This window comes from Erythrolamprus reginae, chromosome 5 (assembly GCF_031021105.1).
Source record: "Erythrolamprus reginae isolate rEryReg1 chromosome 5, rEryReg1.hap1, whole genome shotgun sequence".
Taxonomy (NCBI): Eukaryota; Metazoa; Chordata; class Lepidosauria; order Squamata; family Dipsadidae; genus Erythrolamprus; species Erythrolamprus reginae.
This window is the reverse complement of record NC_091954.1, coordinates 75,705,391-75,842,560: the sequence shown is the minus strand read 5'-3', so window position 1 is coordinate 75,842,560 and position 137,170 is coordinate 75,705,391. Positions and strand designations below refer to the sequence as shown.

The 137,170-nt window shown below is 39.6% G+C and overlaps 1 protein-coding gene across 1 annotated transcript; it reads right to left on the bottom strand.

Annotated features, from left to right (window-relative positions):
- Positions 1 to 15,495: 15,495 nt before the first annotated feature.
- Positions 15,496 to 89,838, bottom strand: SLCO2A1 (solute carrier organic anion transporter family member 2A1). The gene is made up of 14 exons (XM_070753186.1): positions 89,433 to 89,838; positions 55,647 to 55,784; positions 49,795 to 49,957; positions 42,002 to 42,214; positions 38,068 to 38,166; positions 35,969 to 36,102; positions 35,182 to 35,260; positions 32,971 to 33,135; positions 30,106 to 30,295; positions 27,757 to 27,913; positions 25,233 to 25,402; positions 24,062 to 24,126; positions 21,474 to 21,597; positions 15,496 to 16,298 (listed from the first exon to the last, which is right to left on the bottom strand). The coding sequence occupies exons 1-14, from the start codon at positions 89,526 to 89,528 to the stop codon at positions 16,178 to 16,180; spliced, it is 1,914 nt and encodes a 637-aa protein (XP_070609287.1). The 5' UTR covers positions 89,529 to 89,838; the 3' UTR covers positions 15,496 to 16,177.
- Between the last annotated feature and the right edge of the window lie 47,332 nt (positions 89,839 to 137,170).

The following is a 137,170-nucleotide window of genomic DNA, read 5'->3' as shown; positions in this document are numbered from 1 at the left end:
TTAGGAAAGAAATAAAAGCTTAGAATTTGAGTGGGAGGAGGAAGAAGAGGAGAACAGTTGCTGCCATAGGAAGAAGGTGAGGTGAGGGGAATCAAAAAAATCCAAAACTTTTAAGTCTTTAAAAAAAAAGAGGGACTCTGAGGCGGTGAGAAGGAGCATGTGCCTCCCATACACCTGGCGGAGGCTGCCTCCCATACACTGCGCCAGAGAGAGAAACCCGGGGGGAATGGCAGGAAACTGGCTGGGCCTTCATGCCGCTCTGAAATTTCCTGGAAAATTTTTCCAGGCTCGGATTCTTAAGTAGAAAATGGTTCTTAAGAAGAGGCAAAAGAATCTTGAACACCTGGTTCTTATCTATAAAAGTTCTTAAGTAGAGGCGTTCTTAGGTAGAGGTACCATTGTATGTGAAGAAAGTAGAGGAGAAAACACTTTCATATGATTGACACGAAAACAACCCAGACATGTCCATAGAGTCACCAGTAGTTTGACTTGAAGCAAATGTTACTTTTAAGTCTAGAGCTCATGGAGTCCAGTCTGGAATTGATAATAATAATAATAATAATAATAATAATAATAATAATAATAATAATAATAATACACCAGACATTGTGATCGTGGAGAAAAAGAAAGTATGGATCATCGACATCGCAATCCCAGGAAACAGCAGAATTGAGGAGAAGCAGCTAGAGAAATTAGTGAAATACGAAGATCTAAAAATTGAGCTGCAACGACTCTGGCATAAGCCAGTGAAAGTGGTCCCAGTGGTACTTGGCACGCTGGGTGCAGTACCAAAGGATCTCAGCGGACATTTGAAAACCATCGGAATTGACAAAATCTCCATCTATCAATTGCAAAAGGCCGCTTTACTGGGACCGGCAAACATAATTCGCCGCTACATCATGCAGGTGCTTGGGAAGCGCCCAACTGGTCCTAGGTGCTTGGGAAGCGCCCAACTGGTGATGAAATACAAAATCCAGCATAGTGATCTCATTTGCTGTGTTGTACTGACATAATAATAATAATAATAATAATAATAATAATAATAATAATAATAATAAAAGGTTCCCAGGATCAGATTATCAGATCTTGCCTGCAGTGGACAGGTTCTGTGACAGTTAAATTTCTGTAGCATTTGCAATTGAATTTGCTTCCCTTATTTTATTTACAGTGTTCCCTCGATTTTCGCGGGGGATGCGTTCCGAGACCGCCTGCCCGCGAAAGTCGAATTTCCGCGAAGTAGAGATGCGGAAGTAAATACACTGTTTTGGGCTATGAACAGTATCACAAGCCTTCCCGTAACACTTTAAACCCCTAAATTGCAATTTCCCATTCCCTTAGCAACCATTTAGATTATTACTCACCATGTTTATTTATTAAAGTTTATTTAAAAAAAATTATTAAAGGCAGACGAAAGTTTGATGATGACATATGACGTCATTGGGCAAGAAAACCCGCAAAGTATTTTTTAATTAATATTTTTGAAAAACGGTGGTATAGACTTTTCGCGAAGTTCGAACCCGCGAAAATCGAGGGAACACTATATTTATTTATTTGATTTTTTTTTAATGCTGCTTGTCTCATCCCACCCTTGAACCCCAGGGTGGGTGGGGTCCTAATTAGGGCTAATTTTGTGGGTGGGGATTACTTTAATCGCATGCACTCAAACACGTGAGAGGGCTTCTTTTCACGGTCGTCTTTTTTGGGAAACATGTTACATCTCAAGTATGTGCCAGAGCTTGGACATGGCAGTTTTGTACTTTTGTAGCAACCAGGTAATTTTGCACTTATTGGCAAATCTGAACATTGTGTTTGTGATGCACAGGTTACATTCAGTGCATTTGTCATTTTGTTTTTCCCACTTGTAATTCCAATTATTCTGTTCTAGTTTTCACTGTCTGTGCCCACTCTAGCATTGAAGTCTCCCAGAATGATAAATATATTGCTGCTGGTGGTTGTTTGAATAATCTGCTTCAGGTTGTTGTAGAAAGCTTCCTTCCTCTGGACTTGTGAGAATTTGTGCATGGTTGCTAAGAATGGTGAGAGTTGCTGAGAGAGAAGCAGAACTTCATTATGTGTTCCACTGGTTAAAGTTGGCCTTCTCCCCATGTGTGGACTCAAAGGAAGAGAACATAAGATGTAGGTACAATAGAGCTTGCTAAGTAAAGCATTAATGAAGCTACAAAACCTACCTGTTAGAATATTTAGTTAGGATATACTTTCCTTACCACTGCATCAGCGGTGGGTTGCTCCCAATTTATCCAGCTCTAAGAACTGGTAGCACTGGCAGTGGAAGGCTCTGCCCATCCACCCAGGATACTTTTGCGCATGTGCAGAAGTGTTTTGTGCCTGATCCCGCACTTAAACCAGTAGTAAAGGGTTTTAGAACCCACTTCTGCACTGCATGCTTCCTATCCACATTTTAATTATCAGTTTGTTTTGTTGGATATCCAGATCATTTCCTGATATATCTGAAGGTACATACTAAGTCTATTGGATTTCATACTGTTTGTGAACTTTGCTTATACCTGGAAAGATGCCCATAAATAATGGGCATGTATCAAAAGGAAGCAATAAACAGAGAGGGGAAATGCTGCTCTCAACTTCCTTTTAACATTGCAGCTTGGAAAACAAGATTTTTAATTTCTAGTATTTACAGTGATCTCTCGATTATCGCGAGGGTTCCGTTCCAAGACCCCTCGCGATAATCGATTTTTCACGATGTAGGGTTGCGGAAGTAAAAACACCATCTGCCCATGCGCGCCTTTTCCCCATGGCCGCGCATGCGCAGATGGTGGAGGCGGGGAGCGACGAGAGTGCGGAAGCCGACAGATTGCTTTGAATGCCGGCTGCCCCCGCCCCCCCAGCACCCACCGTTTGTCGCTCGCCTGTCCGCCGTTTGCCGCTATCACTGCCTTCCCCACCCAGAGTCAAAGTCCCGGGGATGGCAAGGAGGGAGGGAGCTACGCGGGTTAAGCCCTCCACGGCCTCTTTAACACTTGGGCAGAAGTTGCACTCCTCCTCCAGGTGATGGAAAAGACGCGGGTACTCGGGAGCCCAGGCGCCCCGCTCGAAGTGGAGGAAAGCAGGCGGTTCCCGGGGAGAGAAAGCAGACACTGGGCTTAGAGGCGCCCGTCCCAGCAGAGCAGATGGAAACGCTCCGCCTGCGTATCACCATCCCCGAAGATACGCAAGCTCTCCCCCACCACACAAACACACACCCCGCCCGGCCAAACTCTCCCTCCTGCCGCCCCTTGCCAGCCGAGCGCCTCTTCGGCTCTGGTTACTTTCCCCGTGGGGCGGGACAACCCCGCCACCGGGCAAGTGGTTCCTGTTCAGCGCCATGTTCTCGGCCAATGGCAGCGCCTTCAGCCTCCTCGCCGCTCGCCCGCCCGCCCGCCGCTACAGCCCCTATCACCGCCGAGTCCTCCTGCAGCAGTGCTGGCGGCCACCGTCCCCCGTAGGCACCCGCCCGCCCGCCGCCCCCCCGAAAGAGATGAGAGAGGGAGGAAGAGAGTGTGAGAGAGGAAGAAAGAGAGAGAGAAGAGTGGAAGGAAGAGACAGAGAAATGATAGAAAAAAAGAGACAGAGAAGTGACTCTTGGTGATGACGTATGACGTCATCGGGTGAGAAAAACCGTGGTACAGTACAGTATAGCAAAAAAAACGGGGAGTATTTTTTAATTATTATTTTTTGAAAAATCGCGATATAGCGTTTCGCGAAAATCGAGATCGCGAAAATCGAGGGATCACTGTATTTGAAAGCCAACAGCAGGATTGATTATTCTTTATAGAAGACACTTAAAATGTTTGTTCTGTTCTTGCATAATTATAAAGCAAATTCTGTTTGACTTTAGGAATTAAAATTGGATCTATTAAATATAAATAGTGTGAAGTGTATAGATAATGGAGCTCTGCAGTCCAACCTAGATTTGCAGCACATTTTCTGGGCTTTAGAAACCAACCAAGACACTGATTTATCTGCTGATTAGCAAAATCTAATTCTTGTTTGTTCAATAAAGCAAAATGATTGTGCATGTTGTATAAGTTAAATGTTAAAGCAAATATTTCCATTGCAGGAATATTCCAGTGTACTCTGAGTTCAATTTTTTGCCGCTGTGAATGAAAATAAACAAATATTTGAATTCTCATTGTTCACTCTGTTTCAGTTTCTTGTTGAACTTATACATTGCCTTTTTACAATTTACTTTGGCTCTCTTTCTACCCTTCTATTTTTCAACACCTACACGTAGTGTTCCACCTGACAATATCTGATAGATTTGCCTTTCTCTTCTGATAAATAAGTTTCCAAGCCAAATGTTGAAACTATTCTACATGTTTTAGAGCTCTTGAAAGGATTTTTGTTTGCTATGGCTTTTCCACAATTAGAACCGCAGCAACAAAGGGAACTATAGCTGAAAGGATCTCTTTTCTCCCAAGGTCATAAAAATCACAGAATTCAAGTTGCCCATTTAGGTCAAGTTCAATAACCAGAAGAACAGAACCATCAATTATTGCTCCAGTACAGGATTTTTTGAAGTGGTGAACTATTTTTAGCATCTAAAGTGAACAATACCCTGACATGCTTGTGTTAGAGTTTGCAGCAATCCAACCAGCACACAAGTAAATAATTCAACAGAATTCATTTATATAAGAAACTTTTTTACCTGTTACCATGTCTATCCCATTTCATGAACCCTCACACATTGACATTTTGTAAGAATTGTATTAGCTCTGCATTAAAAATATTGTCTTCTTCTAGCAAAGTAAGTTGCAGAAGAAAGGGAACACTAAATTATAATATAACTGCCGATACAATTTGTCATGGATGGGCTACTTGGAGGATAAGCTGTCTAGCTGTTGATGAATTCTAACCCCTATCAGCCCCAGTCAGAATTGCCAATTAACTGGAGATAGATTTCTCTAGCTTAAAATTATTTGGAGTCATTAGAATATCTGAGAGAACAGGACTTTGAAAGGTGTTATTCTAGATGTTTAAAAACATAAACATCAACTGGGCCACCTGGAAATAATAAATGTAAGAAATGAGACATTGGGCAAATGTTTCTGTCTTTGATTTTATTTCACTTGCTGTGCAGCAAAGATATGTAACAGTACTGAGCAATCATGGGATGGGAGAATTTTTTTTATTTCTACTAGATTTTCCTTTCAAGGTTTCTGAGATATTTTTCATATCCAATCAGCAGGACGCTGCTGCTTCAGTGTTACGGGAACATTTTTGCTAGACATTTGTAAACCGTTCATCAAGTTAGTGTCAGGCCAAAGCCATTTTACTTGGGGTCTTTGGCCTGTCACACTTTATGCTATTTTAAAATGTATTCTTTATTATGGGAATTTGGGAGGGGTCATTGCATGAAGAATGTCTATATGTAGCCATAACAAATTCCTTCTAGATTGCCAAGGCAATTCTTTGTTTTTGCACTCCTGCACCTGTAGGAGACTTGCTGTCAATTTGGCGGATGAAGATTGCTCGACATAACGGACTTGGGGGTATGGGGACAAGGGCTTGAACTTTCAACTGGGCAGGGAAACCCCAGAACTTCAGATTTGGGTTTCTCCCAGATGTGCCAACATGGCTCTGTTAATAAATTGGAACTTTCAGGAATCCTTTACCTCGGACTCTGATTTAATTTTTGATGCTATTTTGGAACCCTGACAGCTAGTTTATATAAATGTGTTTCTATTTATTTGCCTCTGTGTGACTTTTTTTTTAGAATGGTTGTTCTCCAGTTGCACCTAACCACAACATAGACTTGCCCTGGTAATATCTTTTTTGTGCTGTAGTGTCATGAAGTTGCTTTCATATCACCCCACTCTGTACCAGAGACCACCTTAAATAACCCTTCCCTATTTTGATTTTAATACATTTCCTATCTTAAATAGGTCATTATCAAAATAAATCAAAGGTGTGAAAAATCTGACCATTCTCAATTATTCTGCAAGTGGCTCAGCTGAATGAGCAGGTAGAAGTTAACATGTAAGAACTTCCAAGATATTCAGGCTCTTTATTCCTAGACTCTCATATACTGTTAATTTATTACATTGATAGCAATCACAGAGACATTTGTGGTTTCCCTTCTGCTTATCTCATTCAAGGTGCCTTCTTTCACACTGATATTCCATGGCTGATTGTATGCATGTAATGGAATTGACCTCGTCTCCCCTTTATCCTATTTCCCTGAAGAAGCAGGTTCTCTATAGAATGATATCTGCAAAAAATTACATGGAATACACACTTTTCCTTGTTGGACAATCACACTTGCTCGTTGAGTGGCATGGTGGGGAGCCACACTGTAAATATATGTAGGATGAGCCTAGAACAAAAACTCAATCATATTTTATTTCATTTCTAATTGAAGTTAATTAAATATAATTCATATGAGTCTGTATGAGTTGATTGAAAAAAATATTCTTGTTATATTCTTATTATTTATTAATTTATAGTTTGGTAACAACCTTAGTACATTTGTTTCAATCCAGCTTGAGGTCTCAGCTTTTAAACTTAAGGGATTACGGTATGTTTTTGTTGTTTGTTTGTTTTTTTGCAGGAAAAGACATCATGTTCAGCTGTGACATCACCTTACTTCAGTGCTTCTCAATTATTTTCTGTTACCCTTTCCCCCAGGAAGAAGTAAACATTTTGTGTCCTCCACACTCTGCTGGGAGGATTGTTTGCAATATTTGGCACGTTTTCTATGAAAAAAACTCAAGTTTTTTTCACAAACACAAGTGTAATGTGTTTAAGTGACGTCTTAATTTATTTTGCTTCATGCTGTCCACTGTCAACATTTTTAGACACAGTAAACATATTGGTCTTTTCTCGTCTCCCACCATAGTCACAGTGAAGCCAAGAGCTACATACGCTTCAATATATTTCCCCATCTTCGCTTTTGGCAGACTTACGTTTGTCTCATTATCTCCGTCTCTCTCCTTCTTTCTTTTCCTCCCTGTTAAATATTTAAATTTCTAGGTTCTATCATATCTCAAGACCTAAAATGGTCACCTAACATCAAAAACATCATCAAAAAAGCACAACAAAGAATGTTCTTTCTGCACCAGCTCAGGAAGCTCAAACTACCCAAGGAGCTGCTGATACAGTTCTACAGAGGAATCATTGAGTCTGTCATCTGCACCTCTATAACCATCTGGTTTGGTGCTGCAACCCAACAAGACCGACACAGACTTCAGAGGATAATCAGGACTGCAGAAAAAACAATTGCTGCCAACCTGCCTTCCATTGAGGACCTGTATACTGCACGAGTCAAAAAGAGGGCGGGGAAAATATTTACTGACCCATCACATCCTGGACACAAATTGTTTCAACTCCTACCCTCAAAACGTCGCTACAGAGCACTGCACAGCAAGACAACTAGACACAAGAACACTTTTTTTCCGAACGCCATCACTCTACTAAACAAATAATTCCCTCAACACTGTCAGACTTTCTACTAAATCTGCACTTCTATTCTACTAGTTTTTCTCATCATTCCTTTCACCCATTTCCTCCCATGTTGACTGTATGACTGTAACTTGTTGCTTATATCCTAAGATTTTTATTAATATTGCTTCTTCATTGCTTATTTGACCCCTATGACAATCATTAAGTGTCATACCACATGATTCTTGACAAATGTATATTTTATTTTATGTACGCTGAGAGCATATGCACCAAGACAAATTCCTTGTGTGTCTAATCACACTTGGCCAATAAAAATCTATCTATCTATCTATCTATCTATCTATCTATCTATCTATCTATCTATCTATCTATCTATCTATCTATCATCTATCATCTATCATCTATCTATCTATCTATCTATCTATCTATCATCTATCTATCTATCTATCTATCTATCTATCTATCTATCTATCTATCATCTATCATCTATCTATCTATCTATCTATCTATCTATCTATCATCTATCTATCTATCTATCTATCTATCATCTATCTATCTATCTATCTATCTATCTATCATCTATCTATCTATCTATCTATCTATCATCTATCTATCTATCTATCATCTATCTATCTATCTATCTATCTATCTATCTATCATCTATCTATCTATCTATCTATCTATCTATCATCTATCTATCTATCTATCTATCTATCTATCTATCTATCTATCTATCATCTATCTATCTATCTATCTATCTATCATCTATCTATCTATCTATCTATCATCTATCATCTATCTATCTATCTATCTATCTATCATCTATCTATCTATCTATCTATCTATCTATCATCTATCTATCTATCTATCTATCTATCATCTATCATCTATCTATCTATCTATCTATCTATCTATCTATCTATCTATCTATCTATCTATCTATCTATTTAACTAAGTCTGTGTCTTGGCTTTATCACACATCCACGCTCTGTTAAAATTCTCTGTTCGGTGTTGTCGAAGGTTTCATAGCTTAGCTAACCGAGACAAGCCAACATTGTGCCTCCCCTCATCTTCTAGCATTTACCATATTTGGGAATAAGAAATGCCACTATCTGCTTGCAACAAACTCCCGAAGCTGCTCCTCTACTAGGTGGATCAAACAGAAGCCTCTTCAGTCTTAATCAGCTGAAGTAAGATTTCTTTACTGAGCTGGCAGTTCATCTTGGTTACTTTTTAGTTATTGGTGAGATAAAAATGGCTCTGCTGAACAGCGAATGGCATAGTTGTCAGAGAGGCATTGAAGAGAGTTAATGAAGCACCGTGCTGAGCAGATGGCTTCTTATCTTGATGCTACGGACACCTCCATACAGATTTCTCACCTGCCCAGTGTTTTATAAGCTCCCTTTGAAATACTCAGTGGAACAGGAAAACATGCTGGATATTTATCGCAGCACACTCACTCTTCTGATAATGGAATCATAGATGTTGCAGACTTGTAGGAAGACCACTGAAGGCAATCCATACCTCTGAGTGAACCTGTGGCCAAGAGTTTCCCTATCCATTTAGTTTCAACCCAATTTTTCCCTTTACTGTCCTTCATCAGCACTTATTCTTTCTAATTCTCTTTAAATTTGAGGTTTCTACTTATGAAAGGAAATGCCTTCTTGTTCTTATTGGTGGTATGTAGTTTCCTCTATCTGAAGTCCTGTACTAGAGACCTGGGAATTTTAAGATTCTCTGCAATAACTTAGCAGTTCCTAATGGACTGAAAGCTGATGTCCTGGGATCTGTTATAGGAGTCACAGACCCAAACGCTCCAACCCCTAGTGAGAACTCTTTGGCTTTCACTTTCCACACCCTCTTTAATTCCTTCTTCAGGCCCTGTTACATCTCCAGTTCAGAGGTGGGTTTGGAGCAATTATATGAAACCGGTAAAAACTTGGTGGCCTGGGTCGCTGGAACAAGTGTGCGTGTGTACACACACACACACACACACACACACACCATCCACACAATATCACAAGTAGATTATTTAAGTAAATACAAGCAGGAGAGTTAAGTTTCATTTCAGCAGAGCAGACAAGCACAGAGTGGACAGAAAGCAGAGTGGACTGAGCCACGCCCAGCCTTAAGCTTACGTTTTCAGTTTTGATTCTCTGCTCAGACTCAGATATGCTTAGCTCCCATTGGCTGACTTAGTTGCTATGCCTATTCATTGACTAACCTTGTTAACAAGGCTCTCCCCAGTTCATGAATATCTTAATAGACTTGCTAAAGCACGTTCCTTGCATGATCTTTCTTTCAAGTCTACTGGTACGTCAAGCATTCTTTAGCAGCTGATCTTTGGATACCATCTTAACAATGTACTCCTGGATACTCTGGGTTTTGTCTAGGAGGTGGTTTTGAAAGTTGCCAAACCCTATCCACCCTCTTTCTGGTTGTTATAAAGTTTTTGGGTGTTGGGCTTGCAGTGGAAACCTCTGTATATTGTGAAGATTTCCCATGTTTTTCACATTGGTTCTTTATCCTCCATATCCTCCTCAGGAACCAACAGGTTATTTGATAACTGGCAAGGCATATGTGTTGATACTGTGTTTCCCCCCCCCCCCCTTTCTATTGACCTGGCCTTCGGGACTTGTCTTATCCTTTATAGATACTTGGTACCTGAATGTTGCTGTCTTCTTTACATCTTTCCCGTGATACCTATGTAGCTGTGGAATACCAAGGTACTTTTACCTGGTCTATATGTCTACCACATGGCCTGTTGATAGTTGCTCCCCCATCCATCTTAACTATGTTCCTTCTCTTTACTACTATCTCCAGTCTAAATGACACCCCAATGTCCATATTGTAGAATTACTTACTCTTAGCATACACTTGACATCATCAATGTACAGGAGGTGGCTGATTGTAGTTCCACTCTTGAACTGATACTAATACTCATAGTATCCAGTCCTTGTGACAATCCGGCCAGAGAAGTTTAAACACTACATTACCTTATTATTTGCCTCACTTAATAACCATGTGATCTGTCCTGAGTTGATTCTCAGTATTGTGTCTCCCAAAGTCCTCTTGGGAAAAATCCTTAGTGTCCTGTTTGTATAGCGCCAGGCTTCACCCTCTGTTTTCCCCTGAGTTTTCCTCTCAGTTGTAGGCTATTCTGTAGTCAATCCAGGTTGTGCTGTGTCTAGACATTGAGTATTGAGAATGTCTCTATTAGCATCTGGTGTTTTGATCCTCTGGTGTTGTTCCAAGTGTTTTTCTGAGTTGTGCTCATGCAGTGGCACATATGGTCTTGTAGCTTGATGGTTATACCTGATAGGACTTTCCATGTTTTGTAGAGATGGGTTAATGGTCAATAGGTGGACAGTATTGTTCCTTGTGGTGGTCACTTATGATCAGCAATATCCTTCCTTGTATTAGCCAGTCTGGGTAGGACCCTGGTGCTAGCAGCTGGTTTATCTGTACTACTAGGCATTCATGCACTACTGTTAGCCAGTAGATGTAGATCATGTCAGGGTCAGGGACTACACTGCTCAAAAAAAATAAAGGGAACACTTAAACAACACAATATAACTCCAGGTAAATCAAACTTCTGTCAAATCAAACTGTCCACTTAGGAAGCAAAACTGATTGACAATCAATTTCATATCCTGTTGTGCACATTCAACTTTGTACAGAACAAAGTATTTAATGAAAATATTTCATTCATTCAGATCTAGGATGTGTTATTTGAGTATTCCCTTTATTTGTTTGAGCAGTATATACAGTATAGCATTTCATGTTCTTGACTTACTGTTGCATATCTGCTAATGTGATTGTAACTGGTTTCTGTTTCGGCAGATTGTATGGTCTGCTTTCAGGTCCTGCAGCCACTTGGTGCTGTATGTCTTCTTTCTCCCGTATGTTGTTCCAGTACTGTTTATTTATTTATTCATTTTGTCCAATACACAATGAGAGTTTTAGTGGGTATATATCTATATACACATAGTAAAATACATGATGAATGTTATAGAGGAGATACTCATAGTAAAATATATCTAAGAAATAATAGAAAAGAAGGTATAATAATAGAACATATCAATGAAAGAATAGAAGAAGAGATATAGGAATAGAAGAAAGGTATAGGAGATATAGGAGAGCAATAGGACAGGGGACGGAAGACTCTCTAGTGCACTTGTTCTAGCTCCTTACTGACCTCTGAGGAATCTGGATAGGTCAACCGTAGATAATCTAAGGGTAAAATGTTGAGGGTTTGGGGATGACACTGTGGAGTCCGGTAATGAGTTCCACACTTCGACAACTCAGTTACTGAAATCATATTTTTTTACAGTCAAGTTTGGAGCGGTTAATCTTAAGTTTAAATCTGTTGTGTGCTCTTGTGTTGTTGTGGTTGAAGCTGAAGTAGTCGCCGACAGGCAGGACGTTGCAGCATATGATCTTGTGGGAAATACTTAGATCTTGTTTAAGGCGTCTTAGTTCTAAACTTTCTAGGCCCAGGATTGAAAGTCTGGTCTCGTAGGGTATTCTATTTTGAGTGGAGGCGTGAAGGGCTCTTCTGGTGAAGTATCTTTGGACATTATCAAGGGTGTTAATGTCTGAGGTGCGATATGGGTTCCAAACAGATGAGCTGTATTCGACGATGGGTCTGTCAAAAGTTTTGTAAGCTCTGGTAAGTAGTGTGAGATTGCCAGAGCAGAAGCTACGTAGGATTAGGTTTACAACTCTGTTATATTGCACTATGGTAACAGTAACAACAGTTGTTACTGTTGTTACTATATTGCACTGCAATTAGGTGTACACTATGGATGGCTATTTGGAGAACAGGGCATTTATCTTCTTGACACCTGCTTCTCTAGTGTTATTTCATTAGATTGGTAGCCAGGGCTATGAACCTTTGATTAGCTGTCTCTAGGGCTTCAGATGGAATCAGGTCTTTGAATTTTTTCAGTATCTGAGTTTTATTTTTTCTTCTCCCATTTTCAACCTGAGGTTTCCACTTATCTCCCTGGCATTGTACACATATCCATCCATCCAATTCAGATTTCCTGTTCCTCACACTATAATCTGTAAAATATGATTTACAGTTATATAAAGCTGCTTTTTTAATGTTTTAGTAATGGAGACAGGTTGTAGTATAATCAAATTATATGCTTTCAAACAGCAAATGCTTAGAGGAACAGTAGGAAGACATGGGAAATATAAAATTATGTTATACGACACAATCCAATCTATATGGGCGCAGAGATGCTGCTATCTTGGACTGAATGAAAATACAGCTGCCAATCTAGTAAGCCTCTACATAGAAACAGAAAGTATTGCAATTCTTTTAGGCATGTCCTATTTACTTATGTAGCAATAAGATTTAGTTGCATCTTCTCTGATTCAGCAATTCTCTTTAATTCTTGTTCCCTGGAATCTGACTGGAATCTTCTATTGATCTGAATGTAATTTCACTTCGCAAAACTTTCATTTGCAGATCAAGCTATTTGTTACACATCCAATTAAAAGGAACATTTTTTTTTACTTCTATTGCAATTAAATCATTTTGGTTTTTTTTAAATGTGATTTAGAAATGTAAAAGTGCAGAAGACTGGGCTGGATGCATGATGCTAGAATTAGAAGAATGGACACATTGGAGACAATGAGGAATCCACATATAGACAGGAGGTTGAACAAGTAGCATCATGGTGCAACCGAAACAATCTAGAACTGAACACACTTAAAACCGTAGAAATGGTGGTAGACTTTAGAGAAACCCTTCCATTCTTCCACCTCTCACAATACTAGACAACACAAATCTAATAAATAATAATAATAATAATAATAATAATAATAATAATAATACAGATCAACAGTAGAGACCTTCAAATTTCTAGGTTCTATCATATCTTAAGACCTAAAATGGTCACCTAACATCAAAAACATAATAAAAAAACCACAACAAAGAATGTTCTTTCTGGGCCAACTCAGGAAGCTCAAACTGCCCAAGGAGCTGCTGACACAGTTCTACAGAGGAATCATTGAGTCTGTCATCTGCATCTCTATAACTGTCTGGTTTGGTTCTGCAACCCAACAAGACCAATAATCAGAACTGCAGAAAAAAACAGTTGCTGCCAACCTGCCTTCCATTGAGGACCTGTATATTGCACGAGTCAAAAAGGTAGTGGTGAAAATATTTACTGACCCATCACATCCTGAACACAAATTGTTTCAACTCCTACCCTCAAAACATCGCTACAGAGCACTGCACACCAAGACAACTAGACATAAGAACAGTTTTTCCCCAAACGCCATCACTCTGCTAAACAAATAATTCCCTCAACATGTCAACTTTTTACTAAGTCTGCACTTCTACTTCTACTAGTTTTTTTCTCATCATTCCTATCATCCTTTTCCTCCCACTTAGGACTGTATGACTGTAACTTGTTGCTTGTATCCTATGATTTTTATTAATATTGATTGTTTCTTCATTGCTTATTAGACCCCTATGACAATCATTAAGATTCTTGATAAATGTATCTTTTTCTTTTATGTACATTGAGAGTATATACACCAAGACAAATTCTTTGTGTGTCCAATCACACTTGACCAATAAAGAATTCTATTCTATTCTATTCTAAGTAGTGGCTGAAATAATGTGGTGCCTAAAATGCTTTAGATGCAGTTTTAGGACCCTGAAAATGTGGCAAATTATTATTAGTTTCATATTTTTATTAAAGTTAATACTATTTAAATTTTCTTTTAAATGTCAAAATGTTCATTATAGTTTTCAGATGTATGTGGATTTTGTAACATATAAAACATGCAATAATTAACCACTCAACTAATTTGCTTTTTAAATGAATTTATTATGTATATCAAAAGTGTGTGTTGTACATGTGTATTTACAATAGCAGCAGAAGAAATGGAAACACAAATAACTCTCCAAACCATTTTCCTATTCACATTGCACTATTTTATTTTGCCATCATAGGATTCCCAAATAAATGTTAAACTTAGTAGAGACTAGAAAGGGGGAGGTTGTCTGGGCCAACTGTACAGTGAATAATGTTTAAACTCCTATTGCCAACCCAACAGTTAAAATTACATTTTCTTATGCCTTGCAAGTTAAAATGACTCATGTGGTTTTCTTTCACTGGCTCTATTTACAATATATATTCCATTTTCTTATTGTTTGTAAAACCAAAAATCAGTAAAAACCAAGCTGTACTTCAAATTGCTCTGTTGCTCAGCTTTGGCGTGCAGTATAAGAAAACCACTCTGAATGTTAAGTACTGTACAACAAAATATGTCTGTCATAAATCAATGTGCCACTAGGTGGTGGTACAACATTTGTTTATGGTAAGTTTTTATTTTTATGCAGATATTTTAAAAAAAGGTTTGAAGGATCCACTATATCAGAATTCTCCAGCCATCATAGTTGGCTGGAGAATTCTGGGAGTTGAAGTCCACAAGTCTTAAAATTGCCAAGTTTGAAGACCTCTGCACTATATTTATGGAGTTGGAAAATGACCAACACTTTCTCCAAACTTTATAATTTTGTTCACCAATTGTGCATCTCCCTCTCTCTAAGGCATGCTTCCTAATCAGTTTATTAATCCAGCCATTTATTTGCATCTTGCTCTTTAGTGTCCTCAAGCAGAATAGAACATTCACTTTGATTAAGTGACTCAAATCTCAAGCAAATACCGTGCAGCATAAACTAAACAGCATGTTAGAGGTTTTAGATTTAAGAAGCTTAACAGACTTTCTCTCTCTGTCCCCCCCACCCCCACCTCCACCCCAGTAGGAAGGTAGGGGAAAGACCAAAAGGATAAGTTTTAAGCTGCAGAGAAAGTAACAGGAGAAATAAATTATTTCTTGATGAAATAGCATATATTTTCATTACTGTAATTAAAATCTGTCCCATGACGAAAAAGATTCATAGAATTAAAATCTGGATTAGTACCACGTCAAGAAATTCGAAAGTCAAACACTTATATGCCTACAGCAACAAGGAGGCTCAAAAGCAGGGAAAATATTTTTTTAAAAGTAGCTCCTTCAAAATCTGGCAGTAAAAAAACAGTAAGAACAAACTGGAAAAAAAGTTTTTTATTTGAAAGTGTAAATGTCATAAACAACCAACTTTATACATCGACTGGGATTTTTATTTGTTCTCGCCTCTATAGTAAAAGAAGTAAAGGGAGAAGCAAAGGCACGAGAGAGGGCAGACAAGTTGAGGTTCCTTCTCAGCTTGTTCCCATCCCTTTGGCAAGCCTGGATAATGCGTCAAAGTTGATTGAGTAGAGCAGTCCAAGACCCCATAGCCAAATTGGACGGCTTCCCCCTGCTAGCAACTTTTAAGTGACTCATATGGGTTCTTTTAAGTGTAACAGTTTTCACTTGCCATTTCCATTGTTTTGACATAAAAACAAGAGAATCCATTGTTTTCCAAATGTCTGTACATCTGTCGTCCAGTCTTTGAAGATGCCTCTACCACTGTATGGATGGCGATGGGGGTCTCCCTTTTGTTTTCATTTCAATGCCTCTCAATGAGATGAGTTGGCTGTGCGATCTTTGTTCCCCAACACAAATATGTTCTTTTAGCTGGACTGTATGCAGCAGAAATTGTTCGAGTAGGAGTTCAAGTTCAGCTGCTAATATAAAATGGCGCTTGTATTGTAAGAATAAAATTATAAAACAAAAGGCACAAAGGCCAAGTTAAGTAAATGTAAACATCATACAAAATGATGCTTGAAGCAGGTCTTGTAGTATAGAGCTATTCTGGGTCAGCAGCTTTATCTTGCACATTGTATTGCTTGTTCCTGGTCAGCTTCCAGCCGATGAAAGATAAGAGCAGAATGCCAATAATTTTGTAGCCAACCTGGAGGCCTAAGTACCTGGAGAAATAGAGAGAAAGAGAGAGATCATTTCTTTTGAAATGCAACTTATAACATTTGTAGGGATGCACTAATAAAGTGCAAAGCAAATGTTTCACTGAACCTGGTTTTTAAATGTTTAAAAATGTTCTGTTTTAAGCTCTGCACACTTCCAAAATTATTCAAATCAGATCTGAATCAGAAATATGAACTTCAGTTTCCATGAAAATGGAAATTCCAGATCTGGGCGTGAGTTTTGACAGTAAAAACAATTAATCCAGTGGAATGGCTTGCCTCCAAAAATTGTGAGTGATCCATCACTAGAAGTTTTCAAGAAGAAACTGGACAGCCTCTTGTCCTGAATAGTCCATGGCCACCTGTTCGAGCAGGGGGTGGGACAGGAAGACCTCCAAACCTGTTACTCTATGTCAGTGATGGCAAACCTATGACATGGATGCCACAGGTGGCACTCAAAGCCATATCTGTTGGCTCAGCTCCAACATGCACGTGTGTATTGGCAGCTGATATTTGGCTTGCGCAGAGGCTCTGGGAGGGTATTTTGGTTTCCAGAGCACCTCCAGGATCATGGGGGGGGGCATTTTTACTCTCCTCTGGCGCCAGGAAAACCTGGGGAGGGCGAAACACGAGCCTACTGGGCCCACCAGAAGTTGAGAAATAGGCCATTTCCAGCCTCCAGAGGACCTCCAGGGGATGGAGGAAGCTGTTTTTGCCCTCCCCATGCATTGAATTATGGATTGGGCTCTCTCGTGTGTGCAATAGTACACACCCACGCTCTTTTGGCACCCAAGGGAAAAAAGTGTTTGCCATCACTGCTCTATGTGATTCTATGTTGGCAAGAAAAGAAGGCGGAGGAGGTAGAAACTCATCTTTTAGGGACAAAAACCAATTTCCCTCCAATAGCTATCCCACAAGTGTTGTAATATTTCTTTTGGAGAATTAATGAAGAGGTGGAGATAAATAGTAATTTTTCAATCCTTTTATGAAGTGGAATATTACACCTGGCTTCCAGGATCAAGCTGTCCTGAACTTCAAGATAACTCTTAGTCATATGTTATTTTTTAAGGTTATAAAATAAGAGCAAAACTGTACACATGAAAAATTCATAGTTTTTTTAGTGAAGAAGTTCCTATTATGGCAGATAAAGGTGCCTGTGATTTAATGTGCCCAAATGTGCTGTCTGGAGATCATAAGATGTGCAAGCCATGTTCATTACTATTATTTATTATTAATTATAAATAATTAATTTATATAATTATAAAGGCAGGAATATGCTTTTCCCAGACTGGTTTCCATTTTATTTTCATTTTAAGACAAAATTCCTTCCTTCCTTGAATCCATATTGCAATCTTCCCAGCCATGAATCTCCAATTTCCATTACGTACAAATTGTTACCGCTACATGTGTTAGAACTGTAAGCCATAGATTTCTGACCATTTTTGTCCCATTGGGAGGCAACAGGATGGAGAGCTCCTTACAGATGGCTTTGACTGAAGTATCTTCACCCTGAGTAGTTGTGGAACTGTGTGTTCCTATTTGTTCCTCATTCAATTAGCCCCAAGTTAATAGCTCTATTCTAAGAAGGGAAGTCACCTCTACCTCTTAGTTGTTCCTTGGGAGGAGGAATGAAGGAACAAATTGAAAAATCAGGATCTTGGCTAAGGCTATATATACTCAATGGATGCTTAATTCACTCCCATGGTTGGTATGCCAGGAAATATCTGAGATTCCTTGAGAGGTGAATCTCCTGACGCACCCACAGAACAGTCATTGGATAAAGTGGTAAGAGATGCCAAAGGGCCACTGCAAATATTTCCTTTGTTACTGATTAAAATCTCAAAGCTTTACTAATGTTGGGGTTACTGGAGTTTAGCTTGGTGGGATGGAAGGAAAGCTCAACCCGTGTGCATCCCAAGGAGGAAATTGCTAATGCACTGACAGCCGAGCTTGTTTTCTTAACTTCACCTAGCCAAGGGCAGAAAGGGTATACAGTATGTCCCTGCTCTTGAAACAGATTTCATGGAACATTACTGGGGATTTCCTGGCAAGATGCGTTCCATTTTTCTTATCTATTTGCGACAATCCAATTCTCCATTGAGGTTCTTCTTTGCAAGTGCTGTGCACCGTAGGTGCTGGCTTCCCTTGTAGACGGCAGAAGCCTGAGGATCAATGGGAGAAAATCCTCATCCTCAAATTAAATCTTTGAGAATATACTTTCCCAACCCTTTTAGTTCGTAATTTATTTTATTTATTTATTTATTTATTTATTGCATTTGTATCCCACCCCTCTCCGAAAACTCGGGGCGGCTAACAGCAATAACAAAACAGCATACAATAATAATCCAATACTAAAACAATTAAAAACCCATTATTATAAAACCAAACATACATACAGACATACCATGCATAAAATTGTAAAGGCCTAGGGGGAAAGAGTATCTCAATTCCCCCATGCCTGGCGGCAGAGGTGGGTTTTAAGTAGCTTACGAAAGGCAAGGAGGGTGGGGGCAATTTTAATCTCTGGGGGGAGTTGGTTCCAGAGGGCCGGGGCCACCACAGAGAAGGCTCTTCCCCTGAGTCCCGCCAAGTGGCATTTTTTAGTTAATGGAACCCAGAGAAGACCCACTCTGTGGGACCTAACTGGTCGCTGGGATTCATAATGCACAGAATTTTCGAACTTTCGATACAGAAACATTTTCCCCAAAAGCCAATGTTTTTCAAAATCATACTGTGTGTGTGTGTGTGTTTGTAGACAGTGGCCTTTTTTCATTTTATTCAATAACCCTACCAGACATTTCGAGCACAGGGAAAATGACTGGCAAAAGTCACCCAGTAAACTCTAACTTCAAGTAGGAATATGCATGTGGGTCTTCCTAGACCAGTGATGGCGAACCTATGGCATGGGTGCCACAGGTGGCACACGGAGCCGTATCTGCTGGCATGCAAGCCATTGCCCTAGCTCAGCTCCAACATGCATGAGGGCGAAACACGAACCTACTGGGCCCACCAGGATTTGGGAAACAGGCCATTTCCAGCCTCTGGGGGGCAGGGAAAGCTGTTTTCGCCCTCCCCAAGCATTGAATCATGGGTGTGGGCACTCACGCACGCGCGATAGCATGTGCCCATGCTCTTTCAGCACCCGAGGAAAAAAAGGTTCACCATCACACCCAGTAAAATACACTAAAATGGTAATTCATATACAGTGATACCTCATCTTACAAACACCTCGTCATACAAACTTTTCGATATACAAACCCGGGGTTTAAGATTTTTTTGCCTCTTCTTACAAACTATTTTCACCTTACAAACCCACCACCGCCATTGGGATGCCCCACCTCCAGACTTCCGTTGCCAGTGAAGCACATGCTTTTGTGCTGCTGGGATTCCCCTGAGGCTCCTCTCCATGGGAAACCCGACCTCCGGACTTCTGTTGCCAGCGAAGCACTTGTTTTTGCAATGCTGGGATTTCCCTGCTGGGATTCCCCTGCAGCATCCAAAAACACAGAAGTCCAGAGGTGGGGTTTCCTATGGAGGGGAACCTCAGGGGAATCCCAGCAGCGCAAAAATGGCTGCTTTGGCTGGCAAAAGGGGTGAATTTTGGGCATTAATCGCTTTTCCATTGATTCCTATGGGAAACATTGTTTTGTCTTACAAACTTTTCACCTTAAGAACCTCGTCCCGGAACCAATTAAGTTTGTAAGACAAGATATCACTGTATTTTCCCTGAAGCCTGCAACAAATGTGCTTAAAGATAAGTGGAAACGGTGGCATTTTTGAGAAGAGAGCAGTATTTTTGGATTAGGGGTCCTCTCAGAAGAGTGATATAAGGAGATTTTCCTTCCAGAAGAGGCACATGGCAAAAGTTCTGAGAAAAAAGGGTGGGGGAATTCCTGGGAATTTACCTGCGCTTCAAAAACCAAGTCAAAACAAGTTCATCTCAAAAAAAATTGTGTGCATATATATAAAAGTCATAAGTGGTTTGTACAGGAATGCCAAGACATTCACATATTAGGCTCCAGGAGTATAAATAATTCTGTCTCCCCCCAAATAGTACATTTCTTAAGCTGATTAAACAACAGACTTCAGATGCATAGATAGAGCAACAATCAAAGCGTAGGGGTAGGAGTGCTAAACATAAGAAAGAAGAGCCAAGAAGATTCAGGCATCAACCATCTTTGTTCATACATAATCAGATGCAGAGATAACTGCATCAAAATCTATTAAGAGACAACCAGAACAAAGCCACATTATGAATATTTTCCTGCTATTGCTTTAAGGTTTGTAATTACTGTATTAATTTTTTATCTTGTTTACATCGCTTAAAAATGATTTTAGTGCAGACGGCTTGTACCTTAAGCACTGTACAGTATCAAACAAATTACTAAGTTAGATTATGCTGCAAATACTACTACTATTACTACTACAACTACTAATTTATTAATGGACGTCAGCATTTTTGAAGGGTCCGGTAAATAAATACCTTATGTTATGATTTATAGAAGGCAAGCTGTCCATCATTTCTATGAATCTACCCCAGATAAGAAAAGTCCTTGTCTAATTCACACAGAAACCTATCTCTATTTTTATTTAATTCACACAGAAACCTATCTCTATTTTATGCCCATGTAACACCAACACTCCGCAGTCTGCATTGGTTGCCGAACAGTTTCCGGTCACAATTCAAAGTGTTGGTCATCACCTATAAAGCCCTTCATGGCACGGGACCAGGATATCTATGAGACCGCCTTCTACCGCACGAATCCCAGCGACTGGTTAGGTCCCACAGAGTGGGGCTTCTCCGGGTCCCATCAACAAAACAATGTCATTTGGCGGGGCCCAGGGGAAAAGCCTTCTCTGTGGCGGCCCCTGCCCTCTGGAACCAACTCCCCCCCAGAGATTAGAATTGCCCCCACCCTCCTTGCCTTTCGTAAGCTCCTTAAAACCCACCTCTGTCGTCAGGCATGGGGGAACTGAGATATTATTTCCCCCTAGGCCTTTACAATTTATGCATGGTATGTTTGTTTGTAGGGATGTTTGGTTTTACAATAAGGGTTTTTTAGTTGTTTTAGTATTGGATTTATATGATGTTTTTTATTACTGTTGTTAGCCACCCCGAGTCTACGGAGAGGGGCGGCATACAAATCCAATAAATAAATAAATAATAAATAAATCTCTTACCGGCTGCGGAAGAAGCTGTTGTTATAATAATGGCACGCTCCACTCTTACTGTTGCAAGATTTCTTCCACCATATGCAGGAAGAGTCAATCAGGATGCCAAAGAGGGTAGGAGCTGGCAACCAGGCTTGGAAAGAAAGAAAGAAAAATAGTATTTCACACCCTAAGTACATAATACTACACATTTTTCACATTCACAAAATCCCCAATGGCCCAATTCAATAAAACTCATTTATCTGTTAGTTATATCTCTTCCAAGGGAAAAATAATCAAGGAATCATCTGAATCAAGATTAGATTCAGATTACAATTAATTTAACAGTTCATACTGTATTTTCAAGGATATGAAAGATCACACTTCGTTTATCACTTTCCCTATTTTGATTTGAAATCACAGTAAAACAAAACAGTAACACCAACCAAACAGTAAGATTTTCTCCAAATCCAATAGCAAATGAAAATTATTTTCCTATCCGAAATTATATTTCAGAAATGTGAAATGTACTGAAATATGAAGAACAATGGATTTAAGATAACCTGCATCTAATTTAAAATCATGGGAGGAAGATATGTGCACTTTTGCATATGAATAAGCTTTTTACCAATGTTATGGGAAGTACAATCAGTATTCAGTACTTTTATATTATCAAATTCTAATTTAACATATTAAACTTGAGTTTATCAGAACAACCATTGTTTTCAATTTTTGTTGTATTATTTTTCTTTGGTTTTGGACTATTAAAACTTTTGTTTACCTAATTTCTTCACCTTTAATTGTTGATTAAAGACGAATAAAATATTTTATAAAGAAACCTTTTCACAGATAAGTGCAATATGCACATATAGCCAATAAGTTTCTGAGTTGTAATCATCTCCATTTAGAACACACTGTTTTCAAAAAGTCTTTGGCTCTTTTCTTACCAATCCCAAATCTATACTTGGCCACAATATTATATTCAGCATAGCAAAGAAAAGGGTAAATTACTTAAGGATTGGTTATGGGAATTGTCCTGGGTAGAAACAGCTACTGGATATGTGTGTGAAAATGGGGTGAGAAGAAGAATTATCCAAATGTGATTGGAATCCAGTTCTCATTATTGGAGTTCTGACTGTCAAGCTATACACTTACAATAATAATAACAACAGAGTTGGAAGAGACTTTGGAGGTCTTCTAGTCCAACCCCTGTCAGACAAATGCTTATCCAACATCTTCTTAAAAACTTCCAGTGTTGGAACATTCTCAACTTCTGGAGGCAAGCTGTTCCACTGATTAATTGTTCTAACTGTCAGGAAATTTCTCCTTAGTTCTAATTTGCTTCTCTCCTTCATTAATTTCCACCCATTGCTTCTTGTTCTACCCTCAGGTGCTTTGGAGAACAGTTGAAGGAATGTGCAGCCCAACAACATCTAGAGAATGATAGGTCCTGTTCTGAACTACATGTCATGCCTTAAAACTAGAATATGGAATTTGTGGTCTCAGTCCTATTCATTCTGTGACTGATTTTCTAACACTAGATGCAGTTCAGTTATGGAACAAACTGTACAGAGAACTCCCTTTTACCTGATAATTACAAGCATATGGTTAGCCATCCAATTTCCTGGAATTCTTTAATTTGGATTCTTGCACTAAATAGGGGGTTCGTCGTAATGGCCTAACCAGGCCCTTACAATTTTATGAGTCTATGAAACCAAAAAAAATCTGGTGGGCAGAACTTTCTCAATCCTCATTTTAAAAAATATTCCATTTGGGAAAAAAAATCCAATTTAACTCCTATAATATACTGCTCAAAAAAATAAAGGGAACACTCAAATAACCCATCCTAGATCTGAATGAATGAAATGTTCTCATTGAATACTTCATTCTGTACGAAGTTGAATGTGCACGACAGCATGTGAAATTGATTGTCAGCCAGTGTTGCTTCCTAAGTGGACAGTTTAATTTCACGGAAATTTGATTAACTTGGAGTTATATTGTGTTCTTTAAGTGTTCCCTTTATTTTTTTGAGCAGTGTATTTTTGTCCTGTTCTTCCTCCTCTTTTTAAAAAATAATCCTTAGTTCACTTTATCTGGAATGATCATAGAAACTATAGCTAACTGTTGACTTACAACAGTTTGCTTAGTGACTGTTCAAAGTTATAACGGTACTGAAAAAAAGTGACTTATGACTATTTCTCACACATGAGCACTGCAGCATCCCCATGGTCATGCAACTTACACTCAGATGCTTGATAACTGGTTCATGTTTATGATGGTTGCAGTCAAGAATGGAGTCATGTGATCACCTTTTGTGAACTTTTAATTGGGAAACCAGATTCACTTAACAACTGTGTTACTAATTTAACAACTGCAGTATTCCCTTAACAACTGTAGCAAGAAAAGTCATAAAATGGGGCTAAACTCACCTAACAAATTTTTCACTTAGCAACATACATTTTGGGCTCAATTGTGGTTGTAAGTTGATGACTACTTGTACACATTTTTGATAAAAACCTTCAAATAGTATTACCAATAACCTTTGCATGTATATCTAGATGTAAATCCCTATTATGGGTTATTGCTTTATAAATAATTCTAGGATTGCTAATACTCACCCAGTAATCTCATCAACAGGAACTGGACTCCAATAGCAAAGGACTTTTCATCATAGGACACCACTCTGTTTAGAATCAAAATAGAGTAAAGTACAGTATGTCAGAAAACCAGATAGGGAGAGCAACGATTTGTTCCTGCTCTGGGAAAAGCTAAAAAGCATCATGATTATTATGAATGGTTGTGGAACAACTACAGCAAATTGGTTATATATTAATTTAGCATGTGGATGTCATACATAGACTAGCAATATATATTAATATTTCACCTAGATTAATAAAACACAGTAAAAACACAGTAAAATACAAATGTTAAAAAGTTCTATGTTAAAATACCAATGTCAAGGCCATTGAAGTGCACCATGGTTTATATACGACTACCATTTATTGTCACACTGAGGGGAGGACATTATGCCCCATTTATAAAGAGAGTCCCAGCAGATGCCGTGTGTTGTGCAAATCCTATTCAAGATTGTCCATTGTTGACATGGTAGCCTCATATCATTTTTTTGTGAGGTTATTTATATGTCTCCCTACCCCGCGTTTGGGTGTTCAGTGACCCATTTGGCTTTAGTTGTTTAGTTATTTAGTTACATAAAAAGAGAGTTAAAATTGAAAAGGGCGTATAAAGCAAAATATTTCTGGTGGCAGCACTCCATAGATTCTATACTTTGTAAAATAAAACCAGGTGAAACCTAATCTCTCTTACTTTTAGAAGGCACCTGGTTGCCCTGCTGATGGTTAGACTTCAATTTCAAAGTATTTCAGCAAATACTGGTCGAGGAATTTTGGAAGTTGATTCAAATATTAGTAGAGCATACGGATTGGGAAAAGCAGTATGAAAACATATCAAGGTTTTAGGATTTCTTTCATTTGTCTATTCAAGGTGTAGGCAAAGTTGGCTCTTCTATGACATGTGGACTTCAATTCCCAGAATTCCTGATATAGTATGATAGGCTCAGAAATCTGGGAGATGAAGTCCGTAAGTCATAGAAGAGCCAACTTTGCCTATCCATGCTCTATTCCATTTTGCTATGCTACAGTTGGCATTTGTATATATCTGCCCCGAGTCTATGGAGAGGGGCGGCATACAAATCTAATAAATAAATAAATTTATTATAAATTACAACTGTACTGCATTTGACCATCTACTAATGCCTTAGGCCCTTCTTACCGTAAAACCATCATGTAGAGAGGATTGTGAGATAGACAGGCAATCAATGCAGAAAATGAGATAATGAATATAACAGGCAACAACAGATGGGCACAGCTAACAGAACAAGATCCAGTCTTTGCTGAAGATTGTCCATTCTTGGTGGCGATGCAGGAACAATTTGTGTAGATCTAGTTGAAAGAAAAGAAGAGAAATCAATCTCAGGAAATCAATTCACTTCAAGATCAGTCCATAGCTCAATGGTAAAGCATCAAAATTAGAAGTAATCAGGTTCAATCCCTAGCTTTTATAGCTAAAAGTACAAATGTTACCAAATCCTCTGTCCTAAATATCCAATTGATCAGAATGTGCAACACTGAATAATCAAATAGTTCAATACAATATAAATCAGTTGCAAGTGATTCATGACTTACATACTTCATGCCCAATTCACTGTTTAGCTGCTGAGAGAATTGTCAGTACAGTATATGTTTGAGGGAAAAGTGGGGTTTATTTGTAGTACTACTCTAGTGCTATAGAGTTTGTATGCACATTTAAAATTATATATTGATATTATATTTGTGACTTACTTTCTGAAACTGAACAAATATCTAAGTAGATAAATACATTAAAAAGTACATTGCTGACACTGCATCCTAAGCAAATAGCTTTGAATCACAAAAAGCAATTTTAAAAGTAAGGCAGGACTTCTAAAGCTAACTTAAATTTTAGCTTCTGCAATTTTTGAAATACATATGAAAACCCAATGAATAAACAGCAGATGTTATAAGAAGGCTGTTTAGCACATCAGTATAAAATCTGTGGTCTCAGCCCTAAAAACGGTAAAAGTTTCCCCGTCAGTCATGTTTGACTGTAGACCATGGTGCTTATATCAATTTCTTGGCCGAGGAAGCCAGCTTTGTCCGAAGACAATTCCTGTGCAGTGGTGGGCTTCTACCAGTGTAGTCCGGTACTCCGCACCAGTAGGAGCCCAGTGATGATGTAAATTTTGGAATTTTTTTCTGGGTTTAGATGGTGTTTCCTGTCATGCTGTGGATTGACAGCCTCCAAAGACATTAAGAAACATCCTGTAGTTAAATGGTTAACTCTGTTTGTTAATGTAGCTCCTCCCTCTCTATGATGTAACACTGCTTTGCTCACTTCCTCCCTCACTCAGGAAGAGAAGCTGTAGCCATACTTCTTTCTCTTACTAGCTAAGATGTAAGACGTGTATTCATGCCACTCCGGCAAAAATACTTTTTTTTCTACTTTTTACAATAAAAGTTAAATTCATTTTTATAATGAATGCTTGTGCTTTAATTCCATCGACCTCTGGAAAGCCTCACTTCAGTTTTAACAGGCTGAGCTCTCTCGGTGAGATTTCTCTTTCCGTCATTTCCATGTTGAAAAAAGGCCTCCTGCCTGTCCTTGTGTTAATGATGATTATTCTTCATCCGAAGCACAGCTGAGAAGCTCTTCAGCTGTGTTTCGGCTTGTAATGTTGTCCTAAACATGCGTGGAAGTGAAATTGTGCGGTGGGACATGTGTGTGTGTGTGTGCGTGCGTATGCGCACTAGTAGCAAAATTTAACTGGAACCCACCCTTATTCCTGTGGTCATAGGGCCAGCATGGCTATATTCCAAAGGCACACTGGAAGGCTTTTACCTTCTCACTGAAGGGGTACCTATGAAACTATTTGCATTAGCATGCTTTCGAGTCCAAAAATTATCATGTACTGTAATTTTTATTACAAAAAGTAAAAAATGCTTACATGTATGTATGTATGTATGTATGTATGTATGTATGTATGTATTTATTTATTTATTTAACTAATTAATTCGACTTCTATGCCGCCCAATCCTGAAGGACTCAGGGTGGCTTACAACAACAATATAAATACAAAACAAAACAAAAAGAAGTCACATTTACTATCTAAAACTATACTACGTGTACAATAAACACATTTACAATACTTTAATTTACTGATCTGATGCTAGAATTTTTATTTAGACAACCAAATCAACTTTGTTCTGACCAACCCATTTTTAAGAGGAGTGTGCTTTCCCACCATACTCATCAAAATTTAAATTTATCTCCTGGCCTGAAAAAAAATTGCTTACTAAAGTGATTATAGATGCAATGAGATATTAAATAAATTTATTCCTTTTAAATAAATGGGACAGGATTCATATTAAACATGAGGGGCATTAAAAAGCTAGCTTTGTTTTTATACCACCAGTAAAGCCATCTTATTGTACTACCAATCATGTATTTTTTATTATTTATGTTGGATAACAATATTTCTTTGATTTTTTTCTTGAGACATATATTTTTCTAAATTAAAATACTCAGAACTAAAACTGAGATTCTCTGCATGAAAAGCACATATCCTGAGTAATGAGTAATAATCCTGCTCTAACGCTATCCTGTAGAATACATGGCATATTGCCTTCCTTATCTACAAGTGATTTGGCCCTATTCCCACCCTGTCTATATGATGAGTGCTAGATAGATTTGAATCCATTCTGCATCCTTAACCTCTTACAATTCCAGATGTTGAAGAATTAGAGAAGAAACCAGTACAGCCAGCGTGACAGGGAGAGAGGTACTCCACACCATCATCTCCGCAGACTGGATGGAAGAGATACTTCGAGCAGGAGCATCGGAGGTTACATGCATCTTGTTCTGGGGAACTTGATGTACTGCCAGAAAAAAAAGAGACGAAATAATATGGAACCAATGTGTGAAATATGTTTTCTTGAGTGGACTGGTGATTCCCAGCTTGTTATTGTTGGGTTCTTGCCACCTTGAACCTTGGTCTATTGCCGTCTGAAGGTATTGCTAACATTGTTTTGTTAAATCATATATAATTTTACACATAAACACATGTATAGATAATTTGAGGAGCAATTTATTTCATTTCTGAAATAATCTATCCGATATAAGCCTATCAGTAGAAATCTTTTGGAAACCAAGGGGGTTGGGAAATATAAAAATCATATTGGAATTAACATGGAACAGCTTCTTAGGTATATTCTCAAGGCACAATCTCATTCTTACAATTCTCTTTTTGAATGAATCCCTCATTCCTCCAAAATTATGAACTCCTGACCAATGACAATTTAACATTATGAGCCAACAGATCACATTACCTAAGCTTTCTTGGGAACTAAGAGCAGAGCCACTTTCATTACAAGCATATATCATTTATTCTATTAGTGAGCATTTAACTTTCTAAAATATCAGAAGAAATGCTTACTAAATATTGGGATTTTCTTGAAACTCTTCTGGAAAAGAGTCCATCACTTTAGCTTCTCTATGTTCAAGTTCTTGGAAGAGTTAATGAAAATTGATATAGTTTTCGACTTACAGCCATTCATTTAGTGACTGCTCAAAGTTAAATGGCACTGAAAAAAGTGGCATATTTTTCATACAATCATTACAGCATCCCCATAGTCATGTGATCAAAATTCGGATGCTTGATAATTGATTCATATTTATGATAGTTGTAGTATCATGGGTTATGTGATCACCTTCATTTAGTTACTGCTCAAAGTTAAATGGCACTGAAAAAAGTGGCATATTTTTCATACAATCATTACAGCATCCCCATAGTCATGTGATCAAAATTCGGATGCTTGATAATTGATTCATATTTATGATAGTTGTAGTATCATGGGTTATGTGATCCCCTTTTGTGACTTTATAATGAGCAAAGTCAATGGGGAAGCCAAATTCACTTAACAGCGTGTTACTAGCTTAATAGGTACAAGAATTCACTTAAGAACTACAAGCTGTAAAATGTTGCCAAATTCGCTTAATGAATATCTTACTTAGCGACTGAAATTTTGAGTTCATTTGTGGTCATAAGTTGAGGAGTAATTGTATTGTTTTCATGTCTCCAAATATTTTTGAATGAATAATTTGAAACTTTTTGCCATATAACAATATAAGAACAGCTCCACCAAATTGGGCCAAAAATTCATGTAAGTACCGTAGTTTGCCATTGAAATTACTGCAATATTCACAGGCAGAGCACGGACGCTACCTCTTGCTGGTTACCTCAAAGCAATTTGCATTCTTCATGTCCTACAATTGGGAAGATCAAATTAGCCATCCTGACAGCTGTAGCTATCTTTTCCCTCTACTTACTATTTAAAGCAATCTAAAATAGTGGCAATGCCACCTAATTGCATAACTTAATTATGGGTAGTCTGAATATGCATTCTATGGAGAAGAATTCACCCCAAAATATCACACAGTGCCAGTGATACAGCCCCACAACATGGAGCAAGGAGATGTGTAAGCATCCCTGGAAAACAAAGGAATATTTTTGGTGACATCCCTGCCCAGAATGATCCAGCAATAGGTAGATTTCACAAGTCAGAATAGCAAAAACAATAAAACCACAACAAAACACTAGCTAAAGAATCCGTTTCAGATCATTCTGTTTATCGCTAAACTCAGTCACCATATTCGTTAGATTTGTTTGTTTGTTTGTTTTGTCAAGTACTTATTGGTAGTATACAAAGATATAACAATGTTTATATACACGATACTAGTAAGAGAGAAACATTAGGACAGGGGATGGAAGGCACGCTGGTGCACTTATGCACACCCCTTACTGACGTTTTAGGAATCGGGAGAGGTCAACAGTGGATAGTCTAAGGGTAAAGTTTTGGGGGTTAAGTGATGATACTACAGAGTCAGGTAGTGAGTTCCATGCATCAACTACTCAGAAGAATGAAATAAAAATAAATAATGAAATAATGAAATAAAAATCAGGACAAGGAGAAATTGTCAATTCAAGATAAAGAGAAATCTCTGTGTCATGATTCTATTGCACTAAATTCTAGTTGCCACAGAGTATTGCCAGAGGAGTAGAACATATTACCTGGACAGATGAATTCCAGCCACGGTCTGTGAAGAGCAGCCCATAAAAAAGAGAGGAAGATAGGAAAGGGTGGAGAAAAGTAACACTACAATGGTGAAACGTGGGATGGTTTTGAGGGAGAAAGCAAAACGTTTCATGATTAACCCTCCAAAGAGCATCCCTAGTGCAGCTGAAGGTAAATTCACAGCTCCTATAAAGGAAAGGAAGGGGTTGAGTTACAAATCCTTAGCAATTGTAAACAATGCTACTACACAACTGAAATAAAAAAATCTCTTAATGGAAACAGTATGGAATCAGTATGGGCCTTAAATTTGGTACAGAAGGGATTGCATGTTCTTTTTGCATAATAAAAACATTCTTTATTTTTATTGTGAGAATCAAGATAATCCATTATCTTTCCTAGTTATTGCAGTTTGAAATTTCTTTTACAATTTTTTTTCTGCATATAAATCTGAAGGACTTCTGCATCTTGCACACTAAAAATTCAGCAAAAGGTAGACATTTTCTAAAGGAAAGGCAACTGCAAACACAGGAATGGGCAATTCTTTTGGGGATGACTTCATTTGGGTTTTCATGTACTAAATTCTTCATTTGCCTCTTTAACTCTTTTCCATGGAGGAAACAATACATTCAGGGATTTTTGTTTTAAAGATGTGAAACGGAGGCCTTAAGGTTTTGCAAATCAAAGTATTACCTTCAATCCCACCCCCTCTCCATAAAGCTTAAATGACTAGATAAATATTGATGCTCTTCCCTTCAAAAGTGTCTTGGGAAAGTACAAATGGTTGCTGTAATCTGCAGGCAAACTTTGCATGTAAGCCAGGGAAAAATTGACATTGTCTCCTTCCAACATAACATTCTCAGTGTAAGAAAAACACTGAACATGCTTCTGTCATTAAAAGAGTTCTAGTTCACTGCTGCCACATGGCAGAAAAGGAGCGGTTAAGAGCCAATTTTTTTCCCTACAGTAACAGCAGCAGCAAGAGAGCCCTAGGTTCTAACCTTCTATACAGTATCTACTTGGTGTATAAAATGATGTTTACTTTATCATAGGGATATTGAGTTATTGGGGACCTTGAACTTGGTTGTTTTCTTGCAGGTGTTTCATTATCCAAACTAGGTACTCAACATCATCACTGTGAGGAAGGAGTAAGCAACATTTCAACCATGAGGTACAAATATTTTCTTTCATCTATATTGAGCTATTTCATCCATTTAATTGTTAAGTGTCTCTTAATTATTTAAGGCAGCAATGCAGGGCTCAAAGGTGGAGTTGCACGGCCACTCTACCTTTAAAAAAATAACAAACGTAAGTATAAAAGGAAGCATTTTGGATGGATTGACAACTAGAATGAATACAAATGCTTGATAGTCACCTGCAACCAGAGGTGGGTTCCTCCTGGTTCGGACTGATTTGTCCAAAATGGTAGCGACCCACCCACTAGTGATGTCATGATGATGTCACAGAACTAATACAGTCGGTGCCAGTCTGTGGGCACCGCCATCTTTATTTTAATTTTTTTTAAATTCTTCTGAACATGTGCAGAAGCCTGGTTTCCGGCATTGTGCATGCAGTCGACATCTTGTTTCCGGGTTTTTTTACTTTTTGTTTTTTCCCCCCAGATTTTGTTTTGGCACTGCACATGCACGCACACGCCGACAAGGCCTGCTCATGAGATGAGGGAGGAAGCCAAATGTCAGTAATGTAAGCTAGAATTTACCCCTGCTTGAAACCACTGTATTGCAGATGCATTCAGAGCAATATCCTTGGTGAGAGAATTTTTGACGCAGATATAAAAAAAGCATAGTTTCATCCTGACATATTTTAAGATCAACAAATCAAGTTATGCTTGAACTTCTAACTAATTTTCATTGCCATCAATTTAGTGTTGTTAACAGATACTTTATTAACAGATATTTGATGGCACACTGTTGGCAACCCACAGAATATTATTTCTTGATTTTTCTATGTCTTCCAATTCCTCAGATTAGATCTTCAATCTCAATAGTGTAGTTGGTCTCTGGTGCATTGTTGGATGAAATGAATATGTAGAATTACTTAAGCATTCTGTTTAAGTGTTGTGGTTAGCTCTGGCCCAGCTCCTGCCCCAAGGACTGTGGGTGTGGGGGAGACATCCACATGCTGCAGGCCTGTTTTGCCCCCGGTGGAATCTGATGATGAAGGCTCCTCTGACCAAGAAGACATGAGTGACAGGGAGGAGGAGAGTGTGGCAGACAGCTCAGAAGGAGATCAATTATCTAGCTCCTCCTTGGATTCGGAACAAGAGTTAATGATACAGCCACGCATGCGGAGAGCGATGCCTAGGCAACAACAACTGAGAGATTATTATCAAAGAAAATGAGGCCACCTGTGGTTGGGTGGGGCTGTGGTAATTAGTGAGGCTGCTATAAATAGCAGCCTGTGGGTTTGACCATTGTGGAGGATTATCTGATCGTTGTGTTTCATGACTGCGTTACTGACTTTGACTTTTTGTGTGCTGATTTCCCCCCGCTTTGAAACTAAACCAGAGCAAAGTGTGTTTCACTTTGTGAAAGAAGGACTTTGAATTGCCTCACAGCTGCAAGCTAAGTATCACAGAACTGATAAGGGACTTGTACAAATTACCAGTTTGTTTGGAGACGAGTTCTCTTTGCTATACCAAAAGAGGGCTTGGTTTAAGTGAATTTTCATTATAAAGAACATTGTTTTGAATTTTCAAACGTGTGTGTGTCTGAAATTTGTACCTGTGAATTTTTGGGAGGATTCTACCAGAGAGCCCAACAGAACATTAAGTAGCCAGTGCTTTGTTCTCAAAAAGCCTCAGCCATTATCTCAAATTAGATGAGTTATTGTAGTTTTCTCACCAATGAGGAAGTTAGCATAAGAGGAGGTAACACCAAATTGTTTTTCCAGGTACTTGTTGAGGAAGGTAGAGAGCCCAGCAAGAATAGAGGAGAAGCTGCATTGTGTCAAGACCAACAACATGAAGAGTGGATTGAGGAGCAGTTTTAAGAAGCCTTGTGGGAACTCTTAAAATAAAAACAGAAGAGTATGAAGATTAGAAAATGAAAAGGGCTTCAGACATGGGTATTATTCAAGTAATTATTATAGCATCTTATTAATCCAATTCAATTTTCAATTCAATTTATTAGATTTGTATGCCGCTCCTCTCCGAAGACTCGGGGTGGTTCACAACAATAATAAAAACAATATTCCAGCAAAAACAAATCTAATATTAAAAAGCACATAAAACCCTATCATATTTAAAAAAGCAAACAACATATACATACCCAAACATAAATATAAAAAAAGCCTGGGGGAAAGGTGTCTCAACTCCCCCATGCCTGGCGGTATAGATGGGTCTTGAGTAATTTACAAAAAACAAGGAGTGTGGGGGCAGTTCTAATCTCCGGGGAGAGTTGATTCCAGAGGGCCGAGGCTGCCACAGAGAAGGCTCTTCCCCTGGGGCCCGCCAAACGACATTGTTTGGTCGACGGGACCCGGAGAAGGCCAAATCTCTGGGACTTTATCAGTCGCTGGGATTCATGCGGTAGCAGGCGGTTCCGGACGTACTCCGGTCCAATGCCATGCAGGGCTTTAAAGGTCATAACCAACACTTTGAATTGTGACCGGAAACTGATCAGCAGCCAATGCAGGCCATGGAGTGTTGCAGAAATGTGGGCGAATCTAGGAAGCCCCATGATAGCTCTCGCGGCTGCGTTCTGCACGATCTGAACTTTCCGAACACTTTTCAGAGGTAGCCCCATGTAGAGAGCGTTGCAGTAATCAAAGCTCGAGGTGATGAGGGCATGAGCGACTGTGAGCAGTGACTTCCTGTCCAAATAGGATTAAGGATGTCAGTTGCAAAAAGAATACCAATTCTTAAGGCAGGTCTGCCTGATATTCTTAAATATGCTTATGTTTTAGTAGACTAAGGTTACTCAATGTGATATTTTTTAGATGTATTTAACTAGGTGAAATTATAGGGTTGCAGTCCAACATATCTGGAAACCAATAGACCGGGAAAGACCGGGTTTGATTGATTTAGGCTTTAATGGCTTTCTGCTAAATGCTCATGGAAAAAATAAGACAAGAGGTCTTCAGAATGTTTTCTCCCTCTTTGTCTCCTTTCCCTTCCATCTCACAATAGTTAAAAAGAAGCATATAAGATAAATAACACAGATAGCATTTACTCATACTTTTAATGTCTTATGTTCAAAGTTATCTATGAATAAGAGCCTAGGACACTTAAGTCCAAAATTCTCAAACTGTTAAGGCACATATCTCATTCAGAGCTATTTTCCTCTACCTTGTGGACTTTTCTCTATGCTCATCAAATAAAAGTCAACAAGCAAAATCAATATCACCAAAGTATAAAATTACTTTTGGAAAGCAAACATCGGATGGGAAGAAGGAATCAAGGTTATAGAGTAATCTCTAAGATTAGCTCTCTGTATCTCAGCAGAAACTCCAAACTCAGATGCTGTATGGAAAGTTCTCAGACAAAACTTTTTTTCCATTTAATCTTTTCTGATTCATTAATGTCCCTGCAATTACTTTGCAAGTTTTTTGTCCCAATAAGGGGTTTGCCATTACTACCTTCCTAAAACTGGCTTTGTGCCAAAACTGGAATTAGAATTTCAAAGCCTCCCAGTTTCAAGTCGGATTCTTTAGTATGGCAAACTATCTCAATTATATTTATCTTATATGGGTGGTCTTTGACTTATAACATGTAGTGACCATTCGAAGTTACAATGGCACTTGAAAAAGTGACTTATGACCATTTTTCACACTGATGACTGTGCCAGCATCCCTATAACCATGTGATAAAAATTCAGATATTTGGCAAGTGACTCATTATTTATGAGTCCCAAGGTCATGTGATCACATTTTGCGACCTTCTGATATGAGTTGACTTGAACTATCAAAATAATTAATCCATGTTAAACTTGCAAATATGAACAGGATGGTTACTATGTAGATATTTTGTTGTTTTCCCCCCAAATAGGTAGAATTATTTAGCAAAACAACCATTTACTTTTACTGGAAATGCACTTTCATTAAAATCATTTTACTTTTGATAAAAACCATCAGGGACTCTTCCTCTGCTTTTGTTTTCTCAATCTTCTTCAGGATATCTGCTTCAGATGCTTCCTGATGGAAGAGAAAGAATTTGTTTTTTAAAAAATCACTACTGGGTGATTTTTCTTTCAGGTTCTGTTTTAAAGCATTTCCACATTTTTGGGACTATACCTGAAGACCTGAGATTGCTAGGAGGGAGTTGTTAAGGAGCAAGTAGCAGAAAGCAAAAGATTAAAGTGATGGAAAAAGATTAATGAAATGAAGCTTTTTTCATGTAAAAAAACAGAAGGTTGTTTGGAAGGTCATGGAATATAGAGGGATAAAGAGTTACTGAAAATGCAGCATGTCCAAAATGCATTATATAAACTTATGTTAGAAATCTCCTGGTGGCTTTGTACAACATTGGCTGCATTGGCTTCCACTTGCCTTCCATGTCAAAATGAAAGCATTTGTTTTATTTATAAAATCCTATATGGCTTTACTAACATGTAGTATCATTTTTATCTCTTCATTATCTTTGGATCTATTGTTTTCATTATATATATCAAGATGTTTGCCTATGAATTTAATTTATATATTAAAATAACCAGAGGCAGTTTCAGTACACTAAAAAAAGAAAGTTTATTATTTTCAAAAAAATGGCTAATGCAAAACAAGAAATAATCAAATCCCACAGGCAAAGTAAATAGGTCCCCTCCCCCTCCCTTATGCTATATTCCATTATGTACAGGGCAGTGGCAATTTAGCAAGATCATCTCCAATCAAATACTTGTGACTTACCTTCCCTTTCAGCATATATCGAGGGAAGAAGAAATAAGGAATGGAACAGAATAGCAAACAACCAGCAGCAACAAGAAGACCCAACCACCATGCTCCAATCCAACGTGGGTCATCTGGGGTCAAGTTTACATCCTCTAAGAGACATATGGGAAAAACAAACCACCAATATCAAGCAATGAAGTCACCAGACCAGACTCCTAACCTAGCAATTTCAAACATACTGGATCTGCATTTCTCCAAACTCTCAGAAAGCATGATTCATAGTGATGTTGCCAATTTCAATCCCATTTTATCTGGAATGTACAAGATTAGAGAAATCTGCACGAAGTAATTTGTTACCAAGAAGTTACATTACAATTCTGCCAATACATAAAATATGATCCTTCTTCTTCAGTGGCCATGTGCCATGAAATTTAAATTATTTCTATTGTTAGAATCTATTTTCTCATAGACCAATCCATCCCAGGATTTCTTATTTCTTAAAAAAGCCAGCAATGCTGTCGCATATGAGCTGTGGTCCTGTTTCCCCTTCTCTCTTCTTTAAAGTTATGGTCAACCACAATTATCTATATACTAACCCTAACAATATTTCTTTGTTTAGTTGCTTGGATTATAATTGTCATAATTCCAACAAACTTTAGCAGGTATTCAAAAAATGTTAGTCTCAATATAAGTTAGCATAGCTTTACATTCTAATATGTTTGACAAAACCGAGTATTATTTATGTCTTTTCATAGTTTCTATCATTTCTATGTCAGTTATCTATAGTGTTTGATTGATTGATTGATTGATTGATTGATGGTAACATTGATTGTAATTTTACAGGTTTCCCTCAAGTTTTGATTCCTGTATTTTGAAATTTTACATTAATAATTTCATTTTACTTTATTTTGTTATTATGATTTTAAATTTTTATTTTTATTTCAGAGTTACTGTTATATTGTTAGTTTTATACTGGTCTGTGTAAATATGTATTACTTAGTATAATTTCATTAAGTTTGGTTGAAGAAGTGATTTGGAATTTTTAAGGAAACACTGCTCTAAAATTGTCAGGAAATATTATCTAATGATAATTTCTTAGAAGAAACAACCTCCAATGAAATTGTGAATAAAGAAGCATAAGTAATGTGGAAACCAAAAGAAAACCTATCTATAGGACTGGGCACCAAATATGAACTTTTGGTGAGGCAGAAACTTAATAGTATCATGTGGTGAAATCATTTGTTTAAAATACAGACTTTTAATTGTCTACACCTGAAGTGTGAGGCTGAGGGCGACAATGTGGCAGTCTTACTCACTTGTGGAACTGCAGTATTAATAATAGAAATGGTTCTATTAAAAAAGTTAGACACCCGATGTTTTTAAAAAACTGATTAGCCAACAATATAAATAGTCAACCTAGCTGGAAATATTAACTGGCCTTTTCCTGAAAAGAATCTCATTAGAGAAGCTGTTATAATAAGGCCAACATTTGGAGCCTGTACTCTCCTGAGATCTTAGAGAAGAGACCTCAAATCAATGCATTTTGAGAGCGGACATCCTCCTTCCAGGAGGTCTTGCTTCAAACAGGCAGCGGATCACTGAAACTGGTATAGGAAGTATTGCTCCACATTGTTAATGAGCAGGAAGGAATAAATAAATAGCAATATTCAGACTTTTCCAGCTCTGCCCATGTTTCCTGTCCTTCCACATTAAAAGCCTGCAGATAACAAGAGCCCACACCCCATTTAAACAATGGTATAGCTTTCCTGGATGTGACTACCCCACTCAAAATTGGGTGAAATAATCAAGGGGCAACTAATGAAAAGAAACCCATTGCTATTTCTCGCTCTCAGCTCATTTATATGCTCAATGTAAGACAAGATGCCAGCAACCATTCTGAAATCCCAGTCTGTCTTGAACGGGGATATGAGAAAGAAAATCTGTGGACTAAAAGAAAGAACACTGTGTATCCACACATATATATATATATACTAGCGCAAGGGTGTCAAACATGCGGTGTCATGTTGTCATGTGACTTATTGTGACTTTTCCCCTTCGCTAAAATGGGCTATGTGGCCAACCTGAGATGCATCTGGCCTGCGGGACCAAACACTTACCCATGCTAACACGTCCAAAATCCACAAATATCCTCAATGCTGCAGAGCCAAGAAGATAGCCAAAAGCTGGACCAAACACTGAGATGGAAAATAAAATTGCTGAAAAGAAAAAGAAAAAAGTGGATTATTTCGTGTGGAATAAATTTTTCTCATTACAATTCATTGGTCTTAATTCTTCACAGACGGTAATGAAATTTGATCTGGATATTTATTTTGTACTATATTACTTTGAACTAAGCTAACTGTGTACAGTACTGTGAAATAAATTGTATAATTAAGACTTACAGTAGGAGATTGCTAGAGATTTTCTTTAGCAAATCAACTTTATTTGCCACTGAAAGAAACCCCTAACAATTTCCCTAAAATAAAGAGCACCTCCCATGTTAAATGCACAAACTCTCATAGTGCAATGCAGTGCAGGAGTACTAAAGCTGTAAGTATTTGCATCTAGAGCATACTTGCAATTCATTCATTTTCAGCTGCTAAATATAATTTTTTGCTCATGAAGCCTTTCAAACTAATATTTGCATGCATAAGAATAATTGAATCTCTGAACAAAGAGTTAAATATTCCCACTGTCCTAAAATTAATATGAAATGGCATAAGAGCAACAATAAACCAAGGACTTTTTTGTATTGAGGAAAGAAACATTGTTATGTTATGCCAAATAACCTTTCCTGGCTTATATCTAATTGAACATATTTGGTCTGACAATCTTTTTTTGGATCATCACCACCATCATCATCATCTTATATTCATCTAATGCCTAACCAACTGGGCCAACTTTAAATTATTTTTAGCTGTGCCATTATTAAAATAGTATGTGTATCCAGGGTTTATATTTATGTTGTGATGTATACAATCTGATGGCCTTCACCAGGAGTTGTATGCAGCCCAGCAACTGTCTATAGACCTTATAAACTGGATTGTCCCATTGTGCTTATACTTATAAGCCTAGGTAGTGGCTGAAGACCAAGATGAGATGGGGGGAACTGCACAGTGAAGCAGGGAAGAGATAATCCTTTCTCCTCTTTCACATTCCCACACCTGCCAAATGTTCGTTTTAGCTGCTTTTGAATATTGATTTAGCGTAGCAGGTTTTTTTGGAAGAGGGTTAAGCCAGTATCTAAAAGAACTTGGCTATCAGTTGGTCTCTCTTTGAACATACATAAGCCAACTACTTGTAAAAATAACCCAGATTGTTAAACAGGGGTCTAGCATCTGTTAAAAATGTGCTTTCTACATGCAAAAGAATGTGATTGCTGATGACTTCCCACTGGAACTGAATATTTAATGGGAGATGAAGGAAATAGCTGTCATATCAATCTTAATTAATTAAGACACCCATCCTCTGCTACCATGTCACAATTGTAAAAGTCCATTAGAACCTTAATTGTGGAGGCGATGGATTTAAGAGCTCTAATCATTTGTTAAAAACAAGATTTCTTTTATTTATAAAAGTGAAAATAAACATTGTCTGAGTAGACAACTATAACAAGTACCTTACATTATGGAGTATTAAGGCAGAGAAGAACAACGGAGCAAGAAGGCGGAAATGATAAGGCAGGACATTACACCAAAAATAGGAGGAGATTAATAAAGGCACACATATTAACTCTTTAATTACTAAATGTCTCTGAGGCTGGCAATATTCAGCGTGACAATAGCCACCTGGCATTACCCTTAATAACTCTGGAACACCTTGAATTAGGACCACAAGATATCCTAGTAATATGCTTCTGGCAGGATAGGGATCACCAAGTGAGAATAGCAAGTATTATGCTGGCATTATTTTTTCCTAGCACAGGGGTGTCAAACTTGATTTCATTGAGGGCCACATCAGGATTGTGTTTGACCTTGGGAGACCGGGATGGGTGTGGCAAGAGTGGGAATTGCTAGCTTGATGTCACTCGTGTCAGGGATGCCTGTGGCAGCCTGAGTGCTCTGTCAGAAAAAGGAGGCTCCCAATCTCTGTTTTCGGCTGGGACAGTCTCCTGCAACTCTCCGCCAGTGAAAATGGAGCTTGAGAGGGCCACATCCAGCCCTCCTAAGCTCTGTTTTCACCGGCAGAGGGTTGCAGATCATCCCAGCTGAAAATGGAGATTGGGTGACCATATTCACTGGCAGAGGCACTGTGGGTCAGTCCTTTGCTGTTTCCAGGGAAGCCCCATGGGCCACATCTAAGCACCCTGTGAGTCGGATCCAGCCCATGGGCCCAGAGTTTGACAGCCCTGTCCTAGCGTAAGGACTGGCAACTAACACTGGCATATCAATACTAAACAAAGATGAGATGATTGATAGATGACCAAAGAATCACAGAATCAAAACCAGGATAGAACTGATTTTATCAATTTTGATCCATAGCTAGTATTTATCCAATTTTTAAACCATTTTTTAATAAAAGGCTAAAATTAGTTTTTTTTAAGAGGAGGAAAAAGCCTTTTGTCTCAGTCTCTTGTTAAAAAATAACAGGCCTCCTCAAACTGAATCCAAACATCAAACGAACGCCTTGTTTTAATTAACAAATAGCAAATTAAAACCTGTGGTAAAATTGCTTAAGAGCGTTTAGAGTTTGACTGGTGTCTGAGCATTTGTTCATGTCTTTGTGCATGTAGGTCAGCCTTGTGGCTGCCAGTTTTTCCCCTTCCTCTTTTCCTGCTTAAGCTTACCAGAAATTGTATCTAGTAAGAAAACCCAGGAGCATGAGACAGATGGACAACCTGCTTCATCACATAGGTCAGTGGGTTATTTTAAAGAGGTAGCAATACAGTACTGGTGCTCCAATATAGCATATAATGTGCAGCTGCTGGATAAGCTGCGGTGAGTTGGTATCTGGCTATTGTCAGAAGATAACTGGTAAAGGCTCAAGTGTGCAATGAAATTACCATATGAAATGCCATAGGTATTATAGAGAAAACCTCGAAGCTTATTTCTTAAGATCCTTGTCATAAGAGAAGTTCATAAGGCAGAAGCTGCCATTACCTACAGCAGTGTTTCCCAACCTTGGCAACTTGGAGATATTTGGCTGGGGAATTCTGGGAGTTGTAGTCCAAATATCTCCAAGTTTTTCAAAGTGTTGGTTATAACCTATAAAGCCCTTCATGGCACCGGACCAGATTATCTCAGGGACTGCCTTCTGCTGCACGAATCCCAGCGACCAGTTAGGTCCCACAGAGTGGGCCTTCTCCGGGTCCCGTCAACTAAACAATGTCATTTGGCGGGACCCAGAGGAAGAGCCTTCTCTGTGGAGGCCCTGGCCCTTTGGAACCAACTCCTCCCAGAGATTAGAATTGCCCCCACCCTCCTCGCCTTTTGTAAGCTTCTTAAAACCCACCTCTGCCGTCAGGCATGGGGGAACTGAGATATTCTTTCCCCCTAGGCCTTTACAATTTACGCATGGTATGTTTGTATGTATGATTGGTTTTATAATAAGGGGAGTTTTTTTAGTTGTTTTAGTATTGGATTGTTACATGCTGTTTTTTATCACTGTTGTTAGCTGCCCCAAGTCTATGGAGAGGGGCGGCATTCAAATCCAATAAATGAATGAATGAATGAATGAATGAATGAATGAATGAATAATAAATAAGTAAGTAAGTAAGTAAGTAAGTAAGTAAGTAAGTAAGTAAGTAAGTAAGTAAGTAAGTTGCCAAGGTTGGGAAACACTGACTTACAGGAACAATCCTTAAGTCTGTCACCATGTTGTTAATAGTTCCCACAATTGAATATGGATTTCACCTTCTTCCTGGACAGCAATTTTTATTACGAGATTACGTCCCTGATTTATGTTACATCAGAAACAGTTCTTCTATATCAGGTGACACGTCTGTGACAGTTTGCTTAGCACATACCTTCCCAGCCAGCACCACACTGATATTAAAGCAATACAAACCAAACAATATGGATGCTACAGTACCACTTTCAAGCAAATATTTACCTATGTACAAAGGAGAATTGTTTGGTTCAGCAAAGTCATCCACATAGGAAATTCCAAAAGGCTGGATAGGGACCGTTCCAATTCCAGCCAAGAGTTGGGCGAGTATCATTAATCCCCACATGATACTGGCCTCTGCCTGGACGTTCACAGTAGCATTCAAACATTTAAATCCTCCTTGGCAGAGCTCTAATCTGGACTGGCTGCTCTGGTTATCTAGAATAAAATCAACAATAATTTCAGAGGAACACAATGGGAATTAACTCTCTATGATACTAAATTCTTATATTAATCCTTATTAGCATTTCTGTTAGAAAAAGAAAATTACTATAGGTAGTCCTCAACGTACAACAGTTCATTTAGTGATGGCTCAAAGTTACAACAGCACTGAAAAAGTGACTTATGATCATTTTTCACACACAGTAGTAGTAGTAGTAGATGCTTGGAACAAACTTCCAGGAGACGTGGTTGATAAATCCACAGTAACTGAATTTAAACATGCCTGGGATAAACATATACCCATCCTAAGATAAAATACAGGAAATAGTATAAGGGCAGACTAGATGGACCATGAGGTCTTTTTCTGCCGTCAATCTTCTATGTTTCTATGTTACTGTATGACTGTTGCGGCATCCCCATGGTCATATGATTTACATTCGGATGATTGACAACTGACTCACATTTATGATGTTTGCAGTGTCCTGGAGTCATGTGATCTGCTGACCAGCAAAGTCAATGGGGAAACCAGATTCACCTAACAACAGTATTACTAATTTAAGAACTGCAATGATTCACTTACCAAAGGTGACAAGAAAACTCCTAAAATGGAGCAAAACTCACTTAACAAATTTCTCACTTAGCAACCTAATTTGGGGGCTCAATCATTGTTGTAAATTGAGGACTACCTGTACTGCACGCAGCAAACTTGAGAATCAACCCGCAGTAGGTTATTCGTACTGTATATAATCACTTGTAATGTTCAGGGGGGGCGGGGGAAAATGAGGATTGAGAAGGTCACACAAGCCACATTTCCGATAATTATTGCTATGCATATTTAGGGTCCAGATGAACAAAGATGTCACAATAACTCTATTTGGGATCTAAAGATCTCCCAAGTAGAGTGTGAACATTTTTGAGGGAGAGAGAGAGAAAGCTAAAAAACTTCTACAAGCACTTGAATCACCTTATGCTGGCTAACATCCATTCAGAATAATCCTTTGTAACAGGAACATCATGGGTGGTAACAACTGCAATTCTTATAATCTCAGGGATCTACTAGCAAGATCAAGCTAGACATGAACAGTGAATTACAGCCGTAAATTGGCTTAATGATTTCTCATTCCTAGATTGCTGGAAAATTGCCAGACCTATAAATTTCCTTAGTTTAATTAGTATCTGTCATCAATTTTTCTGGCAAGATATGACAGCATTGTTAGAGGGGTAAGTTCAGAAAGATTTTTGGAACCCAGATTCTAAGGGTGATGGGACAAAAAGGAGAGAGGGGGGGAAACATCAAAAGATAGGGTAGTAATTACAGGATCGAAGCAAAGTTAAAACACACACAGTGCCCTTGCCCTTCACTTAGTTTTCCTACATCCTAGGCCTTGTTATTTGTATTTTCACTGTTGGTTTAGATATTACCACAAACTTTCATCACTTAATCAATTACCATGCAGGTTTGTGTACCTCTATGAATTTGAAAGTGAGCAAAACAAAATATGCTGAGCAGTTAATGAAGGGAATTCAATTAACACAGTGTACTGATATTTCCATATAAATTCATTATTACAGCAACAATTTTACAGCACAGGAGGCCAGGATGTAATTCCAGAATGCAGGAGCCTTCATAAAAAAATCATATTTATTTGTATAATTCAGTTCCCACAAGAGCATATTTGAGACACATTTCATGACAAAGTACAATTTTTAAAACTGAAAAAAAAAATGGAGGTAAAAGAGAAAAATAAAAAAATCCAATAATTTCTTTTTTGCTTGTTTATATAAATGCTCTTAATTTTCAGTTCCCATCTCTTGCTGATGAGATTCTGAGGAAATCGGAAAGGATCTTTCTGGAAAATAAAATGGTATACTGCCCTCACACCTATAATTGAGGTAAATATTTTAGATACACATGTAGAATTGAAATGAATCTACAGATGGCATTTAAATGGTAACTAAGAATTGTTAATTAGACAAATCTACTTTAAAAAGTATACTGGAGGCAAACTTATAAAAATGAATACATTCCATAATGAAGAAATTATGTTTAAAAATTCCTCAATACACCTAACAATATATTCTTAGTAGGTATGACCCACAAGATCATTTAGCTTGAATATCTCTAATAAACATAATGGCAGGCCAAAGCCTCTGATTCCACACGATGGCTTCGGCCTGACACATAACTAAAAATGACCAGTTTCAATTCCCAGAAATACCCAGAAATTCACCCAATTATGAGAAAGGTCTTCATTGCCTTTATTATTAATGTGAACTTTATATAATGACTTTGTCTCCAGAGACTTGATTACACCTTCCCCAAAATCTTCAGAACCTCTTCATTAGCCTTAAATTGTGTTTCTAGAGATTGCTTGGCATGATCACTTGAATGAAATGTTTTTTTCTGATTCTGACTATCGATAGTCCATAATGCACAACAGAGTAACATTCTGGAACCATTGCCTGCAGTGGAGTAGAGCCCACAGAAATTCTTCATTCAACTTGGCAATTTTTTATTACTGTACTCATGTGTCATGGGGATTCTTCTAATTGTCATGTAGATTCTACTAAAATTAGGTCCCACAGAGTTGGCCTTCTCGGGGTCCCGTCAACTAAACAATGCCGTTTGGCGGGACCCAGGGGAAGAGCCTTCTCTGTAGCAGCCCCAGCCCTCTGAAACCAACTCCCCCCAGATATCAGAGTTGCCCCCACCCACCTTGCCTTTCCTAAGCTCCTTAAAACCCACTTCTGTCATCAGGCATGGGGGAATTGAGATATTCCCTTCCCCCTAGGCTTATAAAAAATTTAGGCATGGTATGTCTGTATGTATTATTGGTTTCTTAAATTGGGGTTTCTTTTTAAATTAAATTAAATATTAGATTTGTTTATATTGTTTTATTACTGTTGTTAGCCGCCCCGAGTCTACGGAGAGGGGCGGCATACAAATTTGATTAATAAATTAATAAATTAAATAATTAAATAAATAAATAAAAATAATACACAATTTTCTTTGCTTTTCTTAGCTTAATATAGAGCATGGAGCTGCTTTCAAAGCAATTGCACAGGTTTAGAAAAAGACTAGGGTTCTTTCATGATTTGAAAAGAGATACCTCATACATGCTTTCATGTGTTCTGAGGCAATCTCTTTTGAAAGATTTGCAGAACTATAGTAAATAAAAATCCACAATCCAGGCAATAACATTTTTGCTAAATCTTCTACCAAAATCTTTCTTATCAAATTCATGAGCATTTTCAAGATTATAGCACTTTCCATCAAGGCTCTTTCCAGTAATTTTATTCAATCATGGTTTTTACATAAAGATGGCTCTGTAAAATAACAGTTATAACAAAAATCCCATCTAGTACAAGACAAAATGTTGTAAGATTTTATAGTTGTGCTTGTCAATGACTGTAAATATCCAGATTTCCTCTTCCATGAACAAATGAGAATGTTTTCCTGTATACTTGCTGGATACAAGTACAAAAACCACATGACTGTATAAAAGATACTATTACATGATTATATGTATGATTAGATGTTTTAGGAAAAGCCACATGTACCTATCAATGCTTCTTCAATGAATTATCTTACCCATCATCTTGCATTGCTTTTTGTTAAATAGCATACGGTTTACAAATTTAGAATTTGGCAACTGAGCAATCAAATCCAGCTGATGTCACTAGAAACAACTGCTCCTGCCAACCAGATGTTGAACTCTTTTCATGTAGCATACATCAGGCTCTTTGTATCTACCTGATATTAAAAGGAAATGTGGGAAATGCCAGAAGCCAAGCTGACTATATAACAAATCAATGTATAAATCAATAGTTTCCTTTTAAGTCTAAATACAAATGAGCAATAATATACAAGTTTAAAATATACTGAACTATAGCAGTATTAAAATAGGGGGGGGGAAGCAAAGAGAGAGGGCAATAATATTTTTTTTCTTTAAAAATATTTTATATTTTACAGTGATCCCTTGATTTTCGCGATCTCGATCTTCGCGAAACGCTATATCACGATTTTTCAAAAAATAATAAATTAAAAATACGTGCGCGTTTTTTTTCTACACCACGGTTTTTCCCGCCCGATGACGTCACATGTCATCACCAAATTGACGTCTGCCATTGCTGGTTGGCCGAAATGTCAGCCAATCAGTGTTGTTTGCTCAGCGTGCTTTGAAACTTTTGGAACTGTTGGAACTTGTTAAGACTTGTTGGAAGATGGCTCCTAAACGTTGCACGCGGAGTGGAGGCGGCGATGCTAAAAAGAGCAGGAAGATGCTGACAATTAAGGAGAAAATTGAACTTTTGGACATGCTGAAAGCGGGACGTTCTAATGTAGATGTTGGTCGGCATTATGGGATCAACGAATCGACTGTGCGATACATTCGGAAAGACGAAAAGCAGATAAGGCAAACTTCTCAGATAATGTTCAACAAGGCTGCAAAAAGAATGGTGACGCCTAGAAACAAACGCCTTATGAAGATGGAAGCTGCTTTGTCCGTGTGGGTACAAGACTGCCGCAAAAAGAGCATTGCTTTGGATATGAACACTATACGAACCAAGGCGCAGCAACTGTACAACCGTCTTGCAGACACAGAAGGAGGCGATGCAGATGAGGGAAACCCAGGTGAGGGCTGGGGTTTTTTATTCTGTCATTATTTAAGTGCTTTTTAAGGAAGGAGGGAGGGAAGGAGGGAAGGAAGGAGGGAGGGAAGGAGGGAAGGAAGGAGGGAAGGAGGGAGGGAGGGAGGGAAGGAAGGAGGGAGGGAAGGAAGGAGGGAAGGAAGGAGAGAAGGGAAGGGAAGGAAGGAGGGAAGGAGGGAAGGAGGGAGGGAGGGAAGGAAGGATGGAAGGAGGGAGGGAAGGAAGGAGGGAAGGAAGGAGGGAGGGATGGAAGGAAGGAGGCAGGCATTCTAAAAGCCGAGAAGCCGTTGCCACAAGCGCTGCTGAAGGAGGACTCGTGCCCCAAGAAAGCCGGTGAGAGGGGCGAATCGGGCGGGCGGGGGGTAGCGGCGAGGAGCCCGGAGGCGCTGGGGGGGGTGGCCGGCATGAAAAACAACCATTGCCAGCCTCCGAACTTTCATCGCTCCACCATCTGCGCATGCGCGGCCATGGAAAAAGGGCACGCATGCACAGATGGTGTTTTTACTTCCGCACCACTATATCGCGAAAAATCGATTATCGCGAGGGGTCTTGGAACGGAACCCTCGCGATAATCGAGGGATCACTGTATAATCATATCATATTTCAACTTTTAAAATTTCAATCTTTATGTCAATGTAAAGCTTATATATCATCTAGTGCAGTAATTTTGGCAAAAAGTGCAAGAGGACATCAATAGAATGCTAAATATACAATGGACAATCACTAAGGAAATGGCAGTACTGTACTAGTTAAAAGCAATGCGATGGGATAATTTAGAGAAATAAAACAAGCAGCAATAGAAAGCGCTCAGGCGGTAATAGTTTTGGGTTGGAAGGATGCGACAAAATGGACAATGCAAAATTGGTATAGGTACATGGTGGACCATATTCAATTTGAAATTATGGATAAAAGGATAAATTTGGATAATAAAACTGAATTGAGACAACTGATGGGACGGTGGGACAAGGTAAGACGATATATGATGAGTAGAATCCGAGACCAAGCTATAAGAAATAAATTGGAATCACTCTATAATATGTAAATAGATATATTGCTCTTGGGTCAAAGTGGATTATATAAGAAACACCCCCGATTGGTGGTGGGGTATGTGTGTGTTTCGGAGTGGTGGGCACATTTCACTATGCACTGTTTTATGTTGTGTGTATATTAAACTTGTTATAAATTAATTTAATTTAATTTAAAAAATATTTTTTTTAAAAAAAAGCTTATATATCATCAATTATAGTATTAATTTTAAAAATGATAAATAACATAGATGAATGATTATATTGTTACGTATGTATGTATATGAATTCTGTTACTTTCCCTTTTTTCTTTGTTTTGTTTTTCCTGTTGATGTTTTTCCTTAATACAGATAGAAACATAGAAACATAGAAGACTGACGGCAGAAAAAGACCTCATGGTCCATCTAGTCTGCCCTTATACTATTTCCTGTGTTTTATCTTAGGATGGATATTGGGCAGCCGCGCGGTAGCAGCGCGGGCGGCAAGCGAGTGTTCCTTAGTCGCCGAGGAGCCCGGCGGTGCGGCGGTAGCATGGGCGGCCCAACGGGCGAGGATTCTTCGGCCGCCAAACAGCTGAGAGGCTCGGGGCGAAAACAGGGGGATTCCCTAGGCTACCGAGCCGTTGGTGAGCTCGGGGGCCAGTGCGGCAACAACGTGGGTGTTGGGAAGAATCGGGTTTTCCCTTGGTTATTGCCTGGCTCGGTGTGGTGCCGTAAAAATATGGCTGAGGGGAATCCTGGTTACCTTTTCTTTGGTGTCCGTTTCCTTGTCGTCAAATGTTAAGTCCTTGGCGGAATGAAGGACTGCACTCGTGGGTGAGTAACAACTCTTTTATTCAACAAGTAACGGTTTCAGGATTCAGCAAAAGACAACATGGCCGTGCCCGGCAGCTATATATATGCCGGGCTGGCAACCAATCACATCCTAGCATTTTCCCGCCCAAGGACTATGGGGCGGGTACAATGCCTAACTGTCCTCTGTACACAACACCAGGCATGTTTAAATTCAGTTACTGTGGATTTACCAACTACGTCTGCTGGAAGTTTGTTCCAAGGATCTACTAGTCTTTCAGTGAAATAATATTTTCTCACGTTTCTTTTGATCTTTCCCCCAACTAACTTCAGATTGTGTCCCCTTGTTCTTGTGTTCACTTTCCTATTAAAAACACTTCCCTCCTGAACCTTATTTAACCATTTAACATATTTAAATGTTTCGATCATGTCCCCCCTTTTCCTTCTGTCCTCCAGACTATACAGGTTGAGTTCATTAAGTCTTTCCTGATACGTTTTATGCTTAAGACCTTCCACCATTCTTGTAGCCCATCTTTGGACCCGTTCAATTTTGTCAATATCTTTTTGTAGGTGAGGTCTCCATATAAAACACTGTATACAATGTATACATATACATTAGAATATTCTCTTTTTATGAGACTTTGATCACAAGAAAAAGCAGGCAGTAATGTCCTGGTTACCATTACTTCTCTCTCTACAGAGAGTTTCAACTCATTTTGGTAGCATCAAAAAATCCTGATATAATCAGAGCAACAATTCAATGCACAGAACAATCAATGACACCCAAAACTTGCACTGCCTCAGATGCAACTGTTCCTGATCCAGCTTGGCATGCTTAGAGTAGACAAACCATTACACAGAGACTGTACTTAGCCCTGCAGGGAATGTTAGAAGTTAAGATTGCCAAAGGCCGAGTTGCTTTAACATGCAACTCACCTTCCAGACTTACCTGCTAGAGAGAATCCTGTACTGCCACACAAAATTTAACAAGAACAAATCAAGAATTTGGGGATCCTTCCAAATTGAAGGTAGGAAACAAAGTAAAAAAAAAATATCTTTCAAATATTTACAAAGGACTTGGATAATAAAAGAGTTCAAGAAAATTACATACTGATTTGTGCGGAGGAATATTGATATCGACCAGAAAGGAAATGTGGAAGAGTCAAAAGGAAGGCCCCTAGTGCCAACAGCAGACCTCCCAGGCCAATGATCCGAGGCCGATGAACTCGGCTACCAAAGTAGCTCACAAAGATGATGAGGATGACATTGCCAATCTGTGGAGATACAACAATATACAGATGTGTTAGGAGAGTCCCAAAGGAGGACACAGGTTAGGGACCCCACATGATAAGGTGAAGGATCTCTTCTTTTTCTCCTTCATTTGCTTGTTTTATGTCATAGATAGAATTAGAACAGATTGTGTTCTAATTGTGAATTCACACACACACACACACACACACACACGTTTCAAGTTTTATTGGACTTATATGCCGCCCCTCTCTGAAAACTCGGGGCGGCTAACAGCAATCATAGACAGTATACAATAATAATCCAATACTAAAAGCAAATTAAAACCCCTTAATATACAAAACCAAACACACATACAAACATACCATGCATACCATTGTAACGGCCTAGGGGGAGAAGAAATCTTAATTCCACCATGCCTGGCGGCAGAGGTGGGTTTTAAGTAGCTTACGAAAGGCAAGGAGGGTGTGGGCAATTCTAATCTCTGGGGGGAGTTGGTTCCAGAGGGCCGGGGCCGCCACAGAGAAGGCTCTTCCCCTGGGTCTCGCCAAGCGACATTGTTTAATTGACGGGACCCGGAGAAGACCCACTCTGTGGGACCTAACTGGTCGCTGGGATTCGTGCGGCAGAAGGCGGTCCCTGAGGTAATCTGGTCCGGTGCCATGAAGGGCTTTATAGGTCATAACCAACAGTTTGAATTGTGACCGGAAACTGATCGGCAACCAATGCAGACTGCGGAGTGTTGGTGTAACATGGGCATATTTAGAGAAGCCCATGATTGCTCTCGCAGCTGCATTCTGCACGATCTGAAGTTTCCGAACACTTTTCAAATGTAGCCCCATGTAGAGAGCATTACAGTAGTCGAACCTCGAGGTGATGAGGGCATGAGTGACTGTGAGCAGTGACTCCCGGTCCAAATAGGGTCGCAACTGATGCACCAGGCGAACCTGGGCAAACGCCCCCCTCGCCACAGCTGAAAGATGTTTCTCTAATGTGAGCTGTGGATCGAGGAGGACGCCCAAGTTGCGAACCCTCTCTGAGGGGGTCAATGATTCTCCCCCCAGGGTAATGGACGGACAGATGGAATTGTCCTTGGGAGGCAAGACCCACAGCCATTCTGTCTTGTCTGGGTTGAGTTTGAGTTTGTTGACACCCATCCAGGCCCCAACAGCCTCCAGGCACCGGCACATCACTTCCATTGCTTCGTTGACTGGACACACACACACTTACTTAATGTGTATACACCACTGTTATTCTTTCTTGATTTTTACAGCTGATGGAATTGCTTTTTTAATATACAATTTCGTAAAAAAATTTTTACTGTAATACTAGTACAAATTAATATAAAGTGAAAAAGAAAAGAAGATAGAAATCAAAGAGAAAGCTAAAAATGCAAGAAAGGAAAGAAATGTTTTTTAAAAAAGAAACAAAAGAAAAAAGATGCAAAGAATTACCTTCTGATCTTTATAGTACTATTACAGGTTTAGGTCTTCTTCTATTACTACAGCATAACTCTCTTTCTTTTATAATATATTTAATCATTAAAGCATAAATCATAAATTCATTATTTTCCATTTCAAGCAAAAAAAATCTATAAGGGGCTTTAGGCAGCAATCCATGACCAAAGTAATCAATTTAGCCACCTCAGCAAGTTCTATGATCAGCCACAATTATTCCTCCATTTGGGGGTAGTGCAAAATCATTCCATATTTGAGCATATAATAATACTCCAGCACAATTATCATATATAAAAATAAGTTCCATGACCTTTTCCCAATTATTTGTCCATCAATCCAAAAAGAAAAATATCTGACTTCAATTTCATATTAACCTTTAAATTCTCTTAGTTAATCAATGTATTCAATGTATCATCCATCAGAGATGATAAAATGTCCCTTCTTGTTCACATTTCCAACATAAATTTGAAGCATCTTTACATGTTACGGACAATATTTGTTGACATACACTAATAGTTTTTATTTTTAAAAATATTTAAGATTATAACATAATGTAAATGTCAACTCTTTCATCCACATATTTTTCTATTATTCCATCTGTACATTAAAATCTTTTTTTGGGGGGCTCAGCTATTGGAATCATTCTAACACATAACTGAAAAAAACTACAATCCCAGTGACCAGGCAGGGAGCTTGTAGAAAAAGCATGAAAAATAGTTCCAAGGAAAAACATATGTACTTGGCAGGACAGTAATGATAGCTGTTTGTGGGCTAGAATAAATGTGACCATGCAGAAATTTTCGGGAAAGAACATCACAAAGCAGACATTATGGTGACCCTCAAGAACAAGACCACACATTTTTAATATTAAAAATATTTAAAACGTTCCTGTGTTTCCTACCGTAAACAAGGCAATGTGCTTGGAGTTGTATTGGAATAGCTTTCCCCTGGGTGTCCTGCAGATATGTGGACAAGCTCCGAAAATTTCTTGCCAGAATGGCCTTTGCTGAAAATTCTAGGAATTGTAGTCCACACATCTGGAGGCTGTTCAGCTTGAGACAGAGTTGTGATGTTTGTAATGTATTAGTTGCAAAACATTTCTACTGATTTTTAGAATGCCCAAATTCCACAAGGAATTGGGTGGCTTAGAAATTTAAATAATAAATAAATAAGTAAATATATAAATATATAAATAAATATATTAATAAATAAATATTCTTTACTTATTTATTTATTATTTAAATTTCTAAGCCGCCCAACTCCTTGTGGACTCTGGGCGTTCTGCATCTGCAGGCATTTTGTTGAATTTCTACATATTTTATAGTTTACAGAATAAATCACAGAGGGGTCATAGGACAAATCCAAACAACACACAATATGTGTGAATCCAGCCTTTACATGTATCAGCTTGTCTTAATGGGATCCATTTCTACATATACAGGTTTTGATTGCCCAGTTTCAGGACTTTCAAATGTAAAAATCAATGTGTACTCAGACACACTTAACATACCAACAACATCACATCATCCTGACTGATAGTGGCTCTCTTAGGATGGTAAAAATTGAACTTTAGGCCTTCTTCAGGAAAATCATGTCCTCTGACACTAAGCTACATACCCTTCCCTTCCCAAAATAAAACTCTCAGTTATAAACTTTTATACAGGAATAATCTTTATAAAATATCTCTTGGAATGAGTAAAAAAAATAGTCTCGACCAACCCATGAACTATCAGAAAGTTTGATGAGAATGGCCAATATAAACCCTTATTCGAAATTTTTGTTTATCTCAATGCATTTGGAGAATCACACTTAGGGAACAAACCTAATATTATGGTGATTTCATATTTTAACATTCCCCACAATGAAAGATAAACACTATGTTTGTCCTCACTTTGCATCTTTATTTCCACTTTTAAGTCCAGGGGGAAAAGTTCTTAAATCTGTTCCTCAAAAGAGGATTATACTTTCAAACCTACCCAAATGTGGGAAACAGAAACATCTCTAGAAGCAACAATTTGGAATCTTGAATAAAATAGGTTTTTAAAAAATTGAATTGACAAGGAGTTCAAGGATTCTAACTCTGGCATTTTGCCTCTCAAAAATACATGGTTGTTATTGTAATGATCATAAACAAAAGGCAGTAACCTACATCCCTCTTAAACTTGAATTCCCATAGCTCAAACCGTCATGGTCAACTGAAGGAATTATGGAAACTAATCTGAAGCATCTGGAAGGCATAAATTTCCATCCTTAATATCTGGAGGAGTTTAATAAAGAAGATGGATATCAGAATGACTGGTTTACTCTAAAATAGTCTGGATAATGGAATGGGAAACATATTATGGAGAACAAATAATATTTGTATCCTTATAAACATGATCCCTGATGGATTTTAAATTCTATAGCTGAAAGAACATGCAAACTGAAACCATCTGATGACCCTGCAGGAGCATGAGATAGATAGTTAAAAACTATCGGTGAGAGCGATCAATCAGTGGAACAGCTTGTCTATGGAGGTTGTGAGAACTCCAACATTTGAGACTTTCAAGAGGAAATTGGACTGCCATTTGTCAGAAATGGTGTAGGGACTCCTGTTTGAGTGGAGAGGGGGAAATTGGACTAGATGACCCACAAGTCCCTCCCAACTTTAGTAATCTAATCTAATATAATATAATCTAAACTTGTCAGATGCTATATTATGTCTGTACAGGAAATAATAATAATAATAATAATAATAATAATAATAATAATAATAATAACAATAATTAATAATAATAATAATAATAATAATAATAATAATAATAATAATAATAAATTTATTGGATTTGTATGCCGCCCCTCTCTGTAGACTCTGTGAAATTTCAGAGTTTTTCTGCATTCCTTTGGCAAGGAATGTTGGTTAGGACCTATAAAGCCCTTCATGGCACCGGACCAGATTATCTCAGAGACCGCCTTCTGCTGCACGAATCCCAGCGACCAGTTAGGTCCCACAGAGTGGGCCTTCTCCAGGTCCCGTCAACTAAACAATGTCGTTTTGCGGAACCCAGGGGAAGAGCCTTCTCTGTGGCGGCCCCAGCCCTCTGGAACCAAATCCCCCCAGAGATTAGAAAAGCCCCTACCTTCCTTGCCTTTCGTAAGCTCCTTAAAACCCACCTCTGCCGTCAGGCATGAGGGAACTGAGATATTATTTCCCCCTAGGCTTCTACAATTTATGCATGGTATGTTTGTATGTATGATTGGTTTTATAACAAGGGTTTTTAGCTGTTTTAGTATTGGATTTTTACCACTGTTGTTAGCCACCCCGAGTCCACGGAGAGGGGCGGCATACAAATCCAATGAATGAATGAATGAATGAATGAATGAATGAATGAATGAATGAATGAATAAATAAATAAATAAATAAATAATAAATAAGTAGTTGTGCATATCATTAAAAGATATTTTGTTGCATTTCTCTCCAAGTGTTATGTTCCTTATTTAAATAGGCATTTTTAGTATTATAATATCCAATGAGGGGTGCTGATAAAAATGTAGCTGCTTTTATGTTCATAGGTAATGTGAGATTTAGCAATTCTTTTTTCCTTGCAAAATTATTCAACATTCTTACCTTAATTTATAATAAGTTATTCTGCTCTTCTTTTTATTCTTTCCCATCTACCCAAATGTGGAAATACACTCTGTAAAAGGCTCAGGATGCCTTCCATTAGCATATTCCAGACCTTTATTTTTTAAACTCAGCATCTTTAAAATGTGTGGAATTCTGGGAATTGAAGTTCACATATCTTAAAATTCCCACAGTTATCCAGCCATTGCTATACCAATCTCATGCTATAGGTAGCTTGATGATGCTACAATATGCTGCTCTGATTTCTATGCTACCCTGAGTCTCAGGAGAAAGGCAGCATAGAAATCTAAATAACAACAACAACAATAATAATATACAATAATTCATTGACATAGAAATTACCTCAGGACCCTGTCCTGGATGCATTAGCCAAAGTGGAGTGCCTATACTCCATTCAGTATGCTTCCCGGTGCACATGTAGATGCTGATAATGTTTGTAATACTACCTATCACTTTTTTGTAATTTAGATACCATAAAAAACATGGCATCTTAGACAATCCACACTGTGTAGATGTAGACAACATGTGACATATACCATACTTTCTATGCCACATTTCCGTCACTTTTTGGAAGTTCAGCTAGAGGTATCCTACCACAGATTCACCCAGAAGCAGTTCAGCTGATACAATTACCTCATGTAAACTGGAGATAAAGCCAGAGGACAAACTGGAGAGGCCAAAGCGCTTCTCGATGGTAGTCAAGCTACTCTTAAAGTAAGCACTGTAGAGGAGTTGAGACAGCTGCATCAGGCCATGGCAGAACACAAAGACCTGTTAGTAAGAAGATGCATAGTTAGATGTGTTATCATGATGGAGGGCTAGGAAGTACCAATATTTATCTGGATGACATTGTTGGATGATTCTGAATTTACAGACATAATAATCACCAACTGTTTATATAAACTTAAAAGCAAAGCCACAAACATCTGAAGAGAATTTGCTTATCTTGAAGAACAAGCATTTTTTAAAAATTGGAATCTATTGCCATACATGCTGTTTTTAAGGTCAATGAGCTCACATTTTCAATACTTAAGGAAGTTGAATTTTTACTCAAAATGAAATGTGAGATTTCCTCAAATCCAGGTACTTGATTGTTAATGTTGGGATTCTTGCTCCATTATATATACTGGTGTGTGTGTGTGTGTGTGTGTGTACTATATATACACCAGGAATTATAAGTTTAAATATTATGACAGTTATAAAAATGATGGGGAAAAAATCTTTTTCCTTTTCTGATTGTGTAATTTTTGTAGCATATCAGACTGACAATGGTTACACAGTATATAGACTTTGATTGCTGAAGGCATTGCCTTCTGATGGTCAAAACAGTATGCTACAATCATTAATTTAGTTCTTGTTTGACATAGGGATCATGTCTTTATGTTCTGCCTTTAATATGAAATACCGTAAATGCTTGTTAAAGCAAACAAGGAAATAAATCTGGCATTAGGTCAAAAAAAACCTGGACTTATGTTCTTCTTTCACTCCAACTCTGTGATCCAGCAAGCCATATTTTTCCTTTTCTCTCCTCCCTACTAGATTGCTCTGAGTTTGTTTTATTTTTTGCATTTTTTAAACTTTGGGCTAAATTTTCTTTTCTTTCTTATTAGTCTCGTTTTTTCCATATTTTGTTGTGTTTAAAATATTTTTCTAGGATTTGACAGCTACAATCACAATAAAAAACCTGCTTGTTTGAAATGTGTTATATTAATAAAATAAAGATAAAAATAAATCGTAGCTCCTCACCATCATTTTAAAATATGAAATATGAAAGTGACTAGATCCAATTTCAATGTGTCATTTAAAAAAATAGAGAAATATTGTAGCAAAATAATTGTGAGATTACAACAGCATATGTATCATAGAAAAATCAGCAAAAAAATGAAGTAAGTTTTTAAAAGGAATAAGATAACATGTAAAATAGAACTCCAGAATCTGAAGCAGGGGTGGGTTCCTCCTGGTTTGGACCTGCTTGCCGAAACTGGTAGAACCCTCTGCTGATGTCATGATGATGTCACCAAACTGGATCGGTCAGTGACGGTCTATGGATGCTGCCATTTTTTTTAAAAAAAATTGAATTTTTTAAATTTCCTTCTGAGAATGTGGAGAAGCCAAGACTGTGCATGCCGTCGCCATCTTTTTTTTGCTTTTTAAAATTTATTTACTCTTTTAATTTTTTGTTACTGTGCATGGGCACACATGCGAAAAACGCACATGCCCAGCTGGTGAGCCCACACATGCAGGAGTGACCGAAGTGGCAGCGAGGTAAGTTGGAGCCCAACCCTCATCTGAAGGAACCATGTTGGCATTAAATCCAACCCCTGTTCAATGCACAAATGAAAAGTAAAACATATGGCTGTTGAGCCTTGCTTTAACCCAACTAGTGATAGTCATTCCATCTTTAATTGCTTATTCCTTCCATTGTTGCTCTTACTATTACATGTTTAATAGTAAACAGATTATAGAATCTCTTTCCGTGTAACATAACTCTTGTCTTCCTTGTCCTGAATTCAGAAATGATAGACAACAGGCCTTAATCTTTTTCTTTGTGACATTCTTTCAGATATTTAACCAGTGCTATCCCATTTCCTCTCAGTCTTTTTAAAAAAATAGGCGTTGATTGCTTACCTGAACGCCTCTTCTCGTACGGTGAGCGGGTACAGCAGTCACATGGGGTTGCTCATGTCCAATCCGGTGGAACTGAGCCTAGTATTAAAAAAGCTTGCCGGATCCGCCCCTTCCCCAGAATTCGCGAATCCATAGACTAGGCTCAGTTGTGAAGCTCTGTAGTGTTCAACTCTCATAGTTAGAAGAAGAAAGATATAGAAAGGTAAAGAGAACACACAGAAGGGCGGGAAGTGACTGCTGTACCCGCTCACCGTACGAGAAGAGGCGTTCAGGTAAGCAATCAACGCCTATTCTCCGTACTGAAGGAGCGGGTCCAGCAGTCACATGGGACATACCCAATAGATGGTCCCTAGGGTGGGATTAGCTTGCTATCATGTGAGATAACGGATTGGAGTACCCTTCTGCCGAAGGCAGCATCCGCTGAAGCGTAAGAATCAATTTTGTAGTGCCTGATGAAGGAATTTGGCGAGGCCCAAGTGGCTGCTTTGCAGACCTCCTCCAACGGGGCTTGAGTCGCCCAAGCGGCCGAGGTGGCTGCGCTCCTGGTGGAATGCGCAGTGATGTTCCTTGGAACTGAGAGGGAGGCCGACTCGTAGGCCTTAGATATAGTCCCTCTGATCCAACGGCCTATTACTGATGAAGACACTTTGGCCCCCATGACTCTGGGATGATAGGCTACAAAAAGTGCTTCTGACCTCCGAAAGGGTCCTGTGCGTTGGATATATATTCTCAGCGCTCTGGTGAGATCCAGGGTGTGCCATCTAATTGCCAAGGGATGGTCTCGTTGGAGGCAGAAGGAAGGTAGTACAATATCCTGAGATCTGTGGAACATGGAACTGACCTTGGGTAAGAAGGTGGGGTCCAGTCGCAAGACTACCTTATCCTGATGGAATTGGCAAAGGTCCTGCCTGATTGAGAGGGCAGCTAGCTCCGAAATGCGTCGGGCAGAGGTAATAGCCACCAAGAAGGCTACCTTAAAGGATAGGTACCTGAGGGACGCCGATTTTAGGGGTTCGTATGGTGCCTGCGTGAGGGAATGTAGAACCCGAGGCAAATCCCAGGATGGATACCTGTGGACCTTGGAAGGTCTGAGGTTGGCTATGCCCTTGAGGAATTCCTGGACTTCAGGGAAGGATCGGAGAGGCTGTCTGCGGGGACCCCCTAGGACAGATGAAATGGCTGCCAGATGACGCCGGAGGGTGCTGGTGGAAAGTCCTTTATGGAAGCCTTGCATAAGGAAGGAAATAATTCTGTGTATGGGGATGCACAGAGGGGAGAAACCTTCCTGTAGGCACCACTGGTGAAACTTGGACCACGTGTGGTCGTAGATTCGATTGGTCGAGCCCCTCCTGGCCTTTAGAATGACCTCCACTGAATCGGGGTCATGACCACGCAGTTCTAAATCTCTCCTGATAACAGCCAGGCGGTGAGGTGGAACCACTCCGGGTCTGGATGGAAAGAGGCCCCCTGCCGCAGCATATCCCCCGAAACGGGGAGTCGCCAAGGGTCCTGGACGGACAGCTGTTGGAGATCTGCGAACCAGGGCCGGCGGGGCCAATGAGGGGCGATCAAGATTACTCGGGCCCTCTCGGTGAGGACCTTGTGAATCACGTCCGGGAGGATTGGAATTGGAGGAAATGCGTAGAGTAGGCCTGGAGGCCATGGACTCCGGAGGGCATTGATTGCTTCCGCTCCCGGGGATGGAAATCTGGAATAGAAGCGAGGGAGCTGGGCGTTCGCATTGGTCGCGAAGAGATCCAGGACTGGTAGGCCGAATCTGAGGGTGATTTGATGGAACAGGTCTTGGTGAAGGTTCCACTCTCCTGGGTCTATCGTTGCTCGGGATAGCCAATCCGCCTGGACGTTGAGACTCCCCGAGATGTGATCGGCTAGGAGCGACAGGAGATGTTTTTCCGCCCAAAGACCCAACTTGAGGGCCTCCCTCATGAGAGCCTTGGATCTCGTGCCCCCCTGTCTGCAGATATGGCTTTTTGTGGCAATGTTGTCGGTGAGAATGAGAACGTGCCGGTTGGGAATGCGAGGAGAGAAATGCTTCAGAGCCAGGGAAACGGCTCTTAACTCTAGCCAATTGATTGGCCTGGAAGCTTCCTCCGGGGACCACGTGCCCTGGGCTATCATCCCCTGGGCGTGGGCGCCCCATCCCGATAGACTGGCATCTGTGGTGATGACAAATTGATCCGGGCACCTGAACGGGGATCCTCTGTCCATGGCTGGAGACTTCCACCACTTGAAGGATCTGCGAACACTCAGTGGGATGACAATGCGTCGATTTGAGTTGCTGTGCCCCGATCTCTGAAAAGGCAACAGTAGCCACTGGAGTTCCCTAGCATGAAGGCGAGCCCAGGGAATGATGCCTATGCATGACACCATCTTCCCCAAAAGGGAAGATAGAGTAACTATGGATACTGAAGGATTAGATAAAATGTTAGAAATTAACTCCACTATACTGAGTTTTCTCTCGGGAGAGAGAAAGACCTGGGAGGATTTTGAATCAATAATAGATCCCAGGTGAGAAATGGAAGTGGAAGGTTGGAGGTGGCTTTTATCAAAGTTGATGGAAAATCCATGGTCCTGGAGGACTGACATGGTGACAGAAAGGTCTGTTTTCACTCTCTCTAGGGAGTTCCCATGAATTAAAATATCATCAAGATAACATAAAATGTGGATGGGAGACGCCCGGATATAGGCCGCCAGGGACCCCAAGAGCTTTGTAAAGACCCGAGGGGCCGAGGAGAGGCCAAATGGCATCGCCCTATACTGGAAATGCCTGCCTTGAAAAGAAAAACGTAAAAATTTTCTGTGGCACTTGGCTATAGGAATGTGAAGGTAGGCCTCAGTGAGGTCTAAGGAGACCATGAAATCTCCCGAGTGAATGGCGGCCAAAATAGAAGACAAGGAGTGCATCTTAAACTTCCTATATTTGATGAATAGGTTTAGTTTCTTTAAATCCAAAATGGCTCTCCAACCTCCGGAGGACTTTGGAACCATAAATAGGATGGAATAAAAACCTAGGCCCCTCTGACCGGAAGGGACCGGTTGAATGGCTCTGATGGACAATAGATGAGAAATGGCCTCCTCCATACGGTTACAATCTGAGGATGACCTGGGAGAAGGGCAGGAAATAAAACGTTTTGGGGGAGGAGAAATAAATTCTAAAAGAAGGCCTGATTGAACAGTGTCAATGACCCAAGGGTCCTTGGAGGTGAGACGCCAATTAGAGGCGAAATGAGCCAGGCGACCCCCTATGGGAATGGAGGTAAGATTACCATCTAGGTTTTTTTGAAGCCCTGTTAGAGGAAGCTCCCCTTTGGAAACGAAACCCTCTACCCCTGGAGTTCCTGCCTTGGGAACGAAAGCGGGGGGAAAACTGACCTGGAGATCTCTGATAGGAAGCCGTTTGCTCTTGCTGGCGCCCTGGGCGACGAAAGGACTGCGTTTTGGTAACCTTTTTCGTGGTTGGACCCAAAACCTTCTTCTTGTCCGAGGTCTCCGTGAGGAGTGGATCCAGAAGATCACCGAAGAGAAGGTCGCGCTTTAAGGGGCCCTGGGATAACTGCCACTTTTGGCGAACTCCCGCTTGCCAAGGGCGAATCCATAGGAGTCTTCTTGCCGTTGTAGAAGCTGCAATAGACTTAGCAGAAAATCTAGTAGATTGTAAGGTGGCATCAGCCACGTACTGGGCAGCTGCAAAGACCTTGTTGAAGTCTTGTTGACCTCTCAAGTCATCGGGAGGAATGTGCTGTTGAAGTTGGCGAAGCCACAGCAGCATGGCTCTGGAGAAGAAAGAGGCCGCTGCAGAACTTTTAATAGCCCAGGAATCAGCGGTGAATCCTCTTTTGAGCATTTGCTCGATGCGCTTGTCCTCCGGGCGGAGGACTTCCTCCGCCTCGCCTGGCACAGCCGCTGCCGAGTGAAGAATCTTGACAGGTTCATCTGGTTTGGGAAAGGATAGAAGCTCTTCATAGGAAGAGGAGAGTTTATACAACTTTCTGTCCTTGGTAGAGGGATTAAGGCCAGAGGCTGGAAAATCCCACTGTTTGAGTAAGGCATCTTTAAACAATTTAGGCATAGGAATTACCTCGTTATCCTCCTGTTCCTCTGTGAAGTAAGGTAGATTCTCCTCCGGGGGATCAGTGGAAGTGGAGGCTTGTTTCTCCTGGGCCGCTAATCCCGTAGAAATTCTAGCTTTGAGGAGGAGAGATTTGAATAGTTGAGAAGGAAAAATAGTAATTGGAGGAGGGACCTTTATTTGGGATTCCTCATCCTCTGATAATCCCTGAAAAGGGTCTTCATCCTCCTCTACATCCTCATATTCATCCTGGGAGGATTCTGAATCATCCTGAATAGGAGCTCTGACCGCTGGGGAAGAACCCAAGGGGCGGGAGGAACGAGAAGGAGGAAGAGGTAAGGGAAGCTCATTGATGGTAGAGAGTTTGGCATCAATGGCTTTGGACAACACAGCAAAAATAGATTGGAACTCAGGAGGTAAACTGGAAATATCAGCAGAAATGGCAGAAGAATCCCTAAAGGCCTGGGAGGATCCTGGCTGGGGGGAATCTTCAATAATATCTGGTTCCTCTGGACCTATGCCCCATAGGTTAGGTTGGGGTCTGTCTAGGTTTGGCTCATCCAGAGATAACACAGGGACCCCAGAGGGAGGCAGACTAGAGGCCTCTGGTGGGTCTTGACTACTGATTACTTGGGCCTGCACTTTCAAACGTTTGGCTGATTTGTCATGAATTTTTTGTAGGGCTAGGTCCCTTCTCTTCTCGGCCCTGGTGACCTTGGTCGAGGGGCGGGCCCCTGGAGAAGAGGAGGAAGAGGCCTGGGGGATACTAGTAATTTCATCGCCTGTAGGCCTGGCCTCTCTGGGACCTTTAGTTGTGCCTCTCTTGGGAAAAGTAGCCATAGTCTGACAATTAACAGAAGACAAGGCTGAGCCAATAACTGAAATATAAGGAGAAGATTTCAAGGACTTCCCAAGAGGAATGGATCCTGCTTCGAGGCCTCGAAGCTGCTGAAACGTGAGGACAATCTGGGCAAACCCAGAGTTCGTGCCCCCAAATCCAGCGGGGCCAGCCTCCCTAAACTTTGTAATTAAGTAAAACCAAGGCACTCTGGTTGGAGGCTTAGCCGGTGGAGAATTTAGCCTGGGACCCCCAAGGCCCGCTCCCGGATCCACGCGGTGGACTGAGGCCTACGCGGCTGGCAGAAGGCCAACACGAGAGGCCTAGATTTTTAAAAAAAGGGCGCGAAGGCCTTCGCGCCGAAAAAATCGCTCCGTAGAAATTCTTAAGGGAAAAGCGATCGACTAAGTCCAGGAGACTAGAAGGCGTCTCACTCCGCAGGAGGTATTTTATAAGCCCTTAATATTTTTGTATACAATAAATAATCAATAATTCAATGGATAAATACTTGCACCGGGACCTCCAGGCCAAGGGATTAGAAGAATCCACAAGCGGCCGCAGGAATCGTAACCGGCAAAACCGCCGGGGGGAAACGAAACCGCAACTTCTCCCAAGGAAAAAAGCCGAGCCGCTTCTTTTCTTTTTTTCTTTAAAACGGCTGGCGCAATAGTGCAAGTAATAAATAAAGACAATAAATCTTACTACTTTTTTGAAGGAAAGATCGAAGGGAAGGTGTTAGAATGTTGAACGAGCTATCACAATACAACCGCAGGATATGCGAACTGAGCGAATTCTGGGGAAGGGGCGGATCCGGCAAGCTTTTTTAATACTAGGCTCAGTTCCACCGGATTGGACATGAGCAACCCCATGTGACTGCTGGACCCGCTCCTTCAGTACGGAGAAGTCTAAATATTCCAGTTCCTTCATGCTGTTCAAAGTACCTTCAAGGTACTTTCAAAGTACACAGGTACGTAAAATATGTAGGGAAATCTACTGTTCTACTTGCAACTGCATTCTCCCCTTCCTGAATCAAATGAATCTGTGTTGAGCAAATACTGGCTTTTAGTACTGCTTGGCATGATACAACGCAAGTTTAATGGCCAAGTACACTAGCTTTCTTTAATTTCTTTCTGGAACTTTTACAAAGAGACCAACTGTGGGAATATTTGATAAATAGAATTCAATAGTAAAATCTTTAACCAAAAACTGGCTTACGTGCTGATGGTGACTGTTTGTTTATTAGATATTATGACCCTGCTTGGTCAATTATGATAGGGAGAGGTATCGAAATATATAGTTTTGAGTGAAAGAAAAGCCAAAAATGATATAAAACATAATAGCATGATAAAAATTGAATAAATCACCAAATAATCCGAATGTGAGATCTGAAGTGCAAAAGAGCTTGAAGATCATAAATTAAGAGCCTGTATTGCCCAACTGGTAATAGATGCATATTTTAAGTAAATATTAACATGACAAACACAAATTAAGTTATACAATACTTTTTCAAACTCTTGGCTTTTTAAATTCTCAATTCCCCATTGTTGTGATTGGTCTTTTTTAGGAGGGTTATCATAAACATAATTGTTTCCAGTATTTGTTTATGCAGAGAACAGGCATCCCTGAGTTTCTTTGGTCTCTGTTCCAACGCTAAGGCTGGCAATAGTCATAACATTGTTTATGTGTGCCTGTGTGTGTGCGCGCGTGTATACATGCAAATCTAATTTTTACATGACATTTTTGTTTAACCAATGACAACAAAGAACAGTTTCCCAATTAAGGCCACTAGTGGAACATTCTTTTCCGTCTTGTAGCTCTTAACTCAAATAATATTTAACAAATATGACAGAAACACAGAAAGACAAAGAAAAGTGACGTTACAAAAGGAAGGAACATTTCACAGTGCGAAGGGAAAACAAGAAATCCATGCCAAATCTTCCTCTATATTATTACTTTTAAAAATTATGTACTGTTTCTCATTACTAGTCCTCTTAATGCTCTTTCTATATAACAAAAGTGGCTGTGAGGGCTAGTTATTTTCATAGTTAATTTGCATCATTTACTGCAAAACAGGTTGCTGCCTTTTTATTCATGAAAAAGAATAGGCTAATCTTTATTTACTTAGCTCTTATAATTTTGAGAAAATGTTCCAATGTTTTCAGCATTATTCACACATATGAATGACAAATCGGGAAGTGTACAGTTTAAGAACAAAGGCTGTGTTTGTGAACATTCCCGAATATACATGAGCAAAATATACATGAAAAAATAGAGGTTAAAGAAATTATCCTGGCCCAGGAAACTGTGCCTCTTGAGATAAAACAGCATGGCCTACAGGAATGAGATATATTGGGAAACTGATTTATGTGTATAGAAAGGAAAATCAAAAGCATTTCAAAGAACAAAAAGGTATACACTAGAATTTCTTAATAGTATCCAGATCAGATTCTTGATTCTTTTCCTTGGAATTCACTACAGAAGTGCAGCCTACTGTTCAGCACAGTATGTTTTCTGCATGGCTTTTTAACAATTGTGAATGAAGCTGCCATGTTTTCACTGGCTTTGTTGAGTTACAAATACATTAAAATTATCTGACCAACTACCGGTAGTTGTTTTTTTTTTAACTCTCCTCCCTTTAATTTTTCTCAGAATCAAGAATGATCAAGCAATATGACAGGTGTAACTGTTCTGGTAACCATTTTATAAGAATGCTCAGCACATGCCATAAAACCCCAAAAGTTCCCCATAAAAACAAAACCTAATATTTTCTCTGAGATAGTTCTTTCTTCCCTCTACACATCCCAAAACGTTTTAGCCAACTTACAATGATGCTAGTAAGCTCAGTTAGAAAGAAGTGCTTTAGGAGCAAGAACATTTATAAGACAAGCATCAAAGAAATCCAATTCTTGTGATTTTTTTTAAAATTAAAAACAGATTGTATTCCATGTTGCTGTATATTTACTAGGGCAATTATACCTAAATCTAATGGATCTAGCTCTACTATTTGAGCCAGAAAGAAACTCTATAGTACTATGTGTGTTCAATATGTTTCTATCAATTTGCTTACTCATGATGGATCTAGTGCTAGTAGGGCAATGAACTATTACAAGTTTATGAATCCCAAGTAGCCTACAGTTAAAAAAAGAAACCCACGGCATTTTCCAACATGACACCTTCCATGCATTGAGATTTCAGTTCCCCAGCCAACCTCCCTTGATCTATGCATTCTGGAAATAATATTAATTCAGTTCTATACAACAATACAGGAAAGCAATGAAGCCATGGCATCCATAAGAAGGAAATTCCGGTTCCTTAACAGGAAAATGCCCTAATGTATTTATTTGAGAAGCCCATATCTTGTGGCTTATTGTTGGCCTAATTAGTCTGATATTTGCTACTAATACATGCAGATAGTTCGAAGGATCCTGATGTATTTGTGACTGTAAATTTGAATTGGATTTCAATTTTTGCATTTATTTGCACAGCTATACCTTTAAGATTATATTTGCTGGTGCAATTTTAATGTTAGTTTACAGTGACATTCTAAACTTGTCTATTCAATCAAACCCACTAAATTCAAAAGTATTTTCATGTAAGCAGGTAAACATAAAACTAATAAAGAATTATTTTAATCTTACATTAATAATTAAAGATATTTCTTCCTACAGGAGAAAAGAAAAGATACAACAAGCAATAATGGGAAATGGAATCCAGATGGGCATAGCAGTTAACCTTTCTCTGAAAGTAAGCCAGAGGAATTTTTTTTAAACAAAATCTTAACTATTGATATCAAGTGTCCTGATTTTAGGCTGATACAAGTTAAAAGCTGAGAGAAAGAAGAGCCAAATTCTCCATTTGACAGAAAAAGACATTGGAATTGTCCATTAAAGGCATCTGGCTAAAATCAGTTGAGCTAAACTGGTTTCTCAATGAAAATGAGACACTAGCTCCTTTTGAGATATATTAGTATTTTTTCCTGGAAGCTTGTTTCTTTTCAATACTGCAATCAACTGTAGAAAATAATTTTTGGCTCTCTTGAATTGAATTGTAAAAATGAGTTAGTGTAATTCTAGCACATTACAAAGGCAGTTGCAAGGAAAGAATGATCTTAGTAGATCATAAAATATGCTCCACTTGGGAAATTCAATCTTCCATTCAGCTTTGTGAGTGTGGACAAGTCCTACAGATTGATGGTTTTTGTATGAACTGACCAAGTAAAACTAGAGAATCCAGAGGTGTCAAAAAGTATGGTAGCTTTAGGTAATTCTTAGATACCCCTTGTATAGCATAGAGCCAGTCCCCAGGCCAAAACAGGGTTTTCCCCTTGAGATATTCAGGAATTTTTGAAAAGAGTTTCAAACACTGTCACCCAAATTTTACATCTGTGTTTCATTAATTCCCCTATTACTTGTCTCAATGTTTATTTGAAAGTTGGACAAATCACCATAATGGCAAACTGTTTATACAGATAGCTTAATTCCAACCACAATTTATTTTTAAAATGTCTATTTTCTTGTACCCAATTCCTAAAAAAGAGAGGCTTTAAAAATCCATCACAGACTTTATTTTCAAGTAAATGTTATGATTTGCTAGAATAGAACTTGGCATAGTATTCATGGGTATATAATTCACCATAATACATATCTGTATTATCTATATAGAAAAAGGAGTACGCAGTTATAAAAAAAAAAGCATTTCTTTGTAAAAGATGCATGCATAGAAACTTACATTCCAGAATGACAAAATATGCAATAATTACATGTTGCAATTACATAACTAAATGTACCATTAGAGATAGCTGTACACTTATTAGGAATAGTTGAATAAGAAAATAAATGGAAACTTTCACAATGTAGAATTGACAGAATGGTTTACCTTCTAAGACTTAGTTACAGAAGATCTGTAGCATAGCAAAGAATTGGAGAATGCAACTGCTTTTTGTTTTCTACCTTTTTATTAAAAAGATAGGCTGCATAGAAGTCAAATAAAATTAATTAATTAATTAATTAAAATGAAACAAAAATGGAAAAGGAGATAGGTCACTGTTGAAGGGGTGTGTTTTTTTAAAACAAAAGGATAAATTATTATTATGAGTTTTTGTGTTACAGTGATCCCCCGCTCGTTGCGAGGGTTCCGTTCCAGGACCCCCCGCAACGAGCGGGTTTTCGCGAAGTAGCGCTGCGGAAGTAAAAACACCATCTGCGCATGTGCAGATGATGTTTTTAACTTCCGCAGCGCTAGCGAGGAGCCGAAGATTGGGGGCGGCGGGGCTGTTTTAAAACGTCGCCGCCGGCATGGGGGGCTCGCTAGCACCCCCCGAACCCCCAACCCAGGTTTGGGGGGGTGCTAGCGAGCCCCCCATGTCGGCGGGGACCTTTTAAAACACCCGCGCGGCTTTCCAATGAGTCCCGAAGACACGTTTGTCTTCGGGACTCATTGGAAAGCTCCGATCGTTTTAAAACAGTTGCGCCGTTCTCTGCTGACTCCTAAAGCGGGGTGCGAAATGACTTGGAGGAATGGGAAGCTGAAACCGGCCGATTTGGACTTCCCATTCCTCCAAGTCACTTCGCCGCTCGTGTCCTGGCTAAACCGGGCAGCAGGAGACAGGCTTTGAGTTTTGGCTGCGGGGCGAGGGAGTTAGGAAAGTCCTACTTCTCCCCCCGCAGCCAAAAACTCAAAGCCTGTCTCCTGCTGCCCGGTTTAGCCAGGACACGAGCGGCGAAATGACTTGGAGGAATGTGAAGCTGAAACCGTCCGGTTTCAGCTTCCCATTCCTCCAAGTCATTTCGCACCCCGCTTTAGGGCGACAGGCGGTGGGCTGGGAGCCGCAGGCGAAAGGAGCTCGGGCATTGTTCTCCGGACCCCGCCCGCGGCCCTTTCCCTCTCCAGGCTGCGGGCGGGGTCCGGAGAACAATGCCCGAGCTCCTTTCGCCTGCGGCTCCCAGCCCACCGCCTGTCGCCCGGTTTAGCCAGGACACGAGCGGCGAAATGACTTGGAGGAATGTGAAGCTGAAACCGTCCGGTTTCAGCTTCCCATTCCTCCAAGTCATTTCGCACCCCGCTTTAGGGCGACAGGCGGTGGGCTGGTAGCCGCAGGTGAAAGGAGCTCGGGCATTGTTCTCCGGACCCCGCCCGCGGCCCTTTCCCTCTCCAGGCTGCGGGCGGGGTCCGGAGAACAATGCCCGAGCTCCTTTCGCCTGCGGCTCCCAGCCCACCGCCTGTCGCCCGGTTTAGCCAGGACACGAGCGGCGAAATGACTTGGAGGAATGTGAAGCTGAAACCGTCCGGTTTCAGCTTCCCATTCCTCCAAGTCATTTCGCACCCCGCTTTAGGGCGACAGGCGGTGGGCTGGGAGCCGCAGGCGAAAGGAGCTCGGGCATTGTTCTCCGGACCCCGCCCGCGGCCCTTTCCCTCTCCAGGCTGCGGGCGGGGTCCGGAGAACAATGCCCGAGCTCCTTTCGCCTGCGGCTCCCAGCCCACCGCCTGTCGCCCTAAAGCGGGGTGCGAAATGACTTGGAGGAATGGGAAGCTGAAACCGGACGGTTTCAGCTTCACATTCCTCCAAGTCATTTCGCCGCTCGTGTCCTGGCTAAACCGGGCAGCAGGAGACAGGCGGTGGTCCGGGGGGCGCTGGCTCTCGGCGCTTTCGAGCTGAGTCCGGGAGCGAATTCGCTCCCGGACTCAGCTCGAAAGCGCCGATAGCAAGCGGCAAGGAACGGCTTGTCCACGCCGTTCATTCTCGCCGCTTTCGAGCTGAGTCCGGGAGCAAATTCGCTCCCGGACTCAGCTCGAAAGCGCCGAGAACGAACGGCAAGGAACGGCTTGTCCACGCCGTTCATTCTCACCGCTTTCGAGCTGAGTCCGGGAGCAAATTCGCTCCCAGACTCAGCTCGAAAGCGCCGAGAACGAACGGCAAGGAACGGCTTGTCCACGCCGTTCATTCTCGCCGCTTTCGAGCTGAGTCCGGGAGCAAATTCGCTCCCGGACTCAGCTCGAAAGCGCCGAGAACGAACGGCAAGGAACGGCTTGTCCACGCCGTTCATTCTCGCCGCTTTCGAGCTGAGTCCAGGAGCAAATTCGCTCCCGGACTCAGCTCGAAAGCGGCGAGAATGAACGGCGTGGGCGGGCGAAGGGCGGGCGGCAGCGAGGAGTTTGCGTTGGCGGTGGGGAAACTCCTCGCTGACGCCAGCAAGAGGGGGAAGACTCAGGGAAGCCGCCCAGCAGCTGATCTCCCGGTTGCCATCTACGCATGCGTGCCCACGGGCACGCATGCGTAGATGGTATTTTGACTTCCGGGTTGAAAAATAGCGAAGTACCCTGTTTGCAATGGTTGGGGACGCAATAAACGGGGGATCACTGTATAGCATATCTTGGTATCTGAAACACCTGTAGCACTAAAACATAAAGAAATGAAATATGTTTCTTCTCTGGTGTTGGGTATCAGAAAAATTAATGGAAATGTATCTAGTCCACATTAGGCAATCAGCACAGTTTATGTAAAATAACACAATCAACAACTTTGCTTACCCTTCTAAAGGCAACGTTCAAACATCTGCTATAAAAATATAAGCACCGTTGAACATTTCCAGAGATTTGGCAGAAATAAATCTGTGCCATTGTTGCAGTATTAGCTAACAAACATCAAAGTTCACGTATATAGTAACTCTCCTGGAATTAATTATCAAGAAAATCATACTATGGTTTAGAGTTAAAGGCTGTACTCTTTGTATTTCCAGAAAAGCTACTTCCCTTTTATATCTTTATATCAGAGATCAAAAGTAAAGCACAGACTCAACTTATCATGCAAGATAATGTTGAGCAAATCTCAATCCCTCCGGCTCTCCTTCCTTCCTGACAAAACACTTACATAATTCTCTTTCTATCACCTATTTTCCCACCACTACAACTCCATAAGTTAAAATGGACTGAGAGAGAATGACTTCCTGACCCAAAGTCACCCAGCTAGTGGAACTAGAACTCACATTCTCCTGTTTCCTAGACAGCCTGTTAATCATTACACTAAACTGTCTCTCTCTTTTCTTACTAAAAGGCTGTTGCATGAAATATTTTGGAACTTTACTTGTGGAAAATTTCCATCTCATTGTCTACTCAAAAGCTGTAATTGGCAGTCAAATCGTTCAGAATTAAGCTTATGCCATAAACTATATATATTTTTATTTTAAGTTTGATATGTGGTCTCTGAGCTTGGTAGTTTTCTTGTGGACATATCATTACCAAATGAGATAAAATCATCAGTAGTTTGCTAGTTGGGAACTTGTACTTAGGAACAATTTTGGAATCCTGAACATTTATCACCTTTTCAAAACTTTAATAGCTTAGAAAGTGCGGGTAAAATAGTATGCCTCAGTTTGATCCTTCTTTCCATATATCAAAGTAACATTTCATGAAAATTAAAAATTAAAAATAGCAAAGAATTTATCTTTCCACTGGGGAACCAAAGTAATCATTTCACTGAGTTGCCTTTCCATGTACCATATTTTTCGGAGTATAAGACGCACCTTTTTACCCCCTCCCCCCAAAAGAGGGTCAAAAACTGGGTGCGTCTTATACATCGAATGCTGCACCCTGGGAGGGGGAAGGGAGTTGGCAGGACAGCGGTAATAGTCGTAATTGGTGGCAACAGACAGCTGGATTGGCAGTACAGTGAACCCTCGATCATCGCGAGGGTTCCGTTCCAGGACCCCACGCGATGATCGATTTTTAGCGAAGTAGCGGTGCGGAAGTAAAAACACTATCTGCGCGTGCGCAGATGGTGTTTTTGCTTCCACTGCCGCCCGCCCTTCGCCCGCCCACCCCGTTGCTCGCGCCTGGGGTGCGCGCGCGTTTGGGGACTCCCTAGATCCGCTCCCCAGCTGGGGAGCGGATCTAGGGAGTCCCCAAACGCGCGCGCTTTCCCCAGCAACGCGCGCGCTTTCCCCAGCAACGCGCGCGCGGTGGGGACTCCCTAGATCCGCTCCCCAGCTGGGGAGCGGATCTAGGGAGTCCCCACCGCGCGCGCGTTGCTGGGGAAAGCGCGCGCGTTTGGGGACTCCCTAGATCCGCTCCCCAGCTGGGGAGCGGATCTAGGGAGTCCCCACCGCGCGCGCGTTGCTGGGGAAAGCGCGCGCGTTGCTGGGGAAAGCGCGCGCGTTTGGGGACTCCCTAGATCCGCTCCCCAGCTGGGGAGCGGATCTAGGGAGTCCCCAAACGCGCGCGCTTTCCCCAGCTGGGGAGCGGAGCTGGGATGTCCCCAAGCGCGTGCCGCCCGCCCGCCCACGCCGTTGCTCGCGCCGCCGCTGGGGTCTTACGGGGGCAAGAGGGGGAAGACCCAGGGAAGCCTCTGCCCGGCGGGGAAACTCCACCATCTATGCATGCGTGGAAGGGCACGCATGCGCAGATGGTGGAGTTTACTTCCTGGTTGAAAACTCGCGAAATAGCCCTTTCGCGATACTTGAACACGCGAAACTCGAGGGTTCACTGTATTCCAGGAGATTGATCAGAAAGGAAGAAGGAAGGTGGAGATAGTGAATTTAGCGATCGAAATGGCAGCTTCACCTGAAAAAATGCAAGGTTTAATTTCCAGTGCCTGGGGTGGAGGTTAGTGTGCTCTGATCAGCCTCTGATGACACCAACACGGAGGAGCAGTTTGTGGAAGAACACCCCCAAGGTGGAGAAGGAAAGCAGGCAGCCTCAAAGGGCAAACACTCAGCTGCAATGAAAGGCTTTGGGGGAATGCCACCCCACCAGCCCATCAGCAGAGACGCTTTCTGGGAAGGATGGGAGAAGCTGCTCTCCCTGCGCTCTCCCTGCATGGTCCGAGTGCCAGACTCTGCTGTGAGTGTGGGTGCGCGCGCACATGTTTGTGTGTGTGTGTGTGAGAGAGAGAGAGAGAGAGAGACAGACAGAGAGAGAAGAGAAAGAAAGAGGACAGAAGGAAGAAGGGTTTGTATCATTATGCAAAGTCTCCTGAGCAGTCTCCTTCTACTGTAGCTAATGCAAATTTCCTTCATTTCTATCACTGGCTAGCCTATCCCCACCCACATCTCTGGCTGCCCAAAGCAGAATGAAAAGAGAGACACAACGCGTGTGCACAAAAACTTCACTTTCCAGTTATCACACTGAAAGAAACCTGAATTCAACACTGTTTCTTTCACTGACATCTCTAGTATTAAAACGATCTGGACTCCAGGGTGAGATCAGACTAAACAACCCCCAGCTTTGCCCTGACTACAGAAGGAGATACTTTTCACTTCCTGTTAGATCATTTTTGATCATTTCTGCAAGTGTGGGGGGGGGAGGGAGAGATAAGCAGCTCCCCTTTCCCTCCCCCCTCCTTCTCAAAAGACTGCAACTTTGTCCCTTGCACTTCCTTTCCTGAATCTCCTGTGATAATCTTTATGGCTCTTTGTAAATAGAGCTAAAAAGTTTAAACAGCAAAGTAGCCACAGTTAGAGGAGGACTAGCTCAGGAAGTTTGAATACCCTTGCAGTGCACCCTAATCCCTAACCCAGGGGTTTTCAAACTTGACAGCTTTAAGACTAATGAACTTCAACTCACATTTCTGAACTAGCATGACTGGAGAATTCTGGTAATTGAAGTCCACAAGTCTTAAAGATGTCAAGTTTGAAGTTTGTAAAAATTGTCCATGACTGTAAAAAGTATACATGTTTGTAAAAAGTATTCTGCTACACAGGTATTTTATTAAATAATATATTACTGCACCATTTGGCTCAGAATACTTTTTTCTTGTTTTGCACCTCTAAAATCTGGGTGAGTCTTATATTCCGGTTCATCTTATATTCTGAAAAATAAGGTATTTCAGTATTAAAAAAGTAAACTTCTGCAAGCACTTTTGAATCAAAGCTTTAAAGCCATGATGATGAGGGTATTAAAACTCATAATCTGTATCAATGGTAGATTTTGCCACCAATTAGCTCCTTCCATCCAATTGTCACTAACCAGGTTTCAAAGAGTCACAAGTAAAGAATGAACAAGAAGGGGGTAGGGAAGAGAAAGACTAAAAAATGGGATCTAAAAAATAAGATATGTAAGTTTAAAGGATAATCATGTTCTCAGAATGAAGATCGGTGCACCTAAGATCAAGTTTTAGTAAAGCAGAAATACGCAAGTAGGTAAAGTTAGTAGAGAAAGAGATGTTTTGGAACAACTCGTGAAGCAATGCAATTGGAAAGGATGGGGGAAAGGACAATTCCAGCATTTGGAAAGCATCAGGTTGTCTGCGCCTGCAGTCATGCCAGACTAATTAATTTTAAACTGCACAGCACCTCTTTGCTACTTGATTGTGAAACGATGTATCACTTGAAAGATAAAAGCCTACTGTTCCTTTAGAACAACATTTTTTAAAATGCCCCTTAATACTCTTCCATCTTTTTACTATAGCCCAAGTCAGTTGTGCAAAGTTGGGCCAGCTCTAGAGTTCCAATAACAGATCCTTCCAGGGATGCTGCATTACCAGAAGCACATTGTCTATGACCCCTGATTTGTACGCATTTCCAAAAAGGGTTCTGAAAGTTGCCACATCAAAGGAACTATTCATAGAAAAGGAGATTATTAAATACGGTACATGGGGAAGTAATCCTATTACCTCATTTAACTAACTTAATTATATAAAATCAAATTAGCCTCCTTACTTTTTGGAGTGCATTCCAGGCATATCATCTAAAGACCAATGACAAATCTTGGCTTTAGAAAAAAGTCACACATCGTAATATACAAGGCCATTGTCTTTGGATTAATGAAAAATGGCTAAAACAATCTGAGTGCTCTAATTGAAACTCTTTTCTCCTAGTTTAAGGAGCAATTTATTAAGGGACAAGCCTTGGCTGGGGATTGCTATTATTCAAGAAATCTGCTAGCAAATAGTAAGATATCTGGAGGAAGTTAACGTTTGGAAAAGTACTGACCTTTTTAGGAAATTTTCTGCTTAAGTAATTCTCAACATTGTCATTTGTCTCAATTTCAGCAGTGTCCTGAAAAGCATAAAACTCTTCCTTGTTTTCCCCCCACTCATGGCTTATAAAGATCTATGTATGTGCTGTTCGGTTTTTAATTATGATAGGGTTTTTAGTTTTTTCTTAATATTAGATTTGTGCCTATATATATTGTTTTATCGTTTGTTGTGAGCCGCCTCAAGTCTTCGGAGAGGGGCGGAATACAAATCTAATAAATTATTATTATTATTATTAATTATTGATATTTTTAAGTAGACTAGAAATAAAATTAATATTTCAAACAAACACTTGTTTGTATTATCATATTCCTCTACGCATACAGCTGAAAGGCTACATAATACCAGTAATCTTATTATTTCCCATAGGAGATTTTTACACTGATTGTATGAATGCTTGCAGAATGCTAGAATGACTTCAGGATGCTAATATAATTAGGGTAACACAGGGATAGGACAGAACTTAATAAGAGGTTGTACTTATGTTGAAATAAGGCTTAAATCTGATATTGAATCACATGTAGCTTTATCATCTCAAAGGGGGGTAAAACTGAAATAGATTGACAACTCATCATTGAAAGAGCCATCAAATATATATATACAAACCTCCTTTCCTTAAAATCTCAGATCAGAGAGATACAGATATTATATTATGTCAGGCCTCCATGTGTGGAATTTTACTTGACTATTTTATGTATATTCTAACTTTTCAGCACTGACCACCAGGAGATGCATGTGACCAGTTTCCTACCATTGGAACTCATCAGACATTTCTCTTCCTGAAACTACTAAATCCTAGAAATTTAGGATTTAGAAATTACATAGCTCCTAAAGATAATATAATGCATATACTGTAATCATTGAAAGTGCAAAGATTTGTGAATTTAATTCCTGATGTTTTTTGAATCATATAAGATAATACAAAGCTACCCATGTCTGATGAGATTTAATATTATGAAATGGTATCTTCTGGTAATCAATGTAACTATAATTAGGCAATGCAATACGATTGTTGGGGTATGAATCCAGGCTCCTTGGATCAAACCCCCAACTGGTTACACTAAATTTAACTTTAGGCATAAAGCCAGCTGGATAACTTTGGGCTAGTTATTTTTTCTCATCTCTAAGAAGCAGGCAATGACAAACACCAAGAAAATTGCAGGGACTTGTCTGGCCAGCTGTCAGGAGTCAATCAAATCAAAGGCATACAAAAATACAAAATACTCCTACAACATCCACTTAGTCATTGATAAAACATTGATAATCTGGCAAAACTTGTAAAGTCTATACTGTTTTCAAGGTGCTTATAGTTGAATGTCTTTATATCTGCTCTAAACCCTTCTCAGGCAAATGTAAATGTGCGTGCCAGCCTGCTGATTTTCGACTCGCATGGAGGCTCTGGGAATTGTCGGCTTCTGGAGAGTCTATGGGGGAATGTGGGAGGGCATTTTTGCCTCTGGAGCCTGGGGAGGGTGAAAAATGGGCCTATCGTGCCCATCAGAGGTTGGGAAATAAGCTGTTTCAGGCCTCCAGAGGGGGGACAGAGAGGGCCATTTGCACCATCCCCAGGCATTGAATTATGGGTGTGGGTACTCACACATGCGTAATAGCACACACACATGTGCTTTTGGCACCCGAGGAAAAAAAGGTTTGCCATCACTGCTATAGGAGATTGTACTATGCAAGAGTAGTTGCATAGTAAAAGGTACTAGATTACAGCCTTAGCCTCTTTGGAGTGTGATGTCATCTCCAGGTAGTATAAAGGCAAAGGATTGGGGAAATTAGATGTGAGATTTCAACGTCGTTCAATGGAAGAGATGTGAGATTGGGGTGTGTGATTGAACAAGGCTTTAAAACCATGCTTTCTGCCTCAATGAAAGACATTCTCTGCTAGGTGAGTGTTGCCTGGGGCTTCGGTGAGCAAATTCATATGCTTAAATTATAAATGGACTTGTTATCTAAGGAATGCTGATTAAGCCAAGTTTGGCACCTTTCCTGGACATTGTTTATGTTTAGCTCTCCTTTTCCCTTGCTGTTTAAAATCTGCTTTTCGTGCAGAACAATTACCATGGTCAAAATGATAGTAAAAACAAGTTTTATGGGAAGGCGCTACTTATAAGCTCAAGAATATACATCTGTCAAACTGCTCACATCTACTCTAAGCAATCTGATTAAAACTACAAAGCACTTCTGGCATTCTCCTACCTCTTGATTGATTGATTGATTATTTGTTTGTTTGTTTATGTTTGTCAAACATGTATAAGGCAGCAGGTATTGTTATAAGCATAAACATTTGCAAAGTAGGTACAGGTAAATTAGGACCATAGGACAGTAAGACATGGAAAACAGCCTGTTAAAATAATAACAACTTGCTAAACATAGCAGGGCAAGCTAACAGAGCAAGACAGTTTCTCTAGAAAAAGGAAAACAGGACATTCTCTATCTTAAGTATTTCATTCATACAAATCTACTTTGCTATGAACCATCCCTTCTGTTAGCAGAGATGTCAAGTCAGATATATGCCACATCCTGATTCAATTGCCAGTGATCAACACCCTGCTTTCCTACCAATATCTCAAAAGCTAAAAAGGTAAGGACAGAAGCAGCAGACATGCTTCAATTATGGTTGTAAGTTGAGGGCTACCTATACACCAAACGTACCTTCCTCCCTATCTAAAGTTCAGGAAATTCAATGCAGTATTGGAGATAACCAGATAAAAATGGACTTGCTGGGTCATCCAAAGTCCATCTAATGCAACACATTGGTTATAACCAGAAAAACAAGCTTCCTAAAAGGTCTTATGGGGAGAAAATGCGTTTGGAATTAAATAACACCTGGATGTCACTTTAACATTACATGCGTTATTATTACTTACACATTAAAATTTTATTCTATAGCAGTTCCCCCTCCCCCAAAGTTAGCAACTTATAGGTGAATAGACTTCAACTCCTGGAATTCCCCAACCAGCATAAAATAGTTGGCTAAAGAATTCTGGGAGTTGAAGTCCATCTATCTTCAAGTTGTCAAGTTTGAAAAATATGGTTCTATAGCATTACTTAAGAAATATAAAGAATAATCCTTTTAGTTATTTATAGTTCTGTAAGTTATTCAAGAGCAGCTGACATATACTGGTATAATTAACAAACAAATGAAATATATTAGAGGCAAATAGAAGAAAGAACTGCTTGCAGCTACTGTGCAAAATAGACTTTGCATGGTTTTTGCATCTGCAAAAGAAGGGTGTTTTTTGGGGCTGCTAAAAACAATTCATTTTGATACTCCAATCAGCCACAGAGGAATATTTTTCCACTTTCCCAACAACATAGTCATATTTTAGTAAACTTTCCCAGGGCAAAAACAAGAAGGTCCAATATCACAAGTATAATATCAAACTGATCCTATGAGTGATGTTGATAATGCATATTATAGGTTGACTCAGACTTGCGACTCTCAGGTGGATCTCAGTCAATTTTGCTGACCTCTGGCTTTCAGAAGTTGCAACCAGTTTGGGCAGCTGGGAGTTTATACTTGAGGGGCATTTGGAGATAATCATCTGATCCCTCAAACCACTTTTTGGCTTTGATCTAATGGTTCATACAAAGCACAATGTGGTTTGTTGAGGTGTTGTGTAAACACAAACATATCCAAAAGTATTGGAAAGTATAATTTATGGTTTAGTATAAATAGAGGTTTAATCTTTCAGTATAATCAGACAGCATAACTAAACAGCTTCATTTTCCTTACGTACTTTACTGCCAAAACCACCTTTTAGTGGGTTTGCAAAACATTGAAATAGTACTAGATTGCATTTTCTATTCTTTGCTAAATTCCTGCCAAATTGTTAGCCAATGTGTCTCTTATAAAAGATAAAGTTTCTACATTTCTTCATTTTCCTGTTTGAAATGCTTTCTGACACTATGATGAAACATTTGTGAGTGACATAGGGGAAGATTTGGTAGGGACGGTTTGCCTAATTGCCGATGACTCTAAAGTGTGCAATAGGGTTGATATTCCTGGAGGGGTCTGTAATATGGTAAATGATTTAGCTTTACTAGATAAATGGTCAAAGCAATGGAAACTGCAGTTTAATGTTTCCAAATGTAAAATAATGCACTTGGGGAAAAGGAATCCTCAATCTGAGTATTGTATTGGCAGTTCTGTGTTAGCAAATACTTCAGAAGAAAAGGATTTAGGGGGAGTGATTTCTGACAGTCTCAAAATGGGTGAACAGTGCAGTCAGGTGGTAGGGAAAGCAAGTAGGATGCTTGGCTGCATAGCTAGAGGTATAACAAGCAGGAAGAGGGAGATTATGATCCCGCTATATAGAATGCTGGTGAGACCACATTTGGAATACTGTGTTCAGTTCTGGAGACCTCACCTACAAAAAGATATTGACAAAATTGAACGGGTCCAAAGACGGGCTACAAGAATGGTGGAAGGTCTTAAGCATAAAACGTATCAGGAAAGACTTAATGAACTCAATCTGTATAGTCTGGAGGACAGAAGGAAAAGGGGGGACATGATCGAAACATTTAAATATGTTAAAGGGTTAAATAAGGTCCAGGAGGGAAGTGTTTTTAATAGGAAAGTGAACACAAGAACAAGGGGACACAATCTGAAGTTATTTGGGGGAAAGATCAAAAGCAACATGAGAAAATATTATTTTACTGAAAGAGTAGTAGATCCTTGGAACAAACTTCCAGCAGACGTGGTAGATAAATCCACAGTAACTGAATTTAAACATGCCTGGGATAAACATATATCCATCCTAAGATAAAATACAGAAAATAGTATAAGGGCAGACTAGATGGACCATGAGGTCTTTTTCTGCCGTCAGACTTCTATGTTTCTTTTTGACTTTTTAAAAACATTATCTCATCACCTTTTTTTTAATATTACCTATTCACCTGTTCTTGCAATAGAGTTCAGTCATGGTATCTTTTACAATCCAACTTCCACAATCATACTAAATCATTTAATAATTCCCCAAGGAGACAGAATTTTAAATCCAGGTCTCCATTTCTAGGATTCCAGCAGTATTTATATGGCTTTGGGATATCATAATATATATTTTAAAATTGATACTTAATTTATACTAAATTCAATAATTCATCAAGGAATTTATGATGCTGTGTATAAGTCTGCTAAGCATCGAGTCAGATGCAATTCTAGCCATATTTTTTTAGTTTAACAATTTGTATTTTTTTCACCTTCTTCAATTTGTCAACCCAACAGTCACAAAGACCTTGATCCAGATTAAGACAATACAGTATCTATCTATATTGGAGTTTTCCAAAACTTGTAACTCCAGCTTTTTTCAGTTCTATGCTCTCAACCCCCAAGAGTGCCTTTTAAAGCAATTTTTTTTAAAAAAAAATCCCGACTATACATACATCTGAAACTGGAAGAAAACATCTGGTAACATTCAAGAACCTTGACTATTTCTAAGCCTAGTAGAAGCAGAATATATCAATACAAAGTAGATTTCAACTCATATAAATGACCAGTCACCTTTTCTTGGCTCAGAATTGTTACATTTTCAACCAGTAGTGTTTCCATCTTCACTGCTGCTGTGATTGGTTATATCTGAATATTATTTCAATAAATAGAGCCATGTAACACTGTTACTGTTCCATTACTATATTTCACAATTCAAAGTGTTGGTCATGACCTTTAAAGCCCTACATGGCATTGGACCAGAGTACCTCCGGAACCGCCTGCTACCGCACGAATCCCAGCGGCCGATAAGGTCCCACAGAGTTGGCCTTCTCTGGGTCCCGTCGACTAAACAATGTCGTCTGGCGGGCCCCAGGGGAAGAGCCTTCTCTGTGGTGGCCCCAGCCCTCTGGAATCAACTCCCCCCAGAGATTAGAACTGCTCCCACCCTCCTTGTCTTCCGTAAACTACTTAAGACCCACCTATACCGCCAGGCATGGGGGATTTGAGACACCTTTCCCGCAGGCTTATTATAATTTATGTTTGGTATGTATGTGCTGTTTGGTTTTTAATTATGATAGGGTTTTAAGGTTTTTTTTATATTAGATTTGTGCCAGTATAATATTGTTTTTATCGTTGTTGTGAGCTGCCCCGAGTCTTCGGAGAGGGGCGGCATACAAATCTAATAAATTATTATTATTATTATTATTATTATTATTATTATTATTATTATTAACATTTTCACCTTCTAACACCATGTATACGAAGCATGGAAGACACACCAATTCTCTAATTAGCTCAATACTCCCAAACTGGAATGAGAAGTTCCAGATTCCACAATAGTAAAGCTTTTGTTCATGCTGTGTAGAATTCTGAGAGTTAATACACCTGAAAGTTTGTTATGTGAAAGCCAACAATATAATTTATTTGACCTTTTAAAGGTGTTTAACATACTGTTCACCCATCTCCCATAATCAGTAGAGGTACTCCATGTTATTTGATTTAGCCTGCCTCTCCTTTTCTAAGTGCCAAAAGGCAAACCTGATATGAACTTTTCATCATCCGGACTTGTTGCTTAATCATTCAACAATCTCAATTGCCAATTCCCCACCCCAGATTTCTCGGTGACACTACTGATGATTCAACAATTCAGATAGCAGATAGAAAAGCAGAATGATTCAAGAAGGCCAGCTTTTTATTTCTTTATAAACAGCTCAGCTACACTGTACAAGTCTTGAGTAAATGATTTCACTGTACGGTGAGGCTCATTCATAAGTTTAAACAGGGAGAGGTGGGGAAAATGCTCTCTACATGGGGCTACCTTTGAAAAGTGTTCGGAAACTTCAGATCGTGCAGAACGCAGCTGCGAGAGCAGTCATGGGCTTACCTAGGTATGCCCATGTTTCGCCATCACTCCGCAGTCTGCATTGGCTGCCGATCAATTTCCGGTCACAATTCAAAGTATTGGTTATGACCTTTAAAGCCCTTCATGGCATTGGACCAGAATATCTCCGAGACCGCCTTCTGCTGCACGAATCCCAGCGACCGATTAGGTCCCACAGAGTGGGCCTTCTCCGGGTCCCGTCAACTAAACAATGTCGGTTGGCGGGCCCCAGGGGAAGAGCCTTCTCTGTGGCGGCCCCGACTCTCTGGAACCAACTCCCCCCAGAGATTAGAACTGCCCCTACTCTCCCTGCCTTCCATAAAATCCTTAAAACCCACCTTTGCCGTCAGGCATGGGGGAACTGAAACACCTCCCCCGGGCATGTACAATTTATGCATGGTATGTTTGTGTGTGTGCTTGTTAGTAAATGGGGTTCTTTTTTAAACTTTTAAAAATATTTTAAATTTATTTGGATTTGTTACGATTGTTATATTTTGCTGTGAGCCGCCCCGAGTCCGCGGAGAGGGGCGGCATACAAATCTAAATACTGTAATAAATAAATAAATAATAAATAAAATAAAATAAAAACAATCTTTGCATGCAAGGTGCTATGCTAAATTGATGTGTATTATTGCTGGAGTAGCTTAAGAAAAACACTTTATAAACACTGCTATAAAACAAACAGGAATTCCATTATCTTGACCTAACAGACCTGAGATTTAAAAGCAGTAATATTGTGTATTGTAATGACAAAAATGGACTTATGATAGCAATGCCATTTCCTTAGCTTTTGATAGAGCCAATGTGTTTAGTATGGGTAAATTCTTGATGCTGGTCTTTCTTTTACACTGAGTTAATATGGCATGCTGACATGCGAGTCCAGATACCACTCCCTTGTACAATACACTTACTATGGAATTAAGATTATTGTACCAGGTGTGCAGCCAAATAAATGACATGCGAAGGTAGCCTTGGAATCAATCCAAGCTAATGAGAGCAATTACGACATTCTAAAAGATAAACATGAGAAACGATAAAATAATTCTGAGCTGAAGCTCAGAAAGAGAAACCACAAGAAACGTCAGAAATACTAAACAAATAATGAGGCAATGTCTTTAAAAAGTGAGTATATGCGATAAAAAATTCTGAAAGGGAAACCACAAGAAACGTCAGAAATGCTAAACAAATAATGAGGCAATGTCTTTAAGAAGTGGGTATATGTTGCAATGTATGAAAATACTTCATTTTTTTCTCTTGATAGTGGTATATACCAACTATTGTACGCAGGTATAATAAACTTTTGCAAAGAATGTCTTTTGCTGAGAAATGCATGTTGCTCAGGGTTGTTTTTTTAATTAAAAAAATGACAATGTTAAAATTCCATTGATCTGATAAATCCAGAATAAATGTAACAGACAAAGCACTATGTTTTAGATTGAACAGAAGTTTTTACCACTTTAAAAACATAAGTGACCATAAGAATCTACTTTCTTGAGAAGACCCTGGTTTGCATTTTGTAGATAAGATGTTGTAGGAATATAATAGATTTTTTAATACCTCAAAATATTGTCCAAAGACTCAAATTTTCAATGACATACATCAGGGGTGTCAACTCACAGGAGGATGTATCCCATGCTGGCCCCGCCCCCACCTAGTTTAGTGAAGAGCAGAAAAGTTCCGATAAGTCACGTGATGCCACTATGATGATGGAAGTTTTACACCCCTGATGTATGTCATTGAAACATGTAAGCTCACAAAGAACATTGCACCAGTGTACTTGGTAAAAGAAGAATGCAAATTAACACAGAACAGTACAGTGTTCCCTCGATTTTCGCGGGGGATGCGTTCTGAGACCACCCACGAAAGTCGAATTTCCGCGAAGTGGAGATGCGGAAGTAAATTGGCTATGAACAGTTTCACAAGCCATTCCTTAACACTTTAAACCCCTAAATTACCATTTCCCATTCCCTTAATAACCATTTACTCACCATTATTACTGGTACACACCATTGAATAAGACACTTAGAGATTCTGATATTTATAAACATAATTACTTATTAATATTTTTTTTGGTTATTTATTTGCAAAAATTATTAGTTTGGCGATGACGTATGATGTCATTGGGCGGGAAAAACCATGGTATAGAAAAAAACCCGTGAAGTATTTTTTATATATAGTATTTGGTATAGGCTATTCGCAAAGTTCGAACCCGCAAAAATCAAGGGAACACTGTATTTCTCAATTTTACCAACCCAGGGATGGGTTCTACCTACATTCCCTACCAGTTCGAATTGCGCATTTTGTGCACTCATCATGTCACGCAAATGATAATCTTTGCAAGTGCAGAGGGTTCTTTGCCAGCTGCTTTCATGAAATGGCAACGGGAGAACCGGTACAGGGATGTGACCAGCTGGCCATTGGTTTGGCGAGTCGGGGCAAATTCCAGCCACTGGTATGTCCGAACCAGTCCTAACTGGCAGCAATCCACCACTGTACCAACTTTAAGATGCCTGGACTTCAGTTCCCAGAATTGTTCAGCCAATAGTCCATGCATCTGAAAGTTGCTGAAGTAGAAAAGCTCTGACAAGAAAGGTTTGTTGGACTTTATTGACCCTTATAGAAATCCAACTTTTGTACACTTCTGTTATTGGTTCAATTCCAATTTTGAAAATGCTGGGGACAAAATAGATATTTGTTTTTGATCCAAAACAATTCAAGTCAAGAGACATTTTGTTCAGTTTATTTACAAGTTTGGAAGAACCAGTCCCTGCAAACCTCCCAGGCATACTTCTTTACCAGCGACCGATTAGGTCCCACAGAGTGGGCCTTCTCTGGGTCCCATCAACTAAACAATGTCGGTTGGCGGGCCCCAGGGGAAGAGCCTTCTCTGTGGTGGCCCCGACTCTCTGGAACCAGCTCCTCCCAGAGATTAGAACTGCCCCTACCCTCCTTGCCATTCATAAACTCCTTAAAACCCACCTTTGTCGTCAGGCATGGGGGAACTGAAATATCTCTCCTGGGCCTATACAATTTATGTATGGTATGCTTGTATGTATGTCTGCTTAATAATGGGGTTTTTAAAATATTTTAAATTGTAAATTATTAGATTTGTCATGAACTGTTTTTATTGTGTTGTGAGCCGCCCCGAGTCTATGGAAAGGGGCGGCATACAAATCTAATAAATAAATAAATGAATGAATGAATGAATGAATGAATGAATGAATGAATGAATGAATGAATGAATGAGTCTTCGGAGAGGGGCGGCATACAAATCCAAATAATAAATAATAATAATAAATAAATAAATAAATAAATAAATAAATAAATAAATTGGAGGAAGAAAGATTAATAATCTGCACATACTAATGATGCTACTTTGACAAATGAAAATGCAAATGATGTCCAAACTCTAATCAAAAGCCATGAGCATAATTAAAAATGGGTTTATAATTACATATAAAGAACAAATTAATGAAAAAGGTACACTAGACAGTCTTAATTGACAGCGAAGATACTGAAGTTGTACATAATGTCTCTTACATAGCAACAATCAACAAATAAATTAGCAGTCAAGAATACATTGCAGAATATTACTTAGTAGAGTAGCAATTAAGATATTGTGAACTATATTCAGATAATGAGATTTGTCAATACCTGCAAAGGTCAATATTGTGCAGGCAATGATTTTCCTATAATATTCTGTGAAAGTACATTAATTATTGAAACCTACAATAATCTACTAATTATTGAAACCTGTAATTAATCTACTAAGGCATCCCAAAATTCCTTCCAAAATGGAATAAAACAGTAGAAATCCACTTCTCTGTTTCTGCCAAAAAAAATTTTTTGATGTGGTTGACAGGTGATGAGACACAGAAGAACTCCTCTATTACTAGGAAAAACTCTGAACTTCCAAAAATAGATTTAGAAACAATGACATACTCAACTATAAGAAAATTTGGTCACTAGTCATACTAGTAGCAAAACGTTTCTCAATTTTATAAGGAAACTTAACATCAAAGCAAGGAAAAATCAAGCTTGAGCAAGAAAAAGTTTTGTTGTCAAATAAAGTAGAGAGAGGTAAAGATAGGTAGATCAGAATTTGTTATCTAACTCACATAATTAAATGATTCAGCCATGAAACCATATGAAAGAACAAAGAAGTAACACTCAAACAAGATACTTGATCATAACCTAATGATCACCATGAGTTATTTGTAAAAAAATTAATAAAGGTGAGAACTGAATGAATGAATGAACGAATGATCCATTGGCCAACCAGCTTGATACACTTGATAGAAGAAAACTTTGAGGAATTTTGCGGCTAATTACAAGAGTTCCTAGATATACTATGAAGAAAAAGCACTGTTATTACTGGTGATATTAAAGCAAGTGGGTGATGTAGGAAACCCTGAAATAACTGAATTGAGTAAATCCAATAATGTACAAATATATAATTAAAAGACAATCTAATTGTCAATACTTTCAAGAGTGTCAACAACTCTATTCATGGGTGTTACTAATATCAGAATCAAGTAGATTATGTAATAGGAAAAAAAGATAGAGAAATGCACTCCAGTCATCCAGGACACTACCTGGGGCAGATTGTGAAATAGACAATAGTGAATATATGGATTAAGCTTAGAAATCTAAAATAAAATTGGTCTTCTAGTCCAAAACACTGCTCAAACATGATACTCTATACCAGTGATGGCAAACCTTTTTTCCCTTGGGTGCCAAAATAGCACATGCACACACTCTCAGGCCTGTGTGAGTGCCCACTCCCATAATTAAATGCCTGGGGATGGCGAAGCAGCTTCCCCCACCTCCCAGAGCCTCTCTGGAGGCCAGAAATGGCCTATTTCACACATGCATGTTGGAGTTGAGCTAGGGCAATGGCTCACGTGCCAGCAGATGCGGCTCTGTGTACCACCTGTGGCACCCGTGCCATAGGTTTGCCATCACTGCTCTATACCATTCAAGGACAAATGGCTGTCCAATCCTTTTGTAAAAAGCTCTAGTGAAGGATCATCCACAACTTTTTGAGGCAAGCCCTTCCACTGATTAATTGTCCATGCTATCAGAAAATTTATTCTTAGCCCTAGGTTGGATCTCTCTTTGATAATATTCCGTAATAGTCCTGCCCACAGGTACTTTGAAGAATAGGCTGACACTCTCTTTTCTGTGTTCATCTGACAACTCACACTTCATTTATATTAAACTAAAGCTGAAGATTTATGACATGAATGAGACACATGAGAAAATTAAGGTGGAAAAACAATATTCTCAAAATGAAAATATTCAGAATGAGTTGTCCTAATTGGCTGGACAAGAAAAATTGAATATATTAATTAAATATACTTCTGAATGTCACCTTCTGGTATCAAGCTAATTAAGTAAAAATGTCAGCTAATAGAGAAAAATAAAATGACCAATACTTTGAAGGTAAGAATATTGGAGAAATCTCAGGAAAACATGCATTTTACTTAGAAATACTCAAGAATAATTGTGGAAGAATCCAACAGAGAAAAATGTGAATAAAACAGTTGTACTCAAGCTGTTTATGGACAGTATTCTAGGATGACAGAAAGATAATACGTTCAGAAAGTTATTCACCAAAAAATGAAGCACAATAGTGGTCAGGTAGGAAAGTATGATACTTAAAAATGGTTGAAAACTATGGGGTAAGATGCTAAATCATTACTGTTTCTTTCATTACGGACATTATATGGCCTAAAGTCAGAAAAAGATTAGAGTTTATATGTATTGCAGATAATGTGCAAATTGCTGAATTACTTATTCCCTATACCAACAAGCATCTTAGAAAGGAGCCATATAGGGATAGAGAAATCACTTATAAATAAGGAAGTTTCAGAAAAAACAGACGGATCCAAGAACCAATAGCTAATATAAGATTCTTGTTTATAAAATAATATAAAAAGTTGAGTTAATCTTTGATTTGTTAACTACAGTAAAGCTTGTAGTTAATATGAGAATAAGCTAATGGATATCAGAATATATAATAATTTTTGGAAAGACCTTATAATGTATAAGAAAGTGCTGTAGGAATAGAATTTGAAAGGGTTCGGAATTACAAAGCAAGCAAGAATCACTTCCAACAATTGGCTGAAACATCAATTTAAGCTGTGTCGATAATCCTACTTTATTTTCTGAAAGAAAAAAATCACCTTAAAGAGTTCATTGTGAAAACAAAAGTGAGGAAAGCAAAACCTGACTTTGTGTTAAAATATTGTATTAGGAATCACTAATGCTTAGTGGATGTACAGAGGATGACAAAAAGTGAAGCTGGTGGATACTTTATTTTCTTGGACTCAGAATAAGATAAAGTTGGATAAACTGCACAAGAAAGGATATTTTGGAAAGGATGTCAATGATAGACTTATGCAAGATCATGAGGGGTGTCCCCAAAGATTGAAAAAAAAGCCTAAAACAATTATTTTCTAGTGATAATATACTATCATGAAAGCCAGGCAGTAAGTAAAACTCATAGAAAGACGTTACCAGTAAATGCTTTTTAGAGATGGTTCATATTAAAAGAACAGACTACTAAGTAATCAATCCTGGGACAAATGAAGGCCGACTGTTCTCCTCAGGTAGTGACTATTAGGCAGAAATTCAGACCATTTGAATATGAGATGCAAACAGATGATGAACATAAAATAAAACCATGCTTAGAAAAAGCGAAAGGGAACGGTGTAGGATAGCAAATATGCATTGTGTAAAAATAACATACAGGACAGCATTTATAGTAGCACGAGGACCTAAAGACCTGAAGAATCTGTATGCTTTCCAAGAAGCAAACCCAATTTGATGTGTCACCTAATACAGTACTCCAGCTTAATTAAAGTGTGAATCATAGTAAAAGCAAATAGGTGTGGACAAGTAAAGAATTTGGGTTTTAAAGAATTTTGGGTTTTTTGCAATATAGCATGTGCTTTAGTACCCTGCAAAAATGATAATTATACCACATACATACAGAGTGAATACATGGTTTATTCGGAAATGAATACCAGTTGTTGATTTCATAAACTTCCTATCTAAGTTGCACGGATGGTATAACTCTTACTTGTCACGAAAACTTTATAATATCAGTCATTTCTTATTAATTTAATTAATAGTCATTTCTTATTAATTAATTTTGCCACAAAGAAGTAGCAGTCAACCTATTCTCCAAAGCATCTGAGGGTAGAACAAGAGGCAATGGCTGGAAACTAAACAAGGAGAGAAGTAACTTAGAACTAAGGAGAAATTTCCTGACAGTTAGAAGTGGAACAGCTTGCCTCCAGAAATTGTGAATGCTCCAAAACTAGAAGTTTTAAAGCAGATGTTGGATAACCATCTGTCTGAAGTAGTGTAGGGTTTCCTACCTGAGCAGGGGATTGGACTAGAAGACCTCCAAGGTCCCTTCCAACTGTTATTATTATTAATTTAATTCCCAGTAAATCAGAAAACCTATTCCTCTTTCACAGAACGTCCCCTATGGAACAGCATCTCCTGACAGAGTTTAAAGTCCTTTTCCTCCTGAGTTTGAGGCCAAAAGTTTTTTAAAAAAGAACACCCAAACCTCCTACAATATAAGATTTTGCCATATTTGATTTCTTCTTCTTCTTCTAGACAGGTTTATATTTATTGTTTTTAATGCTACCTGTCACTCAGAATGTTTACAGAGTTAGGAGTCCTCATAAATGTATTTAAATCAATGACGAAATAACTGCATGGAGAGGACCATAGTCTTGATGTTCTGTACTCAGTTCAAGGGTTGCATACAGTTTCCAAGACACCGGTCAAGTTTGGAAATCCGAATTAAATACAGGTGGATTTTGCCTATTCAATTTTGCGCAATCATTTTTTCAATGAACTTGAAGGTGGGCAAAGGAGCCAGGCAAGAAAAGGCTCTGTTGACAGAGGAGAACAGCAGCCAGAGCATCTCGGAGCCCGCTCCGTCCCTAGAAAGGAGCGGCGTCGAGCCTCAGCGAACGAAGCCAGCGGCGAGGCGGACTCCTTTCCCAACCACCTCTCGGCTCTTCCTGTTCGGAGCGAAGGTCCCTCTTACCTTAATGTTACAGAAGACCTTGCCCGGGCAGGTGTTCAGCCTTGAGGGCTTCTCTTCGGTTGCCGGGGCTTTGCTGTTTTCGGACGGAAGCCCCATTCTCTCTTCAGGTTGCCCGCCCCCACTTCACCCTCAAGCCGCGCCGCGCCGAAGACCTCGCAGCAGCAGTCGGATACCGCGTTCGCTCGGCTTCTCCCTTTCCATGAAACCCCTACGGAAAAGAGCGGGGAGCTGTAGTCCTTATAAGCCTGCCCCCTTACGCTCCGAGGTGCCGGGGATACGTGGCCTTTTCCCCTCCCTCTTTCCTCGTCTACGTAAAAAGCGGTCCGGTTCCCTCCGCTCCAAAAGAAGCAGGTGTGGGTTCCAGTTCGGCTCGTTCCGAGGACTTTTGCGTAGCCCCGCCCGACCTGCCGCTTTTGTTTGGCTTGGCTTCGCACAGCGTAGGCAGTTGGACGGACCCTGTTGGGAACTCCAGCCAAGTCGTCGCCTCAGAGTCCCAACTTCAAATCCCGCCAAAAGGAGATACTGTGGGGGTGGGGGTCAGTCTCCTGGAAAGCGCGCTCACTCTGCGCGTACCTTTCCTACAGTTTCCGGCTGTTTGGCCAACGTACGCATCTCGACGTGCGCCTTGGTTACTTCAGCGAGGCGGAGAGAGCGCACGGTCTGGGGAAAGGGGGCCCCTGAAAGCGCGCGTTACTGTCCAAGTAGCCCCCCCTTCACATTCCGCACTCCTTTCCCCTCCATGCGTAAACCTCCAAGCAGGTTTCAGTGTGCGACCTGTGACCCGTTGGGCTTTATTTGCAAACGGCCCGGCAGGGGCACTCTCGCTGCTTGGAGATTTACGCAAAAAGTATTGATTGAGGCCGCTTTTTTACGCAACGCCTCCCAAGATAAGGGACACACGCACACACAAAAAGAGAAGTGTCAAAATCACACGACCCTTCCTGGCTTTCGGAGGTTTCCAGTCCCTACCAAGGAAGGCGACCTGCATTCTTACAACTCGTAGAAAATTGTCTTGCAATATTTCCCTTTGGCGCAGGTTTCATGGCTTTTGCAACAACAGAGTGTTATAGAACTCTTTATTCTTTATTGGCCAAGTGTGATTGCACACACAAAGAATTTGTCTTTGGTGCATCTGCTCTCAGTGTACATAAAAGAAAAAGATACATTTGTCAAGAATCATGAGGTACAACACTTAATGGTTGTCATAGGGGTCAAATAAGCAATGAGGAAACAATAAAAAATCTTAGGGATAACAAGTTACAGTCATACAGTCATAAAGTGGAGGAAATGGGTGATAGGGATGATGAGAAAAAAATAGCAGTAATAGGAGTGCAGACTTAGTAAATAGTTTGACAGTGTTGAGGGAATTTGTTTAACAGAGTGATGGCGTTCGGGAATAAACTGTTCTTGTGTCTAGTTGTCTTGGTGTGCAGTGCTCTGTAACAACATTTTGAGGGTAGGAGTTGAAATAGTTTATGTCCAGGATGCGAGGGGTCAGTCAATATTTTTACTGCCCTCTTTGACTCGTACAGTATACAGGTCCTCAATGGAAGGCATGTTGGCAGTAATTGTTTTTTCTGCCGTTCTGATTATCCTCTGAAGTCTGTATCGGTCTTCTTCGGTTGCAGAACTAAACCAGACAGTTATAGAGGTGCAGATGACAGACTCAATGATTCCTCTGTAGAACTGTATCAGCAGCTCCTTGGGCAGTTTGAGCTTCCTGAGTTGGCACAGAAAGAACATTCTTTGTTGTGCTTTTTTTATTATGTTTTTGATATTAGGTGACCATTTTAGGTCTTAAGATATGATAGAACCTAGAAATTTGAAGGTCTCTACTGTTGATACTGTGTTGTCTAGTATTGTGAGAGGTGACAGGATGGGAGGGTTTCTCCTAAAGTCTATCACCATTTCTACGGTTTTGAGTGTGTTCAGTTCTAGATTGTTTGGATCGCACCACGAGGCTAGTTGTTCAATCTCCCATCTGTATGCGGTGTCATCGTTGTCTCGAATGAGATCAATCACTGTTGTGTCGCCTGCAAACTTCAGTAGTTTAACAGAGGGATCATTTGAGATGCAGTCATTGGTGTATAGAGAAAAGAGAAGTGGTGAGAGTACACAGCCTTGGGGAGGGGGAAGTGCTAATTGTACAGGTATCTGATGTGATTTTGTCTGGCTTCACCTGTTGCTTCCTGTGATCCACTTACAAGTGTGTTCAGGTACTGCTAGCTGATTTAATTAAATTAATAGAATGTCCAGTATGATGGTGTTGAATGCTGAACTAAAGTCTACCAAAAGGACCCTAATGTAGCTCTTTGGAGATTCAAGATGTTGTAGAATATAATGCAGAGCTATATTAACAACATCACCTGTCATCTATTTGCTTGGTATGTATATTGCAGGGGATCCATGATAGTTTTCAAGTGGGACATTTCAAGTGGGACATGCATTATTTATTCATTCATTTGGACTTTTTAAAATGCTTTTTGATGGACATGTGGTACATATGGATAGTATGAAATGCCTTTTTAAAAGTTTGTTAATTTTTACAGATTAAAAATAAATATACACCACAATACAGTAGTCCTTTACAGATCATTGCCTATTTCATTATATTTCTTATTTACATACCTACTGTACAATGTATTTTATTCCAGAAAATGAGATAGGTATAGTAAGTAAGATATCCATAGTAGGTAAAGGGGCAGCATACAAATCCAATAAATAGATAGATAGATAGATAGATAGATAGATAGATAGATAGATAGATAGATAGATAGATTGATACACATATGAATGTGCAGAGCTATAGATAGATAAGTATAACAGGTAAGTAAAGAGTTAAATATGTAAATGGCTTTTTCTATCCTTCTATTTTTGTGTTGTCTTAAACATCATCATAATCATCTTTTATTTATTTATTTAATTTATTTATAAGGTATGTATGCCACCCCTCTCCGTAGACTCGGGGCGGCATACACATTATCTCTATTGTGTTTATATGTTTATCTGTTTATCTGTTCTTGTGTACACTACTACAATCAATCAAAGCAGATCAATCAAATATTGTCCACCTTTTCCTCAGCATGGCTGGGATCTGGGCTTATGCTGCTAGATCCAACCTTTATTTCAGCTGAATGAGATAATGGGAAGAATTGATTTATTTCAGACCCAAATGAACAATCAAAACCAACTTTATTTTTATACTATTTTAAGTTTTTAGGAAGTTGGACTAAGTTAAAGGAAAAGTACTTGATGCTAAGTACACTAATATGCACTTCCTAGCATGTTATCATAATTTTTGTTGTGCCTCTTTCTGTTTACTGAAGTCATATCCACTTTCCATAGTCTCAGTAAGCATATTCTGTTCTCCAACTCATCCTTTACCAAGAAGTGTACATGAGACATAGAACAGAACAGAACAGAATTCTTTATTGGCTAAATGTGATTGGACACACAAGGAATTTGTCTCCAGTGCATAAGCTCTTAGTGTACATACAAGTAACAAGTGATAAATCATCAAATATTTTACAATTGTTGGCAACCTTAAATACTAATGTAAACAAGCTTACAAGCTATCAAATGTGCACTACCAAATTGGCTGGGCCAAATGAAGTCAAGCATGCTTTGTTGCTTGTTTGGTCTCAGGCTCTGTAGAGAATGTCAAATGGGATTTGCAAACAAAAGAAAAAAGGAATAGGATTCAATCTTTTTTTCCCTGGTACTATAGGGATACGCCTGTTTGAGTCTAGCCTTTTAGGTTTTTAACTGCTATTGCTTAATAGAAAACAGCATCATCAACTTAAAAATTAAGTTTCACTGATAAACATCATTTCTGAAATGTACATTGCAGACAAGATGTCCCTGTCTTTTGTTTTAGTGATTCTGTTGTAATTTCTTTAACTCAGCAAGAATCAGTCAGCATGCAAGTTTAATAAATAAATAACAACAACAGCACCTATTATTATTTCTTCCTTGAAACAGAGCACCACCCATGAAAATACAGAGTCGGATCCAAAGTAATAAATTTTACCTAATGAAACCAAGGAACAAATTAGTTCTAACTCAGCAGACGTTAATGAGAATTAACTACTTTTAGATCATCCTATAATTGCTTCCCTGCTTCTTTTTCTCCAATTTCCTCCTTCTTTGACTCTCCCATCCTGGTAATAAAACACAATTGAAACTGTGTCCCATTCAAATCCATTCCCTATCCTAGATAGGATTGAGAAATAGTTCTGTAATACACAGTCCGGGTGAAACGCTCCTGGTTTGCTCGTGTCCGTCGGTTGTTGGAGAGCTGGTAGTGTTGGCAGCGCAAGGCCTAGCCCACCTGCCCGGACACTGCCTTTCACCCTCTGCACATGCACAGAATGCTTTGTGTATGCGCAAAGGGTAAAAGAACCCAAATGGCGGCATCTAGGTGGGTGGGCAGAGTCTCGCACTGCCTTCGCAACCGGCTCTATGACTTTCGACAGGCATGAGCGAACCGGGAGCATTTCACCCCTGTACACAATGCTCTGTGCACTACTTCAACTTCTTCATCCTTTCAGTCTTTCAAAAGATGGTCATGAAATGATGCAAGTCACGTTGTCTTCCTCAGGAAGATACAAGCAAGCAAGAATTTTCAGCAGTGACAAGGCCACCACACTCATGGTCTCAGTTAAACCTGCAGAACAGTTGTTGCCCATCCTCTTGTGCTGCTGCTGAACTAGAGGTTAAGAGTTCAGCTGTTGAACCTCAACAACATTATGGAAACACTAATGCTAAGGAGAATTTTCACAGTATTTTCAAGCTGGTTGTGACAAGGTAGTCGAATGAAAACACACACACACACCTGTATGAAAAGAAACACACAAATGCAAGTGGCATTATGTTTATGATATGCATCACCATGGTTTATTAAATAATCCCTTCATATAACATCTTCAACCAAAATCCATTTTTGTGTGTTTATTCATTCATTCATTCATTCATTCATTCATTTATTATATTAATTTTGTCTCTATGCATATAATTCTATCATTTTCATATAATTTCTGTAGGCTTTAAAGGTTGTTTGAATGTTATTTCTGACTTTGAAGTGATTCGCTGTTCCATCCGGTTTTCTGTCAGGATATATAAGTGCAGTCAGTCTTAAGCTGTTAGGACTGAATAACAGTAATAATAACACCAATGGGCCAGCATGAATTACCCTATCTTAACAATTTTCTCTGCCCACGCTTCTTTGATCTCATTCACAAATCCATCTAATCTGTAATTATCAGTCAATCTATTTTTAATTTGTAATAAACCAGCAAATGAAACAATAAAATTAAAATTAATTAGGATTTTTTTAAAAAAAAATTCTAAAATCTCTTACAATGATATACAGTATTGTGCATACTGTAAAAATTAAGTACAAACTGTAAGCTATGGTTAAATAAAATCATAGTAATAACTCAAAATAAAACAAGTCAGAATGACCAGTATGTTTACTGAAGTATATAGTTAGTGATTCCTGCTAAGTATTTGTGAAAAGGGGAGAATATAATATATTGAGTTATTTCTCTGACCCAGGAACACAATCTTTGTTGAAAAGGAATCTTCCAGTATTTTCCTTCAGTAACAGATGTTGGGAGGATATTGAATCTAGCCAAGAATAAAATCCTTCTAAATTTCAGAATTGTTATGCAACTAGGTCTGACTGGTATGCAGAGTAGCTCAAGGTGTTTCAAGCTAGAATTGACAATTGGGCTTCCATATCAGTGGCCTGTTGTTAGAGAGTGATGGCTGGTCATGAAAATCCATAGAGTTGCAGTTTGGAACGTATTGCCTGGCACAAGCAAGGCTGAAGGCTATTGGTCATAATTAAAGAGGTTAAGCTGGCTGGGGGGGAAAAAAGTAAAGCTTAAACCAATTAGAGAAAATTAAAATCCAGGAAGAAGTTTCTGTTTTAAGTAGGCTTCACAGCAATGCACCACTTGAACAATGTAACAAAGTGCTTTATAAATAAATTTCAAAAACTGAAATTTCAACTCTTGCAAGAGAAATAATGATTTGTAGGGACCCTAAGCTGCAATGCACTGAGTTAACCTTCCAGTTTTGCAGGCCAGGACATGCAATCTTTGTTGGGAAGTTGCAAAATGTCACATAGAAACCATGAAATTTTCACATGCTAAATACTATCATTATATAATTTGTATCAGTTATATTATGCAAATAGTATAACATTCATAATTTGTATCACTTGTGCAACAGTACTTTTTTTTCCTTTTCCTTGGGATGTTCATGGAGAAACCCATCTCTGTGCCATAATTGGACTTATTTTCTGCTAGAATTCAGAAAACACTTATTTTCTTTTTCCCACAAAAATAACTTTATTTCATTTTTTCAATTAATAAAAACTAACAAAAACTAATGGCTATAATAGAAAAAAAAGAAATAATGAAAAAGAAAGGAAAGCAAAGAAAACAAAATTCAAAAAGTGACTTATGACTTTCTTTATAGTAGATGTAATTATAAATTCACATTAAACTCTTACTTTACAACACAACTTACATTTTTCTGTTATCTAGCATCTTCTAGATAATCCTCAAATCCATATGTCATAATTTTATTTTATTTTCTATTTCATCCCAAAAATCCAAAAGGAGTTTCCATTAAGCATTAACATTACTCAGTCTTCTTTAATCAAAGTTATCAAAAACACGTTTTTAAAGACGATATAACATGTTGACATAGAAATCCTCTTAGATTCAACGGCATACACACACTTTGAATTTCACCTCTGAAAATTGGAGTAAGATACACATTTATTGCCACCATATAACATAAAGATGGTCTATCTGGAATGAAGTCTTTAAAAATAATTTAATATAAATAATGTATTTGGCAATAATTCAACCCAATCTCAAGATTGAGTGCTGTTAATAACTTAAACTCAACATACATCTTTCATTACAAAGTTTCTAGCCCTCATGGTTTGCAATATGCATATGATGGTATGTATGGAATGCCATTTGAAATGTCAGTAAACATCATTATTGCCAAGAGATTGTAAGGCCTTTTGAGCAGAAAATTGTCAAACCTGTTCTATGTAAAGCCCCATTATTTTCAATTGGTTCAATATAAATTAATGATGGCAATAAAAAATAGTATTTCCATGTACTTGTTGCCCATGCGATAACTGTGAAACATATGTTAAAATATGCGAAAGAGTTACAGTATAACTTTTAGAACAGCTTTTCTTGCTTGTGCACAAACATATATCTTCAAAAAAGGAGATCCCAGTCTAGTTGAAAACTACAGACCAATCTCACTATGCTGCCTTAGTCACATGCACATACACTCTCACACAATTCAGTTTTGAAGGCTATGACATTAATCAACATCAGTCCTCTTGGTCTTAGTTTCTTATTTAATCTTAATTTTAATAAATTTGTATTATCTTTGTTACCTTTTTTATCACTTTGAAGCCTGCCATAGAGACGTGGGTAGCACATGAATGTAAACTTAAATAAATATGGAATAACAGTAGGGCTGTTTGGGGCTAAACTTAAATTTCTCCAAGTTCTGACAAGGTAAGTTAACCCAGTCTTCTGGAATTTCAAACAGACTAATCTCTCTCTAACCCAAGTAAGCATCTCGAGCTAACAGGTTCACAGAGAGACATTACAAACTACAAAAAGGAAGAGTTTCAGATACTTTCACTGCAGTTTCTCGCTCTTTTTTTTAAAATATAAATTTTAATTGAATTTTTTAAAAATGTAAGACAGAGAGAACTAACAACAGTTAACATATATAGGAGTTACCATTGCTCCTCTTATTATAGAAGTCTTTATAATACAAAAATAAAAAGCTAATTCTATTTTAGATCAATACAGAAAAGTGAACCTATCGATGAAATATCTGTTTGTATACAATACTAATATGCAAAGAAAAATAAACCTAAAATTTCAAACATTTTCTATTGATTATATAATTATGATTAAATTGTTTAACTCGGTTATTAGAAATAGTGTTATTCATTGAATTTCACTATAAGTTGTATTCAAAAATATGTAGTTTCTCAGTTAGCAATATCTTCTGTTGATATTTCCCTATTGTTAGATAAAGCACGTAAAGCTGATCCTCAAACTACAACCACAACTGAAACCACAATTTCCATTGCTAAGTGAGGCAAGTTGTTAAGTGAGTTGCAACTAATTTTACAACCATTTTTTTCCATGTTAAGTGAATCAGTGCAGTTGTTTAATGAATCACTGCAGTTATTAAGTGAATCTGTTCCCCCTGTTGCCAGAACTTTATAACATCTGGCTGGGAACATCACATACAACATTCACAGAGTTCTTAACTCTCCTTTATAAATGGAATAGGATATAAAAGTAAGAAATAAATAATAAGCACTCTAGTGTTATTTTGTGTTAGATTGTAGCCCTCTGCATGATTTTACCATCTAAATAAGTAGCATTTAGGAGACATCGGTAGTATTATCCGATCTTCACTGTTGGGGAAAGAAGAGGAGGTCTGCTATTTTTATACTGTGTTTGTATTATCAAAAGTTATTCCAGCTAGGGTGAGCAAGTACTTGAATACATTGGCTATTTTGTTGAAATGATAGCAACCTACAGACTAGCAAACTAGAGAATTGCTCTCTTAGTCTCCTTTTATTTAATTTTATATGTATCAGGAAAGGAATATGTGGTTTCTTAAGTGAAACAGGTTTTGGTATGATGCAAATTTTAAATTTAAAATATTAACACAAGGTGCAATACAAACACTTCAGATTATACCGGTAATACATCACAAGCTGGAGTATATGATCTTCATGCTTTTAAAAAAATTATCCTTTTATGATAGGCATTCATACTATTATTATACATAGCCCAACCATATCAATCTTCCTTCTTTTTTTTTACATTACTGTAGTAAAGTTTCTATAGACAAATGTAAATCTGAAACTGTCATCAGTTAGTAACCATATCAGCAAAATAACAAGAAAATATCCCTGGAGATGCAATCAATATAGGCCAAGTGTTCCTGAATAGCAACTATAATATTCAGCAGTTAAAAATTGAGCTTGCATTGTGTGTATGTGATTGACTCTGTGTGTGTGTGTGTGTGTGTGTGTGTGTGTGTGTGTGTGTGATGCAGAGAGAAAGGTTTTCATTACATTTTTTTCAAAAATTTCTTTTTTAAGATCCTTTTTTCTCTATAGTCATTTTTAATTCTTTTTAAAGCTCCATAGTCTGTGGGTTTCTTCTTCTTTTTTTTTGTGATGATGTGCCATCAAATTGCTTTTGACTCCTAGTCACCACAGAAATCTGTCTATGGTATTAGGCCAGAGAAACATCAAACTGATTTATTGTAGCTATAGGATGAGTAGAAAGAAATTTCAGTCTTTTATTACTGTTTGTTAAGTTGTGCTAACAGGGTACCTAGCAGCAAAAATAAATCAGGTTAACCATAGAACACCCCACCTTTCACAATGCTGTAGGGACCGCTGGTTTTTGTGATGTTAAAGATTCCATCTTTACACAGGAGCAAAAGCATCTTTATGTCTATATATGCTGGTAGCACTCTGAGTAGAAGAACATCATCTTTCAACACTAAGATAAAGATGAGCAAATATAAGATAAGAAAGCAAAGAAAAGGAAGCTCCCTGTAACACATACCAGATTTATAGACATTGGTAAAAAGCCCTTTGGTAAAAAAAAATAATGCAAAGAACAGAAATAGCATCTGGAAATTTATAATATATTAAACTATTTGCAGTTTATAGGTATCTTATTCTGAATGGCACAGAGAATAAAAATATCAAAATTGCAACAGTAAAAAGTGCAATAGCATTAGAACTCAAAGAATGAAATAAAACGGGTACCCAACCTGTGGGCCACAATCCACTAATGGCCGTGAAGAAATTGCAACCAGACCATGGAAACAGCTGGTGAGAACACATGCACAGATGTATCCCCACTTGCGCAAGCAGTGAGTGATGGGAGAACAAACAAGATTCTCAGGAACCCAGCTCACAGGGACTGACTTCTAATTCTGGGATGTGTCATCACTTCAAACTTAGTTAATCTGAAGCACATTTAGAGAGCCAGACATTTAGAAGATCTTTGGGGAACAATTTGCTCATGTGTGCTTCAGTTCAGACAATAGGCTTAACAAGATTAAATTATACACCTAATTAGTAGTTTTAGCTTTGGTTACAGATTGTTGGCTTGCAAGGGTGATGGGGCTTAATATGTTGTAAGAGCTCAAGCCATTTGTCTAGTTTTTGATTTATTAAAAAGTCCCCTTTTAATTGTGAGAACACATTGTGAGAACACAACGGTCTGCCAACCTTCTCCAGGAAATGCCTGATGTCCCATGAATCTCTGTGCTATGAGATCCCTGGCAGAGTATCATGGCAACTCTAGTTCTCCACCTTGCACACACCTTGCCCCCAAACAGGTAGAAAGCAATAGTCTTAATAATAATAATAATAATAATAATAATAATAATAATAATAATAGAGTTGGAAGGGATCTTGGAGGTCTTTAAGTCCAAACCCCTGCTTAGGCAGGAAACCCTACACTACTTCAGACAGATGGTTATCCAACATCTGCTTAAAAACTTCCAGTGTTGGAGCATTCACAACTTCTGGAGGCAAGCTGTTCCACTGACCAACCATTCTGACTGTCAGGAAATTTCTCTTAAGTTCTAAGTTATTTCTCTCCTTGTTTAGTTCCCACCCATTGCTTCTTGTTCTACCCTCAAGTGCTTTGGAGAGTAGGTTGGCCCCTTCTTGGATTGGCTGTTGGGGAGTACGCTGTTGTACTTGTAAATTTTCTGCTACTCTTCTTTCACTGGTTTTTATATTCTTGGAAGAATAGACACACAGAACATAGGAGAGTTGATTGGAGTTTTGCATTGTTATACCTGACCAAGAGTTTTAAATGTTCTATTCTGGATTACAGGCCTAGGCTTAGTTTGGACCAAGGCAAGGCCTGATTGGCCAATCCTCCTTTCTCCTTGTTTTCTCCTTTCCCCATCTAAACCAGACTTGCAGTTCTCTAGAAGCATAAACTCTAGGAATGTGTGAGTAGGCAATAGGTTGCAAGAATGGCTGCACCTTGTAATCCAAGATAGATCTGATTGGACTTTTCTGGAAAGGCTGGGAAAAGATCTTACCTGAATCTTCAGAGATCCTCTTTTAGCCTATGTAGATCAGTGTTTCCCAATCTTGGGGAATTCTGGGAGTTGAAGTCCAGATATCTTCAAGTTGCCAAGGTTGGAAAACACTGATGTAGATAATATGGGAGAGGGGAGGTTTTGATAGATATTTTTTTATGAAGATGTAATTTTTTTTTCCTGGGGAAAAATGAACCATTTTAATAACGTTCTGTTCAATTTGAGCATATTTTAAATAAGAATAGCTAACATTCTATTCTATTCAGGCATCTCTTCTTCTGAAATGTTGGTTCCGTGACTCAGTGCTGCACACATATGTTTTTATGCAGGAGACATTCTCACCTGTTTTGAGTCAACTGTTAACAAGAAAAACAACAACTTCACGCACCAGTAGTCAAAGCTTGAACAATAGTCGAGATGCCCTCCAGGTCATCTAGATTTGTGTGCTCCTAACTTATTAGAGTGAGCATAAACGATGATACATCAAGTCTGAAAAGAGGCAATTTCGAATAAACTGTGTTGTGATCCACCAACGGAGCTGGCAGAAGAGTCAGACAATTAGGAGGCTGGAGAAGAATATGGGCCAGGCAGGGAGTCTGGAGAAGGCTTGGTGTCAGAGGCAGAGTTCCAGCCCGAGCCATCTGGGAGATTTGTGCTGTCTCCAGGGCCTCCAGAGACTGACATGAGAGAAGAGAAACAGGGGGAGCCTGTTCCCAATGCGTGCATGCACAGAGGTGCCAGAAGGCAAGAAAAAATAGGGAGGGAAAGGGTGACGTGGGAGTAAGGCTTGGAGATGATTGGCCCCTCCCATAGGTCATAAAATCTCTGGAAAAAATACAGAAGAGGGAAACCAGAATGATAAAGGGAGTAGAAACCAAACCATATGAGGAAGTATTGCAAGAACTGGGCATGGATAGTCTAGTGAAGAGAAGATCCAGGGGGGACATGATAGCAGTGTACAAATACTTTAGGGGCTGCCACAGTGAGGAGGGGGGTCACACTGTTTTCCAAGGCACCTGAGGGCCAGACAAGGAGCAACGGATGGAAGCTGACCAAGGAGAGATTCAACCTAGAAATAAGGAAGAGCGATCAACCGGTGGAATGTCCTGCCTGCAGAAGTTTTATTGTTTGTTTGTTTGTTTGTTTGTTTGTTTGTTTGTTTGTTTATCCATTTATCCATTTATCCATTTATCCATTTATCCATTTATCCATTTATCCATTTATCCATTTATCCATTTATCCATTTATCCATTTATCCATTTATCCATTTATCCATTTATCCATTTATCCATTTATCCATTTATTTATCTATTTCACTATTATTTTATTTATTTATTTATTTATTTATTTGTTTGTTTGTTTGTTTGTTTGTTTGTTTGTTTGGTTGGTTGGTTAGTTAGTTAGTTAGTTAGTTAGTTAGTTAGTTAGTCCAATACACAACAATATACAATGAAGGCTATAGAGGTTATACTCGAGTAAAATATATTAGAGAAAGAATAGAAGTGTAAATTTGGGAATAGAATATATCAAATAGAGAATAGAAGGATAATATGAGAGTAGTATAAGAAGATTAGAATAGAAGAATAGTAGATATGATATATGAGATATAGTTGAGACAATAGGACAGGGGACGGGAGGCACGCTGGTGCACGTATGCACGCCCCAACACTGGAGACCTTCAAGAAGAGATTGGGATGGTGTAGGGCAGTGATGGTGAACCATTTTTTCCTCAGGTGCCGAAAGAGCGTGCACGCGTACTATCGTGCATATGCCCGGGGAGGGCAGAAACAGCTTCCCCCCACCTCCCAGAGGCCCTCTGGAGGCTGGACATGGCTTGTTTCCCAACTTCTGGTGGGCTCAGTGGGCTCATATTTTGCCCTCCCCCATGCCTTTGGAGGCTCTCTGGAAGCCAAAAACGCCCTCCCAGAGCCTCTGCTGGCTGGCACACACATGCACATTGAAGCTGAGCTAGGACAACGGCTTGTGTGCCAGCAGATATGGCTCCACATGCCACCTGGAAGGGAACTTGGAGGTCATCTAGTCCAACCTCCTGCTTAGGCATGAAACCCTACAGTACTTCAGTCAGATGGATCTCTGGAGGGAGTTAGTTCCAGGGGGCCGGGGCAGCCACAGAGGAGGCTTTTCTCCTAGGCCCCGCCAGCCGGCATTGCTTAGCTAATGAGACATAGAGAAGGCCAACTCTGTGGCCGTTGGCATACCTGAGGCAGAATACAGTCCCGTAAGTAACCTGGTCCTAAGCCATGTAGGACTTTAAATTGTTTCCGGAGACCCATTGGCAACCAATGCAGCTCATGGAGCGATGGCAAGATGTGCATATGCCTAGGAAAGCCCGTTATTGCTCACACGGCCACATTTTGCACCAACTGTAGTCTCCAAACGTCCTCTAAAGGTAACCCTGTGTAGAGGGCATTGCAGTAATCGATCCTTGGGGTGATGAGAGCATGAGGAGAGACTCCTGTCCAAATATATACTGAAAGACTGGTTTTAAATCTGTTCATCTGCTTTCAATCATCGAATGGGTTTGATATTCTGATTCCAATCTACACCCTTCTCTCTTTCGGAATGACTCGTGACCTTTTTTTAAAAATTAATTTTTCATAAAAAGACAAACAACACAAACAAACATTGAACATATACAGGGGCTACAATTGCCCCGCTCAAAATAGAAGTCTTTCTAATACAGAAAAGAAAACACTAAAATTTGTAAGATCAGTAGAGAGAATATAAAAAACAGAGAGAATTTTTTTAAAAAAAATTCATATATTAAAACTTTTATAAGAGAATCAATTCATATATATATTTCTTTCTATTCCATTCATTTAGTATTCTTTTTATTCAACCATATATAAATCCTTTCCCAAATTTTATAAAAATCTGATTCTTCTTGATTATTTAACCGCCTCATCGTTATGTCCATCTCTGCACACTCTATGATTTTCTTTAGTACGTCATCCTCCTTGGGGATATCTTTTTCTTTCCATTTTTGTGCATATACAATCCTGGCAGCAACCAAAATATGAGCTATTAAATAATAAATTTCCTTTTTATATTTTTGATTTGTTATACCTAGTAGAAAAAATTCTGGGGTTTTCCTAATCTCCTGAAGGGCAATTTCTTTTATCCATCTTTCTATTTTATTCCAATAGAGTTTGACTCGTGACCTTTAAGCGTCATTTCTGAATATGCACATGTGTTAAACAACAAGAGATTATAAACTCTTAGAAACTGCACAAACTGACTCTGGCCCTGGAAAGAAAATATTTCCTGCTTCTGAAGCAGAAAAGTTACTGGGCTTCCCTCCCCACCCTTACTTTGGGAGCTCATGCTGTCATTTCATACTAGCAGTAGCAATTTTATGATCCTGTTGGTTTATGAGGCTATTAGTACATTTTTGGAAACACATATTACAAATCTTCTTGCTATTCTTTGTTTTGCTTTTAAGTTTTATTCAATTGAACCATCCATAAAGCCGGCTTTGTTTTCCCTCCCAATTTCCCAGATTGAGGATTAAGTCATGTACGACACCATGCTGGCTGGGGAATATTTAGGAGCTAAACTCCATCCATACTAAAGTTGCCAAGGTTGAGAAATACTGATGGCAACCATTCAGTGAAATCGAGTTTGATGCCCCTGATGTAGGAAGACAACCAAACAATCGCCAGTATGTGCCACAAGGGTCTGTTCTGGGTCCTATTCTTTTTAATATGTTTGTGACTGACATAGGGGAAGGTTTGGTAGGCAAGATTTGCCTTTTTGCCGATGACTCTAAAGTGTGCAATAGGGTTGATATTCCTAGAGGGGTCTGTAATATGGTAAATGATTTAGCTTTACTAGATAAATGGTCAAAGCAATGGAAACTGCAGTTTAATGTTTCCAAATGTAAAATAATGCACTTGGGGAAAAGGAATCCTCAATCTGAGTATTGCATTGGCAGTTCTGTGTTAGCAAAAACTTCAGAAGAGAAGGATTTAGGGGTAGTGATTTCTGACAGTCTCAAAATGGGTGAGCAGTGTGGTCCGGCAGTAGGAAAAGCAAGTAGGATGCTTGGCTGAATAGCTAGAGGTATAACAAGCAGGAAGAGGGAGATTGTGATCCCCTTATATAGAGCGCTGGTGAGACCACATTTGGAATACTGTGTTCAGTTCTGGAGACCTCGCCTACAAAAAGATATTGACAAAATTGAACGGGTCCAAAGACGGGCTACAAGAATGGTGGAAGGTCTTAAGCCTAAAACGTATCAGGAAAGACTTAATGAACTCAATCTGTATAGTCTGGAGGACAAAAGGAAAAGGGGGGACATGATCGAAACATTTAAATATGTTAAAGGTTAAATAAGGTTCAGGAGGGAAGTGTTTTTAATAGGAAAGTGAACACAAGAACAAGGGGACACAATCTGAAGTTAGTTGGGGGAAAGATCAAAAGCAACGTGAGGAAATATTATTTCACTGAAAGAGTAGTAGATCCTTGGAACAAACTTCCAGCAGACGTGGTTGGTAAATCCACAGTAACTGAATTTAAACATGCCTGGGATAAACATATATCCATTGTAAGATAAAATACAGGAAATAGTATAAGGGCAGACTAGATGGACCATGAGGTCTTTTTCTGTCTTCTATGTTTCTATGTTTCTATGTATCATTTTTCGGGTAAGAATGATCAGACAGACATAGATTGTAAGAAAAGATAAAGGTCATTGCAATGGAAAGGATATTTTAGGGTTGAATAAACAGAAATAAAGTATGCCTAGTGGCTTTATTTAAAGAAATAAAAGAAACTAAATGAATAGTTTGTGTCAGTGATGGTGAACCTTTTTTTCTTCGGGAGCCGAAAGATTGTGTGCATGCACTACCACACATGCGCAAGTGCCCAAACCCATTGCCTGGGGAGGGCAAAAACAGCTTCCCTGCTGTTCTGCCGGGCTCTCTAGTAGAAACCTCCCGAAAATTCACGGGTACAAATTTCAAACACACACACACACTTTTGAAAATTCAAAACAATGTCCTTTATCACAAAATTAAAAAGAAACAAAGCACCCTTTTTGTATTGCAAAGAGCACTCTTCCCCTAAACAACCTTGTCGGCTGTACAAGTCCCTTAATCAGTCCCTAAGTACTTAGTTAGTAGCTGTGAAGAAATGTCACAGCCCTCCTTCTTCCCACGAAGTGAAACACACACACACTTTATTCTGCTTTGGTGTCAAAGGTGTGAAAAATCCACAAACAAAGTTCAGACACAGCGAGGCACGATCCTGAAGAACTGCAATCAGATAATCTTCCACAACGGCCAAACTAGCACACTGCTATTTATAGCAGCAGCTCTAATTACTGGAGCCCCACCCAAACACAGGTGGCCTCTCTTATCTCCTGTAATATTTCCTCAATTGGTCTCTTCGATGCATAAGCCTGTGCCTGCAGGGGTCTAACACTTCGTCATCTGAATTGACCAAAGATAATGGTGATTGGCTTCCTGGGCTGTGTGCTAAGCCCCCCTCTTCCAAGTCACCCCCACCTTCGTCTTCGTCCAAGGAAACTGCACTCCCTGACTCTGCTGACAACAAAACAGGCCTAGGACATGTTGATGTTTCCCCTGCCTCCACCTTCACATTCCCAGGGGCAGGAGCTGGGCCAGAGCCAACCACAACACCCGCCTCCCAGGGATGCCCTATGGAGGCCATAAACGGACTGTTTCCTGACTTCTGATGGGCCCAGTAGGCTCATATTTCACTCTCCCCAGGTTCCAAAGGCTTCCCTGGAACCAGGGAAGGGTAAAAACGCCCTCCCCAATCCCCCCGAGGCTCTCCGGAAGCCAAAAACGCCCTCCCAAAGCCAAAAATCTGCTGGCTGGCACACACATGCATATTGGAGCTGAGCTAGGGCAACAACTCATGTGCCAGCAGATATGGCTCCGCTTGTCACCTGTGGCACCCGTGCCATAGGTTCGCCATCACTGGCTTATATTATTTTACATGTACATTTATTGGAGTACTGGTTGTGGAGGCCTGTACTTGGCATTTGAATGGCACGCCAAGAAATCCATTTCAGAGAATGGTGGAGCCAGGACGAAGAAGAAAATTTCAAATCAGTTCTCATTGTTCAATTGCTTACTTAATGCATTTACTTATTCCTTATGTTTTTAATAATTTTTCCTTACGTCACATTAAAAACTCAACTGGGTATTTCTAGAAATTCTCAGAAGCAATATAAATTAAAACAGCAGTGACTCAGAATAATGGGAAGTTGGAGTAGTTATACTCTGATATCCTATTTATGCTCCTGGTGAATTCTTTTGTCAGAAATGGGATGCTGAATAACACAGGGTTTGACCCTCCCTTATCTTCTTAGAATTACTCTGAGTTTCCAGCACTCTTGTTACATAATATGTTTTTCTGAGGAACAAGAAAAAGCAGAAGTGAATTCCAAAATGCTTCTTTCTGCGTCATGACAAGTTTCTAAAGCATCAGCTAAGTATCAATTAGCTGACAGATTGGAAGCTAGGCAATGATCTCCTGCAATTCCCTTGCCCTGTGCCCATTTTGCAGTAGTGATGGTGGTCATGCGTGGTGGTGGTGGTGGTGGGAGTTCGGGGGCTTTCGCTTAGCAGTCTTTCTCAATGGATTGTGTTATTCATCACTTGCCACAGGAAGCAAGCTAGAACAATCATGTGAAAGATAATAATGTTCTGAGGAATTTTAAAGTTATCTGTGATAGGATATTTTCCAAAGCAAATAACTGCGGTGTTTGAGTTTTCAAAACAAATTCTATTTATCTAATTGCATAGAGAGATGACAAGGGCAGTAGAACGTCATTTAGTACACCATTTTAATCAGTAGTGGGTTGTAAATCCTGTCACTGTTGGTTTGCTCATGTGCGCACGTGATATATCTGCGCATGCGCAGAAGCATCCCAGGTGAGTGGGCGGAGCTTCCCACCACCACTACTACCGGTTCACTGAACTGGGCTGAACTGGGAGCAATTCATCACTGATTTTAATGTACTGCATTTTTAAGATTATAAGATGCCTCAGAGTATAAGATGCACCTTAGGTTTTGGGGAGGAAAATGAGAAAAAGGCTGATTGGTGGGTGGATAGGCCTCCCGGAATACCCCCAAACAGCTGTTCCCAGAGGTGAGCTTTAGCAACAGGTTTGTTGATTGTGAGTTCTGCATCTTGCTTTTTTTCAGCCCCCTGAAACAGGGATCGCCAAACTTGGCAACTTATCTATCTATCTATCTATCTATCTATCTATCTATCTATCTATCTATCTATCTATCTATCTATCTATTTATTAGATTTGTATGCCGCCCCTTTCTGTAGACTCGGGGTGGCTCACAACATAATAAAACAATTCGTAACAAATCTAATAATTTAAAATTTAAAATTTAAGTAGTTAAGAAAACTCCATTTTTAAGCAGACATACTTACAAACATACCATACATAAATTATATAGGCCCGGGGGAGATATCTCAATTCCCCCATCCCTGACGACAAAGGTGGGTTTTGAGGAGTTTACGAAAGGCAAGGAGGGTAGGGGCAGTTCTAATCTCTGGGGGGAGCTGGTTCCAGAGAGTCGGGGCCGCCACAGAGAAGGCGCTTCCCCTGGGGCCTGTCAACCGACATTGTTTAGTTGACGGGACCCGCAGAAGGCCGACTCTGTGGGACCTAATCGGTCGCTGGGATTCGTGCAGCAGAAGGCGGTCTCGGAGATATTCTGGTCCGATGCCATGAAGGGCTTTAACTTGTGTATTTCCAATCCCAGAATTCTTTGGACAATTCTGGGAGTTGAAGTGCACAAGTCTTAAAGTTGCCAAGTTTGAAGACCTTTGCCCATTTCAGAAGATTTTTTTTCAGTCCCCGAAACTTCCATTTCTAAAGTTTTTTCCCAGTCTCTGAAACCTCCGTTTCAGAGGATTTTTTTTCCAGCTCCTGAATCCTCTGTTTGAGGGGCTAGGTGGGGCTACATTCAATTTTTTTGTTACATACTGTTTGTATTTTTCAAAGAGGACCATATGAATATTTTAAATAAAATGGGTTGTAAAGAAGTGCTTGTATGCATATGGATGTCAAAAGAACATTTGATTTAGTGTGAGAGAAAGGCTGATTAGAAGAACCGTATCAAAAGGTTGGCAGTTCAGTGGTTCGAATCCCTAGTGCCACGTAACGGGGTGAGCTCCCATTACTTGTCCCAGCTTCTGCTAATCTTGCAGTTCAAAAACGTGTAAAAAAAGCAAGTAGAAAAATAGAGACCACCTTTGATGGGCAGGTAAGAGCGTTCGGTGCGCTTTTGGTATTTAGTCATGCTGGCCACATGACCATGGAGACAGTGCTGGCTGTCAGTCATACAATCATAAGTGGGAGGAAATGGGTGATCGGAATGATGAGAAAGCTGGCTGAGGAATTCTGGGAGTTGAAGTCCACAAATCTTAAAACCGCCAAGGTTGGAGATCCCTGGTCTAGAACAGTGATGGCGAACCTATTGGTGGCACTTCCTTTTTCATCTTGTTTGGGGGGAAAAAGGGTAGGACGAACCTGTTATGATTGGGTACTGTATGTTATATAGTCCTAACCAGAAAATATCTAACATTTGCAATCCCCTGGTTTACTACAGTCTTGAAGAGCTCAACATTTAAAAATGAAAGGGCATCCCACCATTATTATTATTTATTATTATTATTTATTGGATTTGTATGCCGCCCCTCTCCGCAGACTCGGAGACCACCATTGCAACAGGGTTGCTCATATTTGCCATAATGGTTTGTTAGTTTTAAAAAATCCTTAGCTATATAAAAAAGGGTGGCCTGCAGAGTATAAGAACAACCCAGGGGTCTGGAGGTTTCCTTTTGTGAATAATGGCAGGAAATCAACCATCAAGCTTGTATCACTACCTAATCAATGGGCTGAAAGAGCACATCGCTGATTACATGCTACAGCCAGTGTTCCCTCTAATTTTTTTCTCGGGTGGGCGGAAAAGTATAGTGTCTGAGCGGCAGTCCCTTCGGGACTGGGCGGCACTCTTTCCCTCTCACTCTTTCCCTCTCGGCTTCTGGGCAGGTTTGAAAAACTCTGAGTTGATGATGATTTTTAAGTGAGCCATTGCTCACTGCTCAGCTTAGAGGGAACTATGGCTACAGCACTAGAAAATTGATGTATGTGTGAGAAAGAAAGAAAGAAATAAGTGGTGTGTGTGTGTGTGTGTGTGTGTGTTGTACTGGCAGTTCTGTGTTAGCAAAAACTTCAGAAGAAAAGGATTTAGGGGTAGTGATTTATGACAGTCTCAAAATGGGTGAGCAGTGCAGTCAGGCGGTAGGGAAAGCAAGTAGGATGCTTGGCTGCATAGCTAGAGGTATAACAAGCAGGAAGAGGGAGATTGTGATCCCGCTATATAGAGCGTTGGTGAGACCACATTTGGAATACAGTGATCCCTCGAGTATCGCGAGGGTTACGTTCCAAGACCCCTCGCGATACTCGATTTTGCGTGGGCGGCGGGGAAACCCCGATCTTCGGCTCCTCGCTGCTGCGGCGCTGCCGAGCAGATCAGCTGCTGGGCGGCCGAAGAAACCTTCCCTGGGTCTTCCCTGCCGCCCACGCAAAGGGGAAACCCCGATCTTCGGCTCCTCGCTGCTGCCCGTCCGCCGCTCGCCCGCCCGCCCGCCGCACGCCGCTCGAGAGCAAGAGGGGGAGAGATAGAGAAAGAGAGAGAAGGAAAGAAAGAGATGAGAGAGGGAGGAAGAGAGTGTGAGAGAGGAAGAAGCAAGAGAGAGAAAGGGAGAGAGAAAGAAAGATGAGAAAGGAAGAGAGTGACGTCATCGGGTGGGAAAAATCGCGATATAGCGTTTCGCGAAGATCGAGATCGCGAAAATCGAGGGATCACTGTACTGTTTTCAGTTCTGGAGACCACACCTACAAAAAAGATATTGACAAAATTGAACGGGTCCAAAGACGGGCTACAAGAATGGTGAAAGGTCTTAAGCATAAAACGTATCAGGAAAGACTTAATGAACTCAATCTGTATAGTCTGGAGGACAGAAGGAAAAGGGGGGACATGATCAAAACATTTAAATATGGTTTCCCTTTTAGCATCTTGCTTCAGCTTCAGAGCTTTAAATTTTATGCATTTATTTCATGTATTAGGCTAAACTAAACAGGATGTGTTTGCTGAAAGTTTCAGTGTTTCTCTCAAGTCGTTTGCTGAGAGGGAATGTTGAATTTGAAGATCCAAATGTTTGCAAAGGGAGGGATGCACTAAGATATGGCACAGCAGCAGGAAGAATCAATTCTTTCAGAATATATTTGGCTAATAGAACAATATAGAGAGGAGTGTTTTGTTGAACAAGCATGGCGTCCTGTGATTAAAATGAATTAAACATCACTAGAAAGTTTATCTTCTACCTGTATAGTAGGCAATCTACTTCATTCTGGGTTTCTTGGGGTGGGGAGCGTTGTGTTACTCAAAGAACATTTGATTCCTTTCTCCCTTCATTCTTTCCTTGAATAAATATGCCCAGTTGCTTCGGCATTTTTTAAATATAGTTCTTACATTCCAAACACTCCTTATCTTTGGTCTTTGAACTTTTATTCATTTGTCAATGCCTTTTTGCATCAAAGAGTAGGGGAACTCTTTTGGAGAAAGTTTGCTCAGAACAGAATGCAATAACCTTTCCCCACCTCCTATTTCTCACAACATTTCTTACCATTATGGTGTTTTTAATGCCCACATTCCGAATCTGAACCTGCAATCTGGAATGATCTGAGAGGTACCAGATGATGTTTGTAGTCTCAGAGTGTTCTGCAGAAAGGAATCAGAAACATTCTGTATGAAACATCTGGCTTGGTTAGATCCAGTGTAGGGCTACCAAAATTTGTACTATCACACTGTGGGCGTGGCTTGTGTAGGATGCCCTGCATTTTCTTTCATCTTTCAGCGCAAATTGGATGCTCTGGGGTGTAGCTCCATTTTTGCTATCACACTGTGCTGCCCCCCCACATCCAGGCAGTAGCCCACCCCTGGTTAGATCATGTAATTAGCAGGCGACTGAACTACCTCTAGCTGTGCCTTCAGACCTGAGCTTCTGTGAAATCATATAGGTCACCAACCAATGGTCCATAGACCACCGGTGGTGTGTGAGAAAATTTTGGTGGTCCGTGGAGAAATCTTGGCCCGTGGGCTGGATATGGCTGACAGCAATATAATTAAAATAAGCATTTATAATTTTGTTATATTAAATAGATGCATTTCATATTAATAAAATGGAAGTTCTCTAATCATCATATTACAAATAATGATTATTTGTATATATATATTTAAAAATTCATATTAGTGATCTGCGGGATTTTAAATTATGAATTAGAGTACATGAGATTTAAAATTATGAATTTGATGGTCCACGGGATTTTAAATTATGACCTTGGTGGTCCCTGAGGTCCAAAAGGTTGGGGACCCCTGATATAAATGATGTCCGGGATCAAGAAATGGAGAACACCTCACTCCATTGTAGATTAAGCAATTACCCCCCCCCCCTGGTTCTAGCTTGGCTTTAATATTTATTAACATACATAAAAGGGTTATTTGACACATTTACACTTCAGGCTCACTAAAATGTGATCTTCTGTCACATCTTTGACAGATTTCATCCAGGAATCAGTCACTTGCTCTGGGATGGTTTTTCCCACAGCTGGCACAAAATGAGAGTCTGTCTTTCTTCTCTGAATTTCCTGCTCTCCTTAGGAATCATAAGCAATGGATTTTATCATCTTCATCAGTGGAGTCTTCGGTCTCCCAGTTCTCCTGATGCACAGTGACTGCTTTTTGGGGCATATTTATGTTTTCTGTTTTTTGGATGGCTGAAGCTGATCTATTGGGGCCGTCAGATGCTCTAGCTTCCTCTAATGCTATTTTAAATATGAGCTTAGGCTTGGATAGCATCCTTCAGTGTAATTGGAGGTCTTTCAATCCAAATACCAGTCAATCCATCATTCTTCTTCTATGTTACTGAATTCAGAGTAAGCTATGGCTCTGCATAGAATGGCGACCTTCTGGTTTATCATCTCACCTTCCTCTTCCTCACCACTGGTGAGAGTAGGAGTGCATAATGCTATTTCTTACAATTTCAGTTTTTAGAATACGTACTGTGACTCCACAATAAATATACATCTGTGAGATAAAAAGAGTCCATATGTTTGATATCAGTTTCAATTTAGTTATTTCTATCCTATCCATTGAGAGATGGAATTTATATTAGATTTAAATCTGCTTAAAGCTTGGTTAATTTTAATAATTTGCTAAAAAATCTTACCAAGACAGGGATTTAAATAATACATTGACACAATATTTACAACTTCGATAACTCCTAAAGGTATGGACTTCAACATGTAAAATGTTCATTAGCTTAATATGACCATGCTAGCCAAAAATTCTGGGAGCTGAAATTTTTGCCTGTTGCTGAGGGTGATTTACCTCTGTGAAGTCAATGATTGAAAAACTATCATGATTCCGCTGTCTGTTAGCTAAACATTAAAACACTAAAGGCTTCTTTCTTCTTTTGATCCCCTATCTTTCATCAAAGTCCCACTTTTTGAAATAATGGTAGCTGACAACATATATGCAAGTAGCTTGATTTATTTATTTGAAGAAAAAAAACTGAAAAATTTTTATTAACAGAGAACACAAAAATATTAAAATAGGACTGAATGAGTTTTAAAAAGTAATAGTCCTTGTGGATTTTTAAAAGCACATTCTTTTACTGTGGAACAAAGATTTATGATCAATTTGTATTTCCTTTGTAAAAAATAATATATATTTCTTAATACACCCATTACATAAGAAGCCTTTGGTTGAAAAATGCTGTTCCTAATTTGCTCATACAAAATAATCAGTGTTGTTATCAAAGTTATTGTAAGATATGAATGATTTCAGGAAATATTGCCACATATTTCCCTTTGAGGAAAAAGCCATTGCTATGGAAAAAAAGGAAGCTGAAAGCAAGATTTTTTTTGTGTGTTTTTGTTTTTGATAGAATTTTTTTTCAGATGTACTGGGTATTTTGTTAGAACATGAAGTGTGTAATTGATGGCCCTTCACCTAAACACAATTGCTTCTACAGTGGTACCTCGAGATACGAGTTTAATTCGTTCCGGACCTGGGCTCTTAAGTCGAGCAGCTCTTATCTCGAACGACTTTTCCCCATAGGAATTAATGTAAATAATTTTAATTGGTTCCAGCCCTCAAAAAACTCACAAAGTTAGTCTAAATTATGCAGAAAGACATGTTTTTAATGAAGAAATGTACATGTACATATAAATGAATAATGAAGTTTCTTTCACTTAACTTGTAAACTTTCTTAAACTTTTAAATTTACATATGTTCAACTTCTCTGCCACCCAATCCTGTAGGACAGAGGTCCCCAACCCTTTTTGCACCAGGGACCGGCTTTAAGCGATCAAGAGAGGAATGGGTGAATGAATGGACGGAGGGTGGGAAGGAAGGAAGGAAAGAGGGAAGGGACAGGAACAGAGGAAGGAAGGAAGGAAACTTATGAAAGGGGAGAGTAAGAGAGGAATGAGTGAAGGGAGGGAGGGAGGGAAGAAGGTGGGAAGGAGAAAGAAAAGAAGAAATAGAGGAAGGGAAGGTAAAAGAGAGAAAGAAAAAGAGCAAGAAAGAAAGCTGCAAGCACCCCCCCGAGCCCCCCAGGCCGGCTGCAACCTTTTAAAACACGCGCGCCGCTTCGCAGCTGTCTCCTGAAGCCGAACGCGGAAGTTAGCGTTTGGCTTCAGGAGACAGCTCCTTGGCGCTTGTATCTCGAATTTGGGCTTGTAAGTAGAACAAAAATATCTCTCCCCTCCCAGCTCTTATCTCGAGTTGCTCTTAAGTAGAGCAGCTCTTATGTCGGGGTTCCACTGTATTTTGGTTCATATAATTCAGTTTTTGTGCATTCCAGTCTGTGGATGGATATGTACTTCTATTATTCCTTTTCTAGCTATATTTTCCAATTTATATTTGTTCATTTTTTATCTACTTTCACGGATACATGTAACCTGCCTGAGTCTCCAAGAGACAGCTTGCATTAAGACAAAAATTGGTACGTTTCCTCCCCACAGATTTATTTTTCTTATGATATAGTGAAAGTAAAAATTAAGAACTGCTGAAAGAGCCTTTTTTAATGTAATGGAATCATGGGAAAGAACAATAAAATACAGTAGTCCCTCGCTATACCGCGCTTCACCTACTGCGGCTTCACTTCATCGCGGGTTTTCAAGAAATATTAATGCGAAAAATCATTCGCGGATCTTCGCTGGTTCGCGGGTTTCTGAGGAAGTTGATCGGCAGATTTAAACAGCCCGCCGAACTCGATTGGCAGGTTTTTCAAAAAAAATATATCTAAAATTGTAAATACTGTATTTAAATACTGTATCTAAAATAAATACTGTGTGGGAAGGGTTTATAAACACTTAAAACAATGAAAACTTACCAAACAATTACAATATAAATACTTAAATAAATACTATCAGTCGATAAATTCCCCATCGCGGATTTCACCTATCGCGGCCGGGTCTGGAACGTAACATCAGCGATAGGTGAGGGACGACTGTATGGCTTATCTAGAAGCCTAGAGGCAATGAAGGGCTACCAAAATTTTTACTACCACATTGTGGGTGTGACTTATGCAGGACGCCCTGCATTTTCTTTCAACATCTTTCAGTGCAAATTGGGTGCTCTGGGGTGGAGCTCCATTTTTGCTACCCCACTGCACCCCCCCCCCCACATCCGGGCAGTAGCTCACCCCTGCCTAGACGTGAAGACCTGGTTTCTAATGGCAGCATTCTTAGAACTTAGAATCATAGGGTTGGACCGGATCTTGGAGGCGTAATCCAGCCCTTTGCTCGAGCAGAACATAGCAACTCACAAATGGAAAAAAGGAATGAGAAAAGTTAATTCTGTTTCTGTTGTTATTATGTCTGCTGCTAGGAAAGGGCTAAAAAGAGTTCAGGTTATGTGCTTTCTTTGGGCAAACCCACAAACCACAGATAAATCCACCCAAGGTAGCACAAATGCTAGGAAAGAATGCTGACTTGTCAGTTAAGTTCATTTGTACCTACTGCAATTAAGGTTTGTCTTTGTGTGGAAGCATGATAAATATAAATTTGGCTAGGAGGATAAACAATACTTTTGGGATGAAGAAATGTAAGTCTTAATGCAATTGTAGGGAAAATATAATCTATCAAATTCTATGTCCGTAGTGTTATTTAAAATAATTAAAAAACAGTAACAACAAATCACTTACTATAAAAATGGTTTGTCTAAAACATAAATAAAGCCTACATAACTAAATTAAGGCTCATGGTTTTAGACAACCAATATCTCATTGTTTTCATTGTTCCAGCCATCTTTTGGTTTGTTGCTTAGGAATAGTAAGATTATAGTGCAACTTATCTGTGTGGTGCAATTTCGGAACGATTGTGATATACTAAATGCACGGACTGTTACAAAATTCACTATATGAAGTAGTTTGGGTATGTGAGTCATAATTTAATAAGGACTAAATAAATTCATATTAAGAAGTGTGTCATGTTTTCAGGATGCTAAAAAATAACATAGCAAAAAATAATAATAAATTAAAAATTGAGATCATTTAACAGCATGTAATTACAGTGGTACCTCGGTTCTCGACCATAATCCGTTCTAGAACTGTGGTTGAGAACCGATTTGGTCAAGAACCGAATTAATTTATCCCATAGGAAATAATGGAAATGGATTTAATTGGTTCCCAGCCCATTGACTTGCTGGGAACCAATTAAATCTACAGTATTTCCTCTATTTCCTATCGGATAAAGATCTCAGGGGACGGGATGAGAGGAAATGGGAGTTGGAACGCCCCTCCTGGCCGCCCTCTTAATAGCCTTCCAGTCTCTACCTTGTAATTGCTCCACGCAGCAGGAAGGGTAGGGCTGGCTACAATACCGGCAGCTTCGGGGGGGCTACTTTCCTCAGCGTTCAGTTGGTTACCTCCAGGCAGTTGCACCAACGTTTTCTTTCCCCGCGGCGGCGGCTCGGGCAGCTTCCCTTCGAGGAGCAACAGCAGCGTCAGGAACGTCAACTTTCCCGAGAGTAGCGACGGCAGCAGAAGCTTTCCTTAGAGCAGTAGCAGCCCCGGGAACGTGAGATGAGAAAGGGAAGCCTCTGACGTTCCCGGCGCTGCTACTGCTCTAAGGAAAGCCTCTGCTGCCGTCGCTACTCTCAGGAAAGAGAAAGTTGGTGTAACTGCTTAAAGGGAAGATGAACCACTGAGGAAAGGAGCCCCCCCGAAACTGACGGTATTGCAGCCGCCCCACCCTTCCTACACCCTTCCGCTCCAAGCTGTAGGGAGTGGGGGGGTGGCTGCGTCAGTTTCGGGGGGGCTCCTTTCCTCAGTGGTTCGTCTTCCCTTTAAGCAGTTACACCAACTTTCTCTTTCCCGAGAGTAGCGACGGCAGCAGAGGCTTTCCTTAGAGCAGCAGCAGCGCCAGGAACGTGAGATGAGAAAGGGAAGCCTCTGACGTTTCTGGCGCTGCTACTTCTCTAAGGAAAGCCTCTGCTGCCGTCGCTACTCTCGGGAAAGAGAAAGTTGGTGTAACTGCTTAAAGGGAAGACGAACCACTGAGGAAAGGAGCCCCCCCGAAACTGACGGTATTGCAGCCCCCCCCCCCACTCCCTACAGCTTGGAGCACGACTGGGAGGCTGTTTAGTGGGCGGCCAGAATGGGCGTGTCGGATTCCGACTCCCATTCCTTCTCACCCCGTCCCCTCATTTCGGATAATAAACAAAATTTTCTGTGGCTGTTCGGTATCCGAATTTTTGTTCAGATACCGAAGCAAATTTTTGCCGAAAATTTTGTTCGGTATCCGAAATGTACGAGAACCAAAGCGTTCGAGTACCGAGGTACCACTGTATATGAAACAAACTAAAATAATAAACTAGAAAAAGGATTAGCCTGAATTTATAATCTCTGTTAAACACTCTGTTTCAGGAATATGAAAATATTTTGGTTCATGGAAAAATAACAATTTGGAATATTTAACTGTTGATAAAGGAAAGATGAAAATGAGTGCCCTGGCCAGTTGATTTTTGGCTCAGTTGACATGTGTGCCCTGGCCAGTTGATTTCTGGCTCATACAGAGGCTCTGGGAGAGCATTTTTGGCTTCTAGAAGGCCTTTGGGGAGATGGGGAAGGACGTTTTTGCCCTCCCCAGGCTCAGGGAAGTCTCTGGAGCTTGAGGAGGATGAAAAACGGGCCTACTGGGCTCACAAGAAGTTGGGAAACAGGCTGTTTCTGGCCTCCCGAGGGCCTCTGGGGGGGACAGGGGAGGCAATTTCCCCCCTTCCCAGGCTTGAATTATGGGTGTGGGCACTCACACAGGCATGATAGTATATGCACACAAGTTTCGGCACCCAAGGGAAAAAAGATTCACCACCACTGTTTTAGACTATCTCAGGAATAATGAGAAACGCCTGACCAGTTCCAATATTTTCAAATAAAATATTCTTATACTATGTTCTTCTTTTCAAATAATTTTTAAAAAAACCAAGGCAATGCTTTGAAATCTGATTCAATTTGCAAACCTTATAACAAGAAATTCATAGCCCTTGCTAGCCTTATTTACAAATAGATGGTGAAATATGATCCATAAGCTAAAAGTGTAAAGATTGTATTATTAAATGCATGCAGAGTTTTAGGCAGAAAAAAATTATTTATTTATTTATTGGATTTGTATGCCGCCCCTCTCCAGAGACTCGGGGCGGCTAACAGAAATAATAAAACAATGTACAATAATAATCCAATAAATACTAAAAATGATTAAAAACCCATTAATATTAAAAAAAACCAAACATACATACAACCATACCATACATAAAATTGTAAAGGCCCAGGGGGAAAGAGCATCTCAATTCCCCCATGCCTGGCGGCAGAGGTGGGTTTTAAGTAGCTTATGAAAGGCAAGGAGGGTGGGGGCAATTCTAATCTCTGGGGGGAGTTGGTTCCAGAGGGCCGGGGCCGCCACAGAGAAGGCTCTTTCCCTGGGTCCCGCCAAGCGGCATTGTTTAGTTGACGGGACCCAGAGAAAACCCACTCTGTGGGACCTAACTGGTCGCTGGGATTCGTGCAGCAGATCAAAATTGATAAGTAACAATGGGATATTCAATAGAAAAAAAAACATTTTACTAAAGGTCTATCATTCCACTATTGATTTTCTGACTTTCTTCCCCATCCCCCCATCTTCTGTTTTACATGCTCCTAATCTTGGGAGACATATTCTCCGATTGATCAGGTTGTAATAGGAATCGGAATCTGCCCCGAAAGCAAACAAAGTCTCTCCCTAATCAACACAGGCGGATCCAGTCCACTAATAAGTGACGCCAAAAAGACAATAAAAAAAGACTATTTTGTGCTTCCTTATTAAATGGCCAAGGGAAAAACAAACAAACGCATGACTCAATTCAAAGTACTCTGAGCAATCTAAGATGCCGTTTTCTACAGCAGCTTTTCCTGATAATTGACCTCTTAATTTCGTACCCTTTCCATTTGTTTCCAGAGACAGGCAATGATGGGAATCCCTCTCCTAAATGCTTTTCCCTGCCTGTACCCCACCTTTCCTCCAATGTCATTTCTTAACTGGAAGCATTAATAGTCACTCAGCTGCTCCTTTCAATGGAAACAGACAGCAGCCCTCACTTTCCGGTAGGTGAACTCTTCATGACACTTCCTCTCAATCATCGTTCTTGAACAGAAGAATTCTAAAAGCAATCATTTCCTACTGCTTGATTGATTATTTATTTTAAAAGCCCTAATAATAGTTAATTACAGCAAGGCGGCACTCTGGAAACTGTTTCTCAATTCTTTTAGAAAATGGCAAATTGACACAGCAAATTAAGGGGAACCCCTTAAAACAGCGGTCCCCAAACTATGGCCCGCGGGCCGGATGAGGCCCGCTGAGGTCTTTTAACCGGCCCGTGGCAGCACATGAGATTTTACCGATCGATATAATAAGAGGGAGAAATAGAGAGGGAGAGAGAAATGAAGAGGAGAGATAGAAAGGGAGAGAGAGAAAGGGAGAAATAGAGAGAGGGGGGAGAGAGAGAAAGTGTGAGAGATTACAAAGGGGGAGAGCTAGAAAGAGAGTGACTGAGAGAAAGAGAGAAGAGAGAGAGAAAGAAAGAGAAAGAGGGAGAGATAGAGATGGAGAGAGAAAGGAAGAGATAGAAAGAGAGAGAGAGAGAGAAAGAGAAAAATGAGAAAATGATGGAGGGAAGGAACGAGGGAAAGGAAAATGAAACAAATGAGAGAAAAGGAAGAGGAAAGAGAGAAGTGGAGAGGAAGGAGGGAGGGAAGGAAGGAAGGAAGGAAGGAGAAATGGAGTTTGTTGATTTAAGTTTAAATTTACTTGTTAATAAAGAAGTATAAATTACTTACTTAATTATTAATTACTTAATTACTTATTACTTCTTCTTTATTTTAAATATTGTATTTGTTCCCATTTTGTTTTTTACTTTAAATAAGGTATGTGTAGTGTGCATAGGGATTTGTTCATAGGTTTTTTGTATAGTCCGGCCCTCCAACAGTCTGAGGGTCAGTGAACTGGCCCCCTGTGTAAAAAGTTTGGGGACCCCTGCCTTAAAACCTGCTACCATTGCTCCCTAATGGGACTTCAGTTGTACAGAATGAAACAAACTTTCTTTCACAGCCAGTATGTTAGAAAAATAAATAAAGCTTAGTGACCATTTCAGTTTGGCACTCCTTCCAGTAGTCTAGACATGAACCTGCCAGCAGAAATTACTTTTTCTCCTTTCTTAATCAACCGGTTTTGTAATGTGAGGCCTGAGGAAGGGTTCTGGAGCAATTGAAAAGCTGCTCATTCCTTTAACTGTTTGACTCATGCAGTATACAGGTCCTCAATGGAAGGCAGGTTGGCAGCAATTGTTTTTTCTGCAGTTCTGATTATCCTCTGAAGTCTGTGTCGGTCCTGTTGGGTTGCAGCACCAAACCAGACAGTCATCTGCACCTCTATAACTGTCTGGTTTGGTGCTGCAACCCAACAAGACCGACACAGACTTCAGAGGATAATCAGAACTGCAGAAAAAACAATTGCTGCCAACCTGCCTTCCATTGAGGACCTGTATGCTGCACGAGTCAAAAAGAGGGCGGGTAAAATATTTACTGACCCCTCACATCCTGGACACAAATTGTTTCAACTCCTACCCTCAAAACGTCGCTACAGAGCACTGCACACCAAGACAACTAGACACAAGAACATTTTTTTTCCGAACGCCATCACTCTACTAAACAAATAATTCCCTCAACACTGTCAGACTTTCTACTAAATCTGCACTTCTATTCTACTAGTTTTTCTCATCATTCCTTTCATCCATTTCCTCCCATGTCGACTGCATGACTGTAACTTGTTGCTTTTATCCTGATTTTTACTAATATTGCTTCTTCATTGCTTATTTGACCCCTATGACAATCATTAAGTGTTGTACCACGTGATTCTTGACAAATGTATATTTTATTTTATGTACGCTGAGAACATATGCACCAAGACAAATTCCTTGTGTGTCCAATCACACTTGGCCAATAAAAAAAATCTATTCTATTGAAATTAATTTCAATAATGGTGATACTCAAGTATGGATTTAGAGGGGGTTGAGAGGAGGATCTACAAAAGTACAAGGTCTTTTTGCTGTGTATTTAATTAATTTAATAGCTTGAACTAATTATATTCTAGCCTTCAAAAATTATAAACAGCTGGGATCTTTTCTACTGCTGGCATGTGGGCCTCTTTAAGTTTCCCGTTGTAGCTGAACTTATTTTAGGAAGAGGGGAAAAAACCCACTGTCTTACTAAAAAGCATTGTATGCATTAGCACACTTTCTTTCCAAGGATATTTTCATGTCTCAAAGGCATTATTAAAAATTAAAATGGTTGATGGCTGCAGGTCAGTATTTCATTCAGAATCAAAATATGCTGAGGAAAATTAGCATCACCCTCGAGGTCTAAAGGGTGTGGCATCCTCATCGGTTTATCTTCTGGTGAATAAGAATCTACCTATATTCACACCCTCCATTGAAAAGTCTAGGAGGCTAAAATGAACAGAGGACGAGAAAATCAATTTCTGGCTATGACTGAAGAGCATAATCTCACTGAACAGAAGCTGCGGGAGATTGGGGGCAGAAGAAGTTTAGTGGCTACTTGGAAAGATTATGATGACTGATGTGGAAAAATCAATCAGAGCTGTAAATTCAGTTTGCAAAAAGGATATTTGTAAAGGATGTAAAAGGATATTTGGCTCGATTCAGCAGGCCTCCCTTTATTATTTATTATTATTACCCACCTGAGAAATGAACTCCTAAAGGCTCTATCTGATAGATGTGGCATGCTGGCAGTTTGGAGAAGTTTCCATAAGATAGAATTGTTCTTTTGTTACGGCAAACTGAATTTACTAGTAAGAGATAAAATAGCAACTCGTGGATCTACATAATCAACTCATGATTTGAAAGTGTTATAAGCCACACTCTTAAGTGGATGAGTGAATATGCATGAGATTCACTTCATATTGTCCCCACAAAACAGATAATATGGTTACCCTATAACAGTAATGGTTAACCTTTTTTGGTTCACATGCTAAAAGGGATGTGTATGGGTGTGCTAGCATGTGTGCACATGCCCACAGCCCTTCTCTCCTCCCCCCCCACACATGCAAGCCCCCCGCGCATGTGCAGAAGCCTTTCTGAAGTCCAGTAGGTAAAAAACTGCCCAAACGGGCAAACCGGAAGTTTGAAATTATTTCCAGAGATTCAAGGTCATCCTTTGTTCAGCACCAGCCGGAAGTACAGGGGAGGGTCATGGACGTTGAGAGAACTGGAGTGGTCCATGTGATGAACTTGTGGGTGTGGGGATGAGGGATGAACCTAAACCTGGGTGGAAAACTCTAGGAAAAGTTAGCATCGGGTTGACTACAGTTCATAATCAACATGGATCTGTTAATAAATTGGAACCTGGAAGAAGACAAAGGTTGGACTCTGATTTATTTTTACTGGAATGCTGACAAGTGGAGAAATCTGCACAAGCACTAGAGGAAATGTTTTCAGGCCCGGCTGAAGCAAATGCATCTGAAAGATGGGAATATTTCAAGAATGCTGTGTATAACACTGCCTTATTAGCAGGAGTGGGCTCCTACCGTAATGGGGGAGTGCTGATGTTCCGGTAAGAAAAGTGCTCCATTCCGGCTCCACTACCGGGCGGCCATGTGCAACCAGTGAGATTCCGGTGAAAATCGCCAGTTTTTTGAAATCATATGAGATTTCGGTTGCTGTGCATCTGGCAATATTTGGTAAGATCATAAAGACAGCAGATTGGCTTGAAGCCCATTGGGAGGAGCTGACACCAGCCATTGAGAAAAAAAGGAAAGCACTAATTGTATGTAAAGCCTGTTCCAGTGCACAAAACTATGGGCTCATAGTTGCTCATAGCAAAGTCCAATTGACCACCAGGAGATGTGCTAATGACTATTGGTTGCTGCTTTGCTTTCAGATCCAGATAGCAGCTGGATATCCATCAAGGTATGTATGATGGCATCAAGCAAGCCTTAGGACCAACACAGAAGAAATTTGCTCCTTTGAAGTCTGCTACAGGCGAGATTATCCAGGACCGAACGCAGCAGATGGCACATTAGGTGCAGCACTACTTTGAGTTACGGTATATTCCAGAGAAAACTTGATAACTAATGAGGCATTGAATGGCATTGAGTGCCTGCCTGTCTTGGGGGAGCTTGAGAGTGAGCCAACTTTAGAAGAACTAAACGTGGCTCTGGACTCCCTTGCCTCTGGCAAGGCACCTGTGAAGGATAACATCCTTGCTGAAGTTTTGAAGTGCTGCAAAGAACTGCATGAAATCTTCTGTCTTTGTTGGAAGAGTACTGCAGGATATGAAGGATGCAAATATTTTCACACTGTATAAGAACAAAGCTGCTTGCCCGTGTTGTATTGAAGAGACTCCAGGTGCTTTCAGAGAAAGTCTATTCAAAATCACAATGTGGATTCCAAGCCATCAGGTCCACTACTGACACGATATTTTTCCCTTAGACAGCTGCAGGAGAAATTTATTTATTTATTTTATTTATTTATTTTCTCCAATACACAATAATACACAATGAAGGTTATAGAGGATATAGTAGAGAAGAAATATGAGATATAGGAGAACTACAGGACAGGGGACGGAAGGCACTCTAGTGCACTTATGTACTCCCCTTATTGACCTCTTAGGAATCTGGAGAGGTCAACCATGAAATGAAATGTAGGGAACAAAGACAACCACTTTTTATAACTTTCACAGATCTTATGAAGGCTTTTGACTTGTTAGTAGGGATGGCCTTTATAAAATTCTCCCCAAGATTGATGTCCACCCCAGCTCTTCAACATCATCAGGTCCTTTCAGGAGAAAATGAAGGGCACGGTAGTTTTTGATGGCTTAACATTATATTCTTTTGACTTTTGAAGTGGAGTGAAACAGGGCTGCATCTTTGTGCCAACTCTATTCAGGATCTTTTTTGCTGTCATGTGTAAACACGCTTTTGGAACTGCAACAGAGGGAGTCTATCTCTGGACCAAATCAGACAGAAAAGTCTTTGAGAGCAAAGTCTAAAGTCCACCTGAAATGCCTATGGGATTTCCTCTTCGCTGATGCTGCTGTCATAACTGTTGAATACCTTCAACGACTCATGGACTCTTTTAGCAAGGTTCTGCCAAGATTTTGGATTAACAATCAGCCTGAAAATATCACAAGTCATGGGTCAGGACATGGATTTACCTTCCAGTATTATAATTTCTGCACAAAAACTGGAGGTTGTCCATGAATTTGTGTATCGCAGCTCAATCATCACCGATACACTCTGTCTAGATGCTGAGCTGAATAAACATATTGGTAAAGCGGCCACCACATTTTCTAGACTCACAAAGTGAGTATGGATTAACAAGAAGCTGATGGAACATACAAAGATCCAGGTCTATAGAGCCTGCATCTTCAGCACATCTTTGTATTTATTTATTTTATTTATTTATTTGTCCAATACACAAAACACATCAAGGGGAATGGGCATGAAGTATTACATATAAGGAAAAGATATGGAAATGGAGGAGAAGATATATGAAAGGGAGGAAAGATATATGACATATGGGATAAGGGGAGACAAATTGGACAGGGGACGAACGGCACACTGGTGCACTTATGTACGCCCCTTACTGACCTCTTAGGAACCTGGCGAGGTCAATCGTGGATAGTCTAAGGGTGAAATGTTGGGGGTTAGGGGTTGACACTACTGAGTCAGGTAATGAGTTCCACGCTTCGACAACTCGATTGCTAAAGTCATATTTTTTACAGTTGAGCCTGGAGCGTTTAACATTGAGTTTGAATTTGTTGCGTGCTCTTGTGTTGTTGCGGTTGAAGCTGAAGTAGTCATCGACAGGCAGGACGCTGCAGCAAGTCTTGGACCCTTTACTCACAGCAAAGAGACAAAGTTGAATACCTGCCACATGTGCTGTCTCCGAAGCGTCTTTGGCATCACCTGGCACGACAAAGTTCCAAACAGTGTAGTCTTGGAATGTGCAGGAATTTCTAGCATGTATACTCTATTGAAACAGTGATGTCTATGCTGGCTTGGGCATGTCGTGAGAATGGCTGATAGTCAGACTCTGAAAGATCTCTTGATGGACAATTAGTGCAGGGAAAGCACCCCAGAGGGAGGGCACAGCGATATAAGGATATTTGTAAGAGGGATCTAAAGGCCTTGGAAATGGACGTTAACAGCTGGGAAACTTGACCTCTGATTGTTCAGCTTGGAGTCTAAAGATGCAGCATTACCTTGTCCATTTCGAAGAGACACTTGTTCGGCAGGCTGAGTTAAAGAGTCAGTCCTGAATCCAGCAAAATCTGGGGCCTGGGCAGCAGAAGGAATGTATCTGTCCTCAGTGTGGAAGGGATTGCCACTCTCAGATTGGCCTTTTTAGCCACACTAGCTACTATTTTACAAACTTTTTCCAAAGCATGATACAATAGTCTGTCTTACTTACTTACCTACTCACTCACTCACTCACTCACTCACTCATTCAATTTTTTATGTCGCCCTTCTCCTTAGACTCAGGGCGGCTTACAACATTATTATTATTATTATTATTATTATTATTATTATTATTATTATTGTTTAGATTTGTATGCCGCCCGTCTCCGTAGACTCGGGGCGGCTCACAACAGTGATAAAAACAATACATGGTAATAAATCTAATAATTAAAATCTAAAATAACAGTTTTACATTAAAAAGTCTAAAAAGAAAAAAACCCAAAATATAAAATACATACACACAGTCATATCATGCACAAAACTACATAGGCAAGCGGGGGATGTCTCAGTTCCCCCAAGCCTGACGACAGAAGTGGGTTTTAAGGAGTTTACGAAAGGCAAGGAGGGTGGGGGCAGTCCTAATCTCTGGGGGGAGTTGATTCCAGAGGGTCAGAGCCGCCACAGAGAAGGCTCTTCCCCTGGGTCCCGCCAGATGACATTGTTTAGTGTTAGCATGTTAACATGTTAGCAATAGCACTTTTTAACAGAAAGAGCATATTGCCCCCACAATCCGGGTCCTCATTTTACACACCTCAGAAGGATGGAAGGCTGAGTCAACCTTGAGCCGGTGATGAGATTTGAACCGCTGACCTACAGATCTATTGTCAGCTTCAGTGGCCTGCAGTACCCCGGTTCCGTCTTTCGAGACATGATGATGAAAGGCAATGCAGCAGCAGAGGTCAGGATACTTGATCCAGAATCAGAAGAAGAGAATTAAAAACAAAATACAAATTGTTTCAAACTCAGCTCATACTAAAAATTTCTCAAAAAAACCCTAGAGCTTAAACCTGAAGTTGGTCAGCCAATACTTATTTAATTAATTAATCATGTAAAATGCTCAGTGTTGCAACATAGCTGACCTCTACTTAAGCTTACCTCAGGGTTAGGAGTCTATGATTCTAAGAAGTCCTGCTGGACTTCAGCAGGCGCAAGATCTAAAGCAGAGTTTTGTCATGTTGAAAACAGTCCAAAATCCAAATAGCTTTTTAATGATTTGTTTTATTTGTATCCAGCTTTATTCCAGGAATTCAAGGCAATGTGCACAACACTTCTGCCTATGATATCTCTCCAGAACAACCATCCTGTGAAGCTGGTTTGAGAGATAGTGATTGCTCTGAAGTTAGCCAATGAGCTTAGAATAAACTTAAGCAGGTCAACCAGCAACCAGCACCTAGAGCAGTGTTTCCTAACCTTGGCAACTTGAAGATATTTGGACTTCAACTCCCAGAATTCCCCAGCTAGCATTTGGGAATTGAAGTCCAAATATCTTCAAGTTGCCAAGGTTGGGAAACACTGACTTAGAGGACTATGGATGAACTCCAAGATTAACATTAGACCAACAATCATATAAAAAATGCTCCAGTCAGAAAAATTGCCAAATAAACCAACAACAAACAATCCAACCAAAGAACCTCTAAGACAGGGGTGGGCAATTAATTTTGCCATAGGGCCACATGAGAAATTGGGATGGTTTTAGAGGGCTGGACTAATACAATTAACTCAGCTCTACCCAATACTGTATATTATTGGGTAGAACTGAGTTAATTATATTATAATTATAAATTATAATTATATATAATTATATATTATATACTATATACTATATACTATATACTATATACTATATACTATATACTATATACTATATACTATATACTATATACTATATACTATATAATATATACTATATACTATATACTATATACTATATATTATATACTATATACTATATACTATATATTATATATTATATCTTGAACACCCGGTTCTTATCTAGAAAAGTTGGACCGACTTCTGCGGGCCGGTCACAGACAGCGGGTGGGCCGCATCCGGCTCTCGGGCTGCATCTTGCCCAGGTCTGCTCTAAGACAATGCTTCTCAAGCATTGCGCGGCACGGAGCGATGTCGGGTGGCCGGGTGACCCCTGGGGAATGTACTTTTTTTGTCGCAGGGAGTGTGACATGCATCATACCTGACCTCTGTCGCAGTCCTCAGTGTTGTGTCCAGGTCAGCCTGTTGTAAAAGAAAATGTCTTGTGAGTTTGAGAAGTTTGATTGAACTCATGAGACTTTTTATTTTAGAATGGGCTGGCCTGCACACAATGCCAAGGAATGTGACGGAGGTATCGGTACAAGTGTCAGGTAGGATGCGCATCTCACAGTGGGGTACAATTTCGGGACTATTTACAGTTGCGACGGTAGTGCAAAATGTTTACTTCTTCCTGGGGGGGGGGCGTAACGGCAAATAATTGAAAAGCACTGCTCTAACAGCACCCCCCCACCAACACTGACAAGGCAGTCAGTGGAATATAAGCAGAAAGCAAAACCACTCCTTACTGCCACTGATGGTGTTATCTAGTCTGAGTAATGAAACATCTGCAAGAAAACAACTAAGCTCATAGAGCACTCAAAATCCCCCATTTCAACCTTAGGCTACAAATATTCTCCTTCACTAAGCAGTTCTCCTATGTCATATTCCAATGCAGCATCATCCCTTTTACACTCAAAAACATGATCAATCCTCTATAGGGATTAACTGTTACTATTGATATTACTACAATTACTGACTTGAATTTTATGTAATTAGAAAAAAATACAATTAAGACTATTGAAAAAAAGAAATTTGTCTCAGCTAAACCACAATATAATCATGAAGATTATAATGTTAATAAAAGTATGCCTAAACATAATTACTAAATTACTGGGTAGCTGAAACAGTAAAATACAAAAATATTAGTGTGTAAAAACATTAAATTAATAATCCACCAGTCAAATAACTAGCAAGATACTACCATGTCAAGCTAATGTTAAGATTAATTATATTAAGACCGACACAGACTTCAGAGGAGAATCAGAACTTCAGAAAAAACAATTGCTGCCAACCTGCCTTCTATTGAGGACCTGTATACTGCACGAGACAAAAAGAGGATTGTGAAAATATTTACTGACCCCTCACATCCTGGACACAAATTATTTCAACTCCTACCTTCAAAATGTCGCTACAGAGCACTGCATACCAAGACAACTAGACATAATAACAGTTTTTTCCTGAACGCCATCACTCTATAAACAAATAATTCCCTCAGCACTGTCAAACTTTTTACTAAATCTGCACTTCTATTTTTACTAGTTTTTTCTCTTCGTTCCTACCATCCTTTCCCCCCCCCCAAGGACTGTATGACTATAACTTGTTGCTTATATCCTAAGATTTTTATTAATATTGATTGTTTCTTCATTGCTTATTTGACCCCTAAGCTTATACCACATGATTCTTGACAAAGTATATTTTTCTTTTATGTACACTGAGAGCATATACACTGAAGACAAATTCCTTGTGTGTCCAATCACACTTGACCAATAAAGAATTCTACAGTGATCCCTCAATTAGTGCGGGGGTTACGTTCCAAGACCTCCCGCACTAATCGATTTTCCGCGGTATAGTGGTGCGGAAGTAAAAACACCATCTGCGCATGCGCACCCTTTTTCCATGACCGCGCATGCGCAGATGGTGGAGCCGGGGAGCAATGAAAGTGCGGAAGCCGACAAAGATTGCTTTGAATGTCGGCTGCCCCCACCCCCCCAACACCCGCCCGCCCGCCGTTCACCCCGCCCGCTCGCCCGCTCGCTCGCCCGTTCACCCGCCCGGCCGCTCGCTCGCCGCTTGCCCATTCACCCGCCCAGCCGCTCGCTCGCTCGCCGCTCGAGAGCAAGAGGGGGAGAGATAGAGAAAGAGAGAGAAGGAAAGAAAGAGATGAGAGAGGGAGGAAGAGAGTGTGAGAGGAAGAAGCAAGATAGAGAAAGAGAGAGAGAAAGAAAGATGAGAAAGGAAGGAAGAGAGTGAGAGAGAGGAAGAAAGAGAGAGAGAGAAGAGTGGAAGGAAGAGAGAGAGAAATGATAGAAAAAAGGGGAGAAAAAAAGAGAAATGAGAAAATGATTGAAGCAGAGAATGACAGGAAAGAAAGAGAAAGAGAGAGAGAAGTGACTCTTGGTGATGACGTATGACATCATCGGGTGGGAAAAACCGTGGTATAGCAAAAAAAACCGTGGAGTATTTTTTAATTAATATTTTTTGAAAAACCGTGGTATAGCGTTTCGCACTAATCGAGACCGCACTAATCGAGGGATCACTGTATTCTATTCTATTCTATTCTATTCTATTCCTTCATATAATAATGCAACAACGCAACATTCCAAAAGCAATTCAGAATGAAGTAAAGGGGAATACCACAGATTTTTATCTTTTTACAGATTGTGCTCTTCATTACGATAGGGTTGTACCCAACAAGCTGCCAAACAAAATTTTTCTATTTGCCAAATGGTTTTATCTGAAAGCAGAACAATTATGTAAAACTTGTCCCCAAGATTTATTTATAATAGGAAGGCTATGATGGAACTAGTGATGTACTTTGAATAACAGCAGTACAAATAAACATGGCCCAATACCTCATGGCTAAGTAATATTTTCTTATTCTGTTCTTAAGAATTCCTGAAAGGAAGACGTTAAAAGTGCAAAGGTACATTTGGCTTCCTACCATAGTGTTCTGTCTGGGTCCCCCCCAGAAGCCAACACCAACCAAAAAGAGTAGCCAGACACACTGGTAAAAAGCAAAGTCAGTTTATATAATTCCAAGCAAACACAGGTAACAAAAACTGTTCTTACAGACAGGAACACTCTGAAGCTTCACAGAGGTTTCACGAAGGCCAGGCAATAAAACAGGATTCTTGCTGGCCAAAACAACGCTGGAGATAATAAAACCTACGCCTCCCCCAAGTCTTCCAGACTTCTAGGCCACAAGCCAAGATCAGAGACGCCAAGAATCGAAGCAAGGTCACAGGACTCCCAATTGATAACTCTCCACAAGACTGTAAGGGCGGGCCTGCCTTTTCAACCCTGCTGAGGAGAACCACACCCAAACCCAGCTGTTGCCAATTCTGGGATGTAAATACCTTTCTAATTGGTCCCTTCTTTGAGCTGCACGTCGTTGCCTCATGTCTATTATAGCCTGTGCGTCTTCATCCAATGAATCCAGGCTACTAGCTGGGGAGAGCCCCCCCCCGGGGTCTCAGGCTGCTCTCCCTCCTCCTCTTCCTGACGTTCCTCTCCCCCGTCTACCTGGTCCTCCCCCTCCTGGTCACTGTCCTCCTCCTCTGGGCATGGAGCTGGCAGAGATCCAGCCGGTCCCTGAGGAGCCTCAGGCTGAATCACAACACATAGGAAACATGGAATTAACTTACGTTTTAAGAATCTGGATGCGCAGAGTTTATAATTAGCAGGAGTCAGAAAAGGAAACAGAATGTAAAGTTCATCTATTATAATATTTATTGATCAGCCATTAGGCCACATCAGAATATAAAATATAAAACACAGAACAGTAATAAAATGGAATTCAGAGGAAAAAATAATGAGAATAATTAAAAGGAGATACAAGAGACTGAGTACAGCCTGCAAAGAAAACAGAATCGGGACTTTTGGAAGAATGGGAAAGGCTGTCCAATGGAGCTGAGGGGAGGAACCAATTTTGGAAAAGGTATAAAAATGTGGAAGTGTGGCTGTGATGAGAGGATGAGCCAATGGCAAGAAATCTTTTGAAGGACAAGGAGAAAACCTGGTGACTTTGCTTGGTCCAGACAGACTAGTTTAATGTCTATCTCAGAGATCTTCAAACTTGTGGGCTTCAACTCCCAGAATTCTCCAGTTCAATGGAAGAAGGACTGGTGTGTGTGTGTGTGTGTGTGTGTGTGACATGATACCAGTGTTCCAAAATCTAAAAGGGACCAGCCTCTTCTCCAAAGCACCTGAAGACAGAAAAAGAAGCAATGGATGGAAACTAATTAAGGAGAGAACCAACTTAGAACTAAGGAGAAATTTCCTGACAGAGCAATTAATCAGTTAGAGTACTCTAACACTGGAGGTTTTTAAGAAGAGATTGGACAACCATTTATCTGAAAAGGTATAGGGCTGTGATGGCAAACCTTTGGCACTCCGTGTCGAAAAGTTCACCGGCACTGATATAGGATTTCCCTGAATGAGCAGGGAGTTGGACTGGAAGCAAGAGTGGGCTACTGCCTGTTGTGGTTAGCTCTGGCCCAGCTCCTGCCCCAAGGACTGTGGATGTGGGAGAGACATCCACATGCCGCAGGCCTTTTTTGCTCCCAGTGGAATCTGATGATGAAGGCTCCTCTGACCAAGAAGACATGAGTGACAGGGAGGAGGAGAGTGTGGCAGACAGCTCAGAAGGAGATCAATTATCTATCTCCTCCTTGGATTCAGAACAAGAGTTAATGATACAGCCACGCATGCGGAGAGCGATGCATAGGCAGCAACACCTGAGAGATTATTATCAAAGAAAATGAGACCACCTGTGGTTGGGTGGGGCTGTGGTAATTAGTGAGGCTGCTATAAAGAGCAGCGTGTGGGTTTGGCCATTGTGGAGGATTATCTGACCGTTGTGTTTCGTGCTTGCTTTGCTAACTTCGACCTTGGTGTGTTGCTTTTCCCCCGCTTTGAAACTAAAGCAGAGCTAAGGGTGTTTCACTTTGTGAAAGAAGAAGGACTGTGAATTACCTCACAGCTGCAAGCTAAGTATCTCAGAACTGATAAGGGACTTGTACCAATTACCAGTTTGTTTGGAGACGAGTGCTCTTTGCTATACCAAAAGAGGGCTTGGTTTAAGTGAATTTTCGTTATAAAGAACATTGTTTTGAATTTTCAAACGTGTGTGTGTCTGAAATTAGTATCTGACTTTTCGGGAGGATTCTGCCAGAGAACTCGACAGAACACTGCCCGGACCGGGGGGGGGGGGGAAACACAGTGGGGTAGCAAAAAGGGAGCTCCATCCCAGAGCACCCAATTTGCACTGAAAGATGTTGAAAGACAATGCATAAGCCACGCCCACAGTGTGGTAGTAAAAATTTTGATAGCCCTTCACTGACTAGACTTCTTCTAAAGTGCCTTCCAATCAGGAAGAAGTGACTAAGAAAAAGAAAATAAAGTTGTTTATCCTAATAAAAAGCTTGAGGACATAAAAAAGAGTCCGTTTGAAGTAAGAGGGAAAAAGAGGCTATGGAGAGGGGCGGCATACAAATCTAATAAATAACAATAACAATAACAATAACAATAACAACAACAACAACAACAATAACAATAACAATAATAATAATAATAATAATAATAATAATAATAATAATAATAATAAAAGGGCTTTAAAGTGAGGGTCAGAAAACTGAAGAATATTATAGCCGGATAAATGGAGGTAGAAGGAAAATGAAGGTTTTTCTCACTCCCTGCTGTTTATACGCTTTGCTGGCATGCATGTCTCCAATTTCAAGGGATGTGAATTGCCTCCATCTATTTTTCATCTATGAAGGAAAAAATTAATATGATATGTTCACTGCGGAAAGATTTGAAGCCAAGGGGAATAGCCAGTGAGACAAGAATAGCAATAGCAATAGCACTTAGACTTATAAGACTTACAGACTTATATACTGCTTCACTGTGCTTTGCAGACCTCTCTAAGCAATTTACAGAGTTAGCATATTGTCTCCAGCAATCTGAATCCTTATTAATAAAAGTCTTATTTAACTCTCTTCTAATAGGGACTATTATACTGCAATGTCTGCCAGTTTCAAGTTTGGATAAAGAAGGAGATTGGATTCTATGCTGAGGAATAATAAAACAGCCCTTGGACAAGTGGGAAAGAAAAAACATACATCGCATGTGAGATTTAGCCGATGAGGTCAAGATGCTGATGAAAACTATGCATCCAACCAGAATCGTGAAGTCAAGAAAACATTTTAAATTAGCTACTTGAAATACTCAAGCTAATTGCAGATCAGACATAACAAAATATGTCTGTTTATGGTCTATTTAAATATGAATTTTATTTGTGGCATTGTCAAAATTATGCCTCATAGGATCTGGAAATGTCCATGTTCACATACCAGAAAGTGGCAATTGGTTGCTCTTATCTTGGTCTGGAGGTGAGAAATATCTACAAAAGTGTTGGCTTTGCTATAGATTACATAGCTTGCTAAGTATTGAGAATTTTCAATTAAATAACCATTTAAATTAATAGTTCCATTGCTTGCTTGAACCTCAAAAATGCACATAACTGCTGTTTATGTTCTTAAAAAGAAATACAGATAAGGCAAAAGATGAGTTCTACACACATATATAAATAATCATGAATTCATTGCTATGGAGAGAATTATTTCTGATAACTGGTAACCAAAATTCCCATGTTCTTAAAAATCTACAAGATGGAAAAAATATGCTGGACAAATTTGATGCTGGAGAGTTGAACAACAATGGCCTTTGCCTTCTATCATTTGCAGCAGCAAATGAGATAACAATTGGAAACAGCTTACCGGTATTTCAGTATCCACTGAAACAATACATAAAACAAACTCACCCAGTGGAAAAGATATGTAAGTCCTTAATTGGGGACTTACGGAATAATTAAGGACTTAAGAAATTAAGTAAGTCCCAATAAACAGCAGTTTTTAAACATCACTCATGGTCAGTGAGAGGCATCAGCTGTGGCTCCAACCATCCCTTTTCCAGTTGTTTCTACAACCCCAATTGAAACAAATTGCTTGTAATTAGCCACACCCAAATGTTATGACTGGGTAAAGCTACAAGATCCTACTTGCCAGCAAAAATTGCAACTGCTACTTACCAACTGTTTTGCGTCTGTAAGATCTGAGTGATCAAACACATTGTTATGCCCCAACTATAATTTTAATTAATAAAGAATGTGCCAAAGAAACTTGTTATGTAGCAAGATAGTGAACATAACTATGGATTTCAGATGAATGTCTATCATTAATTGAAAAAAAAAACCCAGCGCATATTCAAAAATGTGACGTAGTATCAGCAATAAATGTGTACCTGTTTCAAAACAGAAGAGAATGCCTATTGGGATAATAGAACAATAGAAGAATTTGAAAGCTACACTGCCAAGAATATTGCAGTCTTTCCTCATATTATGTAATAAATTTCAATATTCATATAATTTCAATATTCAAATGATAAGCTCAGAAAATCAGAAAGCAGTTTTATATGCTGTGTAACTGCATAACTGAATCATTAGCAAAAATATTTGATACTTTTTTAAAAGGGAGAAACTCCAGTAGACTCACCAAGATGAACATTTCAAAAATATAAGTCCATATTCTCAAAAATAAAAGTGACTATTCAATAGTTACAAAGAGGGAAAGCTGCTGAAAGAAATAATTCATTGCAGAAGTGGTCAAATGTAAAGATCAGGTGTTAATTTTTTTTGGTTTCATTCCTTTAAATGGCTTGGAAGCCACAAAACACCAAATCCATTGAAATGCACAATAAGAATAGAATAGAATAGAATAGAATTTTATTGGCCAAGTGTGATTGGACACACAAGGAATTTGTCTTGGTGCATATGCTCTCAACGTACATAAAATAAAATATACATTTGTCAAGAATCATGTGGTACAACACTTAATGATTGTCATAGGGGTCAAATAAGCAATGAAGAAGCAATATTAATAAAAATCTTAGGATATACGCCACAAGTTACAGTCATACAGTCAACATGGGAGGAAATGGGTGATAGGAATGATGAGAAAAACTAGTAGAATAGAAGTGCAGATTTAGTAGAAAGTCTGACAGTGTTGAGGGAATTATTTGTTTAGTAGAGTGATGGCGTTCGGGGAAAAACTGTTCTTGTGTCTAGTTGTCTTGGTGTGCAGTGCTCTGTAGCGACGTTTTGAGGGTAGGAGTTGAAACAATTTGTGTCCAGGATGTGAGGGGTCAGTAAATATTTTACCTGCCCTCTTTTTGACTCGTGCAGTATACAGGTCCTCAATGGAAGGCAGATTGGCAGCATTTTCAAAAATGAGGCAATAATGAATGCAAGAATTACAGTGGGATTCGCTTATTTTCAATTGCAGGCAAGATATTTGTGAAACTAATCAATAAAGGCTTCAAAAACAACTACTGTATCCTACAAATAAGCTGGTTTCCTGAAAGCGAATGCTGTGATAAAATATTTGTACTAAATAATTGTTCAAGAACACAATAGCTATGGAAAGAGGCTTATTGTTGTATTTGTTGATATTAAAATGGCATGTAATAGTATCCACCAGACAACATTGCAGGATGAATGCCTTTTAAAATAATAGCCTTCTGCAGGTACATAAGAAATCATAAAATCATATCCATCCATTAATGTCAACATATCCAAAGACTTCCCTGTATGTGCTAATATAAGACCACAAAGAATCTCTTTTCCTGTTCAATACTGTGGTCAGTGTAGTCATGTTGAAAATCTTGATTGGTGTGGTGTCAAATTTGGGCAAGATGAATTCATCATGGATCTAATGTTAGTTGTTTAAAGCATGGTTTTTGCACAAAGCAAATGAGAAGATTTCAAAATCTTACTCACTATAAAAACTGCTGATTATCCATACAATAGCTTTATTGTCAATATTGACAGTACTAAGTTATCTACAAATATTGGCTCTCAGGAAACCTTCTAAGTTTATTGAGTTCAACTTGAACAATTTAAAGAACAAAATAACTGTAACAGCCAATATCAACAAATGAACTGGCTAGAATAGATTGTTTCTGACTTCAGAGCCTGGAAAAAACATGGTGGCTCTGGAAAAAAGCAGTATAAAACATTGCTACTGACATGTGCATCTATCAGTCGATAATACTATCTACTAATACTGTACTATTATATAAAGCAGAATCTTGAACTTTGCTTCAAAATTATTTGAGAAAACTCAAAATATTCCAAATATATTGTCTTCCCTCATATTGGGGATGTTAATGTATAAAAACACAAAAACAAAATATTAAAAAATGGGGCTGCAAACAGTTTATTATAGCCTGTGAAATTCAGGTATATTGAATGTAGAGGTTTGGACACATTTGCCCCGTGATGATTTCCTTATCAACTGCTTTGAAAAATGACCCAGTGTAGGTTGGAAAGTACAGCATTTGGTTCCAAAGAAAACTTGGCTGAGGTATGTGGGAGAAGTTCTAATGAATTTAGATTTAAGACGATAGAAGTTAAAATTCATAACAAGATTATACTGTGAGTGAACTCATAGTACTTAGAGCCACAAATTGGCTGTAACAGTGTTGTCCTTACCAGTTGCGTGTTAACAATTTAAAACCTATAAATGCAATAGAGGAGACAGATAATAATTTTACAATCTATTTCTCCACCAAAGAGTCCGAGTCTGCAAAGAGGGGCGGCATAAAATAAAATAAAATAAGATAAATAAAATAAAATAAAACAAAACAAAATAAAAATAGTGCAGTGAAAATTCCCACTCTTTTGCACATTTGGCCACTATGAAACCCACCTATCCATCTGTAATATTTTATAACTTCCTCCAAAACTTTCAATCTAAGTGACCTTCATATATTTTAATA

Coding starts and splice junctions, on each gene's coding strand:
- SLCO2A1 (XM_070753186.1), bottom strand. CDS start 89,528: ATGGGGCTTCCGTCCGAAAACAGCAAAGCCCCGGCAACCGAAGAGAAG. Junction 55,785..89,432: donor AGGTCTTCTGTAACATTAAG/GTAAGAGGGACC, acceptor TCTTACTAACAG/GTCTTTGTGTTCTGCCATGG. Junction 30,296..32,970: donor TTATGCTAACTTCCTCATTG/GTGAGAAAACTA, acceptor TTTCCTTTATAG/GAGCTGTGAATTTACCTTCA.